At 41.6% G+C, this 144,179-nt stretch overlaps 4 protein-coding genes and 1 pseudogene across 9 annotated transcripts; 3 read left to right on the top strand and 2 right to left on the bottom strand.

Annotated features, from left to right (window-relative positions):
* The first annotated feature begins 20,749 nt into the window (after positions 1 to 20,749).
* Positions 20,750 to 23,856, top strand: LOC146683676 (uncharacterized; annotated as a pseudogene). The gene is made up of 4 exons (XR_014917632.1): positions 20,750 to 21,704; positions 22,015 to 22,182; positions 22,504 to 22,599; positions 23,090 to 23,856. The product of XR_014917632.1 is annotated as an uncharacterized LOC146683676 (transcript).
* Positions 23,857 to 69,092: 45,236 nt separating this feature from the next.
* e2f3 (E2F transcription factor 3) lies at positions 69,093 to 80,213 on the bottom strand. Of its 2 annotated transcripts, none has more exons than XM_085446272.1 (7): positions 80,142 to 80,213; positions 78,544 to 78,645; positions 74,019 to 74,247; positions 73,398 to 73,529; positions 72,052 to 72,166; positions 71,755 to 71,935; positions 69,093 to 71,555 (listed from the first exon to the last, which is right to left on the bottom strand). In XM_085446272.1, exons 2-7 carry the CDS (start codon positions 78,590 to 78,592, stop codon positions 71,296 to 71,298), a joined length of 966 nt encoding a protein of 321 aa, XP_085302398.1. In that variant the 5' UTR covers positions 78,593 to 78,645; positions 80,142 to 80,213; the 3' UTR covers positions 69,093 to 71,295. The 2 variants fall into 2 exon arrangements, with proteins under 2 accessions (XP_085302398.1, XP_085302397.1); XM_085446271.1 differs by lacking the exon at positions 80,142 to 80,213 and adding an exon at positions 79,042 to 79,176.
* Positions 80,214 to 81,237: 1,024 nt separating this feature from the next.
* srfbp1 (serum response factor binding protein 1) lies at positions 81,238 to 91,144 on the bottom strand. Of its 3 annotated transcripts, none has more exons than XM_085445380.1 (3): positions 90,999 to 91,144; positions 83,240 to 83,629; positions 81,238 to 83,137 (listed from the first exon to the last, which is right to left on the bottom strand). In XM_085445380.1, the coding sequence occupies exons 1-3, from the start codon at positions 91,008 to 91,010 to the stop codon at positions 81,917 to 81,919; spliced, it is 1,623 nt and encodes a 540-aa protein (XP_085301506.1). In that variant the 5' UTR covers positions 91,011 to 91,144; the 3' UTR covers positions 81,238 to 81,916. The 3 variants fall into 3 exon arrangements, with proteins under 3 accessions (XP_085301506.1, XP_085301508.1, XP_085301507.1); XM_085445382.1 differs by lacking the exon at positions 90,999 to 91,144 and adding an exon at positions 85,496 to 85,573; XM_085445381.1 differs by lacking the exon at positions 90,999 to 91,144 and adding an exon at positions 84,734 to 84,854.
* maco1a (macoilin 1a) lies at positions 84,867 to 101,978 on the top strand. Its single transcript, XM_085445379.1, has 11 exons — positions 84,867 to 85,109; positions 86,709 to 86,850; positions 86,966 to 87,092; positions 87,254 to 87,377; positions 87,502 to 87,680; positions 93,319 to 93,853; positions 94,094 to 94,252; positions 97,414 to 97,596; positions 97,697 to 97,817; positions 98,073 to 98,247; positions 99,682 to 101,978. The coding sequence occupies exons 1-11, from the start codon at positions 85,027 to 85,029 to the stop codon at positions 99,882 to 99,884; spliced, it is 2,031 nt and encodes a 676-aa protein (XP_085301505.1). The 5' UTR covers positions 84,867 to 85,026; the 3' UTR covers positions 99,885 to 101,978.
* Positions 101,979 to 104,021: 2,043 nt separating this feature from the next.
* ldlrap1a (low density lipoprotein receptor adaptor protein 1a) lies at positions 104,022 to 121,569 on the top strand. Of its 2 annotated transcripts, XM_085445882.1 has the most exons (10): positions 104,022 to 104,185; positions 111,964 to 112,106; positions 112,606 to 112,718; positions 113,129 to 113,243; positions 115,715 to 115,787; positions 115,969 to 116,064; positions 118,683 to 118,813; positions 119,050 to 119,084; positions 119,407 to 119,438; positions 120,669 to 120,781. In XM_085445882.1, exons 1-10 carry the CDS (start codon positions 104,101 to 104,103, stop codon positions 120,713 to 120,715), a joined length of 870 nt encoding a protein of 289 aa, XP_085302008.1. In that variant the 5' UTR covers positions 104,022 to 104,100; the 3' UTR covers positions 120,716 to 120,781. The 2 variants fall into 2 exon arrangements, with proteins under 2 accessions (XP_085302008.1, XP_085302009.1); XM_085445883.1 differs by lacking the exon at positions 119,407 to 119,438 and having other exon boundaries at positions 104,029 to 104,185; positions 120,669 to 121,569.
* The last annotated feature ends 22,610 nt before the right edge of the window (positions 121,570 to 144,179 follow it).

Below are 144,179 nucleotides of genomic sequence, written 5' to 3'. Positions count from 1 at the left end.
AATATTCACAGCAAATAGTTAGTATGAAATCTGTTCAACACGAAGAAGTGAAAAACTTAACATGTGGTTTCTCACAAAGAGTACATAAAACACTGTAGTTTCTTAGGTTGTAAAATGTGTTTTCACAGGAATCGTCACAAGCAGTAATATCTCAAGAAATGTGGACAAAGAAAGTGATATATTATTTTCACATGAACACATCATTCACACTCCTGAAGTCTGCATGGAAGCCGCAGAACCCTCTTTGTGATTGATTTTAAATGGCAACAAGCCAGCAACCACTTGCCAACTAGTTGGGGACTTCACATTTGTGGGGTTGCAGACCAGTCTCGCGGCCTGTGTTACTGAGGCATATTTACAGCCCGTTCTCACTCCTGACGCGTAATATACCAATGATTTTTCCGATCTCATAATATAGGAACGTGTTGGATTCCCGGAAGCATAATATACCGACAGTTTGTCACCTAGCATAAAATGTTATGCTTTGGGAGTGAGAACGTGTTGATATTTAATGTTTTATGTAGACCAAGGGATCACCTGTAGGGCTGAAAAATCCATCAAACTGGCAAAAACTGCAGTTCCTCTTATGGCCACTTGAGGCTGGCAACAAAAGAATAATTTGACCCCTGTCATGGCCTGGGTCTGTTGACCCAGAGCTCATGTATTTTTGGTATGTTTTTCAGTATGTTATGTTTTTGGTGGTTTTCTCTCCCTTTGTCCTTTCTCCCTGTGTTCTCCCGGAAGTTTTGGGGTCGCTGAGGGGACGGCGACCCGGAAGTGTTTCCGCATTGGAGGCTGCCCCACCTGCCGCTCATTAGCCTTCACCAGCTGCAGCTGATGGCCTCATGAGCAGCGTCTTATTTAAGAAGGTGGCGGAGCTCCAGTCGGCGCGGGATTATACTCCCGACTCAAGTCGAAACTGAGTCGGGAGTCAGGAACGTCGTCATGAGGGGAAATCACGGAGTGGAATCGGGTTTTTGGAGTTGTCACCTTTTTCACTGTTATGGACACGTGCACTGTGTGGGATTCATAGGGGAATCGCCACAGGAGTCACAGTGCCAGAATTGTATATAGTTGTTGTTTCTGTCCGCTCACTACAAATAAATCCACTATCCTTCACTAGAGTCTCGCGTTTGGGCCCTACTTTCTCTACAACTCCACGGTCTGCCATCGCAGCCCGTGACAACCCCGACATATTCCCAGTTTAAAGTGCTTTGTTGCATCACAGCCTGGGATGACACACGGTTCTGGCCTGTAAGGGTAGTTTATAGTCTATGGGTGAACATTTTTCTAACCTATCCATAGTGATACAATAGTTAGAGGCAGAGTCGTTATGATTGACAGGTGTCCCAATGTAGGCATCTGTAGCTGCTATCTGTCTGTTAGGTCTTATCTCTATTAAGTGAGACACTGAACTGGATCTCTCATCCGTGTCTGTGGTGTCAGTGCCTTCTGGAGCATGTCTAATGAAAATATCTGGCAAAAAAACACTGCTTGCTAGTTGGTACAGCCTGCCCAAGAAGTTTGGTGGGTAAAAATCAAATATTTTGCTAGATACTACTTAGCACTAATGGCAGATATGCATGTCTGTGTATGCACTTGTATAATTTATGACTGTACCTTGCTAACCTAGCCTTCTACCGTTAGCTGAAAACTTAGCACTCCAAATCTGGTTCCAACAACCAATGCGTCTATCAATGAAAACATTAACTTTGAGGTTTCAAAACAAAAAAGTCCCAAACCAATGAGTAACACCACACTGGCTATTTCCATCTTTTATATAGAGTCTATGATTTTAGCCTACCAGTCAGTGATAATATACAAGTTTTTGCTGTACCAGCTGCATTCACAATAATTCAGATAATGAAACTGAACAATTAGAGAATGACCAGTTACATCACCACACCGTCATCGAGCAGAGACAAACTGTTAGCAAGCTAATGCTTCCTCTGATGCCGTGACAAAAAGCTAGCTATATTGTTTCTGACATGCAGGTTGTAGCAAAAAACCCTTAGCAACTGCTGAGTAGATTATTTTTGCCCTCAAGACACATGAGGATTGTGAACATGAGTGATGACCCAGCATTCCAACTTGTGTAATGAATAAAGGCAAGCCTATACACTCACTTATAGCCAGGCAAGTTAGAAATACCACTTTGTTAGTTTTTGCAAGGAGCCGTTGAGGCATTAATCTTCACGATTATCGACTGTTTTGTATAGAAATTCCAACAAAAGCCTCAGTGGATACTATAATTCTCTGCCTTGATGATTACTTCAACAAAAAAAATGCAAATTACGCCAGAAGTGCTAAAAGTCTTAAACATGCTTGTGAAACCTTTAACAATGCTGGTCTGTGCTCATCGGCAGCTCTTCTACAACAGTGAATTTAGGTGGCTACAGGATTAGTGTTTAATCACAATTATGAACTTTGAGTGGCGTGAAATACCAGGCTAAGTACTACACTGATGCTAACACTGGTCAAAACGGGAGTCGTTTTCAGATATATTTGATTAGTTTAACAACTGCATCACTGAAAAACAGAAAATGGGAATTTCTAGAGAGAAAAAAAAAGAGTCTTTAGTTAAACTCTGGAAGCCTCTCCTCTATGTCAAGAGATCCGTTTCAACCCAGCATTTGACTCGGTTGTCACATGTTTGCAGAAGACTTTCGCAGAGAGCCCACAACATGGGAACCTTTGGATTGTGGACTCTTTCTCTGCGGATCCAGTTTTACAAGACAAAGATCTATGAGAAAACGACAGCCTGCAGCTTATACAAGCTGACCCTGCTTTACTCTGGATACTGGCTGCCAGTCAATATCCCTCTCTGTCAGAACAGGCAATCACTTCTCTTCTTTTTGTTTCCTCACCACCTATTTATGTGAGTCATACTTTTCCATTGTGACTGTCAAAAAAAGGAGCAAATTGACAGCAACTTTGAAAGCTACTCTGTGTATCAGCACATTACACCACAACATGATCCCATTACATGACAGAAGCAAACTCAAGTGTTTTACTGTGGGAAATATTTTTTTGTTATGTTTTTCTTACTTTTGGGAAGGTGGTCTTTAGAAATCTTTGATGTTTTTAACAGACCCTCATTTGATTCACAGGACTATTGTGGTGAACTGGTGTAAATATAAAAACTAAATTGCTGTAAACCAGGGTTTGCATCTAAAACGTAATATGTTTGTCCATAGCAAGCTTTTCCACTGTTTTTATTTCCATCTCACGTCGGCAGATGGGGTTGTCATGGGGTCGGCCAAGTTTTTAATCACAACACCCAAGTGTGGAGCTTTGGGATCTCTGTACTATAAGAACAATATGCAGCGTATGTTTAAAGAGGTGCAATATGATGGCCTCTGATGCTTTTAAGCTTAAGCATGGGCTGCTGAGCTACTTTCATGTAATGGCATGTTTAATATCTATCCTCACCTGGGTGTGTGTTGAGTCTGCTTTCTGTTATGTAGTGGACAAGCACAATGCTTTCTGGGATTACAAAAGGATTACACAAGAAAGTGAGTTTCTTTATTAAATGCTCCCTGCTCTCTCTAAGGGCAGTTCAAACAGAAAGAAACAGCATATAAGGTGTATTAACATTACAAAGACCAATAAAAATGTCATAAAGTCAATAGATTAATAAATAAATAATGTAAAAGTGTCCCTCAAAGGTCTCAGTGAAATCTACAAACAACCTTTGGGTCTTTATCTTCGGCTGTTCATAACTGTATAAATGTATGTTGAACATCCTACTGAAATTTTCTGAAAACCTGGCCTCTGATTTTTAAATAGATTTTTAAATGAGCAGTAGATAGATAGACATATGGATAGTTAGATAGATTACAATGTTAGATAGTGCAGGAATTTATATATTTACAACAGCTATAAAAAATAAAGAAAGTTAAGTTAGCTACAGGGAGGAGGCCCCGGGGCAGACCCAGGACACGCTGGAGAGATTATATCTCTCGGCTGGCCTGGGAACGCCTTGGTATTCCCCCGGATAAGCTGGAGGAGGTGGCTGGGGAGAGGGAGGTCTGGGCCTCTTTGCTTAGGCTGCTGCCCCCGCGACCCGGCCCCGGACAAAGCGGATGAAAATGGATGGATGGATGGATGGATGGATGGATGGAAGTTAGCTACAAACAATGTAGCTAATGTAGCTACGTTAAACAGCTGACTTTTAGGCTGACTTTAAGGCTTGTACCAGTCAGGTTAACATTTGAGAACAGTTTAATACTTAAGTGCTGTTAAAATGAGAGCTTCATTGAACTCTGAAATACCTCTTAAAGTGTTGCTCAGCATTATGAACATTGTTAGCGTTAGCATTAGCAAAGCTGTGCACCTCTCCGTTTGCAGTCGTGCTGTGTGAAATTATGTGTCACCTCAAGCGGGTAAAGACGCCACAATGTTGTTGCAAAGGACTATCTTTTTACGAAATTAATCTTATTATCGATTAATATCAGAGTATCGATTTTTTTGACAACCCTCTTTTGCATGCCTAAATGCTTTGAGCCATGTGATTGGCTGAATAGATGTGCTGGAGAGTAGCGGAGCTGACCGAAGAGCGTGGCTAATAATTATGCTGCAAAAACATAACCTGTATGTATCATGACAGCACAGAACTGCAGTACCAGAGTCCAGTTGCTAAAGGGATAGGTCTAGGGTTGCCAACCGTCCCTTAAAATACGGAATCGTCCCGTATTTCGAAACAAAAGTACACGTCCCGTATTGAGCTAATAAGGGACGCACTTTGTCCCGTAATACAGTGAGAATCAAAAGTAGTCTATAACTTTTAATGGAATTAACGCTTTGTTTGAAAACATAATTCCCAGCCCCTCTCCTGCTTTGTGACCAATGAGCTGACAGCACACTTATGACAATTCGAGTATGACAATTCAGATTACCGCTCATCTCATTGGTCGAGGAAAGGTCGCTTACGGAGAAAATACCGGAAGACAACAGATGACCACAACAACAAGCATGGCCAACAGGGAAACAAACGCCGACACGGCGGTGCAAGTCTCGGACGACAGTACACCTAAAGCTGGGCAAACACTGTGCGATTTTTTCAGTCACGTTATTCAGCTCCTGCTCAAACTGCACGATTGACTCGCAGGGGTTAGAAGTTGGTAGGTCACGATGCAGGGTCTCACACTATACCGCCCGATGCTCTGATGCGACCTGAGTGCTCACACTGTGCCTCCATAACACGAAGGTTATAACAGAAAATCTGTCGCGCTCTCTCTCTCTCCGTCTTACACTCACACAGACACACACACCACCACCATCAACTTTGCTAAATTGCTAATGAAAAACATTGATCAGGCAGCTGTGATTGAGCAGCAGTGTAAATCCAACTATTTTCACGGTTGTTGTGGTCGTGATAATTTTGTGATGCCACATCGAAAAGGCTCGGATGAGCTTTCCAAAGTTCTACAAGTTGTGCCTCCATCGCTTGTGTCCAGATCACACGCTGCACAGCCGTGCTGCTCCATCTTTTACACCAACGTTTACGTGTTTGCGCGCGAGCAGTGTGAGCGGCTGTGATGAGACCCTCACGAGCGATTGATGATCGGGAGCTGGTCGTGAGGTGTTAATCACTTCTCGTTACCCCACGTATACTACACGATGCACGATGAAGGCCAAAATCGGTCAAAAATCGGCTCAAAATGGGCCTAAAACCGCACAGTGTGAGCCCAGCATTAGAGCAGCAATGTTTGTTCCCCTCAGAGAAAGGGAAGAATGGGAAAAGGAAAACACCTGGCTGGAAAAAGTTAATATGGGCATGTGCAGTGAATATCAGCGCTATGTGGCCAGAAGTGTGATAATATAATTTATTTTGTGTAATAAACAACTGCAAGGATAGATGATTACAACAAATAGATGACTAATACATAAAAGTAATACATAGATGAATAATGATGATGAGTTAAGATGCGTAATCATGGGAACAAGCGGGTTTACAAACAGGAGCAGCTGATTAGCATTAGAAAAGCTGAAATAATATTTCAACTGAAGCCGATTGTACTAAATGCACTAAATGTGCACTGTTACAAGAATGTTTTTCTTTCTATTGTTTTCTATTATTTTAAGTTAAGCAGGACAGAGTTCTTTTAAAGAAAGATTTACTTATATTCTCAAAAGTTAAGCATGACAGGCTTCTGTTTAAGAAGGAGACCTGTTTTATTGTGTTAATGTTGTCATTTTGAGCTAAAAATAAATGGCTAAATGATCATTTGTTTCACATGTGTTCATATCACAAAGAATACACATCTACTTAAATCAAATTCAAGTCAAAGGGTTAAAAAAATAATTTCACACACAAAAAAAGAGCTAGAAAATTCACCACACTGGGAAGGGTGAAGACAACTGGGTCGCCCGGCCCTGGCCACGAGGTGTCCCTTATTTATTTTTCAGGGAGTTGGCAACCCTAGATAGGTCTGAAGTCCAGACCCATCACCAAATGAAAACCTACTGGCACATTAAGAAAAATACATTAAGCAACTAAGTAGCTAAAATTTGTCTTTTAGCCACAGGATCCACACTGTTTTGTATAATTGGTTATACTTTTCTGCATTAAACCCTCCCTCCTTTCTTTGTGCTAAATTGCAACACTCTGTTTTCCACTTTATTTCGAGAGCACCGTCATGGACGACCCGGGTGAAGGATGCTACTAAACTGTGTCATCAGTATTCAGTCTAAGCGTTTCCCAAAGACAAAACTGACTGTGGTACTGATCAATTTCCCAATAAATATGTGCTCAATCAAAGCGCCGCATATCCATCATACGAGAGACAGTGACACGCTGATGAATGATTTTTAATAAAAAGACCAACACCAGCAGACTTATTCGTCACTCCAAGACTCTCCCCCACCACTCAAAAATCATTTGCACCCAAGTGTAAAGCTCTGCTGCCCCCTTCCATCATCTCCACCCGCCGCTCCACTCCTTCTCTTCTCATATCCTTTCCTCTTGCTTTACTGGTCTCTCCCGAAGCTAAACCCTTATCATAGTAACCATCATCATCCCCTTCACAGACCCCGCCCTCGTTCCCATTTCTATCTTCAGTGGAGAATGTCGATCTGATTATGGCATTTGATCTGCCCCGAACAAACAAGTACAGCAGGAGGTTGCATGCACTTTTGTTTTGTTTTTTTCATCAAGTAAAGTGCTCTTTAAAGAGCAGAATGAATAACATTGGGACATGGTCTGCTTATAGTAAAACATAAGAACCTTACCAGGAAGCATAACCTCGCTAACATCCAAACTCCAGGGACTTGATGATAAGTCTCTAATCCTCTGTTTATGTATGTGGCTTCAATCAGGTCGCAGTGGTGAGAGTGTTTGTTTGTGTGTGATACAATGTGTCTGAATCTGATAGAATTTGAGTCACCCTGCCTGGACATGGGGGAATATTTACGGGGGAGGGGGGGGGAATGCACGTGCTCAGAGACAGAAACACAAACAGGTGTTCTGTTCAAAACTTTCTTTGCGTGCAAAATCTGAAGCAGGAAAGGAAAATGTTAAAAAAAAGAAAAAAGTCAAAGACAAACAACAAACAGCTGAAGCTGATTCTGTTATAGTTTGGATTGGGGACAGATTACTGGAATATTAGGATGGGATTAACCGGCCAGGTTAAGCTTTTTGATCGTCAAATAAATATGGCTTAGGAGCCGCAGACGAGCTGATGTCACATGGAATTAATCCATCCATGATTTTGCTATGATTTGGAAACTCTTGGGTAATCCACTCATGAATTTAATATGCTGTCAGCGTGGTGGGGCTGTGTGTTTGTGTGTGGAAGTGACTGGTGTCTGAACATGTGTGCATATGAATCACTTTTAACACAAGTGGCTCTGTGTGGAAAACAAACCCATTTTACAGACTGCATCAGGGGTGGCTGGTTAATGCGGGGGCCGCTGACCTCTTTCATTTATACAGACAAAAACAGGCTACTTAAACATGATCAACATATATTACTTATAGCATGTATAATTATGAAATAAGCCTTGGTTTTCAAATACATTTGTTAAAATAGTTTTTTAATCATATTTACTCTTCCAGCCACGATAACTAGTGATCAGACTGCAAGGACCTCTGGCCTTGAACAACACGCACTGTACCCGGCCCCCATGGTGCCTCCTGCAGGTGTTTGTGCCCAGCCAGCCCGTTCTCACTCCCAACGCATAATATACCGACAGTTTGTCACGTCTCGAGTTGTCCATGGGAAAGCGAAAGGTGACCTTCCGCGTTCTTATGCTACGCGCCAGACTGTGGATGAAACCGAACAGAATGATGCTCCCACGGTAACACACGTTCCAGCCGTGTATTCCAGCCCTAACGCTAGCATTAACGCTAACCTTAACCACCATATTAATCATGTTAGATAGTGTTTTCCAAAGCGATTTAAGTAAAATGAACGTACGTGTGTAGATTCATTAAAAACGGTTCTCATGTTTCCTCATTTTTCCGAACTCGTAATATAGGGACATCTTGGGTGGCCAGAAGCATAATATACCAATGATTTGTCACCTAGGGTAAAACTTTATGCTTTGGGAGTGATAACGTGTTGGCTAAGCAAGGCCCCATGGGCTCTCCCTTAAGCACCCTACCCAGGCCTGGCTCCAGGGTGGAGCCCTAGGCTACGTCCACACTAATGCGTTTTTGTTTGAAAAGGCATCGTTTTTGGCCTCCTGTCCACACTGAGACGGCATTTTCCCCAAAGAAAAACGAGCGTTTTGAAAACGCTCTCGAAAACACATACATTTGAAGACGGTACTTTCGCGTCGCAGTGTGGACAGCGAAAACGGAGACTTTCGGAAACGATGATGCATTTTAGTCATGTGATGCAGTCATGTGACCATGAGAGCATACCGGAGAGCATTATACAGCAGTTGTTTTGTTTGCTCTCAATTCTGACAGCGCATTAAAGATTAATATCAGTCTGTACATGCTCCAGATAGCTTTTTTTTTCCAATTCTTTAATTCTCACTCACTTTTGCAACTTTGTACTTTTGTGTTACTCGCAGCAACAACTCCACCTCATTGTTGGTCCATTTAAAAAACTCGGTGCTTTTCCTCAACATTTTGCCGCGAGGTTTCATCTTCTTGCGTTTCACGCATGCGCAGTACTGGAACGTAAGCATTTTCGGCCGTTTCAATGTGGACGCACAACTCTGTAAAAACGACTGAAAACACTAGTTTTCAAATCTATTTGAGCTAGTGTGGACGTAGCCCTAGTAACCCTATCCCAGGCAGGCTAGACTGTCCCCCTTAGTTTACCTCTCGCAGGGGTCACCTGAATCACTTTTCATCTAATACCTCGCCCAGGACCAATTTGGCAAAAACCTCCAGACAGCATAGCCTAAGTAATATACAACCAATTTAGTCACATTTATACAGCACGTTTCTAGTCTTACTGGCTACCAAAGTACTTTAGAGTACAATAAAGGTAGGCAGATTGATACTATTGCGATAGAATCAATACTTTCTTTCTATGCTTTAAGTATTTGGAAATCAAACATGCACAGGAAAAGCTGAAAGTTGTGTTTTAACTAATCAGTGATGGAAAGTAAAACTCACTGGTCATTAAAATGTGTTCAGAATATTCAGACTGATGCATCATCCCATACATCATGACTGACTGCTCATAAGTATCAACAACTCACCCATTTTATCTACCTCACATCCATGACCAGTTTAGAACCTGAACTAAGCTAATAGCATATCTTTGGGAGGAAGCAGGAGTTTCCAAGAACACCACAACGTCACAGGGAGAACATGAAAACCCCACACAGCGAGGTCCCAGTCGGGGTTCAAACCAGTAACCTTCTTGCTGGGCAGTGACAGCACCACCACCACCCTGCCCAGCTTGCAAGTTTAACCAGTTTGATAGCTAACAGTGAAATGTCACATGGTTGCAAAATCTGGCCCTTCACTTACACAATATATCTATGTTAGAGAAGCAGACGGTTCAAATGAGGGATAAATTCATTTTAAATGTGAAAGGACAGAGCCGTGAGGTTACTGAACAACTCAAAGTACACATGAGCAAGTAAGTGTGTCTGTAGCTCTGTATAATGTAATGTTTATTTTCTGGGCAATTGAAAGGCTAATCCAGCTGTAATTTCAACATTCTGTAAGTGTGACTCAGTTCAGTCTATTTGTTTTTCTGTCTGTTCGTGGATGACAGAGGATATCTGTGAGCGATAGAGAGGTGTGTGTGTGTGTAATAAATAGGAGGGATGCTGATGTGCATGCCCGCTGGCTGTAAATGATGACGTGTATCTCATTTTTTAATGTTTTCTGTGTATGCGTGAGTGTACATGGGAGGGGTGTGTTTTTGTTTTTCTATATTCACATCTGTGTCAAAGCTCCCCCCCACCAACATACACAGATACCAGCTCCGAGCTCCAAAATCCCCTGAAAGCTTTTGATCCTGCACAAATGTGGAACTCCTCATTCTCTCTCCTTTTTCCTCCCCTCTCTCCCTCTGTTTCTCTCACACACACACTGTCTGCCTCTTTCTCCAAAGCAGCATTAAAACTCACTCGTGTCCACGTCTCTCCTGACTGAGGAAGTGCTCACTGCTTACTGCACCTATATCGCAAAAAAATCATGGACAGATCGCGGCTGGCTAGGGTAAGGCTCTGCAAGATGCCCAAGTGTATTTGTGACAACTGCCTCGTCTAACGCCAGCGTTCCCCCATCTTCAAAAAGAGACCTAAAAGAAACACATGGGAGTGCAGGGGGTGGGAGGAGACCGGCACTTGGCCTATAGTCCCCTCGGAGACTCATCCTTCATCCCGCTACCGCATCCCAACAGTTTCAGTGTGCACCGTGCATGCATTCCTAATAATGATGAAAGTGACTGAGGGCTGACCTAAAAATGTCACTACAGGAAATTGGGGGGGAGGGGGGGGGGGGGCAGACAGTTAGTCGAAGCAAAACAGAAACAAAGCAGGTGAATATTAAAGTGTAGTGGGATTGGGGGAGTAGAAGGAAAAATGTGATGGCATTAAAGTTTTTTTCTTTTCCTCCAGCAAATTATCTTCCTTGTGTGCACTTGGGACACAGTCAGGGAGCAAAAAAGCCCCCCCCTCCCACACACACACACACACACACGCACCCCTCCTCACGCGCTCATACATATATTACACATTTGCTAGAGCGAATTTTACTTTTGCTGACTTTACATTTAAATGAGAGAGGGGGATTATCCTAATGTCTGACGCTTAGGGCACAAGTGTGGCATGCACACCCCCTCCGCATGTGCAGAACGGGACGCCGGTTGTTCCTTTTGTTGCCATGGCGACAGACGGCCAATGAAAGCACAGCGGGGTAAATCTTGAGTCAAAACATTTGGCGCGTTTTGAGCAAGGTAAGGAGGGTAAAAGGTTTTAATCTTTTTTGGGGGGTGGGAGGAGGGGGGGTTGTTTCAAGTTTTATTGGCAGTGTGAGCAAGATTGGGGCGGGGAGGGGGTGTACATGCACATCCAGATACTCACAGCCCGGCCCTATCTCCACCTCAGCCCCCCGCCCCCAACCCCCGCCTCTCTCTCACTCCTCACTTCTTTCTCTTCCTTTCTCAGGCAGAGAGATGGAGCAGAAAGTGGCGTGTAATTACATCCTAATCTTTGGCTGGTATCTGCTCTGCTACAGGGGCTGTTAGTACAGAGAGCTGTCAGGGACACACTAACACACAGAAACACACACCTCCAGAGATTGTGTCCAGAAGTCTACACATTAAATCTGTGCTTAAATGGCTGTGTGTGTGAAGTCACCGCTCGACTGATAGAGGAGCGTGTTCTAAGAGACAGATGGGCGGCTGATTTGACTCCAGCATGTATGTATGGATGCATTTGGTTATATAATTGTACTTTTGACATACAGCAACTCTGCCTCAGTTTTATAAAGGAAAAAAACCTGATGTCCTCTACATTTGCGATGTGCACACGCTCATTTTCTAAGTCATCGAATCATCTAAGTCGAGCGAGTGATCTCATAGTCCAAAGTGGTCATTCAGTGAGGCTGTTCGTACGTCTTCCACGCAGACGAGGAAATGCAACCAGTCTCCACACACATCCAGGCCAGCCGGCGCATCATATCGCGCTTCCCCCAAGCCCTGACGATATATATACACGGTTCTACAGCTGAGGGGTCTTGCATTATACATGCAAAGCTAATTTGTTGTGCGCACACATGCAGCACGGAGTCAGTCACAAAAACACACGCATGAAAACATGCACTTAACTCCATTTAAAGTGCACGGAAGTTGTTAAAAGTAGGCCAGGGCTTGCCGAGGCCGGAGAGTGTAAACAAGTCCTGATCAGTTTGGTTCCATTCCAGTGGAAGGACTCTGAATTAAACATAACATACACTAGATCTGTTTATCCAGGGGCCAGGCACAGACCTCGGGCTATGTTCAATCAATCTGGCTGCAGATTAAATCAAAGGGTCGCTCTGCATATACAGTACTGCTGCTTATACTGCCAGGTAAACTACCATGGGGGGGAGTGTATTTTATCTGGGAAGTGCATCAAGATGTCAACATGTGTACATTTGTTAATTGGCATTCTGAAGCGGCATTGACTTTATAATGAATGCAGTGCAAGGCTGAAAGCAGGCTCGAGCACGAAAGCTGGAGCTTTTTTGTTTCCTTTTGCTCGACACATTATTTTATGTTTGAGTAATGCACGCACATTTCTCAGTTGTTTTGTAACTCCTGCTCAGTAAGCAGCTTAACGTGCACTAAAGTGATTCATTAACACGTTCCCCCTCAGGAGTTATCGCGGCGTAATTAAGGCAGGTCGCAGCTTATCTGTTGACCAACAGGTCCATTGTCGCTATCCGGCTTTGTTAAATAAGGATCAGGACCAAAACATATTAAATACAGCTTGCAATCAACTAGTGGTAAGAAAATTGGTTGAAGTACTTGGTATTAAGTAAAGTTAATAGTTTAGTGCTTTGACCGTCAAATCATTTTAAAGATGATTTAAAATGCAGAAACACACAAGTGTGAGCAGCAAAAGAAATCATGCATGGATTGCATATGGCTGCTTCAGTTACAGTGCCCAGGTGCCATTTGTAATGCGTGAGTGTCATTTGGAATGGAGCCACCGTTAATGACATTAGCATTTGTGCTTTTCTTACTGTGACAGCTCTAAATGGCTTTGCCATGGAAAGACATCTCATGTCAGGAGGCTCAAATGAACTGAATAATTACCGCTACTGAATCAAAAATCACAATTTCAGAGTGCTATTTTAAAGTCGCAGGATTCTAATTAAGCTGCGGCCCGCTCGTTAACGACAGATGCTCTGTGGCCGCACATTTACTCAGCTGTAGGTAATTAACATGAACTGCAGTAGGTGATCAACCAGGCTCGTGGCTAGCAAAGAGCTGTCTCTAATCACCAAAAAACAAAGGAGAGATTACAGTTAACCATTACTTTAGAAGACAGATTCAGTGAACTTAAAATTGATACAAGTAGCTGAGCTGAAGCAGGAAAATATTCGTTGGATACAGGGTTGGGTGATATGGGTGCTTTTCCATTGGCAAATACCCCCCAAAACCGTTATTTTTTTCTTGGTCGCAATGTAACGGCTGTTCAATTTTCATAAAATAATAAACATTTCTAGTAATTACTGCTATAACACAGAGTTTGGAGCACAAACTTCTAGACATTTCAAAATTTTAAGACAAATAAAAGAAATTCTGAAAAAGATACTACCCAGAGTAACAGAAACTAGCATAGGCTAGCCCTTATGTGACAGTAAGTAACTTCAGTTCTGTATCTTTTTAGCTAAACATGTTTACATTAGAAATTTAACATCATTTTATTCCAGCTCTTACAGACTAGCAGCACTGCTGACAGTGTGGTTACTCTCTCAAAACAACAGCAGCTAACACCTAACTTGTCAGCAATCAATAACAAACATCAGTCACAAACTTTCCATTAAATGTTCAGCAAATTCATTTTTTTTAATCAGCCATTTAGTATACCACTCCTCCATTATCTAGTGCTCTGAAGCAGCTTATCTTGCCAGGCTGAAAAGCTAACATTAGCTTAGTAGTAAAGCTTTGAAAAATAACATCAGAAGTCAATAGCAAGTTAGCAAAACATCCAGTTACAAGCTAGCTTGTATAGGCATGTTCTGTAGTTCTGTGAAAGAAAAGTTTTCACAAGATTTTATGAAGCCCTGTGACAACCCATGTTTTACTAGCTGGTAAAAACATCTTCAGGAGCAACAACAAAATAATCTTTTATCAGTTTTTCACACCATTCTGGAGGAATTTTGGCCCAATGTACAACGTAGCTTTAGCGGTCTGTACTTTGACGGGACAGCTTGATGCTTTTCTTCATCAGCCATTTTTACCATAGATTTCCTCATGTGTTTGGAATCACTGCTCTGTTGCATGAAAAAACTTTGACCAAGGTTTAGTTAATGGACAGATGGGCTCATGGACTTAAGAATATTTTGGTGTACAGAGCAGTTCACAGTCAACTTAACGACCCCAAGGTGCTCAGCTCCTGTGGTTGCAAAACAAGCCCAAATCATCACCTCTCTGCTAACGTGCTTGACAGTTAGTATGAGGTAATTGTATGTATTTGATATGCTGTGTTTGGCTTCCTCCTAACATGGTACTGTGCATTATAGCCAAACATCTCCACTGGTCTCATCTCTCCAAAGGACAATGTTCCATAAGTCTTGAGGTAAGTTGTGTTGTAACTTTGAAAACCTTAGCTATGCAACTTTTCTAAGCAAGTTCAGCCTTTTCTTATTTGTAGTGAACTTTAACATTTAGAACTTTAACTGAAGGCTGTAGAGTCTGAGATGTAGGTCTTCCTCTGTTTGTAGTTTGCCTAAACATTGCATGGCCTGACCTTGTGTATGAAAACTTTCTCTTTTTTTCAGTATACTTTATTATATATATATATATATATCAGCTTTCACACTTGGCAGACATGAGCCTCATTAAATCATGCTCATCCTTCACGGCCTTCATGACGTACAAAGTGTAAGTTACCCTTCCCTGGTTTTATCCATTTTGTTCTTCACCACATCTGTGGGTACAATTCAGTGTTATTGCAGTGAAACATATCAGTGACACTGTGACCTCAAGAATGAGTATTAAAACTCATAATAACAGATTAGTTTGCATCCAGCTGTAACCGAGGCCAAATGTATTCTCCATGAGAAAACAGAAGGGAAAAAAATCTCGCAGACACAGACACTTGGAGCAATTTATGCTCACACACACACACACACATTTCCCCTCCAGGCTAAAAAACTCTTGAGGTCAACATGAGGTCACCTGGGCTAGATCATCGACCTCTTGATGAGTGTGCATCCTGAGCCGACCTTGGCTCTGTCCCCACACTGGTTCTGTTTCTCTCTGCTCTACGCTGCCCTGGGCCTAGTCCTATCTGTCTGGAATGGCAATGAGCCCAGCTATTTTCAGCTTTGTTTTGCACTTACAGGCAGACCTATAGACCCTTGCAATTTTTTGTGTGCGTTTGGTTTTTTCCGCAGCGGTGCGGACATTATTCTGCACTAAAAGAGTCAGATACTTCAGATGGCACGAAAGCACCTTTATCTGCTGTAAAGCGGGGTGAGGAAGTCTGAGCTTTAAAAACGGCATCAGTGAGAGAGGAAGAAGAGAGAACGGCAAAGTGCGTTTTTCGCCGTAGGTGCTCCAGCACAAGCGGGGCCAAGTGTTGATTAAACAGACCAGAAATACAGTGGGAATAAGAGGCAGAGCAGATAAGAGCCTTCCAAATACAACACATACACACACATACATATTGCTTCACACAAGGACAGGAGCGCAGCAGACAATATCTACCTCTAACTGCACTCACAGTGTTTTCATGCCAAGGAATTACAAATTATATCTATTTAACTCTCAGGGCCACAGAGAGTCTTTGTGAAGCCTGGAAAGTTGAAGCTGAATTTAGCGAGGAACAACAGGCAATGCTGAGTATTCACCACCACCAACTTTATCTCTTCAAGGACTCGCTGTTTCCTTCTCCTACATCCATAAATTCTTTTGACAATTAAGTCAAGAATATACAACTTAAATCAAATCAAATCACTTTTAGTGTCACATCACATGTGCAGGCACACTGGCACAGCACATGCGAGTGAAATTCTTGTGTGCGAGCCCCACAAGCAACAGAGATGTGCAAACACAACAACACAAACGAGCAAAATACAAGAATGGCCAACCTGAAACTAATAAATATATGTACAATATATAATAGTGTATGCATTTCTGGATGTGTATACTAAATATTTTCCTACGTGTGTGTGTGTGTATACACATTTTTACAAATTAAATAGTAAAAAAAATAAAAATAAAATAATAATAATAATAATAATAATAATAATAATAATAATAATAATAATAATAAAATATACAGAGTTGAATATGTGCAAAACAAGTGGCATTTATATACAGTATGGAGTGCATAATGTTAAAAAAACTTATAAAGCCCGAGAGAAGAAAAAAGACAATACTGGCTGAATTGTGACTTAAGGTTTTGGCTTTTGTAGCTTTAAAGAGAATTACTTTACATTTGTCTGCTTTTCTGTCGTCACCCGGCTCATATCCATGTCTTCCACTAGGACATGCCAACAAAGACGGCCTGTGTTGTGTTGACAAACTGTCTTTGCCTCTCGTCCATACGCTTTTAACCTATACGATGCGAATGCGTCAGCTCTGATGCCTCGAGCCACATTCCTAGAAATGGCAGCGCATTCCACACAAGCCACCCATGCTCCGTGCGTACCCCGTGCTGCTCTGCGGCCCGCAGAGCAGCACGGGGTACGCATGGGGAACAGCAGAATTTGGCAAGTTTATTTGTTTATTGTTCGAGCCGCTTTAGCCTGTTGCTTGTGAATTGAAGTGACAGCAAAAGCTGTAAAGAAGCGGTTGGGGTGAAACGGGGTGGCGATTTTTCTTTTTTCACATGGCTGACGACGCCTGTGCATGATGTGCAGCGTAACATCGAATCATCTCATGTTGAAGGTAACAAGGTTGGACAATTGCATAAGCAAACCATGCATGGTGGGGTCAGAGAAGTGTTTTCAATGCAGGAGGCGCTCGGGCACTTTACTTTGTGGTCTAGGTCACCCACGTTTCCACAGCCATCACAGCCCGATACTCAGACACAGTCATACTGTGATAGTTGTTATAGGTTCATGTGGAAAACACAGCAAATTAGATTTCAAGTGTAAAAACTTTGGGTATTTGTGGGTGTAGAGTGTGAGAAAATGTGAGCCATTATGTGGCTACTGTAGACAGCTGGATAGTCTGGATTGCTTTTGAGAGGTGAGAAAATGCATTTTCTCTTAAATATCACTTTAAAAGCAGAGAGTTTCAGTATTTAGCCTGTGGACTAAAAATCATATGAAAAGGGGGATTAACAAGACATTCAGTTTTAATCCATTACATTAACTTGCAATTTATTATTAGATTATAGACTGTATATAAAGGATGGTCATTGCCTACTGGTCTGTAAAGTTCTGTTTTGAAGACTCTTTTGAAGCTCTGTCTTATTAGCAAACAAGCAAACTTTTTAAACAAGCTTGCCTTTGTAGAATTTACTGGTGTATCAAACAAACACAGATACATTGTAATTAGTGCTAAGTACTCTACTTATAACAAAACAGAAATTCACCCTCTAAAACTGGAGCACTGACTTTTCAAATTAATGGTACAACAATTGCTTCTATTCCAACTACGATGAATATGGGATCAGACATCTAGTTCTGTGACTCATATTAGCTTAGCTAATATCAAACAAGAAAGTTAGTAACCTTGTAGGCAACTAAATGCCATTCATAGTAATTATGCACCTGCTAATGAATAGCTTCAGTCCATAATAAGAGTAAAATGGTTGCATTTTTAACCCTTTAAAACCAGTTGGAGCAGGCACGCTCCGTTTTGCGTAACTATTTTTAAATCCCTGTAGAACTGGAACCACGTAAGCTAGCGCAATAATTATTTTTGCATATGAAACCGGACGAGTTGTACTTACATTTTATGCCATCAGCTTGTCCTAGGTCACGATTTCCTTCCACATATAGCTTTGCAAAAATTGCATAAAAAGCAATTGCAGCAAACACAAAACATAATATTCCAGAAACACGCTTTGCCGATAAGATCAGCTTTTCATAACACTTCGAACGTCAGCGTGAACTATCGCATGTCCGCCATTACCTGCCCAAAACCGGAAGTGGTGTCATTTTCACGAAAAATGTGATTTTTCTTTTACCTTCAGGCCTTATAAGCCTATACTGGTGCTTTTAAAAGTCATGTTTGACTTTATGCTTTTCTGTATAGTTTCTGGGATGCTTAGAACTCAAATTGCACTGCTGGAAATAGTTTATTTTGATGCATAGGCTGGTTTTTTACAAATTTGCATTATAGTATTTGTTTTTCCTGCAGTATATAAAAATTGGTGTATCTCAAAAATAAAACTATGACGACACTCAAAATAAATTTCCTGTTATTGGAAACTATTTTCAGGAACTTCTTTGTATTTGCAGTTTTGAGGGATAAACCTCTTAAATTTCTCTAACTAGAAATATATGTAAAAAACAAAAAACAAAACAAAAATGATTTTACATTTTTTTGTAGTTTATTGCACTTTTTTGCAATTTATGTAGTTACTATGGACTTAATACATACATATCATTAAATTTGGGCTATAATGGTTGTATTGATATATAGCAACTTAAAATGCTCCCACAAATGGCACTACAGCATGTAAAAATATAAAGATATGCTCTGGCGCATCTAGCTCATAGTTTTCTCTCATGGTTCAGTGTCTGTTCACACAGAAAAAACTAAGCAAACACTAAGTGAACCAAAATAGACCACTACAAACCAAGTGAGAACATTTAGTCCACTTCTTAGTGTGCCAGAAAAACAGTTGTCTTCTGACCTGGTACATAATGTGAATACTTTATATTAGTTTTATAGCTAGCTGCAAGTCTGTGCTTACCGTTTATGTACCCTGCACATCAGTCTTACTGTGTTTACACCAAGAAGGAATATGAACCAGTTTCAATGGAATAAACACTGCAGATGTGAAAAAAGTATTATTCAAGACTACATGTTCAGTTCATGGTGCCCTAAGTAGGATTATCATCATGCATCAACAATCTCTGCACAATCTCAAGAGCACGGAGGAGATTCCAGGAAGCAGTTAGTTACTCTAGGAGATTTGGACAGGGCTGTAGAAGGTCCTTAACCCATCAGCAGGACCAGTATCTGCTCCTTTGTGCAAGGAGGAACAGGATGAGCAATGCCAGAGCTAAAAATTTACCTCCATCAGGCCACTGATGTGAATGTCTCTGACCAAACAATGAGACTGACTTAATGAGGGACCCACATCTTCTTCTGGGCCCTGTGCTCACTGTCTGGCACACTGTAAACCCCAACAGTCCACCTGACTTATAAAGTTTGTGGATACAACAATTGAAATGCGTCACAAAGTTGAAACAACTTAAAACTTTTCTGTTCTCTTAACGATTCAAACAGTTATAATTGTACATGGCTTAGAAGTTAAGAGTAAATACTGCTTTTTTAATTATGATTTTTGAGTAAATGTTTTTTTTTCGAGCTCCGCATTTGTACGTCATGACGTCATGACGTTTTCTCTCTAACCTGAACGACGTTGACAGAAAATTCTGTTCAATATGGCTGCCCTTCTCGAGCGACCGGAGAGCACATTTGGAGAAACTTGTAAGTAAAACGGAACCTTCGTTATGTTTATTTTTTCCGTAAAAAAGCAAGTATATTAATATGTTGCAGCCATTAACTTGTTTTTGAATGCGCCGTTGTGTTAAACAGCACAGACCCAGGTAGTGAATTGTTGTTCGCTGTTGTTCGCGCTCTTTTTCAAACCGATGATATCGTCAGTTTTACAGTTTTAACCGATTAAAACACAGTTTTAATAAGAATTGCACATAAAGAAAGTGTCTTAGTGATATTTTAACGACCCATTGCCAACGCAAGAAAGTTGGCGTTTTTACAACAGCAGCCTCATTGTTCGGCCGGGTTTTTTTCTTCTTCTCATTAGCATCATTCAAAAGTGACTTAGCTAGCAGTGGCAACTTCTATCTTAAGCAGCAGCCTGTAAAAGAAGTAGTTTGTAAGTAGAAGTTCTGTGTAATATTACATGTATCTCACTGATGTATTATGTACTATTGCATAACAATGTGTCTTTGCAAAGATTTATCCCGCAGTTTGGCTTGGTTTTTTAAAATAACTGCAGTGTAAATTCATATGTATTCTGTGCTTTTTTTTTTTTGCTTTTTTTTTTCCAACTTAACAGAATTTATACATGGTGAGACAATGTTGATTATATGGTAAAAACTTAAAACTAAAAGAGGGTTACTGTTTACCATGACTAAATGGAATGATGGCCTGTGACTTTGTAACATCTGAAATTCTTACCTATGTTTTGGATTGTTGGATGATCGGCCATAGAATTCAAGACTGCACTCAAAGTAAACAGCAGTAATTGTAAGTTTTTTTTTTTACCATGCTAAGTGTTTATTTTGTCATGAAATGTACAGTGTACTTTTGAAATTTTTGAAAGCTGTAATGATGGCTGAGTATATAATTATCACTGACCATAATAAGGTTAATGGTATGATGTACAGTGTTTTTATATATGAGACGATTCATTTTTTAAAAATCATCTCCATTCCTTGTTTTATTCATAGGATGATGGCAGTATCCCAAAAGTTCCTGCTGAGAGTTCACCTCACCACAGATGTTGTTGTGAAGGTTTCTCTAACTAAGCGGCCTGAGTCGGTGGAAGAACTAATCACCATACTCCGTGAGAAGCTCAACCCAAGGCTGGACTTTGAGTTTACCTTACAATACGAAGACTCCGACTTTGATGGGCAACTTACCTGCCTACTGGATATTCAAGAGTTGCCGGAGAAGGGCACACTAAAAGTAGTGAGATCTGAAAGTGATGTCAGTTCTTGTGCAAGTTCTGATACAGACATCCTTCCTCATGTGCCTTTAGCTCAGCGTCTGAAGTGTTGGCCTGACACTTTCCCAGTACCTACCTTTTCTTACGAAGTTGAACATCTCCTTGAGGAGGGAAATAGAGCCTTTGAGATGTCTGGAAAACATCTGAAGTTGACTCGAGCCCAAAAGCACAACATCTTGGAGACCATGGCTTCAGTGATGCACACCTTCAAAGCCTATCCAAGTGATGGAGATGTCGGTTTGGCAGCAGAAGCTCTTGTTACCACTCATCCATGTCTTAAAGAGCCTGGAAGTAGGAATGGAAGTTATGGTTGGAAGACCAGTTTAAAATTCAAGATGGGAAATTATCGCACCAAGCTAGCCAGATCTGGATGTGTGGAGGTGTCTGTCAATGCTGGTAGGAGGAGTGTTAACAACCCTGAAGGAGAGCATCCCCACTCAAACATAAAAAGAGCCAGAAGAGCTGAGGTGAACTACCTCCCAAACTTTCCAAGAGGAGAAGATCAGGTCAGTTTGGAGGATATGAGAGTCCAGATAAAAAATGAGGTTGAGAAGACTGAGCCCAACAAAGTAATGATTGAAAAACTGATGCAGACTACCTTCGCACTTCGTCGCCATGAAATTGTTCAAGACAACCCAATGGTAAAGAACTTCTTAGGGAAATGGCCTGCTCTGCGATTTGACTCTCAGGTATCTGTGCTTTGATTTTTTTTTTCTTCTTCAGTTTAACATGAAACAATGCAAGTTCAGCAGATCTCTTCAGATCCAGATAATAAATAAATAACACATAAATAAATAATGGATAACAAACAAAAATATATTTCAGCTTTGTGATACACTTGTGCTTGTGGTTCGGGTCCAATTTAAAGAAAAAAAAATTCATAGGACATCTATAAAGCAAGGTTAGACAGAAGTTGGGCAATTCCTCTTTAATGATAAGATGTAAATTTGGTCAGTAATTTGGCTTCATGTTGGATGTTTTTGTCCTGTTTTATTTTAGATTTGTGCGGAGTTCCACCGAGTCACAAACATTAACCTGCGGAACCAGTTCTACGCTGAACTTGACAGACACACACCACGACTTATGGCTCTATACAGACAGAAGGCTGCACGGACTGGCAAGATATCAGAGGCTCTGCGAACCATCCTGAATCATTATGATCTTCAGGTGAATATTGATAATGATAAAATTAACACAAATTAAAAGTTTCACTGATAAAAACTCAATTTTTCCTTGCTTTGAACATTTGTGTTTTATACAGATTACAGCTCTGATCTGGTATGTTACTTTAAAATACTGTGTAGGATTTTTGTCAAATGAGTAAGATACAGACTCTTTGTCATAAGAGACAGAAAGGTTGTGTCTTAAAAGAAATGTCTCCAAAATTATGTAGAGTCACATGTCATGCAGTTTCATAAACATGTATTCTCCCCAAAGAATGACACCTGAAAACTTTGTGTTCAATGAACTTTTCTTTTCCCTTTTTAGGAGGCGCCTGATATCAACGTGAAACGCACTGCAGTGCTTCGTGCCCTTCCTGTATACCTGCGGGAGGAGGACCCAGAATTCTTTTAGACATGTAATGTAAGTGTATTTTTGCATCACTTAAATTCTGCCAGTGAGATAAAACACCATGGATTTTTTTAAATACAATTTAATACCCTAGCAGCTACCAAATTGTACAAGCAAAATACCCTCTCTTTAGAAAACCCTCACACACACACACAGGGTCAGGAGCAGGGCACAGGCGTATCACAGCACTTCGGCTACGCTGCAGGTGGCCCCAAAAACAAGGCTGAAGTCAAGATTTAGTTTATTTTTGAGATAAAGTCATAAAATAAAAAATGACTTCTTTTTTTTCTTTTTTTCTTTTTTTTTTTTTAGAAAAATAACAAACATACTAATTATGTAATGCAAGAAGCTAACGCGTTAATGTACATTTTTCAAAAAAGTAGAGTACCCTAACCCGTTACAAAGTAACCCACTACACTGCTGAATTTTTTGCTAGATTACAGGTCTTGCTTGTCACATTCTCTCAAACCAACCTTACTTATTGATACTGTGTCTATTCCAGGCGGACACATTGGATGAGTCGACCCTCATTGACACTCCAGTTGCCCTTCTCACAGTGGTTACCGACGGCGCTTCCCAGACCAGTCCATTTTACTTCCTCAAGCATGGCCATTGTGGTGGAAGGCGACTTGGTGATGCGTGATATTCCCAGATTTGCAGATGCATTTGCCTTATTGTTTGGTTTGATCTATGCTCTGCATTTAGACTACCCCAGGAAGCTCGTTCACACATTTACCTTTGTCCAAAAAATCTTCATGGGGCTTGTTGACGGCAAACCTCTGAAACCCTGCCTACATGCTCTTAAAAATGATTTGTTGCTGAAAGAGTAGTTCTGGAAGGAATATAAGGCAATGTTTGTTAGGACATGCACTCTGTTACTGAGCACTTTGTTTTAAGCACTTTATTTAAAGCACTTTAAGTTTACTACAGACTTTGGGTGGATTTAACTCCATCAGTTTACCTAACTTTGCTCTGGTTATTTGGAAGATGATCATCTTTATTTGTACCCATTTTATAAAATTGTTTTTCATTTCTTTTTCAAACAAAAGTGATTAGTATTTGACTTTTTATTTTGAATTTATGTATTTTGAGAAAGATGCAATTAGGACTGATGTTGTCCTTTGTGATTTTATAAAAAGACATGTTCTACATTGAATTTATAATGCTCACTTTATGGTGCCAATGTCCATGTTAGTGGTTTTATAAAAACACTAAGTGATGTTTTTACATTTCCATAAAAAATGTTAAATAAACAAAATGTAAAGTAAATGAATTTCTCTAATTTTTTTTACTAGTCTACACTCAAACATTTAAAAATAAATATCTTTTAATTAATAATCATATAATTTGCGTTTAGTTTGTAATATAATTGCATTGTGTTGGATCAAAATAGTAAACTACAAAAAACACAAAAATATTAAAATTAAAGTATATAGTTTTTAAGTAAAGCTCAATTAATAAAATAAAAATATAATTTAAAATTTTTAAGTTAACAATAAATACAAATTTTGAGTACCCCATACTTAGAAAAGATGAGTTTGTGTACTTAAAACTTTTGAGGTAATCAGTTTCCACAAATGTTTTAAGTTCAGTCAACTGATTCGGGTTTACAGTGCACCGTAAAGCCTGACTGGCATTTGTCATAGAATACCAGAATTGGCAGGTCCACCACTGGTGCAGTGTGCTTTTCACAGATGAGAGCAGGTTCATCCTGAGCACGTGTGACAGACATGAAAGGGTCGGGAGAAGCTATGAACAATGCTATGGGTCAATGATGCCTGCACAGACCTCCACAGGCTATGCAATGGCCCCCTGCCATCAGTGTTGGGGAGTAACGGAATACATGTACTAGGGCTGGGCGATATGACCCAAAATTCATATCTCGATATTTTTTAGCTGCATGGCGATATAAGATATATATCTCAATATTTTTTTTTAAAAAGCCATAAGTTAAGAACAAAAAGAGAGTTCTTAGTCACACTGTGTCCCAGATGTCACACGGGCATTTTCTTTACATACAGCGTAGATGTACATGAAGAAATTACTCATAAATAAATTATCAGCATTTATTAAATAATCATGGTCCATAAATAAAAGAAAACAATGTTGTTTTTGTGCATAACAAAAAGCTCACAATTGTGCAGTCAAAATGTAAACTAATAGAAGCTGAGCATAATAACAAAGAGACAGATTTCACAGCTGCACCACGTCTCTGAACAGGTGCCATTTGTGGTCCTTATACACACACAGTACGGTAATATTACGTTGAAGCACAGTACGTATCACTCCGCGAGGCGGCTCCATCAAGCGGTGCAGCTCCTTAGCTTAGCAAAGTCATATTAAAACATTTTTTGACAGATTGCTGAGCGCTGTGCACCACATAAAATCGGTTCGCGGTCAGTAAGCACAACCAGAATTCATACATAAGGCGCACTGTCGAGTTTTGAGAAAATGAAAGGATTTTAGGCCGTGCAGCCCCTTCGGGCTGCATGTCGTTAGCGCGGTTAGCTCGCTAACACGTTGACGCCGTCCAGCCCCACGCACGGGGCGATCCGCGGTAACTCGCTAACGGAGATTTTCCGCTTTCATCTTGTCATTGCCTGCAGGTGAAGCTATGGGGGAGGCGGAGTTGTGTTCAGTGAAGGAGAGGCGAGGCCGAGTAACGTTTCGTAGAGACAAAAGTGGACGAAAGAGAGGCAAACCTGCGGCTCCACAACGTAACATAGACTATATCGATATAAACGATATTGTCACATCTTATATCTCGTATGAAAATATATCGATATTTTTAAAAAACTCGATATATCGCCCAGCCCTAACATGTACCGCCGTTACGTATTTAAAATACAAAATATGAGTAACTGTATTCCGTTACAGTTACAGTTTAAAAAGGTGGTATTCAGAATACAGTTACTTTGTTGAAATAAATGGATTACACTGCGGTACTTTCCTGTTTCATTTTGTCGCGGGTCAGGACTGTTTGGTTTTGTTTGACAGCTACGTTCTGTTGTTCCAGGCGGCAGCGTTACGGTTGCCATGGTTACAGGGCGACGCTCTCTCTCTCTGTGTTTCCTGGGTGAGAGAGCGCCTTTTCGTTGTTGTTGTTGTTGTGCTAAGCTAACAGGCAGAATGCTACAAGCATAGCTCTAAAGAATGTAGCATCATGGGCAGTGTAGTCCGTGTTGCAGGGAGAATGGACTGCCATACACGTTATGGGTCTGTGAGCGCGAGGAGGGAGAAAAAGGGGAGTGGAAAGGTACAAGTTGTCATCGAGCAAAAACGGGAGCTGGAAGCATGTAAATATAATAATAACCACTGCAGCCAAGAAGAGTGCCTGACGAGCCCAGTTGTAAGTAAGCTATTAAGACTCGACTGTACACCGTGTTCGTGTTTTCCTCCGAAAACAATAAGTTCCGTTGGAGCAGCCTTTCAACGCCTCTCTCTGTATCTCGCAAGAAAAGTTGACCCACACAACAAAGTAAAGCTATTTTTCGGCTACAAGCCGACAGGGACCCCGCCGTATTAGTCAGAGGTCCCTTTACTACAGTTCGGAGTCGCGGACCTTCAGTAATAGTAATAAATCACAGCAATAGTACATTCACGTTGTTGTAAAAAGCATGATAATTAAGTAATCCAAAGTATTCAGAATACGTTACTGTCATTGAGTAACGTAACGGAATACGTTACAGAATACATTTTGGGGCATGTATTCTGTATTCTGTAATGGAATACATTTTAAAAGTAACCTTCCCAACACTGCCTGCCATTAGGTATCCTTGGACCATTGTCAAACCTACGCTGGTGTAGTGGGTCCTGGGTTCCTCCAGTTGCACACTGTCTTACCTCATGTATTGAGGCGATGTTGAACTTGCCACATGAGGCTGACATTGCCGGGCCTCATGCAGGCAGTTCCTGGAGGATAAAGGAACTGATATCATTGACTGGCCCCCATGCTTGCCTGATACAAATCCAACAGGTCACCTCTGGGATATTGTTTTATCATTTAGTCCATGCAGGTTCCACCTTACACGGTCCAGGATCTCAGTAATGCATTGGTCCAGATCCGGGAGGAAACCCTTCAGGGGCATGCACTGATGTTGCCAGGTGTGTATACAAGCAAACCACTGAGTACCAGTTTAAGTTGCTGCAGTGAAAATTTGGCAAAACAGACTAGCCGGTCACATCATTAATTCACTTTGATTTTCAGGATGTCTTTGAATTCAGCCCTCTGTAGATCAATCATTTTTATTTCCATCAAATCGCATCCATTTGTTCCTAACACATCACTCAGTCCACATCGGGGGGGGGGGTCCCATTTCACTGCAGGGCAACCTGCTTGTGACAAATAAAGCTTTGATTGATTGATTGATTGATTGATTGATTGATTGATTGATTGATTGATTGATCAGCACAGATATCCAGCAGGACTTTTTCCCATTAAGATTTGATGTGTTTTCAAAGTGTTCCTTTAATTTTTCTGAGCGGTGTACAACGCCATATTCAAGTTATAAGCAAGCTGAAATTAAACATCCCTTGTTAAGAAACAGTGTAATTTCACAATACTCTGGTTGTGTCAGTTTTGGTGTTAGTGAGGCTGCTTGGCGCATTTGAACCAACCTCCAGCGCTGAATAATACAGATAGAGAAGCAGATTACAAACTATCCAAACATGGAAAACGCAAACCAGAGACTGTCTCTTAATCCCAGCAACACATTGAGATGGAAAACAGTGGATAACGGCGCAGAGACAAATAAAAGCTTAATCTAATAAGTCTGACTCGCTTAGGCCACCACACACAGTACACTGCTGCTGTACAAACAGGCTGAGGTAATCATGTCTGTGCGTGTGTGTGTGTGTGTGTCATGGCCTGAGAGGCCGTGCAGCACCAAAGCTGCCCTCACCATCTGGCCTTGGCAAAATGAACACAGTGTTCCTCCACAGTCTCTCTCGCTCTTTCTCTCTCTACCTCGATCGTTCGCTGGGGGATTTGATACTCATCCACCCAGAGAGATTAAGCGTTTCCATATTCCAGTCATATTCCCCAGGTTGTTTTGCTTTCTAAAAACAGTGTTTGTGTGCCAACATGCTTGGTGGATGGATGGGTGGGTGGGTTAGTAGCCAGGCAGAGAGAGAAAGGGAGGCCGGGAAATGACATGAAAAAAACATGTCAAATCTGGGTTTAGCGCCAAAACCACACGAAGGTGAAAAAGTAGGCAGACTGAAGGTCATGCTGGTATAATGAGTGTAAAGGTGCATAAATATAGCAAGTGTACACATCCTGAACTCCGTGGGATACCCGCAGGGACCCTTAGAGGTGTTGAGAGGGTGTCTTTTCATGTGTGTGTCTTGTGCCTCAGTGTCTAAGGTTAGATTCACAGTTCACAAGTTCAGGGACTTCCAACACTGCGGAATAAATGTGACGCCACACATCTTTGTGTCCCCAAAGCGGCGAGGACCTTCCATCAACCTACACCCGTTCTCCATTCTGCGACCCTTAATCCAAGTCAACACTTCTAAAAGAAAAAAAAACATCATTTCAGGATAACAATTTCCACATTAGGGGATTTTCTCATCTCTGTATCCTTGTGAGGACATTTGAAACACACACACGAAACCACAAATCATTTGACAGGAGTGTAAATCCACAGCTCCCTAAGAGGCTTTACCAGGAAAGATCACACTTTCATATACTCCTCTGTTCCCCTCCCTTCTTTTTCCTAAATACTTGTTTGTTGTTGAATTCAGAGAAGACAAACGAGACATTGATCACTCTTACTGAACTGAGGATGTGTGAAGATTTCTGCACAGTGAACCAGTTTTTTTAAACAGCACTTAAAAACAGAAAAGGACACAGACTGATAATAAACAGCGCACTCTGCTCTGCGGTCTCCCGTGACAACCGGGGTTAGCGTTCGCTCACATACTCCCTCATGCGCTAAATAATTCAGGGAGGACAACAAGACTCACCCCATCTCAGGTCTGAACCTCCTGCTGTGGTTCAGCCCTCACACACACACACACACACACGCACACACACTAAAGTGTATTCACGCTTTCCAGCAAAGGAGAGCAAACCCATCCAAGGACACGTAATGCTACTAAATATTCTATTGTCTGGAATGGGATGTTTTCCTTTATTCAAAAGAAAAAGAGTGCTCATTACTGAAAAGTGTAATGGTGATGAAAACCAGATTGGGAGGCATAAGGGAGAAGACATAATTACATCAAAGGGCTCCAAAGCAGAAATCCAACGTTCGACACAAACACAGCAAACAACAGCAGAGTTCAGTCCTGCAGTGTTTTTGTTCTGACACCCTTTAAAGCTGTATATTTATCATGAATCTTCAACAGCAAATTATTTATTCAGTCGCAGAGTGGCTTTCTGTGTTTTTTGGACACCTATTGTCGAGACTGATGGAAGGATTTTTTTCTTAATTAGAAATTATTTACTTTCGCCCATTTCCTGTATCCAGGAGGGACTCGAAGGCAAATGCAGGAATATTTTGAGAATGCTGCCAGGAATACTGCAGGGCTAGTGTGCTGTAATCTAAAACTTTAAGACAGAAAAAAATTCAATGTAAACTAAGAGATCTTCAACCACTTACTGTATGGGCAGTCATACTATCATGTCTTTAAGTCCGACATCATTAACTGTTTCCGGGTCCAAACTCTGCTTTTGGTCCCAAAGTCAAACAAACGCTGTGGCATCACTGCGACTTACAAAATGTCTAAATTCTTTCATCTGTAATAAAATGATCAGTGTGGCGATATGAGGTGTAACAATTAAGTTTAACATCCAGGCATCCATTAAAACAGAATTTATGAAGTTTAGCGGAGTTAGGAGTTAGCAGGGAGTTTGGTAGTTTCCATCTAAAGATTATATACCATGTTCTGACTGAGGGATTTCTGAAAAATGAAAACGTACAGCTCTGCTATCACTTCCGTCATAAATGATGACAGAAAACTAAACAATAGTGACATTTGTAGGGTTACTGAAGTTACATCATCACTTAACAACATAGCTGGACTGGCCATCGGGCATACCGGGCATTTGCCCGGTGGGCCGCTGCCGATTTTTTGTTTTTATAGGCCGATCGATTTTTTTTTTTTTTTTTTTGGAAGGGTATAAATAATGAAAGGTGTTGGATTGGCCAATTGGTCATGATCGACTCTGGGCTAGACCAATTACAGCCGAGGAGGTCGGATGCACCCTCCCCCTTGTTTAGCAATCCTATAACCAGGGGTGCCCAATCCCGGTCCTCGAGAGCTACCGTCCTGCAGCTTTTAGATGCATCCTTGTTCCCACACACCCGAATCAAATGAATGGCTTGTTATCAGGCCTTTGCCAAACACGATGGCATGCTGAAGAGGTAATCAAACCATTTGATTCAGCTGTGTTGGATTAGGGATGCATCTAAAAGCTGCAGGATAGTAGCTCTCGAGGACTGGGATTGGGCAGCCCTGTTATAGACGAACTAAAGAAAATGGAGAACAAAAAAAAGGAAAGGAGGTGCAGAAAAAATTAGGGCCAAAAAGAAACAAGCCCTTCAGGCAGACGCTGCCAAATGTGTAAAAATAACTGAATTGTTTGGCGGTAGCTATGGCATAGCTTCCACAGATTTAGCAACATCAGCAAGTGGTGGAGGCCAGCAGGTGGATAAGGGGAGGCAAGAGGAGGAGAGACCCGAGGCGGCCGCCGGTCATAGTGGCAGAGGAACTGAACTTCAGGTAAGAAGTTATGACCTGCTGTCTATCTGTGTCAGATATAAACCAAGTTTAGTTGTAGTTTGTTTTCGTTGTGCTGACTTTTTACAGTCGCTTAGAATAACTGGTACTGCGTACTAGCTAGCATGACGGAGTTTATATACTGCTGGGCGGGTGCTATGAAGTTACTGATAGTAAATTTTATTTTATGCTTAAGGTTAGTTTCTCAAACTCCTCAAAATCTTAACAAATTGTGCCAATCCTTACATGTTGCACCAGGCTGATTTATCATCAAAAGTGGAGAAGTCTGTGACAGAGGAGACAGAAGAGCAGCAGAGAGAGAAATAAAAGAGCAGGAGATGGAGAGATGACTTTATGTCATCCATGAGGGATGCATTTGACATATGTTTCACATATTATAGCCCAACAAGTTACTTATAGCAATTTAAATACGAGCAATCAGTTTTTGGCAAATACCGGAAATCAGTTTTTGGCAGACAATCACTTTTTGGCACAACACCGGCTAGTGCAGTTAATAATACAACAGCTTGTTGCCAGTTTTTGTGTTTCTTTTTATCGTTGTGTAACTGAGTTCAATTGAAAGCCTGCATGCGCTAGTACCGCTTGCCACAAGTTCCCAGAATCCTTTGCGGTTTTATCCCTGAATGACGTCACATTTTTGGTGGGCCGGTCTCTAGTCAAAATGCCCGGGCCGATTTTTTTGTCCCAGTCCAGCCCTGCTTAACAACCGGATTGTCTACCAGAGAAATGGTCTGTGCTAACGCTTTAAAATAAAGCTGCATTACAAAAACAAAATTGAAACTTTTCTTTACGCTTATACACCCAATCGCCTTTGGGTGTATAAGCGTATAGTATAGTATGTAATACTCTCATTTTATTCCCCTCAGCTTGACTGGCCTGATAAATTGCTTTTCGGGAAGACCCAGTTCATTTTTATCAAGTATTCTTTTTTTCTTCTTTTTTTAAACCTAGATTTAGCTAGCATTAATTAGCAAACATAGCATGCTAACATACCAAACTAAACTAGCAAATATGGTAACTATTATCTGCTCACCTTGTTATTATAGATGTATCATCATAGACTGTATATTATACACAGTCAAAACAGTGTCACTATTAGTTTCTGAATGTCATTTTGAGTCTGTGCAACACTTTGCCAATTTTCTGTGAGTATCTTCTTACGAAAGAAGTGTTTTATGTCTATATGTACCCTATCTCCTCCTTAAAAGGTTGGACAATGTGAATTTCACTCATCAAAACTGAAGAACAAACTTCTATTTTGGTAAATTAAAAAAAACGTCTACAGTTGTCATTATGGTGGAAATTAGCTTTAGTGATGGCACGCATGCTAATGCTAATTCCCTTGAAGTTGAGCATTTTAACATGGAGGTCCACAGGTACACTTTTAAACACAGATTTTAATGACCACTGAAGGAGTCACTTACTATGTAGCCATGCCATTAGAAATATATGCTAGCATTTCACTTGAGGGACATTGTTTTCAGTATTTTGTAATATGTTTTGTTAACTTAATAATGTTCATTTCTCCCACCAAGATATTAATGAATCACTAAATCACTAAAGACCTTCCACTACGCTTTTGTTCTATGAAATTATATAATAAATATATCGAAAGAGCAGAATGTCTAATTTTTCAAAGCTATGTTAGCATGATGTGAAACAGCAGTTGTTAAAATAGTGAAACAGTGCTAAAAGTAATTACTTAATACTTGAAAGGAGCCAAAAGAAAATTGAAAGACTAAATCGGCTGAAACATGTCAAAATGTACCTCAGAACTGAAGGGAACTACATATTCAAGTTATAATCATCTGAATCGTCTGTGAATTATTTACCTGTTTCTTTGGTGCATTTTCGATAAAGGAAATATTAAATGTCAGTAATTCCTTTGTGTCAAAAGGAAGTGTTGCTGACATGTTTAATACATATTCAAATATTCTAAAAGAACTGTGATGAAAAAATGCAATTATTTATTGTTCCCTAAATTAAAGACATAGATGGACAGAAAACCAACTTACTTATGTATGCAATGTTTTCTTGATGATACCTCAAAAGCTCTTTTTTTTCTACTGAGTTACTTTTTATTATTGTCCAACCAGTGCTCTTCATATTGTTGGAGCATTTGATAATAAATAACCACTTGAACGTTGCCATTCTGTGCAAGTTTAAATTAGCTGGCACGAGATGTAAGAAACTCTGTATAAACTAAGGCTAATTAACAGCAGTGGAATCCAGCAGACCTGGAGAACCAGATCACATCTCTGAGTTCACCAAAGTCCTTCCAGGTCCTTTGAGCAACTGCTGTGAACAGCTTTTACACACAGCTGCGTCTCTCACTGTGTGTCTTTAAACTTGCTTGAAACAATCAGCTCACTTAAAAGTGGCGAGTGAGTGCACTGCGTCTGTAGTTCAGCCAGACTGCAAACTTTTAACTTTTATTTATCTTAGCATCAACCCTACAATGGGATCCATAACTCCCAGTGCTTTCTGTACACAGTTGGCTGGTCCAAGTAATCTCACTTGTAGCTCCACATGTCTCTCACTCACACACACACAACCACAGACACACACAGTTTTACACCCATGCTGCAATATCTCAGCCCACACCAGATGACCAACTGTTTGGCCGCCTCTTGTTGGCCAGCCTGTGGTTCAGAGATCACAACACGGCCTGCGGACATTAAAATGAATCACCCTTCGCTACAGTCACGTGCAAGCACACACAATATACCCCACACACGCACACACACACATCACATTTGTCAGGATGAAGTCACTCTGTGTTGGCTGGAGAGGGAGAGATAAAGGGAAAAATCTTGAGCAGCTGAAGAAAAAGAAAAGAAAAATGGGAAGTAGATGATGAAAAGAGTTAAGGTTGAGTCTGGGTCCTGCGCTGACCTCAAACACATTTTTTCATCTCTCAGTAATGGTCTGCTGTGAAGGACCTTTCAGGCAGACGGTGTTTCTGACTGAAGATTTTGTTCATTTTGATAATCCTTAAAATATTTTTTTTTACACTTTTCATTACCAGAACATTACATTTCCTATTTTCTTTCTTACATTGACTAAAAACACACACATGCACAAACTGTAAATACTAGAAACCTCTCTCATGAACTGATTCAAGACAGACGTTTCATTAAATGTGCATCAATTTTTCTTTCATGGGTCACAGGTGCCAGAAGACTTGAGCCTTCAGTTTGCCTACTGGCTGCGCAGGGCTTTAGCCGAGCAGCCAATCAAAGCGAACGTGAGGCACTTCTTTGGAAGAATGAAATAACATGCAGCGAACCTGAAACCCAACAGGATCCTTGTTTCATCTCAGCTTGGAAACGTTTAAAACAGTGACTTGAAAGGCAGTTGCACAAAGTTAAATATTAGCACAGTCTTACTGTTACTGCGCAGACTTGAAGTGTAAATATGGATTTCTAATTTGATTACCAAGCAAACTGGAAGTCTGAACTTGTTTTCTGTGCTTCTTGGAAGTGTGTGAGTCTGTTCAACAAAACTAAAGAATTTCTGAGCTGTCTGTGTTTTAAAACTGAATGGAACAGAGACATTAAACGCATGAAAGCATTAAATAAAGAAAAAAAAAAGATACTGCAGCAGGTCTTTTATTATAGACCATGTTGCAGAAAAGCCATCTGAACACATGGTTTAGAGGTATAATTTCTGCTACTGCAACTGTGGGCTAATAATATCAGAAATATCTTAACTTCAAATGTCATTACAGTTCATGTCTCTTCCTCTGGTTAAATTGTAATAACTTTGGCAATACACTGACTAGGAATGTGCATAATTAATCCACTAGACAATTAAATGTTGCCGTCCTCGCTAGCTGGCACCAGAAGACGACCGCAGACTGCAACTGGTGGAAAGTGGGGCAGGTGACAGCTTGGAAAAGTAGCACAATTTGGATTTTTCTTTTTAAATCACAAAAACAGGCAAGAGCACTGTGGGAGCACATTTAGCAAAGGCAAGTGGAAGTAACCCTGTATAAAGAAGATCAAAAATGTTATCCATATTAGGAGTGTTTGAATAATATAAGTAGTGGTTCAAATATTTTTTTTAACCACAAATATTTGGGTGGAGTTTTCCAATAAATTACACTCAGTTTTAACAGTTTTCCTCAATATCTTTTCCCTTTTTAAGCAACTAGTATACTAACAGACAGGAAGAGCTCTTCCCCTTACTTTTCATCTAGTGCTTTCATCTGGGACTTTTAGATATACTTTGGGTTTTGATAATTAATTAACTCAATATAGAATGTATATTAAAGATGGAAGCACTATTTGTCTGTAAAACATGAAGCCACTGCTTAAGTACCTTCATCCTCTATACCCCAACAGAATTCTGTTAGAATGTTTCAGATTCCCGAGAATTCCAAAAAAAGGTGAAAATCTGATGAACATTTGAAACACCTAAATATATATATATATATAAAAAAAATACAAATAAATAAAAACTGATGTAAAGTATATCAGTTATAAGCTTTTTTTAAAAATTTAAAGATCACAAGTTGTGCTTTTAAGTCACGTATGATTATTTAAGATCTGTATATTTGAACGTTTCATCGGCTTTCCTCCATTATGTCTTTCTCCTACTACTTTTATTCATCTGCCTCCTCTTACCACTGCTCTCTCCTTCCTCATCTCAACCACATCCTCCAAATACTGATTTCCATCAAATTAGACAATCGACTTTCTCGCCTCCGGACAGTTGGCCATAGCTGGCTATATCAACAAAAGCTGGTTAGAAGCTAATGTTGTTAACTCACATCATGTGAGAATGCAAACAAACATTTTATTATTCTCTAAGTTTATTCACTAAGTGCCCGAGTCGCTGAAAGTGTTGGATCCACTTTGAAGAAAGTTTCACTAATGCTGGCTAACAGCAGCTAACAGCAGCATTCACTGATAGAAGAATTTTGGTTATTCTCAGTATCGCTGTCATCGGACAGAAGTGGGTAACCAACTCATTCACTCATGTCGGACGCTCCACATCTGGCATTATGAGGTATACAGTTACCTGATAGCCTGCACTCACTGGCCAGAGTTTAAGGTGACCCCGGGTTAAAACATAAAATACTGCAAAACATTTTATTGTCACATCCGTTTTTACTCCTGATAAATTGTGAAATGCCATCATTATTCAAATATATTAAAATATCATGTGTATAAAAACATTTTTATACACAAACACTACTAAAAACACAGCAGTCGGCTGCAGCTGAGGTATGGGCTACAGAGAGTTAAACCTGCAGTCCAGCAACAAATGATCCCTCTGTTTATTTGCAATTGATCTTTTTTTACAAACTATAGATGGTATAAAAGGTGAGGATAGCTTCTGGGCCTCAAAAGAAAACCCAGTTGGTAGGTTACTTAAAACTTCACTTTGTTTAATGGCCAGCAGGGGGCGACTCCTCTAGTTGTAAAAAGACTTCTTGCTGTATAAAAATTTATAGAAAAACACCCGTGGCTTCCTTTCTCTGTGACCTCAATTAAACCTTTCCTGATGACACTTCGACTCATAATGAACACAATATGAAATTTGTTGTCTTTGTTTTATGTTGTTTTATGTTATGGCAGAAAAAACAACGATTTAGGCTATGCTCACTAGATAATGTGCTTTTAATGACAAGCTGTTAATCCTTGGTTTCACAGGGTATGCTTTATTGGCATGGCCCTGTAGTGTCCTTGGATTTTCCTCCTCTTCGACATGTCAATGGCTGTGAACAAAGAGAAACTTGTAAATAACTCATGCAAGAATAAAGTTACGTTGAAACCAAGCACACCATTGTTTTTCTTGTGACATTACCAATAAGTTTGATGTGTCACATGGCCCTCTTCCTATTGAAAATATAAAAGTTGTATCCAAGATGGCCGACTTCTAAATGGTCACCATGGTCACCACCCATCCTGAGGAGTTTGCCCCCTCACATCATGTGGAAACTAATGTGCCACAAACAGGACTTTAATATCACCAACCATTCCCATTTTATTACGGTGTATCCATATAAATGGCCCACCCTGTACTTCCATTTTTTAATATACATTCTGAAGCTAACACCACATCCTAAGCAAGCAAACGTGCCAATCATTATTTGCTAAACATTAACACGAGCATATTCACCGAGCGCATGTTAGCAAGCCGATGTTAGCTTTTAGCTCAAAGAACTGCTTTGTTTAAATACAGCCTCGCCAAATATTTTGCTTGTCTTTCCACTATAATTATGCGTTCTTCAAGCAGCAGATCAAACAGAAACTTGAGCACGAGCTGCAGTACGATTGTTTTTGATGCTCTTCTTACCCACAGTGGTGAAAAGAAAAGAGACCGTTTTAGAGGGATCTCACAATGTAGTTTAAGTGCAGGTTGTTTAAGACACTGTCCTTAGACGGAAAGTGGCTCAAGAAACCTTTGCAGACAAAGCAGTGTATTTTAGACATCAGTGACATCATCCCAACTTTGTTTTCGACAGAAAAATTCATCTTGTTTCAATGATTCTGTCGCTGCTGTGTGCTTGTGGCTGCTAAAGAACATACTTTGTCAAATAACACCAGTGGGATGCCACTGAGTGGGAAAAAAAGAAAGAAAGAAAAACAATGTGTTTTACCAATAAAAATCACACAAAGATGTTACTCGTTTAAATCGAAGCAGCAAATCTGAGACTTCATGAGATGTCAGTTTTTTGCAGTGGATAACAGAGCAGAGGAGACAGACGGACGACTGTCAAAAAGGCAGAAGGCGAGCGCACAAACTTTCACACAAAAGTCCGAGGACTAGCAGTGAAGTTAAATTGGGGCTGATTGTATTCTCGGCGTAGACTTGTCTTTGTCCCTAAGCTCTGTCTAAATATTGAAGCAGATCGTGGTGAAAGGAGCCGGCTATCCTGAGGATTCAACCCAATCTGCATATTCATCACAATTAATTAGGATTCCTCTCTCTCTCTGCCATCATTTTTTATCTTTCCTGCTTTATTTCTCGAGAGGCATCTACAAGACAATGGTGGGGCGGTGATCGGAATCAGTTATTAGGGGGTGCGCAGGCGGGCGCACGCACACACCCCCCCTTGCTTCCACATCTTAGGTTTGAGAGTGATTCTGTCTGCATCAGATATGATGATGAGTGTGTTATTGCACATTTCTCTGTTGATACAAACTTCCAGTGCTTTCTCTCACTTTGTCTTTTCCCTCCTTTTGTTTGGGCCGACTGTGCATCGCGCCTCCGCCAAAGTGACGGAGAGCAGTTATTGTCTGGCAAGACATACGAACGAACTGCTGCTCAACAGCCTTCTCGCAAGGCTAACTCCTTTAATTGCTCAAAGAAGAAGAGGCGAGAGATGAAGCCTTAGGGTGAGAAAGTGGTGAAAGTTTTAGACAATCTGTCTGCCTCGTGTGCTCAAGGCACTATAAGTAGCATGTTCAAGTCAGTATTTATGCACATTCGAGGCTCTGTTGACTTGGACTGGAAGTCAACTGGAAGTTGTATAAGATAAGTTTTAATGTTTGCACACATAATGGACACAGAACAAGCAAATGGATGTAAATGACTCGACAGTTAAGAGCAGTACTTGGCGACACTGGGAAGAACAAGCAACCTTCTAACAGGAAAAGAGAGGGGCAGCCATTCGTCTTTACTAGTTGTACGCCTGTGGTGTGATAGGACAGTGAAGAGAAAGAGAAAAATATAGTTATTAGCAACAAAGAAGCAGATGGCAAACAGAATTGAATATAGTTATGAAAAGAAATACCCTGTCTGGATAACTGGGTAAGTGTGGCTGGTTTGAAAACCATGCTAGGACCCAAATAATCTAAATTACTAAAAGGCATCTAAAGATATCTTTTACATAATCAATTACCTTCATTGGTTCAGAAGATGGCCTGACTGCAGTTTATCCAAACTTTAATTCAAACCCTCTTAAAAAGATTTAGCATTTTGTGTGTGGAGAAGCACCATGCCTCATGTGAATACAGTGCAAAGTCCTGTTAGTCACACCAAAGTAAAACATAACATAGCAATGTTATTAGTTATTATTAATCTCTGGCTCTCTTCCACAGCGTGTCTTCATCCTGTCTTCCTCTCCTCACCACCAACCGATCACGTCAGATGACCGCCTCTCCATAAGGCTGGTTCTGCTGGAGGTTACTTCCTGTTAAAAGGGAGTTTTTCCTTCCCACTGCTGCCAAAGCGTTGGGGTTTTCTGTTTTCTTTGTATTATCGTATGGTCTTTACCTTACAATTTAAAGCACCTTGAGACAACTGTAATTTGGTGCTATATAAATAAAACTAAGTTGAACTGAACTGAACGTCCTCATAGTGTAACTTGGAAAAATTTGTGTCTTCCCGGTGACTGAATTTGATTTTTTTCTTTGGTCACCAATTGCACATTCACCAATTACATTAGGAGCAGTACAACATTCCTGGAAAAAGAAAGCTGACATTTATACGCATGGTACTTATCCATACACAAGTTTGCTAAACACTGGAGGCAAACATTTATGACAAACAACTTCAATTCCTCAAAGTTGTAGCAAGATGTAAGTGATAGCTCCCGATTGTATTTTCCTATTTTTTGAAAACCTTTTTTTTGACTTGACATCATAAATCTCAGAATGACTGTCTCTTAAACAGGGATGCACCGCTGCAGAACAGGAGTCTGCTTTGCAATACAACATGATCAGGCTGATACTTACACCTTTTTCAGGCTATCCCAAACACCATTTTAAGCCATCCAGCAGCAAGTATCCAAATCTTTAAGGCAGAAACACAGCCACTACTGCAAAGCCACTGGGAAGCAGAAAACCAGGCAGTCACACTCATGGACTTGGCTGCGTGCTGTAATCCTGATATTTACAGGCATCTACAAAAGAGAATTCTTGGTTGTTTTTCTTTTAAAGACATTGTTATCTCCTATTTTTCTGTTGGTGATAACTTTGCCATGTGGCCGCCTGGGGTGCTGAAAGTGTTGAAAGAAAATAAGAGGGAGAAAAAAACAAAAACGGAGGGAGTGTGAGACAGATGATAGAAGTCGTCCATTAAGTGAGTGGAGCAGTCCTGGTGTGAATATTGCATTTCCGCATTTACCACAATTACAGGCCTGTTCACTGTTTCACTTCCTGCCGAGGGCAAAAATGGAAGAGAGGAGACACTCCTGTGGGACGATGAGAATATCACCCGCCCAGCCGGGGATGTGAGATACGGACACGCGCGCACATCTTACTCAAGTTTAACGCCACTGCTGTCACGTCTTCGGTGTCTCTGTGGTTAAAGCGATCCTAATCTGCCTGCTGCGGGAGCTAAAAGACGCTTAGTCTGCTGTTGTGTCTAAGGCTCTGCGATTTAAGTGAAATAAAATTTGCTGTGGAGACTGAGACGCTGCGCTACTCGTCAGTCAAGTCGCGCTATTTTGACTGACAGAGTGAAACGATGTCGCTCTACGAGCTTTCCGAAGACTTTCAGGCTCCGAATTGGCCTCATTTGTGTCTGTCCATCTTTAACACTTGAGCAGATTTCTTCTGCTGCTGTGAAGGACAGTCTAGCAACGCTGACTCCCACGCAGGCATCGCATGCAAACAGACATGCAAGCACACATAATCAACCTTTCCACTGGCGCTGAAAAAAACAGGAGTGTCGGAGACACGGTCACGCAAGATCCAAATAATAGGCTGCACCACAGGAGACGGTTGGAGGCCGAAGGTCAATCAGATGACAACTCTGAGCTGCGATGGGCCAAACAAAACAAGCCCTCTGCTGTTCTTAATCTCACCTAATGACGTCTCTGTGGGCTGACAGCTCTAATCCCGACCTCACTTGTATCCCCTACTTTTGCTCTGCTGCCTGACAGAATGAATATTTCGTCCCATTAGTTCTCTCTAAGAGCATCATTGTTTCTCACATCTGTTTCACAGCCATGTTTATTTCTCATTTCCACTGCTGACGTGAAGTATGACTTCAATTCCAAAAAATACCAAAACACAAAGGCTCTGTGATGTTGCCTTCACTTTAAGGTTTCTTGCCTTGGTTTCATGCTCACAATCAGTCCAAATTCAATTCTGGAGAGACGGCTTTTCATACTCCAAGAATTTGTACTAAACGATGTAATCATCTTTTCTTTATTATCTCTGACCTTTCTGTTGCAGCTCACTTTTATCACTCTTACCTTCCTGTCACTGAAATCTTTTGATGACTTTAAAAAAATGATCTAAAAACTTGGTAAATGTGGAATCTGCTTAATATGTGCTTAAAAGTTAATATCAAACCAAAGCAGCCAACATTCATGTTATTACCCAGTTTTTTTTGGGGGGGGGGGGGGGGGAGCTGTGACACATCGAAAGGTCCTGTGTAATAAAAGATCTGCTGATATTGAGATGAGATATGTCGGGGACTGTCTGATTCAGCTCAGCGGCTGATTGATTGATCGGTCATGCTGTACATTCACGACGCAGAAATTAATCAAGAGCAGCGCACTGGCAAAACGCAAAGGACAGACAGCGTGATTGGTCCATTTAGACTGGGCATGTGCGCCATTAATTTATGCCACATGCACAAGATTAGTTAATAGCCCCCGATAAAACAGGGACTATTTTACGGCCGTATTAGTCATCCACTAAAAGACATTGCATGAAATGAGGCGGGCAAACAAGAAATGCGGAAAATAAATTGTTATTAAGTGTGTTTGTTTTCGTCTATATGGTTCAATAAGACGAAGTCTGTCTCCTATCAGTTTGTGATTGAATGAGATCAAGTTGGCAATGGTCACAACTGTTTGGGGACAGGTTGCCTTCCATCAGACGACCTCTGCAATTGTCTAAAATTAACATGTTGAATAAACGCAGAGAAAGAGTACCGTCTCATGGATTTTGCCAGTGTTGGTGTATCAGATTAACTGACAACTGCTTCTGTGCCAGAAACTGCTGTTAATCAAATGGCCACTTGATGCTGTCTCCAAAAGTGGCCTAATCCTCCCCAAAACCTACATTACGCTACAGTCACACTAGAAAAAATGTTGGTTGGAGACCATTATTGTGATATTAGTGGATCAATTCGCAATAAATTTGTTGCCTTTCAGATGGTTGCTTTGAAGATGTCGTCCAGATATGCAGTTACTTGCAGCCAGTTGGCGTCTATGGTTTGTGATTGAATGGGATAAAGCTGTTTGGAGACATGTTGCCTCCCACCAAGCGACCTGTGCAATCACCTTGCAATCGAATGTGGTCACCCAGAAGCTGAAGGTGCTGCTCACTACAACTACTTGCAACTGAAAAAATTCAAACCAATCATCAACCAGGAATTCCCTCTAAACACCAGGAGATCCCATCCTTTTTTTCATTACTGAGCTGTAAGACATGAAGCATGAAGACACACCAATCAAATTTAACTGCTTCAACTTGAACATTTCCATTTTAGAATTGAATAGAATAGAATAGTGTTTTATTGTCACTGTTACAAGAACAATGAAAGGCAGTTTGGTATTTGGTATTTTCAGGTTTAAAGGGTGGGCTGACCCACAAGAAGCATACCCAGCTTTTTGACAATTTTTTGTACAAAATGTTGCGTTCAGTACGATTAACTCATCTTAATTCACCAGGAAAGTCATTACTGAAGTCAAAGCAACTGCTTTCTACAGCCAGAGGGTGCAACCCGATTATTCATCTTTGATGAACATAAAGCAATAATTCTGTGTAAAAATGCAACTGATACATATTACATATATACATATACACATACACATATACATACACACACATACACATACACACACACACACATATATATATATATATATATACTAGGGGTGCAACGATACACAAAATTCACGGTTCGGTTCGGTTCGATACTTTGGTGTCACGGTTCGATATTTTTTCGATACAAAAAAATGTTCATGCATTTTTAATTTGTCATTTATTAAAATTATAAATATATATTTTAACTCAAAAGTACAGTTTTTAAATTTAACTCTAACCCTTGTGCGTGTTTTTTATTTTGACAGCGAATGCATATACATATACATACATATATATATATATATATATATATATATATATATATATATATATATACACACACACATATATATTAGGGGTGCAACGATATTCGTATCGATATTGAACCGTTCGATACAGTGCTTTCGGTTCGGTACGCATATGTATCGAACAATACAACATTTGTAATTTATTTTATCAACTTTCCTTCTGACGATGCTGTCTGTGTGGAGCGCTCAGTGAATCTGTGTTCGACTACTCCGCCTAGGCTGCACTGTCGAGTGCAGATCCACTGAGCGCTCCACACAGACAGCATAGTCAGAAGGAAGAGCGCAGGGCAAGCTAGCGAGACAGAAGTTAAGCTCTACTTGCAACATGGCAAATTGAACCTCCCCCAACCTCATTCAGATGTGGCGTTTGGAATTATTTTGGTTTTCATGTGACGTATGACCCTGAAGGTAAGCGCGTCATGGACTAAAGTAAAACAGTATGTTGGATGTGCCACACAATGCTCAATTACATGGGTGGGGGCTAGTGTGTTAGCGCAGTTAGCTCGTTAACGTGTTGGCGGTCTAGCCCCATGCACGGGGCTATCACGGGTAGCTCGTTAATGGAGATTTGCTGTGTTGTGGCGTTAAGGTCATTTTAACGAGGTTAACCTGAAAGCACTAGTGGGAACACAACGAATATGACTGCACATTTACGCCGACATCATCCTAGTGCAAAGACAAAAACAACAAGCATGCATGCTACAAACTTTACCCGAGTCATTTAGACAGCCGTTAGCACATGATTCTCCTTATGGGGACCTGATATGTTTAATATGCTGCTGAGAATATAGCCCAGAAGAAGCGGATAGTATAGCTTTTATTTTGGAAAGAGCCATTTCTCTGTAATAAACTCTCTTTTCCAAAGATAAGTGATTCCTCAATCAGATACAGGGCTCGCAAAATCGCTAGCCCGACGTCCTGGGGCTAGCGATTTTTCCAGTCGGGCTACCAAAATCTATCTCTGCCCTGCCCGTCCGGCTATTGTAGGAAGGAAAAATATATGTCAATGCTTTTGCATTCTTTCGGAAATGTAGCTGGGTAATTATGTCATTGGCATCGGTGAGCCACTGTCAATATGTGACATATTGAAATCGCGTTTGAATTTGCGCTTGTTTTTTTGCTTTCACTTTGCAATCGCGTGAACTGCGTATAGAGAGCGACAGTACTGATTGGTGAGTGATGATAATTTGTGCACCAATTCCTCTGACATCGTCTTATCAGTCGTTAGCTTACTATGCAAACATGACAAGTGAAATCTCCCGCAGCTTAAACATGTGAGACGTTGATCGCGGAGAGAATCGCTGAGCTTATGTGAGTGCCTGTGTAAAAGCAGCAGGATATATATTTTAGTTCTGCTGAGCCAAATAAGACAGGTCAGGGTGAAGAAGTGACAGCCAAAGAAAAGCTTACCGCAAAATGGAAAAGTTATGACAAATCAGACTATAAGGCAAAAAGAAAGTGCAGCTTTATGGTTTCATGGCCAAAATAATTTCTGTGGCTGCGATATGATGAGCTAAATAACCAGGGGTGCACATAAGTAGTCCGCAGGTGCACATTCGCTGTCAAAATAAAAAACACGCACAGGGGTTAGGGTTAAATTTAAAAACTGTACTTTTGAGTTAAAATATATATTTATAATTTTAATAAATGACAAATTAAAAAGGCATGAACATTTTATTTTGTATCGAAAAAATATCGAACCGTGACACCAAAGGATCGAACCGAACTCGTATCGATATTGAACCGTTCGATACAGTGCTTTCGGTTCGGTACGCATATGTATCGAACAATACAAATCTTTTTATTTATTTTATCAACTTTTCTTCTGACGATGCTGTCTGTGTTGAGAGCTCAGTGGATCTGCGTTCGACTACTCCGCCTAGGCTGCACTGTCGAGTGCAGATCCACTGAGCGCAGTGCAAGCTAGCAAGACAGAAGCTACGCTCGTTGCAAGATGGCAAATTGAACCTCCCCCAACCTCATTCAGATCCGGCCTTTGGAACTATTTTGGTCTTCATGTGAAGTATGACCCTGAAGGTAAGCGCGTCATGGACAAAAGTAAAACAGTATGTTGGATGTGCCACGCAATGCTCAATTACATGGGTGGGAACTAGTGCGTTAGCGCAGTTTGCTCGTTAACGCGTTGACGCCGTCCAGCCCCTCACATGGGGCGATACGCGGTAGCTCATTAACGGAGATTTGCCGTGTTGTGGCGTTAACGTCATTTCAGATTAACGCTGACAGCACTAGTGGGAACAAAATTTACGCCGACATCACCCTAGTGCAAAGACAAGTGGAAGCAGACAAAAACAACAAGCACGCATGCTACAAACTTTACCTGAGTCATTTAGACAGCCGTTAGCACATGATTTTCCTTATGGGGACCTGATATGTTTAATATGCTGCTGAGAGTATACCCCAGAAGAAGAGTATAGTACATCTTTTATTTTGGAAAGAGCCATTTCTCTGTAATAAACTCTCTTTTCCAAATATACCCAAATAATTGACCATTAAGGAAAATGCTCATGTTATAAAATAAATGTATACCAATTAAATATATTTCATTAGACGAGATTCCTTTATATGTAACATTTTACAGTGTAACACATTCACCTAAATTAGTTTTTTTGTAAGTGTTTCTTAGAACAAAGGCAGGTTAAAGGCATTTCAAAGCCTCTTTAAAGATGCTAAGATTTCCACTGAGAGTGGCCAGAGGCATTAAAAATGAGTACATCAGAAGATCAGCTCAGGTTGAGCAGATGGAGACAAAGACATTGGACACAGTGGACAAAGGATGTTAAATATGGAGCTGCCAGGAAGAAGGGAAATACTAAGACCACAGAGAAGACTCATGGATGTTGTGAAGGAGGACATGCAGAGGACTGGTGTGACAGAGGAGGATGTTAGGGATAAGGTGAGGTGGAAACAGATGATCCACTGTGGTGACCCTAAAGGGGGCTGCAGAAAGAAGAAGAATACCTACACACTAATCATTTGTCATCGTCAAACTGTGCTCAGTTTTGACTGCTATCTCAGTGTTTTCTCACTCTGAGACTGACCATGTAGTCTGACTTATTGCTCCTTAATCAACTAACAAATGAGTCACCAAGAATATCCATAATTTAGACACAGCGTCTGCATCAGATTGCAAAGGCTGCTTTGACCAGATGCATTTGCATTATTAGTGACTGCAATCAGAAATCTTGGGAGAAACATTGTTAAAACGTTGCATTTGCTGCATTTACAGCTGCAGCATAACCATCACCTCTAATAGTTTTGTTATAGGGTAAATTAGGATCTAGTTAACCCAGTTTTTCCAATACTGCAACTGTACTGGAGAAGCCTCTGACTGGACAGCCAGTCGAAGCTGCTTAACAGCCACAAGTGAAGGACTTTACATTTTGCATTTCATGTAATTACCAGTCAGGTCTAAAAGCAGAAGACAGAGTCTTAATCGCTCATTGACAACAACATAGGCCGGATGTGGCAACTTCTGAGTAGTTCTTACTGTAAGATGTTTTAAGTTTGACATGACCAAAGCTCAAACCACACGCTGCAACTGGGAGCAACTAAAGCTGCTTGTGCTGCCGTGTCGTAGCCTGAGCCCGACCCGAGGGTGGAAGCAATAAATTACTCTCAAACTGAGGCTTTTTTTATGGACGAGAACTTTGTAATTTTGCTTCGAGGCATGTCATGAGCAAAGCATTTTTCTCTGCTACATTTTAAATTGCTTGCAGGTTCTTCATTCACGTCATTAACTGGACAGCTGCGATTATAATCAAATAATTGGTCCCGCAACAGTTTTTTTTGGTTGTTTATTTGGTTTATTTTGTCGACTTCAGCTCCTTGAACTTCTGCCTCTCTTGTCCTTGTTGCACAAAGAATTTCCTTTTCTTTTTCTCCAAATGCAATCTTTTCAGAAAGTCAGACACCCATATTTTGAGCTGAACAATTCTGAGTGCCTTTTGAAGGTTGTTGGGGTATAGAGTCAATAATACAAAATTGTAGGTCTAATGTGCCAAAGAGGATGAAAAGCAATTTTTATTCATTGATTTTATTCATCAGAGTCTGATTACAAGTCTTTGGGAACATTACTGCCTTTGTGAAACAAGTCATATGAAGCATCTTGTGGTTCCAGGGTAAATTAAATTAAGTGATGTCGCTTGGGTCAGTGTCATGTTGGAGCAAAAGACTACACACACAGACACACACACACACCAAAAACCCCCTCCTGTCATAATTCGGTACATTATTATAAACAGGAAAATGCATAGACTTCTGTTAAATAGCTGCGCCGTCACTGCCTGCATGGGTGCCTGCTGTCTCAACCCCTCCACCGCCCCATCATCCACCAGCAGGCACAGGGAGGATAGTTTCCTTTCAAATGTAGCAAATTTATGGGGAAATATGGACTCTGCTGATGTAATAAATGAATCATTTAGAACGAGAAGTGTCTGACTGAAGCACAGATATTTTTTAAAAAGTTACGTTAGCCTTCTGGCAACGATCTGCCGGACACAGGCGCCACCGGGCCCTCTGACCACCACCAGTAGGCAAACATGGGGTTAGTATCTTGCCCAAGGATATTTGGCATGCAGCCAGGATGCAGCCTGGGATCGAACCACCGACTGTCTGATTAGTGGCTGACCTGCTCTGCCACCTGAGCTACAGCCACCCCAGATTTATCGCAGATTTTAACACCAATCCAATACTAAGAATTGTACTGAAGTATTGACCCCATTGTGCTAGTACCGATCCAATACCAATACCAACTTTGGCATCCATACTATCGACATTTGGATTGATCATCCCACCTTTACTAGCTAGCTAACAAGTTGCATTCATAAGCTGTATGAGTGCAAAGCACAGATAAACATCAGCATATTGGCTAATTAGGACTAAGTAGGGGACTAATATATAACACACAGCAAGCCATTATTTTATTTCAATTATGCATCAACATTGATCCCAGACCTAAGAGACACTGACTAGAACACCCCCAGGACACATGTCAATTAACAAGGTAACTTCCCCCCACTAGTGGGCTGCAAATATGCTTTTTAACACTGTAAAGTTGGACACAGTGTTTTTGCAACTTTAGTGTTTCAGTGTTGTCTGACTATTTTCCCCTCCAGTGGGTGTGGTTTCCAGAGCATAGATGAGATTTCCACTGTCTATTACAGTAAATCCAATGTCCAATCCACAAACACATGCTAGTAAGTTCTGCCGTTGCACATTGGCAACCTCAACCAAACACACCTGAGCCTTTCCCTCAGCTCTCTCAGGTATATCTGAGGATATTTTAAATATTCACTTCTTCTGTTACATTCAGAGGTCAATAGATTCACTTCTCCAGGAATGGGGAATTTTGGAACTGCTGCCAGCACACCAAATAACACTTCTGGATGGCTCCAGCTTCCCGGTGAGCTTCCAGTAAAAGAAACTGGTGGTACCAGCCGCTTTCCAGTTCACACATGCACACAGTCACAGAGTGTCAAACCACAACACACTCACATTGCCAGGAAGGGGTCAAATTAATGGCTGACTTTGCAGCTCTTGGGCAGACACTCAGACACACATATGCACAGGCAAACGCACACACTTGTACTTGCTCGCGTGCACACGCACACACATACACAACCACACAAAATAATTCCATTTCTCCCCCTTTCACCGCCCTTCCGCTCAGTGCCACTCTGCTTTTTTTCCTTGTTCTCTCTCTAATTTGCATAATGTACTCGCTCCTTCTGAAGCTCAGGGTACACACACACACACACACACACACACACACACACACACAGATGGCACCACTGGCTTCAGACACAGTGCAGAGTGGGGAATGTGAGGGGAACGAAGGGACGAGGAGGAGAATGTTCTGGTAAAATAAACACACACACACGCAATAATACCATAATTATCCTGGGCACTGGCCTTGGCACTAACCTGGGGAAAACCCTGATGTGCCAACTCACTGCACCCAGTGACCTATCTCAGCCAGCTGGAGAGGAACACACTGGCATGCATACGTAGACGTATACATACAGCATGCACGGGCCCATTCATGCAAAAACATTCATGCATACACAAAGTACACAAAGCCAGCAGTGCAGACAGGCTAAGTAAACTCATCATCATCTCTTCTGTTCTGTTTAATCACTCTTGCCTTTTCATTTGTGCATTTAATTATTCGATTTACTTATTTTGGTTTTCGGAGGGGGTCAGATCACGTCTGTTTTGTTGGACTAAGTTATCCTTGTAAAGCTCTGGGCCTGATTATCCTGTGATGAGTCACCCAGGGGTGGGTCAGAGGGAGAGAGAGAGAGAGGGAGGTGAATTCAGTGCACAAGAACCCAACAACCAGGCCACTAGTTACATAGCTATAAACAGAGGGAGAGCGCGCACAGAGAAATGGGCCTTGAAAGGCATCAATCCCTAGCTCAGGCATGGGAGAGCTCAAGTAGAATGAGGACAAATCACACCACACACACACACACACACACACACACACAGACAGACAGCCATCATTTAACCTGCTTCCTTTTCTTCTTGTTTATCAAAGCTGTGCAAGATGGGCTCTCTGGCTACCGAGAGCCACCGTTCCCGACGCGATTCTCACCAAGCGGTACATGTCGGGTCACATCATTTACTTGCTAATGTAGTCAGTAATCACAGAAAGAGAGAGAGAGGGAGGAAAATAACAAAAACAACAGGCTGTCGAGGACAGATCTGCAGCCGGCAGGCTTTGTTGATGCCACAAGAGCTGCGGTCGTTTCGGATAAAGTTGCATAACATCTCCCTCATACGGGAAAGAGGAGGAGGGGGGGGTGACATTTAGAAATGGCCAGATAGATGGGGGGTGACAAACACATGTTGACACACAAAAAGCCATGCAAGCTTTCCCACTTTTCACTCAAGTTGCTCTAATAAGTTAATTTTCAGGAAAGTTGAGGCATTTATGATAAAAAAAACAAACTAATACTTATATAGCCTACACTTTAGCAAAGAGTTTCGAACTTGAGTGGGTTTTCTTGTACACTTCCTACACATGTATACCGTATATATGCACAAACATATGCAAACACCCACAAGATTGTGGAACAATTGCATTCAAGTTTCTCTTATTTGACTTGATAGACTCGCAGCACTCACAAATTTCTGTGCCTCGCCGTCACTCTTCAAGACTTTTTTACTTGAGGGGGGTTCTTCTGTTTTACTCAAATATAATTTCCTGCAGGAGCACTCACATTTCTGGTCAAGTTATATCCTGCCAAAGTAATATTTGCTCTGTTTGAGCAGAATATTTCAGAAGGCCATCCACTTATGCGCATGAACACACATTCACACACACACACACACACACACACAAGCGCACATATCTGCTGAGCCTGATTCAACAGGACTGGTCGGTGTTCTCACAGCGCTAACTGTCGCCACAGTGAGAGGTCAAACAGAAACAGTAGCACAACTTATATAAGTCACAATAACAGGCGCAGGGGGGAAAGAGGGTGAGGGGAGCGTGGGTGTGTAAATGTGTGTGCGAGCAGAGAGAGGAACAGCTGATTTTATGCTAGCTTCTCTGCAACTTCTTCAGTAACCCAGGGAAGCTGTCATTTTTCACACCAAGACTCATATTGCTTCTTTCATAAGTGACAGTTACATCATATTTTATCTTCAGAAATTTAGTAGCTAACAAAAGCATGGAACAGAACATTAATAATGAGATTTTTAAAACAGAAGTGCATATTGGAAATGCTAGCGGCACTAGAAGCTAGATAGCTAGATAGCTAGCTTGACAGCTAGTTAGCTTGCTTATCCGGTTGTTCAGTCTGACGTCACTAGCCGTGTCTGGACCTAAACTCCGCTGCAGGTCCATATATCAAACGATCACTATGGCATTACTGAGAGTTGAAAAACTGTCTAAAGTCTTTCATAATAAAATGATCAGCGTTCTGCTCTACCAGGTGTAACAATTGAGTTTAGCATCCAGGCATCCATGAAAACGGAATTTATGACATTTAACGGAGTTAGAAGTTAGCAGGGAGTTAGCTCGCTAGCTTCTATCTAAATACAATATAGCATGTCCTGACTGCGGGGTTTTGGAAACAAATTAAAACGTACAGCTCTGTTATCACTTCCAGCATAAATGAAGACAGAAAACTAAAAAGCAGTGACGTTTGTAGGGTTACTGAAGTTGGGCTAGCTGGTATATGATGATGTGCTACGTGACCGCTAGCAACACAGCTATGTTAGCATAATATAAACAAGCTAACTTTTTTTCCCACTCGATAAAAGTTAACGTGAGTGTTCTCGGTGATCAGGAACAAATGTAATCGCATGGCAGGATGCTGTAAAAGGACCAAACTTCAGCCAGGAGAACAACTGAGATAATCCATCCATAATACGAGGTTAGTCATTCATATACTGCTGCATGGGCTGGGTTGTAGTTACATCCTAAGGTTTTAAAAACTGAGCTTAAATAAATGATTAGCGGTAATAAAAGCCGAGGGAGGTCAACAGTGATCACTGACTGTTTTAGGAGCTTTTTGAGATCAAATAGAAGAAAATACATAACATTAAACATGTTAACAACACAAAAGCCATATTAAACGCAGGCTACTTTAGGCCCGGAAGTAGGATTCGTTGCGTCATCACTGAACAACCGGATTAGCATTAATCTGTAATTCACCATGATATTAAATGAGTGCTAATTATGGTTAGCTAAAGCAAGCTTAAAGAATATACCTATAGAAAGCAAATAATGTTTATTTCAGCTATACAGACAGTTATTTTAATGGTTCAGTCACACTAAAGAAAAGATAGACGCCAATTTTGCAACTACAAAAAATCATTAATGTCCACTAACAATACTGATTTTTTTCTGCATTCAGTAACCAATTGCAAGTCCCCCAGCAGTTGAGCAGTCAACACCCTCAACCTCTGGACAACCACTTTTGCAAAATGATTGCACGGGTCATCTGTTGGGTTGCAACCTGTCTCCAAATAATTGCAGTGCAACTCAGACTGAGTGCAATCACTTTCAGACAGTCAAATTTGTAAAATGGCTTACCAACACATTGGAATTAATCTGAGTCAGTCTGTCCATGAATTAGTTAAATTGCTATTGTGGAGCAATTACGTCACCTTTATGAGGATTTTCAGTTTAAGATCTATAAGGTAATATCTGGACGTAGTTACTGTGAATTTCTGTGTGCGCAGATGGCAACAGATTTGAAATTTACACCAGTTTATTGCAATTAATCACTATTACATGTAAATGCTAACTTTACCACATTCCATCACAAACGTAAAGACTTATTCTGTCTTATTGCTTTTTTCTCGACATCTTAAAAGTTGCTTTAAAGACAGCGAGTAGTCGCAGCTCTGGACGCCGTCTTTTAAGTAACCACTTCAAGGGCAACAAAATTGTAAGACCAATGGACATGGTTGTTGGTCATCCAATGGTCTCCAAACACAGTTTTCCCTGCTGTGACTGTAGCATAATGTAGGTTTCCACTTTTGGAGACAGCATCAAGTGGCCATTTGATTAACTGCAGGTCCCAGTCTTTCTGCAATGGCCTCATTTGTCAGGCTCTGAAGTCGTTCCTTGGCTTCCACTTCCACTTCCACAAAGTTAATCAGTTAATCTAGCATGCTAACACTGGCAAATTCCACTAAACGTTACTCTTTGTCCACGATTATTCAGCACCTACTCCATCACGGCCTGCTCCCGAACATTTATTTGGGAAAGACATGAAAAGGAGCATTAGCGTTAGCGGTCTATATGCTTTCTTGGTTCCGCCAACAGCGACCATAAAAGCATACAGAGCTTTCATGGTTGCTGTTGTTGTTCCAAAATCACCAAAGTCAAACATGCTATAAATCTCTTCTGGGTTTTTTTTTTGGTGATTGCAGTTTGGCTCAAACACAAACACAAGTCTAAACAAACAGCAAAGACTTAAATACTTTTAATTTCTGTCCCGCTTTAATGCCAGATTTTCACTCGCGTGTTACCCAGAGAAAAACTGCCATGTCACCAGACTGGCTGAGCTGTTCGCCTAAAAGGCAAACAAAAGATTATATACTCCATTACAAAAAAGTCATGAGACTGTAGAGGATGCAGCATCTAGTATAGTGAGGGTGAGGATAGGATACAAGTTCGTACTGACTAGGACAATGAATGTGTAGACTTCAAGAGTGATTCAGTGCGACAGTTTAAAGGGGAGGGTGGAGAGGACAGAAGGACAGCAGAGGGGTAGAAACGCAGAGGTATGCAGGAGAAAGGAAAGAGCAAGAGATTTTCTATAAGCTTAAGATAAAGAGGTCATGCTGCTCGTTTCTGGGTCAGCTCACATTAAACAGGCAGCAGCACGGAGCTACCGTGGTCCTCGGCCCCGTGGAGGCGCAGCGGTGCGGACGTGCTTCCACCGACTGTGACCGCACATTAGGCACTCACTTTGAGCTGTACAGGCACCGCTCAAGGCGTCAACACATAAAGCTGCCCTTTCTTCTAATCCGCAGCATATAGAGGCGCACACACAGAAGTACATCCAAGAGCCTGGCAGCTAGTGGTGGAGTTTGTGTGTGCCGACTGGCATTAATGTTAACCTAAACTCTGATCAGTGACAGTCCCTGGAACGCTGCTGAAGGCATAAACACTGGAAGGTAATGGACACACACAAACACACATGCAGGACATGGTATGGAATACATATGAGACTGAAATGATGTGCAGTTACTGAGCTGTCAGCGGGGCACACGAAGCTTATTTTTATGTCACATTCCTACGGTTGTTTATGCTAGGACTGATCTGGGAAGCGTGATGGAACTCAGGCTTTTAGACTCCGGTGGTAAAAATTTAGCCCAGCTTCGGCTGATCCTCGGCAGATGACAGTCACACAGGAAAGAACAGCACGTCCCTGCCAAATCGCACCATTTAGCTAGCTGCTAGTGGTTTAAAGGAGTATTTCAGCAAGCAGATGGTATTAAAGTAAGACACCTCAGAGATGGATTTCAGAAAGAATGCTCAAAATCAAAGACAGAGAAACAGAAGTGTTGCACTTTTTAGTCAGCGTGGGCCAATCTCCACTGCTCAGTCCTACAGTTCGCTTCTCTTTTGTTTAGCTATCCTTCACTGGAAAAATAAATCTTTTCCTTAATCACTGAACATGTTGCTAGTCATGTAAAATCACAGGCAATAGAAAATATACTGCAGCCTATGACACTTTTCCCACTAAATGCACATAATTCATAGGGCAGGAATGGTCGAATGCAAAGCAAGGTCAAAGTTCAACAATCCCTGTGGCCCATAAACTGGTGAATCATCAGTAAGGTCTGCAACCTGTTGCTTTTTAAGTACAAAGAAAGGGTATAAGGACATAATGCAAAAAGAAAATCAATGCTACACTCAGACTAGGGGAAACAGTGGTTAGAGGCCGTAGCACAACCAAAATTACTGCAACCGTGTGCAGTGAACTTGCAATCTTGCCTTTGAAATATTTGCTTCAAAGATGGGGATCACGGCTGTGACCAATCACAGTCATTCGGCGTCTTCAGATGGCTTTGTTGCGTCAATCTGCAATAAAACAGGACCGTCAGTCTGCAGCTGAATAGCGTCTGGTTGGCAATTATATGCAATGTTTGTGATAACACAGCGATGAACTGTGATAAATCATCAAAAATTGCAAATCTAAATAAACATAAATTCACATGAACTCAGTCTATAGATCTGAAACTAAAATTCCTCCACAACAGCAACATAGTTGCCACAGGACACTGATTTACCTACATCAGGTGACCCGTGCAATTAAAAGTGGTTGTCCACACTAGTTGTAATCAGCCTCTACGAGCGGAAAAAATTTCAATGCAACCACCCAGTCGCAAAGCAGTTGCTGTCCTATTTTTACTCCAGTGTGGCTGAGCCATTGTGCAGCCCATTGCTGCTTCCGCCATTGCAAACTGCCACCTGCATTGTGCAGAAAAGCAAACTGAAAGTGACAGTCTGCATTCAAATAAAAGTAGTGACGCCACCAGCAAAGACATTTATAGCCTAGCTCTTCATATAAATCAAATTTTGCTCCACAAAAGTGAATTTCTAATGACTTGTTCACTTTGAGCAGTCTAAGCGTTAAAAGCAACGAGACTTGTTGCCTTGTTCTGCGATTTGTTCTTCATGACACATGCAGTGGGAACAAGTCTGCATCCCTACGACCCGGCTCATTAGAGTTGGATTTGTGCAAAAATGATCTACAGCCTCACCTCCACAGCCACAGAACATATATTACAAGGATGAAAACACGAGTAACACTTTATAGTAACTGTTAGTTTATTCAATCATCCAGAGACAGCAACAATGTTACAATAACCAACCAGCTGTTTAACTCAAATACTACTACCACTTATTAACAGCCATTATAAAGTGCTGCGACGTGTTTCACTGAGCTGTGCATCAAACTCATTGGTCTGAATGAACTTCCTGTCATAAAGCTGGATCTGTCAACATGTGAGCTCATTAAGGCCAAGAATACACCCACGACACCTTTAGGACCTTCGAAATAGCACTTCAACCTAACAAGACAAAGGTCCTCTCCTTCCACTCGCTGCATTCATGATCTTCACCAGCGACGGCGTTGGCTCAGTTGTTATGGAGATGGAGCTGCTGAAGCTCAAGCTCAGCAGCTACCGAACAAGGGTAAGGGTTAAGTTTGAGTTCCCTGGAAACAGATTGCAACGCAGACCTGGAGTCGGATGTTTTCTCAAACTTCTATTTCCACGGCTTTCATGCCGAGCTGTTGTTTTGGAGACTTCTCCTTCTGTTGGCTTGTCAGACCTTGAATTGGGCTGAGGTAAGTTCGCAGCACCTCCCCACGATGCGGGTTAATGCGGGTGAGTTTTTTACATTCAGGCTCTGTTTACTGCTAATTTCACATGGTTAAACCAAAGATTTTAAAAGGCACAACTAACCTTTTGTCGCCTCCTGAATGTCGTCTATTCATTTTGGGGCTAAATGTGTCACATGTCTGAGTGATAACTACAGCAAAACTGGCCACTTTCACCTAAATTCATCAACTAAGCTCTAGCTAAAGAGCCAAAACAGGAATTTGGGGGTGTTGAGAGGGGTGGGAAGGAGGAATATTTTTTCAAGGGCAAATAATGGACCCGACTGAACTGAACTGAAAGCAGCCATTAAATAAAAGAAAGACAAGAAAGAGCAGGAGAAAGAGGCAAATATCTTTCCAATTATCAGCTCTGGAGCATTTTCTTAAGAGAGAGCTGAAAGGACAGGTTATTAAGCTTTAATGCATCACAGCATAGGAACCATTCAAGGCCTTCTCCCTCATTAGACCTACCACCAGCCTCACAGTGTGTGTGTGCGCGTGTACGGCCTCACACTACACTAAACACTAAACACAGAGTAATGAGAGCGTGAGTGCGGGCTAGTCCGCTTACAGACGGAATAATTGCAGATTTAGCCAACATGGGCATTTTCATTCCCTTGTATAGATGGGATTAGCACACGTACAGCAAACAGGAGTTACATTTTCCTAATAAAACCATTCAGTGGGATCGAGAACACTGTTGGACCCACACCCAAGCGCTATATACAAAATGTATGACAGAGAGAGAAGAAAAAAAACCAAAAATTTGATCAGATTTTCCTGGATGTAACATTCTTTTAATGAAAAAAAGAGAGAGGTAATACTTATAGAAACACTGGCACCGCTCCTCGCGGGATGTGGCTCTGATCTCTAACTTTCATTTCTCGCCTTTGTGTTTTTTTTCCTCTCCCAGGCAAACAAACAACATGATGAAATTTCTGCGGATGATATATTGCCCCGGTTGATGTCAGTGTATTAGAAGTGTGGTGTGGGGTTGATTCCGCAAACAAAGCCAGAATTGATTCTCCTTATTGAAATCCACCACGTAATATCTGAGGGGATCCATCTGGACCGCAAAGCTCTCTCGCCCTCTATAAATAAAAGCAGACTGAAGAGGGGAGAGTGGAGGAGAGGGGGGCAAAGGAAGGAAAACGGGAGCCTCACCCTGGAAAAGGGGGGCTCCCGATCGACGTTGGAGAAGACGGAGGAGGAGGAACTTAAACAATTTGGCCTGCTCGGTAGAGCTGAGACTTCGGCGCTGCCAGACGGCACCATATGAAGGCATTAGCGAGACAAAACACCGCCTAACACCCAGTCCAACTTCCTAGGATCAATGAAGAGGCATTGGCTGCGGTGCCTCTGCTCAGTCAGCCACTAACTCTCCTTCTGTCCATCCAGTGATTATCACCATGTGTGCACACTGTGGCCCCGGAGTTTGATGAGGATGATTTTCCCGTAGATGGGATGATTAATGTGGCTGCTCTAAGATGCTGAGTGAGATTGATGCTGCCCACTATCCCCTGCATGCCTAATCTTTCATCCTTACAGTAAATATGACACAATGTCCATATGCACGTGGAAACGGCCTGATTACAAACAGCTTGCGAAGCCCTCGTCCCGTTTAATGATTACATCCAAAGGCACTCTGAGTCAAACGGCCGTTTCCCATAATGAAATTAGCTGGTCGCACTATCTGCCCGCCTCTGAGCGCGAGGCAAGGAGTTTCCGTGAGGGTCACCCCAGCTAAGTAATCCTAGTTAAGCAACTCGAATGCAAATGAGATGTAAATCAAGCTAAAACGGAACACTGGTTAATTTGGCCTCCTGACATTGCAAACAGTCGCAGGGGGATCCGATGCAAATTGCATGCAAATGACAACTGACGGTCTTTGTCTCCATTGGCTCAAGGGTATGAGCCTACGAGCTCAGGTTCGTGTCTGGTTTTGTCTATGCAAATATTTAATGTATCCAAGTGGAACTAAAGAAAGTAAATACCCACTGGAGAGAGGGCTGGAGAGGTGGACGGGGTTCACAACAGGTCACGAGGCTGTCATCGCAAGAGCTGAGGCATTATACACCCACACCGCACGGCCCCGGCGCAGGAGAGGAAAAATCCAAAACCTCAGACCAGAGAGCGCGAGTGAGCCAGACGTTACATTCCGACCGCTCCGCGTTTACCAAAAGCCAGGACCCAGCTGTGTGTGATCCAGCCAACTCCTACATCATCTGGAGCCTTGCCTTATATATTCACTGCTGAGATCAAGCCCTACAGTACAAAGCCCCACATATAATTTTGGCAATCCTACCAGGCCTGTTTTAAGACCTAACAGAGAGCGTATCTAAATCCAAAGCCCCCTGGGAAGAGGTCAAATCTTTGCGGAGACGAGCCCCTAAAGACCAACGGGCTGAGCAGAATGACTTTCCTGGTCCATGTACCGACCCCCAGTATGGATTCTCTCACACAAGAAATTGATTTTCCCTGCAATCTTCTATCAACCATCAATATCAACCATCAAAAGAGGTGGAAATCAACTAGTGGCAGCTTCTGTTTGTGTCTCTTTTCATCTATTAAAGAAAAGCCATAAAGTAAGAGAAATGGCCGTCTCCTTGCCTCTCTCTTTTCTCCATACATCACAGTGTGTCTCAGCTGGTTGTGCACAGCACACACCCAGCCTCTTCAGGCTTCAGTGCTCTCTCGCCTCTCATTTACTCTGAACGGGGCAAATTCATGTGTTGCCCCACTGAACCAACGATTTGTGGCTTCGCTTTTGCATGCGCTGAAAAGTTAAGACAGGTTCAGCGTTTCAAGCGCCAGCCAAGAAAAACACGTTTATTAAAATGCTCCAGTGCTGCCATAAGCCAATGAAATCATATCATGAACAGAGAGGGCGAGGTGGTTGCTAGGGCAGCCTGTCGGTTCACATCAAAACTAAGGAGAAGCTCATCACAGTGGTTGAATTATTGCACCATGTGTATGAAGCTGCCTTGGCTCATGCAAACTGCTAATCAAACTTCTGCTTCGGCAACTGTCAAAACAGGACTAGAAACCAGTTAGCGACCACCCGGCAACCACCCATCGCAAGGGGAAAATGCAGTCACCGTAAAATCGACTGCTAAAACCCAAGTCATGCAGACCTAGGGCCTGTTCTTCGTACGTCGCTTACTACATCCAAGATCAAATGACACATCCAAGACCAAACCATCGCGCTAACCGTGAGCTCGCTAATCCGGTTCCCCGAACACACCTGCTGTTGACGATTAGTACAGCTGGACGCAGGAATGTGACATCACTGGGTGTCGTAAAAGGGGCTACGCATCGATAGTAGAAACATTGATCGGCAACCCGCTGATTGGTCGGCGAAAATGTCGAAGGGGCGTGCTCGGTATTTTCCGGCAGCAGAGCAAGAACTCATGAGTGAGGGATTTCAGGAGTTTCAGAGTTTAATTAAAACGCAAGAGAACACTGCAAAGGCTGCAAAAGCAAGGAGAGAGGGCTGGCAGAAAGTTGCTGACAAATCAAACTCGTAGGTAATTTAATAATAATAATAATAATGGATTGGATTTATATAGCGCTTTCCAAGGCACCCAAAGCGCTTTACGATACCACTATTCATTCACTCCCACATTCACACACTGGTGGAGGCAGCTACAGTTGTAGCCAGGCTGCCATATCGCGCCATCGGCCCCTCTGGCCAACACCAGTAGGCGGTAGGGTAGATCTATCATATGACACTATATTGTCCAATATCATATGGCATTATATTATATTATAATATGTTATATTATATCCCCTTTCACATTAGAGCCACAACAGGACCCACAAGAACATGGGAACAAGTAAAAGTGGAATACAGGAGTATTCTACAGAATGGTAATATTTATCTCTTAGATTGCTTTGCGTCTCTTGGCAAGGCAAGGCAAGGCAAGGCAAGTTTATTTGTATAGCACAATTCAACAACAAGGTGATTCAAAGTGCTTTACAGAGACATTAGAAACAAGAACAAATAAAAAGCATGATTTAAAATTGAATAAAACAAGCAAATAAACTAACTAACTAATTAACAAACAAACAAACAACAGTATATAAAATCAAAACAGATAAAATCAGAACAGTAGATAAAATCAGTAGTTAAATGTAAGTTTTGAAATTTAAGCTTAAAGTGTGGATTTGGTGCTTTATTCAAATGCAGCTGAGAACAGGTGAGTCTTCAACCTGGATTTAAATAAACTGAGTGTTTCAGCTGATCTGAGGCTTTCTGGGAGTTTGTTCCAGATATAAGGAGCATAAAAGCTGAATGCAGCTTCTCCGTGTCTGGTTCTGACTCTGGGAACTGATAAAAGACCGGATCCAGATGACCTGAGGGATCTGGATGGTTCATACTGGGTCAGGAGGTCATTGATGTATTTTGGTCCTAAACCATTCAGAGCTTTATAGGCCAGCATCAGAACTTTAAAGTCTATCCTCTGACGGACAGGCAAGGTAATACTGGCCTGTAATATTCTGTTAGTTTGTTCATAACAGCAACCAAGAAAAGGGCAGAGGAAAAAAAGACAGGTGGTGGTCCTGCACCCCCTCGTCAACAAGTTGGTTAAGTAAATAATACCCTCACGGGAATATCGATATCTCTCTATGAGCACACTGTCGCGCTGAGCTAAAGGATCCTGTCTATCCCGCAATATACGCTGAATTCTGAGGACTCTCCTTATCAATCTTGCACCTTCCGCAATGGGTTGGTCGCGTATACGGACAGGACATGGCTGCGACAGACTTCCCAAATCCACCTTCGCTTTTATAGCCGTGGTCTCTCATCTTGATTACACGAAGTAATTTACAATTACTACTCTGAAATATGAATTACATCTGTAATAATCACATACATGTAATAGAATGTTAATAGTTCATTTCCCTTTTTTAGGAAATGACCTGTATGTATCTGTGTGACATCAATAAAAGGATCAAGTGCTGCATTATCTTTAGTTACATTGATGTTATTTATTTATGGTGAAACAGTGGTAAAATATCGCTGTTGCTTTCGTATAAATGAAGCGGACATACCTGCGTGGCCGCGATCTAATCCTGTTTACATAAAGTAAACCTGCTCCCGAGCAGGTTTACGCTTACGGCTCTGTTGCTATGACAGCAAGTCCCGGATGAGCTTCGGGGAACCGAACGATCAAAGATCACGCGAAATCGTCAACAATCTAATCCAGCTAACTTACTTAGCGAGGTACGAAGAACAGGCCCCTAGAGAGCAGTCAGTAAGTCCTTGCAACCACCAGATTCTTAGGTAGAAAGTTTAATCTCCAACTGGATGGCAACTGGTTGCTGGAGGTTGCTTATTGTCACTAGGTGAAAGTGGTCACAAAGATCCTTGCAACTATTTTGGTCACTCGGTGATCGCAGCAGTTGCCCTTGTTTGCATGGAAGACACCGACTTGTCTTGTGACTTGCAGACGAGTTCCAAAGTGGTTCAAGGTTCAAGGTTCTTTATTTGTCACATGCATAGTTATACAAGTATAACACACAGTGAAATGTAGCCTGACACGCTCCTCGACATGTGCAAAAATTGGGGGGGGGGGGGGGTGTAGAGGAAGAACATTATATATATATATATATACATACATATAGTATATACACTGGGTGAATGTGCAGTGGTAGCAGCAAGCAGGTGAATTCTGTACATTAATATGAATAGACATCTGACGAAACTGGTAGCGAAACTGTGAAGATGTTGAAACACACAAACAGAGACCATACTCCCTAAATGCTACATGTCTTTTGAAATGTAAGCACTGAGGCATTACTTTAACAGTTAAGGTAAATATTTCCCATTTAAGGCTTGAGTTACAGTTTTTTTACGTTTCAGTAGTGCTTGCTAGTTAGTTGGGGAGTGATTGCAGCTTCCAATTTGGATTCGGGAGACAGACACTGTGGGACTGCGGGCAGCACGGTTAGCACTGTTGCCACACAGCAGGAAGGTCCTGAGTTCAATTCCACCATCAGGCCGGGGTCTTTCTGTGTGGAGTTTGCATGTTCTCCCCGTGTTTGCGTGGGTTCCCTCCGGGTACTCCGGCTTCCTCCCACTGTCCAAAGACATGCAACTTGTGGGGATAGGTTAATTGGATAATCCAAATTGCCACTAGGTGTGAATGTGCGAGTGAAAGTGAGTGCAAATGGTTGTCTGTCTCTGTGTGTTGGCCCTGCGACAGACTGGCGACCTGTCCAGGGTGTACCCCGCCTCTCGCCCTATGACAGCTGGGATAGGCTCCAGCGCCCCCCGCGACCCTGAAAAGGATAAGCAGAAGCAAATGGATGGATGGATGGAGACAGACACTATCTCTACTTTTAAGATTAGGCTTAAAACTTTCCTTTTTGCTAAAGCATATAGTTAGGGCTGGACCAGGTGACCCTGAATCCTCCCTTAGTGGTGCTGCAATAGACGTAGGCTGCCGGGGATTCCCATGATGCATTGAGTTTTTCCTTTCCAGTCACCTTTCTCACTCACTATGTGTTAATAGACCTCTCTGCATTGAATCATATCTGTTATTAATCTCTGTCTCTCTTTCACAGCATGTCTTTTATCCTGTCTTTCTTCTCTCACCCCAACCGGTCGCAGCAGATGGCCCCGCCCCTCCCTGAGCCTGGTTCTGCCGGAGGTTTCTTCCTGTTAAAAGGGAGTTTTTCCTTCCCACTGTCGCCAAAGTGCTTGCTCATAGGGGGTCATTTGATTGTTGGGTTTTTCTCTGTATCTATGAAGCGCCTTGAGGCGACTTTTGTTGTGATTTGGCGCTATATAAATAAAATTGAATTGAATTGCAGACAAGTCAGCACATTTCATGCAAACTACAGGCAACGAACAACAAAAAAAAAAAATCATCGTTACTAACCTCGATCATATCAAAATTAATAAACAATAAACCCCAAAATCACAGAATTTTAGAAATTATTTGAAATCACAAAACAGACTGGCGCCTATAGGGTTGGGCGATATGTACAAATTTTCTTACCGACAATCGCCAGTCCAATAACCGCGATGTGCGATATATTCGCGCATGTGCAGACTTTTTGATGGGCGGAGCAATGTAATCATGCACGGACTGATCTGCGCGTTTACAACACAGAAGTCCAAACATTGACGAACTAAATTTGGGCTGTCAGCGTTAACGCGGTCTTCACAATTAACAATTAAATTTCTAATGACTAACGCGATTAACAATTAACCCATCTGGAGCGCAAAATGAACAAACTTTGGACAAACTACCCAAAATGCGTTGACAGACATTTCAGGGATTTTGACTCAGTCTGCACTCCAAATGGGTTAATTGTTAATCACATTAGTCATTAGTCAGTTAACGCTGACAGCAATTAAAATTGCTCACAGATCAAAGAGGGTGCTGTTAAAACAGCGCTATTATGTTTTCCTGTGGATTGCTTCTATTAGCTCCATCACTATTAGCAAACTTACTCATGGGCAAATGAATAAATCACCAATGGGCTCAGCCTATCGTCAATAGTCGATATATTCGTCCAATTGCCCAACCCTACTGGCGCCCCTGTCACATTTGAGCTCCAGTCCATAATAATCCAATATATGGCTTTTTACTAGTGCTCACATATTCCAAATATAATAGAAACCAAAGAAGCTGCTCGTAATGATATATTTTTGGGGGTGTTTAAAATGGTATTAAAGATCTCACAATCGTGGTTGTTGAATCTAGTCATTAAAAGTTATTGGGTTTACCGAACATTGTGGGTGTTCACGATTTCCAAATGAGACAGTCATATACAGCACTCATTTCAAACGCACATAAACTCTGCTGAGAAAAGGTAAACAAGCCATGCATTTCTGTCTGTCTCTGACTCAACCCGTTAGTTCAGATTTAAATTAAGTTTCAAGTCACGCTGATTTTTTTTCTTTTTAGTAAACTTAGTGAACTACACCTCCGAACTTGAGCTGTCATTTATTGGTTGACTCGTGCAGTGTCGCCCTCCATGTGGCAGGAGAATTTTGGGACAGAGAGTGTGTCACTTAAAACACTTTAAAATACATGGATGTGAAAATGTTCCATAGCCCATTTATTCCCATTACTCATGAAATGAACGAATCATTTGGTTCATATGGTCTAAATTACTCTTAGAGCAGAGGTCTCAAACATAAGGCCCGGGGACCAGAATCGGCCCAGCGAAGTCTCCAATACAGCCTAATGGGAAAATATGAAGGAGGACACAAATTTAACTGTGTTTTCATATATTTCAGATATTTTTCATATATTGAATACATGTCTTTTTTTAAAATGAAGATTTCTGATTTATTAAACCTGTAATTAAATTTCTGTACACTGAGAAACTGAAGTTTTGCTGGTACAAACCATGTGTGTAACCTGGCATTGTGAAAAGAGTTTGACATCTCTGCTTGAGAGGGTTGAAATAAGAGGATGAAATGGTTTGATAAGAAGGAAAATATGTAACTGAACAGTCTCTTTTTGGTTCTTTGGGTGTGTGGGGGTTTCCATATGTGGACTGTTTAAACAACAGCTTGTTTCTTCATACATTTTTAACTCTTTTCGCCATAAAGACGGCAGTCACTGCTGTATCTGTAGGGTAGAGGTGAACATTTTATTTTGTCAAGAAACATTTTGAGGAAAGGGACATTTGAGTCCAGCTGATTAATACCCAAACACCTTGACGTTGTCGACCTCTGAAGGAACTGAGAGCCAAAGGAGTGCAAATCATGTTATTATGGAGTAAAAACACAGTGACTCAACATCTCCTGACCTCTGGACAAACTCCACCAGCAGCTGAGCTTATAAACCCACTAACAGAGTTTAGCGTGCTGCCCTTTCAGTCACTCTTTACATGAATGAAACTGTGCTGGACTGTGACAACAAGTGTGTGCAGAGAAAACAGGAAGAAGGTAAACAGCCAATTCTGCCTCGGGCTGGTCCACCTGCACTGATCAGGCTTTGACGCGTGTATGCACTGTTTAAACTGCACTTACTTCTTTGTGAGATAACAAAGATGGATAAAGGTGTGCCTGCGAGTGCTTTTTGCATGTGCTGCTGCATCGCTGCCGCCCACTGATCTCTCTGTCCGCGCCTAGAGGCCCTCTGAGGCCACGTGCGTAGCAAAACAAGCGCACCTGTGTCTTCGGTCTACGCCGCGCAACCCGAGCTTACGGGTGATGAATCAAACTACTCCCGTCCTGCTTTCTCACTATTCATTTCATTCATAAACCCAAAAATACTGCACAAGTCGTCGATTGGCTGGGGCGGCGCTACGCAAAAAGACGCCGTACTCTCCCCCGCCAATGAGAGACGAATAGTACGCTCGCTCCATCTCTCTCCTGGTTTTCATGCTCCCTCTTTAACCCTCTCTTATTTTTCACTCTCTCTCTCTCTCTCAGCCTCAGTGCATTACAGCAGTCAAAACAACCGCCTGGCTGAAGAGAGCATAGCGCAGAAACAAGTGCTGCATTTTCAGGGGGTAAAGGGAAGGAACAGCTGGGCAAGCCTACCAACCTGCAGCGTCACATGCCTCGAGTCACTCCTAAAACCCCCTTCCCTGAGGGAGTGAGCCTTAAGTGATGATGACTTAGTCCTATGTCACACTTTAAGCCAAGCCATCTGTGTGTTTTGTCCAGTGCTTCAAAACCTTCAAAGCCACCACACATCATGTACTTGCAGCCAACAAGGAAAAGCACTTAAAAAAAATAAATAAAAGAAACCTCACAGAATGATTGATCGCCCGATTGACAGTTGTATCGACTGAACTTTAAGTGAGCCCTCTTGAGATGGGAAGGTGGTTGACGTCGGACCTAATTCAATATGACCCAATTCAATATTCACTTTCCCCCCCTTCCTCCGATGTGCAAATCTTAAGCGACACAGAGAAGAGCAAAAAAAAAGAAGAAGAAACAACAAGAGAAGCACACATGAATCAATAATAGCAGTGATCCAGTGACTTCATGAACTCTGTGTGAGTGTGCCACTGTTTGTGGGGAACTGGGTTGACAGGGTTCATGAGGGGTTTTTAAGGTACCACACTGCCATCTATAGTCAGGCTCGAAGGCTGTAGGCACCTGACGGATTACATCATCATGTCGAGGGCGATGATGTGTTTTTCTAAGATGCTGTGGCTCAGACAAAGAGAAGTAGGGACGGGAAAAGAAGAACAAAAGTTTACAAGGTGCGGGTGCTTCTGTATAAATAAAGAGGAACATCAGAGGCACTTCTTTTTTTAAACTGAGCTTTAGAAGATTTTAGATCACTTTTTTTTTTTAAAGAACCCTGATTTAATCAGCGATCATCTGACAATAACACCCACATCTACCAATGTGCCACAGAGGATTTCAGCTGTGGAGCAATGTTTCAGTCTCACTAACATGTTCTCCTTCCTCCAACCATGAAAGTCGGGCAAATACATTCAATGTAATTACCAGTCTCTCCTTTCATATCCAGTAAGCGGCCTAAGGATATGGTAATCTGATCAGCAGAGTCAATGATGTCAGTCAAACCTGCATTTTAACCCCGCTCTCCTGGCTCCTCTGAAGCCGCTAATGCCTCCAAAACTGATTCAGATTACATGTCTGATAAGTAGCCTGGGGCGATCTTGGCGACTTCACTTGAATGAGATGACAAACTGTCACATCGTCATGTCAGCAGGCGCCTGGTCCTTGCACAAGTGGGCACGGGGAATAAATATAGCTCCGACAGCTCAGGGAGGTGATGTTTGCGGCTGAAACAAAACAGAGCACGTGGGTGTTCAGTTTGACACAGAGCCTGTTCCTGCTGATTTTTTCCGTAAAGGATGACTAAAACTTTCCTTCCGCTATTTAGATTTAACGTGACCAGCAAGGCGCCACGTTATATCATCGCAACCCCGTTCCCACTTCAATTTATACAAGCCGCTTCTCAGATGGGCAACACTTTATGGCACAGTTTGAAAACAACACAAGCTTGTGAAAATGTAATTGAAGGATTCTGTGGGATCTCAGTGCCTCCTAGTGGCAGAGAGATCCCACTAGTGCACTGCACTGGGGGTTACACGGCAATTAGGATGGTTAAAGAAAACTGAAGCTTTGTTACTGCTATTAAACAGCATGAACACTAAACAGAAGCACAGAACATGACTGTTGTTGTGTAGCAGGTAACGTCAAGCTGCTTCATCCTGGTGCGTAGTTTGGGATCTTAAAAGCACACACTGGGACTGTACCAAAGCAAAACAGCTGATCTCCCCACACTGTGGAAACATTTAGAAGTGCTCAACTGCATGGATTTAAAAGAAAATACACTGCTGAAAGAAATGACAGAAAGATGGATTCTCCCCACCCGTCCATGTCTGTCACATGTGGTCAGGGTGAACCTGCTCTCACCTGTGACAAGCACAGAGCGCCAGTGGTGGACCTGCTAATTCTTGTATTCTATGGCAAATGCCAATTCTGTGCTGGGCAGTGAGCACAAGCCCCATTAGAGAGTCCTCAGGCCCCCCTCATGAGGTCATTTTGCACCTCTGGCAGTGCTCGACCTGTTCCTCCTTACTCAAAGGAGCAGATACAAGGCCTGCTGATGGGTTAAGGACCATCTACGACCCTGTCCAGCTCTCCTGGAATCTCCTCCATGCTCTTGAGACTGTGCTGGGAGACACAGCAAAGCTTCTGGCAGTGGTGCATACTGATATGCCATCCTGGAGGATTTGTATTACCTGTCCAACGTGTGTAGGGTCCAAGTATTACCTCATGCTACCCGTAGCGACACCGACCCAAGCTAAGTGCAAAACTAGTGAAAATACAGTGAGAACAGATGACGTGGGGAATAATGTCAGTGGCCTTGACCTGTGAATCCTGTATTTGCAGTGTCTCATTGTTGCCCTTGTAATGCACCTGTTGTTAATTTCATTAACACCAAAGCAGCTGAAACTGATTAACACCCCCCTCTGCTACCTAACTGACCACATCAATATAAAGTTTCAACTCTGTTGAACTTCCCACACGTCACAACCTTGAGCCAAAAGCACATTTTTAGAACATTTTTCTCCATGACCAACTTTGAACATCGCTAACGTGGATATATCAGTTTCAAAAGCAAAGCTCTCCCAGTTGATTGTCTGTAGTGCAGAGTAACAGAAACAAGCCTTGGGGCCTTGGATCTTTTTTCTGCTTTCTGATAATTCACAGAGGAAAACTTGAAAAAGTGCTTTTTGTGTAAACTTTAAAGGATTGTATCAGCATGTGGGAGAGCTGGCTCATCAAAACAAGATCCATCTTCTGAAAGCTTACCCTTTTACCTTTTAATACCCAGCACACTTAAAATTATTGTTAAAATAATTTTCCAATATAGTGAAAATTTAACAACCACAAATTTGAAGCCTTCAGTGTTTAATAAGCTTTACTTAAGCACACTTTCTTATATTGTTTTTAAGTAGTCGGGGACAGCTCTCCAGGCTTCTTGAAGGACAGTCAAAGCTCTTCTTTGGGTGTTGCCTCTTGTTGATGATCCCATATTGTTTCAATAATGCTGAGGTCCTGGCTGTGGGGAGGCCAGTCCCTGTCTGATCAGGTACAATTGTGGTTTGTTTGTGTCTTTTCCACTCGAGGCATGTTTTTAGTGCACGCAACGCAAACCAAATGCTTCCCCGATGACACTGAATGCTGGATCACAATCCAACAGTAGTTGGACAAGATCTCAAACACCGCTGTCTGAGATGCAAGCCAAACTATAACCGAGCCTCCACCGTTTTACCTCTCTCCTGACAGTCCGTACAAATTGATTTGAAACAAATATTTCAAAATTGTTTTTCATTTCATTCGAACTGTTGCCACCCATTTTCAGTCTTGTAATTTGTAATGTGTTCTGCAATTTGCCATATCTCAGTCTTTTCTCTTCCCTTTCTTAAGAAGGGAACAGTAGATTGAATCAACTGAAGGGCCAGATCCATCTCTCAGGTCCTGTGTCAAGTTGTTTTTGACCTAGTAAATCTTTGGGAATCAGCTTGTTGGCACAAAAATACTATTTTATGCCATTGGCTCATTAAATAGGAACTAATTGTGAGCGTTTTTTTTTTATTTTTTTATTTTTTTTTTTTTACAAGCTGCTTGTAACAAAGTGCCAAATGATACAATTTCAAACTGGTCCTTTGCTAAGTTGTCCGTTATGTGGAGACAACACCAGCTCATCTCTTGAGTTGGCGCTTATTTTTCCTCCCCCACACACACACTTTAATGATTCATAGGTCAGTGTTACATGATCTAATTGATTTAAGGCTTACAATACCACTTAAATCAACTAGTCTGAAAACATTTAACAGGCATTAGAGCAGGAGCGTCCAACTCCAGGCCTCAAGTGCTGGTGTCCTGCAGGTTATAGATGTGTCCTTGATCCACACAGCTGATTTAAATGGCTAAATTTCCTTCTCAACATGTCTTGAAGTTCTCCAGAGGCCTGATAATGAACTAATCATTTGATTCAGGTGTGTTGACCCAGGGTGAGATCTAAAACTTGCAGGACACCGGCCCTTGAGGCCTGGAGTTGGACACCCCTGCATTAGAGGATCCAATGTTCATTTAAAGCTCTTTTTAATCTCAGTAGCTTTGCACGATTCAGACCTGTGTGTCTTCTACTTATACTGGCTGCCTGTATTAAAACTGTCTTCTTCTGACCCTTATAAACAGAAACTCTGGACAGCAGTTGTGATCCACTCTCAGTGACATCATAGAGAGCCACGAGTTGGAAAAACTCTTAAACTTTAACATTCAGTGCTGTCTGAATATAAGGAAAAGCATAATGAGAGTAATTTAACGTGGACTCACTGAAAAGCAAAATGTAATTTAAAAATAAGAGAAAACAGAATAGACTTGGGAATTAATAAGTAAATGAGCTCAAATTTATTCAAGTTTTGATACAATATTTAACAGAAATGACCCTCAGCAGAGGTCTTCTGGCTACAAAGCAGCATTAGGGGGACAGAATCAGTGGTAAAAAAGAGGCTCTCAAGTGAGAATGAATCTAACTGAACACAAAACTGATGCGAATACGTGAACAACAGTAAAAATAACATGAGGGGAAAAACCTGAAGCTTTAGATTTGATCTTAGTGTCGAATTGTTAAAAACACAGAAAACAGTTTTTCCTTTCACAGCCTCCCGACTCTGCCAAGCAAACATAACACACATTGTGAAGAGACTAGCCCACTCTGTGGATTACAGAACACCAGATCTGAGTGCCAACAGTGGTTAGCCGTTCAATGCCTCGTAAATACAGCAGTTGAGCCACTCGAGCCGGGCGCTGTCCTAGTTTGATACTGACAACAAATGACAAGAATTCTGGTGAGCATTCATGAGAGATGCTCAAGTGAGCATGAAAAGGGTTTAGTGTTACAGTCCTTTCATCAGCAGAAGCCCTTTCATTCTCCAAGAACGATGACAAAACAGTTCACCCGAATGCAACATGTTTGTTTTTAGTGGCGCCGAACACAACCTCGCTGAAGTGTGCGCCGTGAAAAAGGCACAATTTAAAATGTTCCGTAAACAAGAACGGGCTTTAAATGGTAGAGCCTCTCCTCTGTGCTTTTAGTGGTTCAGCGTGTCATCATCAGACAATCCTGCTCCTCTTAACAGCTAAGAGAGCGCAAACAGGCCGCAGCGGTACCTGAGAAAGTGACCTGCTGAAATGTCTGCCATCATAATTAGTGTCATTTTAAACTGGCGATCAATATTAAAGCAAAGCTCTCGTACACGTCAAACTCTGGAAAACATTGTAAATACCAGAGCCCGACAGATATCAGCCGATATCAGCATTTCTAATGGCGCATTAAAGTTGAAAAGTGGAAAGAAGACATGGCTGTAGAGCATATTTTGAGTGTTGATGTTGCAAACTTTTAGTTCAGAGATCACTCCTCTGTGACTTCTCAGTAAGCAACACCTGTTTGTTACACCACAGACAACAAGCAGCTGATCTGAGCACCTCCAGTTAGAGTGCTTTTAAACTACATGAGCCAAATCTTATGGAAATGTGGTTATGCTAAATATTGCTGCTTATGTGTCGGATTTTTAAATTGCCGGATATCAGTTTAGGTCTTAGTCATCCTACATCAGTGGGGCTCTGGTAAATACTGTGTATGAATCAGCCTTTAACTTATGAAATTGCACCAGGTGTAAAAGCTACTGGAACCCTGAGAAAAGCCAACACGGGCTTATAGCACACTGTGCTATGAGGCGTTCAGTTTAAGTAGCACAGAGTAATGCACTGTTCCAACACATCAGTAAACCTTAACAGTCATTGGTCATAGCCTAACCAATCAACATTCACCTGTTACTTTGTTATGTCATCACAAACGGCTTCATAGCCTAAATCTTTATTCCGTCACGCTGAGCCGCAAACTCAGTCTTAAAATGCACATCGAGACGATTCAAATGACCTCGATGCAATACGATAAATCTGAGGGCAATGAGAGCACGTGCTTGGACCGATAAATCCTCCTGACTTAAGGTATCTGAAACGAAAAACCTGGATGGGAGAATGCCAAATAATGGACAGGTTTGCTTTAAACGCATCACTGCAAGATGATACAAGACCAGCTGTAACTAATAAGACACAAATCTGCATTAGTATCTCCAACAAGTCGAGTGAATCAGTAATAAAGCACAACAATGTTCATCAAACAGTTGTGTACGAATGCCATCTGCAGCTGTTTGTCATCACAGAGCTCCAAAACAAGCAGCAAGAGTCTAATGAATGACTTTGGACAGACTTCTAAACCTTTGGTGTACGTCACCTCTCCAGACCAGTTCACAGTGTCCCTGTAACTGACAAAGCTCTGGGTTCAAATCAGTCCTTTTTGTTGACACTGAAATACTGACATTGTGGAGAAGAGCTGTCAAAAAGGCCTCAAAACAGAAACATGCCTCAGAACGCGTGTCAGCTCGTCCAAAAGAGAAGAAAAGAGGCCTGGATGGCAATGGAATTACATGGAAGGCTCCTTCACTAGTTTGGCTCCTTCAACTAGTTTATTGGATCCTGTTCATATCCCATTTACATGGAAATTCCATTAATTCCTTCACATCTGTTCAGAGAAGCGGAATATCCTGAGGCAACTGGTCCAAGTCGACAGAGGAGAAGAGGTCAGTGATGCCCTCCCCGTCAGCCACGCTCACAACGCAGCCCTCCTCATTGTGAGAGAAGGCCACAGGGGGACTGAGAGCAACAAAACTGCACTCAGAGGGGGGCTGGGGGGAGGTGAGAGTGGAGGGCATAGGAGAGCGCTGCTGTGTCGGCTCAGGCTGAAGCTTGGAGAGATTATCAATTCCACAACTGCTGTTAGCGTTTTCTGGAATGACACGGGAGTGTGAATGAGGAGACACCGGTGAGGAAGAAAGTGATCAAATCACCCAAAAATCTCAAAACAGAGTTGGAGCTGGGCATAGTACTGTTCAAGGCTCCTGTGACAGCAACGCGGTTACGGTGATACGTCGTTTCCTTGTCCTCTGTGGCACCAGAGCGACAGGATGCTCAAACACAAGACTCACCTCTGGAAGACTGAGCGAAGGCCGCGAAGGGCAAATCGAGCATGGAGTCGCTGTCATTTAAATGACTTCCACTGCCCTCGTCAGCAGCCGAATAACCTGTAGCTTCGATGGGGAGGGGCTCATCGGAGCACATGAACACATCAATGGGTCCCTGAGTGCTGCTGAGGTGGATCTGCAGGCTCTGAGCATTGAGAAAGCAGACACGTGGATTTATGATTAACGACTCAAAAACAGCAGCAGTTCCACTAGAGAACAGAAATGACTAATAATCTTACACCTTGTCCGACTGACATGTACCTCGTCTGGGTGTGGCACTACGAGTTGAGTCTCTGTGGGGGCTTTGATCACGATCACAGTCTGATCTTTCAGAGCGGGAATCCTATAGATATCCTTGTAAGTCAAATAGGCGTATGTGAGCCACAAAGTCAAGGAAGACAATAAAAACAACAGACTGGTGTTTGTGTGCCGCTGGAGCTTAGAGTTCAGCGGACTCCAAAACTCATGCACGTGTCGCACCAGCAGTGTGGTTTCACCTACATCGTGTCAGCTTTTCAAATCATAACTGTACGACTGCAGGACACCGCATGCTCACACTGCAACAGTTTCTTTATCACAAGGTAGACCTGTTTTCTTTACACCAATATGAGCCACAATTCATAAAACAAACACCAAAAAAACAAAAACAAACAAACACTATTGACCCATTAGGAAGGTGTTTTTCCCCCTGCCACAGGAGAGGCAGATTTATCCCACTTTTAGCCAAGCCGGCAATTAAATACAATACATTTGTGATAATACATCAATCAAATGTGATCAAGTGGCAAAATTCACACATTTGTTGCCAACTACAAACATCAAAACTCACATTAACTACTGGCCAAAATGTCACTGATGTAAAACAGGCATTCCCAACAAATATGACAGAGCTGCTGCAGGTGGGATTTAACTACAAAATGACCGGCACGCTCTTTAACGCAGGCACAGTGCAATCAGTCCGTCTGCGGTTATGAATTGGATGGCAGTTATTTTCAAACCTGCAGTTGGTCTGAGCCATTCCACGATTGCTGGGAGACAAACTGCCCTCCCACCAGGCAACCAACCACCCTGTAATTGAAAGCGGGCGTTGTGGACCAGCTGGTTGCTGCAACTACTTGGAATCGGCCATCAAATTTGATTTGAAAAGATAAATAAAAAATTCAACACAATCACCAGACAACCACTGCTTTTTATTAACCACAAGGCAGGTGCGTTCTGAAACATTAGTGATAATTAATTCCAGGTATTGTTTGCTCTTTGAAAGCTAGTATTTTTCCTTGATTGGAACAAATAAACTTTTCCTCCTTTATGCCAACAGCACACACACCACTACAGTAAAGACTGTCTCTGGTCAGCCATTATTAAATGTTGACAGTTTACAAAGAAAGAAATGTACCTCTAGTGCCACCTGCATGTCTCATGAAGTCAATGCAGTTTGAAAGGCAGACATACTGAGACTTTGAGAACAACTCAGGGCTCCTGGTGCTGTTACTTTAACGGCAAACACTAATATTTTTATCCTAGCAGTTTTACCCATTAAACCTGCCTTCAGAGTATTTCCTGGGTGACAATAAAGAGTGAAATGAAGCTGAACAGACAAAGGATATCTGTGACTGTGGCAGTCCTCACACAGCTCATGAATCTGCTCCGTACAGCTTTGGATCAGCTCGTCCAGCTTCCTCTCCTCCTCGCCAAGAGCCTTTAGCACAGGCTGATAGTCTTCATTCAGTTGTCCGCCCCTGTGCACAAGCATTCAAAAACACCCAGGTCAACAGCGAAACAAGCAACACTCAAGTTATCCAATGTGTCTGAGCATTAGGAGCAGAAAAAAAGCCCCCTTGCCCTACTAAATACAGTGGCTTGCAAAAGTATTCGATTACACACAGGTGCACTCTATTTAGTCATTAGCACTCATCAGGCAATGTCTATGGGCAACTTACTGCACTCAGACCAAAGGGGGCTGAATAATTACACACACCCCACTTTTCAGTTATTTATTTGTAAAACATGTTTGGAATCATGAATGATTTTCGTTCCACTTCTCACATGTGCACCACTTTGTTTTGGTCTTTCACGTGGAATTCCAATAAAATTGATTCATGTTTGTGGCTGTAATGTGACAAAATGTGGGAAAGTTCTAGGGGGCCGAATACTTTTGCAAGCCACTGTATACATTTATGCATAAAATGGGTCTATGTTTGTTACTTACTGGCCCAGTTTATACTTACCACCACTGGATGTGGTTTTTAGACTTCTTTTTGATGAGCTGGATCCCTTCAAGGACGTTTGTGATATCATAGATGCGCCTCTTAGAGGCGCCAAGTTCCCGACACACTACGTTTAAATCCAAAACCCCATCGGCGGAGCACCTCAGGAGCTCTGCAAACTTCCGGGTCAAGAGACCCAGTGACGTATCGAAGCGTGACCTCTCCCGCTTGCACATTAGGGAACCGAGACCTGGAGGATAAACGGACAGGTGGAGACTGAGATGTTTTCTTGCTGGTAATGGCTGCACCATAGGAGTATCTCTTAACCCCCCTTTTCCTTGACTACCTACTCAGATCAACTCGGCACGGTTTGCCGTGATTTTCAGGATTTTCCATTAGGTTATAGTATCTGGCTAGGTTATAGTTGCCCTGGAGGCAACAGCTACAGCAGGAATAAGGTTGGCTGGTGCTTGTGTATGTGTGATGGTCTGTCAGAACTTTCTCTCAACAAGATAGTTTTACATGCATGTAGCTGAGATTACAGTTAAGGCTGAGTTCAAAGATGGGCAGCGTCTGACTGCCTAGTTAGTGAGTAAGGCTGCCATTCATGACCCAAAAACTTCAAAATGTTAATCCTTGTGATAATCATCAAGTCCCCCAAACTGGATCTGTCACTGACTCATTCAAGGATGAAGATGACGCCAATTTTGAGTTTGAGTTTTTTTACCAGCACAGTTCTGCATTCTAAATCCGTAGGCTTTAAGATGAATCTGGTGACCCTTTGCATCTATAGCAGCTTCTACTGTTCTGGGAAGACTTGCTACAAGATTGAGTGTGTGTGAGACTTTTTGCCCTGCTGATCCAGCAGAGCACTTATGAGGTCAAATGCTGATGTTGGAATTAGAAAGTCTGACTTGCTGTTGCAGTCCTAGAGTCCAGTGAATACGTTACACCACTCTGTCTGATGCAATCTGGAACTACTGTCCATCATGTGTCGTCCTTTTTATCTACCTCGGGAATTTGCATCGGTCATTGTAAGTGCCGTTTATATTCCACCACAAGCGGACACGGTCACCGCCTTATGCGAGCTGCATGAGGCACTCACACAGCACCAGACACAACACCGGGACGCTGCGCTTATTGTGACGGGGGACTTTAATAGCGCCAACCTCAAACGCGCAGCGCCGAACTTTTATCAACACATCACCTGCCCCACCAGGGGTGAAAGGACACTGGACCACTGCTACACTACGGTCAAGGACGGCTACAAGGCACAATCCCGCCCCCCGTTTGGCAAATCTGATCACGCCGCCATCTTCCTCATGCCAAAATACAAACAAAGGCTGAAACAGGAAGTTCCGGTTCAGAGGAAGGTCGCGCGCTGGACGGATCAATCGGTGGCCGCGTTACAGGACGCACTCGATGACGCAGACTGGGGCATGTTCAGAAACAGCTCCGACGATGACGTCAACGTGTTTACGGAAGCGGTTGTGGGATTCATCGGGAAACTAGCGGATGATACCGTGGAGACAAAGACTATCACAACGTTTCCCAACCAGAAGCCGTGGGTGGATAAAACCATCCGCGACGCTCTGAGATCCCGCACCGCTGCCTACAACACGGGACTCATGACGGGGGACATGGACCCGTACAAAGCCGCGTCATATAACGTGCGGAGGGCGGTGAAAGAGGCGAAGCAGCGCTACGGGAGGAAACTAGAGTCACAACTCCAACAGAGTGACTCTAGGAGCCTGTGGCGGGGACTAAGGACAATAACGGACTATAAAGCACCAACAACCGGTATGACGAACGCGGCCGTGACTCTGGCAGACGAACTGAACACTTTCTATGCTCGCTTCGAGGCTGCAGCTAAGGTCTCCAACAATGCTAGTGTTAGCGGCGCTAACGGCTGCAGACAGGAAGATACTGCCAGCACCGGAAACGTGCTCGTCATCTCCGAGCATGAAGTAAGGAGAGCCTTCAAGAGAGTGAACACCAGGAAAGCAGCAGGACCAGACGGCATCCCAGGTCGTATCCTAAGAGACTGCGCATACCAGCTAGCTCCTGTGTTCACTGAGATATTCAACATCTCTTTATCTCAGTCGGTGATCCCCACATGCTTCAAAGAGTCCATCATTGTTCCTGTCCCGAAGAAACCCCACCCTGCTTCTCTCAATGACTATCGCCCTGTAGCCCTCACCTCAGTAGTGATGAAGTGCTTTGAACGCCTGGTCAGAGACTTCATCATTTCTTCACTACCAGACACACTGGACCCACTACAGTTCGCTTACCGTCCAAATCGTTCCACAGACGATGCCATCTCTCATCTCCTCCACACATCACTCACTCACTCACTTGGACACTAGAAGGGGGAATTATGTTAAAATGCTCTTCATAGACTACAGCTCTGCATTTAACACCATAATTCCCTCCACACTCACCACCAAGCTGGAGCATCTGGGACTCAGCTCATCTATGTGTCAGTGGATCTCCAACTTCCTAACTGGCAGACCACAGGCAGTAAGGATGGGCGGACATGTCTCAGCCTCCACCACTCTCAGCACTGGAGCCCCCCAGGGGTGTGTTCTGAGCCCCCTGCTGTACTCTTTGTACACATATGACTGTGTGGCCACTACCAGCTCCACCACCATCATCAAGTTTGCTGACGACACCGTCGTGGTGGGCCTGATCTCTGATAACAACGAGACGGCCTACCTGAAGGAGATTAGGAATCTGGAGAACTGGTGCCAGAGGAACAACCTCCTTCTAAACGTCAGTAAGACAAAGGAGCTGATAGTGGACTTCAGCACTAAGCAGGAGAGGAACTACCAGACCCCCGTCATCAACGAGTGCCCAGTGGAGAGAGTGGACAGCTTCAAATACCTCGGAGTTCACATCACGCAGGACCTGTCATGGTCCTGTCACATCAACACCGTGGTGAAAAAGGCCCGACAGCGTCTCTACCACCTCAGACGCTTGAGAGACTTCCAACTGCCCTCCAAGGTGCTCAGGAACTTTTACTCGTGCACCATAGAGAGCATCCTGGCGGGAAACATCTTAACCTGGTTTGGGAACAGCACCATGCAGGACAGACGAGCTCTACAGAGGGTTGTGCGGTCAGCTGAGCGCACCATCCGCTCCGAGCTCCCTGACCTGCACTCAATCTACAGCAGGCGGTGCTGGACCAAGGCCAGGAAGATCGTGAAGGACCTCAGCCATCCCAACAACAGACTGTTCTCTCTGTTGAGGTCAGGAAAGCGATTCCGCTCCCTGAAGACCAACACAGAGAGACTGAGGAGGAGCTTCTTCCCGCAGGCGATACGGTCTCTCAATCACACCACCACACAGTACTGACCCACACATATGGTTCTTACACACACACTGGACTTTCTGGACATTGTTTTTGCACACATTGTTTTTTTGCACAACACTGGTCACTATCTTCTTCATTTCCGGTTAATACTTGTACAGCTGCTGTTATTGTGTATATATTTATTTAGATTTAGATTTCTTCATACATTCTTATATAGTTCTATATTGTGTATTGTGTATTTTGTTGTACAGTTATTTTATTTTCAACTTTAATTTATATATTTTATCTTATTCTTCCCAGTTAAATTTACCCTTCATTCTAATTTGTGTTGTACAGTTATTTCATTTTTAACCTTAATTTATATTTTATTCCTTCCTAGTTAAATTTACCCTTTTTAATTTTTCATATTTATTTCCTATCTTATTCATAGCCTTTTCCTTTTTTGTTCTCTTTAGGTCACGAGCAGTTGTCCAAGCATTTCACTACATATCGTACTGTGTATGACTGTGTACGTGACAAATAAAATTTGAATTTGAATTTTGAATTTGAAGCCTCATATCACCAACCACAGGAGAACCACAAAGCTCCTGATGCACACTTTTTGTCCTGATGTTAATGCCAGAGGACCTTTGAAACTCTGCAGTTACTTAGTCAGCCTAGCTTGGCAATGACTTTTTCACATTGTGTACTTTAGCACTCTGTCATCCTGCTCTGCAAGAGTGCATGCTCTGACACTTCAAGGCTGAGTTACTAAATACTTCTGCTTGCAATAAAACCACTTACAGCTGATCTTGGAATATTTAGGAGAGGACCAAGTTCATGAACAGACTTTCTGCAACAGTGCAGTCCTATTATAGTACTAAGCTCTTGAGAATAACCCAGTCTTTCACAAATGTTTGCAAAGGCAGACTGCATGATTGGATGGATTTTGCTGCTGGATTTTATACACCTGTGACTGAGGGATTAAATCAACACCTCAACTGAGCGATTAAGCCGTGTGGCCCAGTTAGTCCATTTTTTGAAGGAGAAGCATATCAAAGCATTTGACACCATTAACTTATTAATTTAAGTTTTTGCTACACACGCCATTGGAACAAAATATCACCCATTAACTATGCTCTCCTGTAAACTGTAAAGCTGCGTCCGAGAGGTTTTATCCATTTCTTCCTTGGAATGGGCATGTTTTTCCATCTGATAATCCAGAGCACAAGTTATTACATCACACAGCCTTACTGGTTTCTCCTGTGTTTGTTAGATGGACCTCTGGCAGCACTGCCTCCATCCTGGAGGTCTGGGGCGGGTCACCGTCTTCCAGCTCCAGCTTTATTCCTTTGCCTGAAAATATTTAAGACAACTTGTTAGAAGTTACTGCTTGATATTGCAATATCATGCAACTTGGGATGTGTTTTCCCCTAATTTGTCACAGGGCTTCAATTTTTGCAGTAATATAAACTTGTCACTAGCCCACTGCCTTTACTTGAGAACCATGTAATTGTAAGATGTGAGCACGTCTCTGCATAAACTAGTAAACCAGTGTTGCCTTCACGGACTAATTGCTTTAGTTATTTCAAGCTGTCACTTATTACTTCGCAACTGGGGCAGAAGCTAGCTTCCCTCATCAGTGTGTGTGTAAGCTAACAGTAGGAACACTCCCCTTCCCCCTCCCATGCTGAGCATGCGACAGTTGTTTTGCAGCAATGATAAACAGCACCCCGCTACCGGGCTCCTTACCAATGTTTCCTCACACAAACTCGACGGCTGAAGTGTGCAGTCAGATTACACGGCACCCGAAGTCCGACATTTACACAAGTCCCCGACCATGCGCGAAGGTAAAACAAGCGTAAATCTACCGGATATACGCAAAAGGTCACAGTCCACCCTTCTAAATAAAATCATACTCACATATTAAAACATGACATCGTTATGAAAATGGCTTTAAACCTAAAGTATGAAGTGGTCCATTACAGCTAGTGAATCTTATATTAACTATTAATGCAAACTGTTTAAATTCTGTATTGTGTCGTGTTTTTTAACCAGTTTGAAGAAAATTAGAAAAATAAATAAATAATAATAAAAACAGCAGAAACTAAACAAAAAACATTACATTTTACACCAAATCTTAGCATCTACAGTTATTTTTTTACTACTGTTGATCATTTTAGACGTTATACTCTGATTTTTATACAGCAAGGACACCTATGCAACTTTAAAACTAAATACTTTTTCGGACAAGCCTTTATTCTGAAAAGGTACTTCCTGGCTAACCAGCACGCGTTTGACCGATAATAACCTTAACTGATAAACCACCAAGTATTTAAGTCTCACCGCTTGCGTAAAGTAGTCTCCGTTATATAGACATGCCCACATCAGCTGTCAAACCGCACTTCGTTTCTGAATTATAAACGGCCGTAACAAATATAAGCCTTCGGGCCTTTTCGAGCTTCACTTTCCTCTGGTCTCTGGGGTTTGGTGCTGCCTGCCTCCAAGAACTCCACTTTCACAGCGATTCCCACACAAAGGGCCCCGACCTATTAGGGTCCACACAGCCTCTGTACACTCCTGTTAGGCTCTCCGAGAACAAGAAACCAGCTTTTCTTCTACCGTCAAGCAGAAACAGTCACCCTTATCATGATTTCTACTGAGCATCCTGACGGGGTTTTAAAATGTTTTAAATTCAAGATGGAAACAATTTTCCTGGTATTAAACCAGATTTTCACGAGACAGGATATCGGCTATGCACGCTAGTGGTGGGCGGATCGATCCAAATATCGACTGTATCGATACCAAGTCGGCATCGGATCGATACTAGCCTGGTGAGATGGATTCTTTACTTTAAGTTTTGCTCTTGTTTGCAGTGCTGTGCTTTCGGCAAAGATGAAACAGCCAGGTCGCCGGACTCGCTCCTGTGTCAGCGCAGAGCAGGCGCACTTTGCTTCCCCTCCCCCCTCTTGTGTTTAGGCGTTGTGCTGTCACGTGACGCGATTTAGACGCTTTGGTTGTTAAGTTGTTTACATATTTTCACCAGTTATATTATAGTTTCTCAACAGTACTTGTTTTAACTTGTTTACTGGTTCTCCTGCCTTTTTTGAAGAAAAATCTTTAAATAAAACCCCCCCCAAAAAACCTTGATAACCAAACCACCACGGCTGCATTTTCATGCTTCGCAGCATCTTTTATTCTCACAATAATCACACGGCTGCTGTAACAGTACATTCAACGGCTGCAGCTCTCCACATCACCAACAACACAAGAAGAGTACATTTTTAATCTGGCGAGGCATGACTGTAGATGAGTCCATCTCACATGCAGCGGCATCCCCATCGCCCGCCTGAGGCCGGGGGGCCATCCGGCCGAACCTACTCCCCAGTCCGCTGAGCAGGCGAGGGAATCGGCCCGGACGGGGAAGTGTCCACTCTGGCGGTCGCCCGCGCATCCAGCGGCGCCGGTGACGAGGTGGTTCCTGGGGCCGCCCGCACCTCCAGCTGCAGCCCCGTAGCTGGTCCGGTGGCCACCCACATTGGCATGTGAGGGGTTTTTTTTTAATCCAGGTTTGCTTTTACTTCATTGGAAGTGTGGTTGGGACTATTGTCACCATAAAAATACCATGCCTCCTCCTCTCTACACACTGATGACAATTTGATTTACAACTCCATACTCGCTGAGATATGCCAGGTTTTTCGCTAATAGCGCTTTGCGAATCACCTTGTTGGTGCAAAAATACCAACAATTATACTTTATTCATGTATTATTATTGTATGTATTTTTGTGTGGTCTACCTTACAATATAAAGCACCTCCAGGCGACTGTTGTTGTGATTTGGAGCTATATAAAAATGTTACCTTTGGCAATTTTTGTAGGTTTGATGAAGGGAATGGGAACAAATGATATATTTTTATGACAGGCTGCAAATAACAAATTGCATAAAGGTACAATTTAAAATTGGTTCTTTACTCAGATGTCAGTTGTGTAGGCAGAACACTGAGTTAGGTGTCTTTTTTATGCTTGAATGAGTCATAAATCAGTGTTAAGCAGCTTAACAAAAGAGCGAGAGAGAAAATACATTCCTCTATAAAACGGTCAGGTACAAGGACTGGACTGAAAATGGGTGAAGAAGAAGCCAATGTACAAAAATAAACTACTGGTCAGAACTACATTTAAAAAAACAAAACAACCTACAAGTCTGTCTCTTTGGAAGGAAAATGTACTGAAATGAGTGGTGGCTCAAGACATTTACACAATATTGTAGATAAAAACTTTACAGCAAAAAAATGGCACAATATGCTTGTGTCAAGATTACAACTGTATTATTCAAACATGTCTAATAATGAAGGACTTAAAAAAAGTGGATAACATAATCACAAAACCATCGCTGGAATTAAAAGGACAGAAAACCTGAAATGTGCACACGTTCAAATACACAAAAAACAGCTTCCCAGTGTCCTACATTCAAATTTGTCCCGTTACCATAGTGCAGCCATAGAATGAATGCGCTGCTTAAACTGCTGCCCACTGACAAAGCTATCACAGAACAGGTTGCATCTTAGAGTTTAAACCTTCCAACACATCATCCCTGAACTTTAAACTTTACACAAACAGCCAACAACTTTCAGTCATCATCATCACCAAACTTGATCTTCTTCCCCTGGAAGGCCAGGATTTGTCCTTGCTGCTCCTTCCTTCTCTTACTGGCCTCCCAGGATGGATGCAGTGCCTGCTGTGGTGCCCGATGTGAGAAGACACCTCCACCCCTGCGATCTTTTTGTCTCAGAACATCGCCTCTGCCTTGTCCCCTTCCTCTGCTAGCGGTAGCAAAGCCCTTATCCTCAGACTCGGGGTGTTTGCCATCGGGGTAGGGCTTGCTGTACTTAGACCCTGAACTTTTCTCCGGCTTCTGGAACTTGGGCTGTTTATTGAAATCTTTATTGTGTTTCCTAAATTTATCTCCACCTTTCCCTCTGCTAGCACCTCTACCCCCAGCTGCCTTGGTCCCAGCCAGAGAAGGACAGAAGAGAGACTCCAGCTTGGTCGTTTTTGATTTCAGCCTAGATTCAAGCTCATCGAGTTGATTCTCGAGCTTGTCCGAAGACACGTTCTCAGCAGAGTCCTTTCCTGCCTCAGCTCTCTTATCCGCCGCCATCTTCTCCATACTTTCGTCTTTTGGCTTTTTCTTTTTCTTCTTGAATTTGCTCACTTTTCCTACAAAGAAGCCGTCATCATCATCGCTCTCCTCCGACTGCGATGACTGCTTGTGGAACCGTTCCTCCGTGCTGTCATCAAAGTACTCTTTCTCTTCATCACCGAATGACTCTAAATCGCTCTCTTCCTCAGCTGGCTCAGCCTGGATAATGGGTTTCTCTTTTTTAACTGGAGGTTTATTTTTCACAATCTCCTTTATGTCACTAGTTTTTCCTGGTGCTGCTCTAACACTCTTAGGCTCCGTCTTTTTTTGTGCGTGAACATCAGAAGTTCCACCTTTCTCCATTTCTTCTCCGACTTCGGCAACAGCTCCATCTTCACTCTCTTTAAGACGTTCCTCCTCGCTGTTTTCCCTAAGCTCCTCTTTTCCCTCCTTTTTCTCTTGTAACTGCAGAGTCACCTTTCCTTCCACTGCCTTCCCTTGATTTTGCACTTTGTCCTTTCCTCCTCGCTTCCCGCTCTTCGTCCGCTCCTCTTTGAAGGCTTTTACAGCTGCTTTGATGTTCTCAATCTTCCTGCTGAATTGAGGGTGGGTGGCGATGCGAGCGATGGCCCGGTCAGATATGGTAGACTTGGGGTTCTTGCAAACCTGCTCAAAGCTGAGATTCTTCTGTAAGGCGGTCTTGGTCACCTGTAGATAAGTTGAAAAAAATATTTCAAAATGAAAAGATAAAGAATGAAATGGCTTGGAAGTCGTTGCAGAAATGATTTGCTGATAGGACAACAAGCCCACCTGATCGGGTACGAGGTTCTTCATGTCGTGGATCTCTTCCAGAAGTCTGGCGGCTCTCCTCTGATTCCTCTCCATCTCGGTCTCGTTCCCCTTCTTCTTCTTCAGCGCGCCAATCTGACGTGTCAGCTTCCTTATGATCAATGCCCTGACCCTCTTCACCTCCTTCCTCATCTTCACCACCTCGTTGTTGAGGTTCAGCACATCTGCCTCCTTTTTCTCCTCATCATGATCAGGTAAGGGATTCTTTTCCTGCTCCTTTTTTTCCTCATCTTCTTCCCTCTCACTTCCTTCTTCTTCCTCTTCTGTTTCTTCTTCATCTGTCTCTCCCTCCATCTCCTTCTCTTCGTCCTCAGCAGACGGCACCATTTTCTCCATTTTGTGCAGCATCATCTGTTGAAAAATAAATCCATATACTGCAATAAGAGCAAGAAGTGCAGCACTAGCAATGGTGCAAAAGAAAAAAGTCACGTGAGGGCGAAATGATCTTTTTTTACTCCCATATTAAGTAACCAGAATGCGAACGGTCATAAAAAATTCAAAGTGCAGTTCATTGATATTTGAGGTTATTTAATATAGAAAAAAATGTAATCATAAATATACATCAATTAGATTATTACATCCTCCAACAAACAGATGCATTCTCATAAACTTAGAATTAATGTATTAAAACCACAAAGGACCGGCTGCCTATTTGTGGAAGTCACCATGTTGTCTTGTCATGTTGAATACAGTGGCTGAGCTAAACTCTTGTCTTTTAAATTAGTGTCTGCACCTTCAGATGATATGAAACATCATTCCTATGTTTTATCATGTGAGAAGGAGTCGCCATTCACACACACATTCACACACTGGTGGAGGCAGCTACAGTTGTAGCCACAGCTGCCCTGGGGCAGACTGACAGAAGCGAGGCTGCCATCGGCCCTTCTGGCCAACACCAGTAGGCGGTAGGTGAAGTGTCTTGCCCAAGGACACAACGACCGAGACTGTCCGAGCCGGGGCTCGAACCGGCAACCTTCCGATTAACTCCCAGCCACGATCGCCCCGCAATCGTGGCTCAGATGCAGTTTTTATGTCCAAGTAACCACTGAAAGTACAGTAAGATTTTAGCTCATACATCAAAACAACTTTCCTCTGTGGCAGAGTGGCATGACGTCCCCCAAAGAAGGAGTTTGTTTCTGAAGTCCACCCCACACCAGAAATAAATAACATTAAATTAAATACACCGCATACTGCTTTACCGAAATTATCTCTTTTATGGAGCTTTTATCTAAACACAGATTGGAAACAACTTTTCTTACTACCGTTCTTCCGAGAAATTCAAAAAAATGTGCTTAAATACCCGGCGGACCCTTCCAAAACAAACGTGGTTGAACACGCATGGACGCGTTTCACCACAAAAGAATAGCAATAAATAGCTCGCTCTACTTAAAACACGATTAAACCTGGCAACAAATCCAAAAGAGCATCGCTGCAAAGTTTTACCGCGACACTTACCGTTCAAAAAGGACAATTAAGAGCGAAAACTGAGCAAATCGCTTGGGCTAGCTGGGAGCGGCCATGTTTCGCACGCCTCCGACAGCGGCGTGACGTCAGACGTCAGCGAGTCAACGCCGCCGTGTCGTGAAAAGGGGAGGGCCTTCCGCGGACTGTTTTTATTTATTTCTTTGTTTCATGTGCATAAAACAACAACAATGGTGGATAATTGAAGAAGTGTGAATATTAGGATGAGCGAATGACGTGTCCAGTCATAGTTACCAGGCCGATATCACAAGTGAATCAACAGGGGGATGATGAAGCGGCGCAATGCGGACTGCAGCAAACTCCGACGGCCGTTAAAACGGAACCGAATCACCGAGGGTATATATAGCAGGTACAAAAAGGGGGCCGGGGGGACGTTATTGTATAACAATGGCGCCTAGTTGCATATGTCAAGACAAGGCGGCCAGTCTCTGCTCATGTTCATATTGAAGCGTATTGACGCTTTGTTCTCGAGCTGAATGAACATGCCCGCTTATTGTCATAATTATAGGCCTAGTGTGGCATCGTTTACACGGCTAGGCAGTTAAATTCAAATTCGGGTTAAATGTAAAAGAATAATGCAAATTGCGTTCAGCGGTCAATCCGCTTGACAAAAAAAATCCCAAACAAAAACTAAACAAAACCGTGAAGTCGTGGGGGGGAGAATCCTGCTCGTGCTCGAGATGACAGCAGCAATGTCAGAGGCGCTCGTTTTGAAGTGGAACGGGTTCTTCTCACCTGTGCTTTGTCTGCCATACACCGGGGGCTAAATTTAAACACGTCAGTGGAAACCGTTAGCAGCAAACAAAACGAGTCCCCGGACCGGAAAAGCCACACACGATTCAAGCACGGCTCGCAATTTCAAAATAGCATGGCCTTTCCTATAGACTGATAGATGGCAGGCCAGAACAGCTGTGCAGCAAGCTAGCATGTCCAGACATGAAACTCTGTACATATTGTTTTGCCCCCAAAGGTGTTTGGATGGATTGTTCTGATCTTTTATTGATGGGAATAACTGTATGCGTCCGCGCTCTGTGCTTCACTGTTTTTTAGTGGTATTATTATGTTAATTTTTTCTCTGAAATTAAATATTTTTAGCTTTTATAGTGTGAAAGACAAATAAGCTCCATTTGTGTACAACTTTCCCACCTCTTTCATCAATTAAATTAATATAAGCATAAACGGAAGCTTTATGCTTTAAGTTTTTGTGGTCTTCTGCAGTAGACCTGAAAGTCACATGCTCACTCAAAAATGCAGTTTAGTGTTATTTGAGCTTCTGTTCTGTTCACACAAAATGCTGTGCAGCCCCATCATAAACTGAGAAGCCTGGTCAGCCTTGCTACAATGTTAGACACCCCAGGGACCAGGTGATCCTCAGATAATGAGCAAGCACTTGGTGATGATGGGGAGGAAGAACTCCCTCTTAAGACAAAGAGACCTTTGACAGAGCCAGGCTCAGGAAGGGGCAGCCACTAGGAACACTAACCCCCAAAATTGGCTGGGGACACTGTGGGAGAGAGAGACGAATGTCTGTGCCATGCAATAGTTTGGTATAAAACACGGAGTGCAGAGGAGAAGCATTCAGCCCCAGGAGCTTATAGCAGTATACCTAAGGGATAAGGATGGTTCAGGGAGCTTTTAGGACAACCGGATAACAAACTACCGAAGTCGAGCCCAGAAGTAACAAATGCACATACCAGTTTTTCAGCAGGAGGCAGGATTATTCCTACTTTTGCCTTCAATCCTAGAGCTAGCACTGCAGGTCGCACTGAAAACGTGGTTCCTATAAACATATTAGACTGTTGCATAAACCTGAGGCCCACATGACTGTCATTAAACTGTATCTAAATCCACAATAAGCCATCTTTAGTGGTTCTGCTTTATCTCCTTTTTTCATCTGTCCATTCACCTTCCTTTTTCCCCTGTGTTTTCCTCTGTCTCTTCTCCACAGCACGTTCCTGTACCTGAAGTTCCTGGTAGTGTGGGTGTTGGTCCTGCTGGCTGACTTTGTGCTCGAGTTCCGCTTTGAGTATCTGTGGCCTTTTTGGCTTTTCATTCGAAGTGTCTACGACTCCTTCAGATATCAGGGGCTGGTAAGAGCTTAGTTGTAATGACCCTGAACACACCGCTCCTTCCACTCAGTATAAATGCACGTTGGAAGATGAAACATCTAATATCTCCATCCTTTTCTCTCCCATGCGTTTTTAGGCATTCTCCGTCTTCTTTGTGTGTGTTGCGTTTACATCAGACATCATATGCCTTCTCTTCATCCCCGTCCAATGGCTGTTTTTTGCTGCCAGCACCTACGTATGGGTCCAGTATGTCTGGCACACAGGTTAGTCCAAGTTGGGGTTTTTTTCTTGCTATGTTTTTCCCTTCTGGCAGCCAAATGGCCACTTTCACCTCAAATACTCAGTGCGTAAGAAATTCAAAGCTGCCAAGTTTCTTCTCTGCTAACTTGATGTTTTTTTCCCCACGTCTCCTCCTTTCATGCAGAGAGAGGAGTCTGTCTACCCACTGTATCGCTGTGGATCCTGTTTGTGTACATCGAAGCTGCCATACGATTCAAAGATCTGAAGAACTTTCACGTAGACCTGTGTCGACCCTTTGCTGCTCACTGGTGAACATCAGTTTGTGATTTTTGCAACAATTTTCAATGTTCAGTAGTAAGAAATAAAATCATGACTTCCTTAATTTTTCTAATAATTGTACAAAGCACCGATTGTTTCCCCCCTACCTCCCAGTATCGGCTATCCAGTGGTGACTCTAGGCTTCGGCTTTAAGAGCTACGTTAGCTACAAGATGCGACTGAGGAAACAGAAGGAAGTGCAAAAGGAGAATGAGTTCTACATGCAGCTCCTACAGCAGGCGTTACCTCCAGAGCAGCAGATGCTGCAGAGACAAGAGCGGGAGGCAGAAGAGGGTAAGTCACAAAAACACATTAAAGGGGTTCTGTAATATTTTTCAACCATTTCTTTCATCTATATTCTGGTACTATTGTATGTTCTCATATTAAACAAGTGTTTCAAATAATAAAATGTGTATATATGGACGTAATCCCTGCTAGTCAGAAACTCGGGTTTCAGACAGGATGGAGAGCCATTCATTTCTTTCTTTATCCAAACAGTTTAACCACAGATAGTTTGCCACTGTGTCATGGGGCTAATGAAAAATGTGATCGCTAATTATTATTGAAGCTTTCACTTGAAGGCGTGCTTTCACCAATGCAGTTTAGAAAAAGTCTGCACACTGTTGTCTTCTATCACTTAGCTTTACTTAAGAACTAAGACCTCTAGATATGAGGCCATCTGGACTAACAAGTGTCTAATATACCATCAGAAGTATTGCGTGCCAGTCACATTGTGGTGATTAATGGCACGTCAGTCAGCATTTTCCCAAAGCTGGACGCACCGGCAGGCATCAGCATTAACTGTCCAGTTGTCATGAACAGCTCATTAAGTTGCAGCTGATTATAACACATACTTGTACAGGATGTCAGTTCAGGCTTCAGACACTGATTTCAATCTTTAGCAGAAGATGGCATTGACGCTTGTCATCGTGCTGCTTCTTGTTTTGTCCAGTGAATAATTCCAAATGTAGAAAGTGAGGCGTCGAGTACAGCACAGATCTCATACAGAGCGTTGAACCCAGTTTATTTTCCTTTTTTTCCCTTTAAAGCTACAAATGACAGAAACACTTCCCATGTAAGCAATGTAAGCTGAAAGAGTGAAGTCACTGTCATTTTACATCATTGGCCACAAACAGCTCACTTTGATCTTAAGCAGGCTGGATCAGACCAGTGAAACTGTGGTCAAAAAGTGGATAGTGGAAAAACAGCAACGTTTTTTAATCATTTAATTGTTTATGTTTTACTTAATTACTTTGGTGTAGTTTAAATGCCAATGACGGGGAGGGACGTTTGTTCTGGCTGATTCTGGCCCCCAGACCACATGTTTGACACCTCTGGCGTTATAAGCTGACTGTTCGTGTTAAGAATTTGTATAAAAACAGCTTGGAAAAAAAAAACTAAAGAATTTTTAAAAAGAGAATAAAGAAACAAGCAAATGTTCTGACTTTAACACTGCTACAAATGTTGAGCTGTTCATAAGCTCACATAGACGTAATCAGCCATCGCTGTATATGAACAAGGCTGGTATCCTGCTTGTGGATATGTTACCTTTTGGGCTTGAAGTGGGAAATAAACAAATGCAGTAACAGTTGCAGTTATTGATGTTAAAGGGGATGAAAGAGTTATAAGAAGAGAGTACTGTTTGGCTAACCCTATATATGTTTCACACTCCTTCTAAAGGCCTGTTGGTCAAGCTTTAACATCAGAGTTGGGTCATGGTCGGGGTAAGGATTTGGCATTCGGATGTGATAGTTGAAGCTGGTTGATCACATTCCTAGACTAGGTGATACAAGCAGACCTCAACTCGTCATGGGATGGGACGTACAGCATCATTTCACTACATGGTGTTATGTAAACTAGATGACTCAGTGCACACCTGTTTAACTTAACCTTTCAGTTTTCATCAGAAAATGCTGATGTGGCTACTAGTCATCGCTTTCTTAGAAATTCACAAGTTGGTAGTTTATGTTTTGAAATGATCTGTTACGCTTCAGATGCTCTGCTTTGCTTTCAAACCGCATACAAACCGAGATGCAGAACTAGACCCAGCTTTTTTTTTCTGCGGCTCGGCCCAGATTTTTAGAGTTCGTTTGACAGCGCATACACCTGCTGAGACAAACTGAACAAAACAGGAAATGCACCAGATTTGGTCCCCCCCCTAAACAGGTTAGGTCTGAAATCACTCTTTTCTGTTAATACAAAACAGGAAACCCAGCTGCTGCCACAAGGCTGTTTTTTATACACACACACACACACACACATATATATATATATATATATATATATATATATATATATGTGTGTGTGTGTATATTATATATATTAGGGGTGCAACGATACACAAAATTCACGGTTTGGTTCGATACTTTGGTGTCACGGTTCGATATTTTTTCGATACAAAAAAAAATGTTCATGCCTTTTTAATTTGTCATTTATTAAAATTATAAATATATATTTTAACACAAAAGTACAGTTTTTAAATTTAACCCTAACCCTTGTGCGTGTTGTTTTTTAGCTCGTCATATTGCAGCCACAGAAATTCTTTTGTCCATGAAACCATAAAGCTGCACTTTCTTTTTGCCTTATAGTCTGATTTGTCATAACTTCTCCGTTTTGTGGTAAGCTTTTCTTTGGCTGTCACTTCTTCACCCTGACCTGTCTTATTTGGCTCAGCAGAACTAAAATATATATCTGTCTGTGAAGGTTCTCAATCATCCAGGTCATCGTAGTGAAATATATATCCTGCCGCACTCACATAAGCTCAGCGATTCTCTGCGCGATCAACCTCTCACATGTTTAAGCTGCGGGAGATTTCACTTGTCATGTTTGCATAGTAAGCTAACAATTAATAAGACGATGTCAGAGGAATTGGTGCACAAATTATCATCACTCACAGATCAGTGCTGTCGCTCTCTATACACAGTTCGCGCGATTGCAAAGTGAAAGCAAAAAAACAAGCGCAAATTCAAACAGGATTTCAATATGTCACATATTGACAGTGGCTCACCCAATGACATAATTACCCAGCTACATTTCTGAAAGAATGCAAAAGCATTGACATATATTTTTCCTTCCTACAATAGCCCGACAGGCAGGGCAGAGATAGCCCCGGGACGTCGGGCTAGCGATATTGCGAGCCCTGTATCTGATTGAGGAATCACTCATCTTTGGAAAAGAGAGTTTATTACAGAGAAATGTCTCTTTCCAAAATAAAAGCTATACTATCCGCTTCTTCTGGGCTATATTCTCAGCAGCATATTAAACATATCAGGTCTCCATAAGGAGAATCCTGTGCTAACAGCTGTCTAAATGACTCGGCTAAAGTTTGTAGCATGCATGCTTGTTGTTTTTTCTTTGCACTAGGATGATGTCGGTGTAAATGTGCAGTCATATTCGTTGTGTTCCCACTAGTGCTTTCAGGTTAATCTCGTTGAAATAACCTTAACGCCGCAACACGGCAAATCTCCGTTAACGAGCTACCCTATACAGAGGGGCTAGAAGGCCAACACGTTAACGAGCTAACTGCGCTAACACACCAGCTCCCACCCATGTAATTGAGCATTGCATGGCACATCCAACATACTGTTTTACTTTAGTCCATGACTCACTTACCTTCAGGGTCATACATCACATGAAAACCAAAATAATTCCAAACGCCAGATCTGAATGAGGGTGGGGAGGTCCACTTCTGTCTCGCTAGCTTGCCCTGCGCTCTTCCTTCTGACCATCCTGTCTGTGTTGAGTGCTCAGTGAATCTGCGTTCGACTACTCCGCCTAGGCTGCACTCTCGAGCCTAGGCGGAGTAGTCAAATGCAGATTCACTGAGCGCTCAACACAGACAGCATCGTCAGAAGGAAAGTTGATAAAATAAATTACAAATTTTGTATTGTTCTTTTTTTTTTCCTCCCCTTTGGTTTTCTTTCTTTCTCTCCCCCTCTTTCTTTCATTCTTTCCCCCTGTCCTATCCCACAGTCATGTCTGTCCCGTTTGCAACTGAAAATAAAATAAATTCATAATTATAATAAAGGTCAATCAAATGGACCAATATGATGATCCACTTAAAATAAATCCTCTTGGCATCTTTCTTGGCCTCAAGACAACAATTCTGATGGCTATAGATCCAAACGGGACACAAAAAAAAAAAAATTTTGAAAAAATTGAAAAAAAAAAAATTGAAAAAAATTGTAGGGGAGAGCGGGGTAAGTTGTCACACGGGTAAGTTGTCACACTGTTCATAACTCCAACACTAGAGGCTCTATCTCAAAAATGAAATAGCCACTTTGTGTGACTTCTTCTTCTATAGTCAACCTCCTGTTCACATGTGGTCAAGACTGCTCTAATCTGAGGTGAGCACATCTTTTTTATTTTTTTGACCTAAAAGGAAAAATAAATCACTTTAAATTTTCTTCAGTACAACTTTGTTAGGTATAGATGTTACAAATTATTATTTTACACAAAATAGAGGAGACATTAACGTGTCTTTTGATACTTCAGCTGATGTGCTATGTTGAGCTAACCCTGACATTTAGCCAAAATTAGCATAAATGTCAGTTTGGGGCAAGTTGTCTCATTAACTTTGGGGCAAGTCGTCACATGTGACAACTTGCCCCAGTACAAATAAATGCTCCAAAAAATTGTGATATTGTAATTCATTTGTATTTGTAATAACTTGGTAGTCCACTGTCAGTAATTGCAGTGCTGGCAATTACTGACAGTGGACTACCAACTCCAGAGGACATCCAGCCATATCCAAAAGCTGGCCGCCGAAAACCATCTGGCAAAGGAAGAAAACGACGCAAATCAGCAATTCTAACCGACACACCAGTGAAGCAGCAACTAGAAAAAGAAAAGAATAAGGCTGAATCTAGCAAAAAGCTGTTTCAAAAGAGAGGGACGCAAGGGGGGAAAACATCTGGACCTATGAAGAACAACGCAGCTAAAAGAAGAAAAATAATTCAAGAGTCATCATCAGATGATGAAGAGTGCTTCTGCCTTGTCTGTGTGGAGCCATTTTCAAACAGTCGTCCAAAAGAGACCTGGGTAAAATGCGTAAAATGCAACAAATGGGCCCATGATGCTTGCACCTCAGGCCAGGCAATTTATGTGTGCCAGAATTGTGACTCTGAAGTTGAGTCTGATTAATCAGAAATAGGGCATCTGTTTTGTTCAGAGGATAAACATGTTAAGTAAAGCAAGTTATTTGCAGCATTCCATTCATGGATGATGGATTTATGTGCAAGCCAGAGAACATTTGAGTTTAAAGTTCAAACTAAAGTTTTCTTTCTACTTAATGTTTTGATTAAAATGTGTATTGAATTGAAATAATTGTTTTTTTCCAAATTCTCTTGGCATAATTGTTCAAATTTCCAGTTTTGGTTTGAATTTAACAATTAAAATCAATAATCACAATTAAGTATTTGTGTTCTTATTTTAAGATAATCTAGTGTGACAACTTACCTGCCGATGGGGCAAATTGTCACAAGTGCACATTCTCCATTCAACAGTCTACAACTCCGTAATGAGATAAGATATGAAAATGTAATGAATACATCATATGTGTCCGAGACTTCCTTCTTTCATTTGGTGAAACATTTATTACGTTGTGATGTATGGTGCTCAGTAAAAGTTAGTCAGTGTGAAAAGTGTGACAACTTACCCCGCTCTCCCCTATTGTTCGATACATATGCGTACCGAACCGAAAGCACTGTATCGAACGGTTCAATATCGATACGAATATCGTTGCACCCCTAATATATATATATATATATATATATATATATATATATATAGATATCTATCAGGGATTGCCAAGGTCATCACTCATTCTCTGTTTATGACCAAATATGAATCCAGTTTGCATTAGTATTTGCTTCAATTGATCTACTGTGTTTTTCTGTGTGTTCTAATGCTGTATTCAATTGCTTTCATCCAGCTGCCTTAGCTAAAGGAATCTCAGAGGTAGAGCCCACAGTGGTGTCCCAAAACGGAGCACCTCCTGGAAAGAAAAGCACTTCAGTACCGTTACCTGAGCTGGAGTACCGGGAAAAAGGGAAGGACACTTCTGCAAAAGAGGGCAAAAAACAGAACACAGTTGGAATCAATAACAACAGTATTATACACGCACTGGACTCCAAACTACAGGAGACAGAATATATTGAGAACTACGTTGGGGCAAAAAGACTGAACAACGACCTGGCAGGCGACAACACGCACGCCGACACCAACACGCACACTTCTTCTAAAGAGGAAATTGGGGGGATGGGGAAGAACTACAAAAATGCCAGCGGAGGAGGCGGAGGCAGCAACTCGTCACCTCGGAATCACAGTTCTGCCAACGGCAGCGTGCCGCCAGGTTCCTCAGCTAATAAGAATGAGAAGAAGCAGAAGGGAGCAGGGAAGGGGCAGAAGGATCCGGTGGAGAACTGCATCCCCAATAACCAGCTGGGAAAGCCAGATGCTCTAGTGCGGTAAGACACCCCCGTTATCATTTTCCGACATCCATTTTTTTACTTGGATACTTTGAGGGACACTCACTACTTGCCACGTTTCCTTTTGTCTATCTCTGCTGGATAGCCAGCTTAGTCATATTTCAACACTGAAGCTGCTAAAACAACACTAGCATTATGTACTATATTAGAACAACTCTACACTGAAACTGATTCTTTTAGGAAATGTGTTTGCTAATATTGCCGTGTCCCTTCCCAAAGACTGGAGCAGGATGTGAAGCGTCTGAAGGCAGATCTTCAGGCCAACAGGCAGCTGGAGTCGGAGCTGCGGAGTCAGCTTTCCTCTCTGAGCAGCCAGGATCGTAGCCTGCGCTCCGAACTGAGCCAGCTGCGCCAGGACAACGAGCTGCTACAGAACAAGTGAGTGCATGTACACTTAATTGTCAGGACCACTACAGTCAAAAGAAAAGATCAGTATTTCCAACTGAAGTGATTCATATTTGACTGTATTACTCTGTTTTCGGACCTCCCCAATCTTCCATATGCATATATGGAAAGCCAGAAGAGGCAGCAGCAAGCCGCTAGCACAGAACAAAGCAGGAAAGACAACAGATATAATATTGATTATCTAAGAATGTCAAACTCATTTTAAACTGTGAGCAACAGCCCGATTTGAGCGGGGCAGACCAGTGAAACACCCCTCTCTATCAACATAAAGATATTTAACGGTACACCTAATCCCTGCAATAGCTTGGTATTAGAAAAAGAAATGCAAGTGAAAGAAATATTCTGCCACAACTTTTTTTATTTCTTACACATAAATGATAAGAAATACAGAAATTGTTCTGGTAGCTTATTATAAAACAGAAAGTTGTTTTATTTTTTCTTCTTATTTTTATTGCTTCGAACCTGTTGTTAAAAACAAAACAAAACACAAACAAACAGAAATTTCTATATCGGTTAAAAAAAACAGGATGTCTGTTGTTATTGTCATTGTTATTATTATTGTTATCATTGTTTATTTGTTACTTTGATGTAAATACAATAGGCTGTGGAGGAGGTCTTTATCTTTAGGAAAAGCTGTAAAATGTAAAATACAGTTTGAAGTTCAAAACTTATGCCCTCCTTAATATTTTGGAAACATGTCTAGTGGGCCGGTTGGGAGTCGTTGCCAGGCCCAATTTTGGCCCCTAGATCTTATGTTTGACACCCATAATGAAAGATATAACATGAAAGGAGAAGCTGGGGTGGAGGTGGTTTGTAAAGTGGTTTGCAGATAAGATATTTTGGGGAAGGCAGTTTGGGTTAGTGATATAACCTCAAGGATAATTGTATATTAAGGAAATCTGTCCTAATGATATTTACAATGATATAGAAAAACACATTTTATTCTTGATCACAGCTTGCACGCTGTTGCATTTATTTATTAGTGCAAGAAAAAGTATGGGGAATTTCCATCCTTCTATTCCAAGGAGTTACTGTCATTGATGATGCACTAATCTGATCTAATCTTAAGTGTGAATCTATTGCCACAAGGTGCCAGTAGCAGCATTAAAATTCATTAGTAGTATAGCGCATTATATATAGCATAGTGACACAGCATCAGATAAATGTAAACACAAAAGTAGCCTTGTAGTGTTTTCACTGGAGTTGAGCTGATCTGCCTGGACTGCGGCTGGATTTTTGTAGCCTGCCTGCTAACACTGTGTGATTTGCATTTTTTTTGTTTTTGTCTGGTTTTTTTTCTTCACAGTTTTTCAGATTCAAGTTTCTAAAGTTGTGTTCCACTGAAGAGAGGCAGATTAGTGCCATTTGTTCCCATAATGCGACTGTAGGAGTGTAGATTTGTCTTTAGGACCTCAGTGTACATTTATTTTAAACTTCATGGCCCAAGATCAGAGCAGTGAACATGCATCATTTTGCACTAATGTTCAAGTTTGGTTCATCTGTTCAGCTCGTTTCCAGTTCTATATTTTTATTCATAGGAACTGTAGAGAAATTTGCATGAGTCACAGTTTAAAATAATCCCCGTTTATCTTCTACTGGGCATTGGTGCAGCTCTTTAGTTCATCCACTGTTTAAAACGAGCTGTTTGAGCTTCTCCCTGTTTAAGGCCACACTCCTTTTAAACCAACAGAAACTGAGTACTTTAAGTTATTGGTGCTGGAGGTGGTTGTGCAAGCCACAGAGTCATGGAATGTATTTTCACAAGTGCTTTTTGCATTTTGGCTTCGTGTGTCGTTCATCTGAGATTGTATTTACCTCAAATTTAAGACCTGCCAAGGACCAGGTGATTTTTTTTTTTTTAATGTGGTAATATGTACAACTTTATAATTCTAAATAAGGTGTACTTTCATTTTTTAACATTACCATATAATACTTTTCAGAACGGACTGCCCCGTGCATGAGGCTGCACGGTGCTAATGCGTTAACGAGCTAACGTGTTGACGGCGTGCAGCCCCACGCACAGGTGATCTGCGTTAACTCGCTAACGGAGGCTATGTCCACACGAGCATTTTCAGTCGTTTCACAGAGTTGTGTGTCCACATTGAAACGGGCGAAAACGCTTACGTTCCAGTTCTGTGCATGTGTGAAAGGCAAGATGCTTCGACCTGCCTCATTTCTGTCTGTCGTTTATTTACTTTCCGGCTCGTTGAAACATCACCGCAAAATGTCGATGAAAAGCGCCAAGTTTTTTAAATGGACTAATAATGAGGTGGAGTTGTTGCTGCGAGTAACACAAAAGTACAAAGTTGCAAAAGCGAGTGAGAATTAAAGAATTTGAAGAAAAGCTATCTGGAGCATGTACAAACTGATATTAATCTTTAATGCGCTGTCAAAATTGAGAGCAAACAAAACAATTGCTGTGTAATGCCCTCCGCTATCTTTGTTTAATTGGTCACATGACTGCATCACATGACTAAAATGTGTCATCGTTTTAGAAAGTCTCCTTTTCGCTGTCCACACTGCCATGAAAGCACTGTTTTCAAATGTGAGCGTTTTCGAAACGCTGCGTTTTCCATCAGCGAAAACAGCATCTCACTGTGGACGGGAGGCCAAAACGGAGAGAAAACGATGCGAAAACGCATTAGTGTGGACTTAGCCGGAGATTTGCCGCGTTAATGCGGTTATGGCGTTAACGTCATTTTAACAATATTAACGCTGACAGCACTAATTTATATAGCACAAAGTCACAACAAAAGTCGCCTTAAGGGTCTTATATTGTAAGGTAAAGACACCAAAGTAATACAGAGAAAATTCCAGCAATCTGACGACCACCTATGAACAAGCACTTGGAGACAGTGGGAAGGAAAAACTAAATTTTTAACTGGAAGAAGCCGCTGGCAGAACCAGGCTCAGGGATGGGAAGCGAGGGAGACCGGACCTAATAGAGATCAATAATAATAATGAATGATTAAATGTAGCGTGGTTTAAAAATACATAGAGAGTGAAAAGAGGTTAATGAAGAGGAAACGTGGATCAAAGGAAGCCTTCAGGAGCCTGGGCCTATAACATCTAAATAAATACACCAAATATTCTCAATGATTTCATTGTTGACTATTTTTTCCTGTGTCCTCCAGGCTCCACAGTGCTGTCCAGGCCAAGCAGAAGGATAAGCAGACCATCTCCCAGCTGGAAAAGAGACTAAAGGCTGAGCAAGAGGCTCGGGCTCTGGTTGAGAAACAGCTGGCTGAGGAAAGGAAGAGGAAGAAGATGGAAGAGGCCACTGCCGCCAGAGCTGTAGCTCTTGCAGCTGCAACCAGGTACAAGCCCTCACTATTTTTGTCTTTTGACTCTTAGCTGTTTTGTTTTGGGGCATTTTCAGCTCCTAAAAAGTTTTTCTTTTCCTCCTCTGCCCAACAGAGTGGAGTCGACCGATTCGCTCCGCGGTCGTATCAGAGAGCTGGAGACAGAGTGTAAGAAGCTCAGCATGGATATGAAACTCGCAGAGGAGCAGATTAGAGACCTGGAGGGCAAATGTCAGGTGAGCCTGAGAAGCAGAGTCTTTCCTTTATTATAACTGCGCCTTGTTCTTGTCAGTGTTTGCATACCAGGTTTAAATTGATTGGAAAGTACATTATTTAATTGCTCCGAATATAAATGCAGTTAACGGGCTGCTGCAGGACTCCAGCATATTTTTCCCCTGTTCTAAATGCTTAGTGTAAGTAACTGTTATTTTATAGCATAATAATGTTGTCTCACTTTCCTTTTCTGTTTCTCTCACTCCTGCCTCACAAAGGAGCTGCGCAAGTATAAAGAGAACGAGAAGGACACCGAGGTGTTGATGTCAGCGCTGTCCGCCATGCAGGAGAAGACCCAACACCTGGAGAACAGCCTCAGCGCCGAGACCAGGATCAAACTGGACCTCTTCTCTGCACTGGGGGATGCCAAGAGGCAGCTGGAGATAGCACAAGGTAAACTGCTGCTGTAGGAATCCAGTCATTTGCTCCTGAATTTCTAGTTCTCCCTTTGATTGAAGCACTTGCCTGCTCACAAGAACTGTGTCATCTGTAACAGAGAGGATGAAATTCTAACACAATGACTAAAGGGCTCTTGAAGAGGATATTAGAAATGAGGAAATATTTTTATGAGACGTGTCTTTTCAGCAGTTGAGATGCTCTTTCTGCTGCTGAAACTGCAGTGCTAGGGGCGCAGCAATTCTAAACTTGTTCCATAATCTTTTGTAACCTAATGGCTCGACAAACCTCCGTCTGTCTCTGGGAGCAAAATTGATAAACGACAGCCGCTACAGCAACACCATAAATCCCCAGCTACACGAGTGTAAGGAAGCGTTTGAGGTCTTGCTTTCAGCATCACAGCATGGCTTTTTTCCTAGTTTTATCTAGTGATTACTTCTTACTTCAGTGATTGCAGTGAGGATCATGTCTTCGCTTTGTTTCATTTGTGTAAACACAGAAGCAGCAAAGCAACGAATTTCAATTACATTTTGCCTCAAGGCACTTTATGTTTTAAGGTAAATACTCTAAAATAATAATGATGAAATTCCCAACAATTGGACAACCCCCTTATCAGCAAACACGGCCCTTGGTTGCATAGTGTGGGACTAGCTACTCTCCTTATGGTGGCTGTGGTTTCCAGATTTGAATGACATTACTACAGGCTAAAAGCAGGTCTTCAGCAATGTTACTGAAAAACAGTAGATAAGTTAGGAAGCCACTGAAAAATTACCCTGAAATCATGTTGCAAACTGCATGAAAGCCATGGACTGTTAATATTTTTGTTGCCCCTCATGTTTAAAACCAAAACCAACACACAAAAAAATTGTACAGTGTGTCTTTGTTTTGACTTCCCCCCCCCCCTCACCCCCCAGGGTTCTTCCTGGTAAAATGTAGTTCTTCCTTCCCATTGTCACCAAATGCTCACTCATAGGGGGGTCATTTGATTGTTGAAGTTTTGTCTGTATTATTGTAGGATATTTACCTTACAATATAAAGCACCTTGAGGCGACTGTTGTGCTTTTCTTGGAATATAAGTAAAACTGAATTAAAAAGAAGGTGGCTTTAATATAACTGGGAAACTGGTCTTGTGAAACATCACTGCCTACCTAATAATGAGATGAGAACAGGAAGATGAGAGAAATTCATCTAAACTCATGATTTGTTCTTTTATTTTATTGTAGTTTAGTTTTTTTCTTTTGGTCACGTTTATAAAGTTGATCCTGTCCCTTTAATATTTCGGGCTGTATTAGCCCAGAAGGAAGTCAGAAATGAGGCTTTGCTATGAGAGCACACCTAAGGCTGTTTGATGTTCGGTCTGTCCGCCCCTCTGCTGTTTGTAATACTGTGAAATGAACATTGTGTTTTTCCCACTCATCTCATCCCATCCAGGTCAGATCCACCAGAGGGAGCAGGAGATTGCAGAGCTGAAGCAGAAGATAGCAGAGGTGATGGCAGTGATGCCCAGCCTGTCCTACTCGTCAGATGGCAGCAACCTGAGCCCCGTGACCCCGCACTACTCCTCCAAGTTCATGGACAATAGTCCCTCCTCCCTGGACCCCAACGCCTCAGTTTACCAGCCCCTTAAAAAGTGACTCTGACATCCACGTTTGTCAGATGGGACTTTTCCTTTATTTTGATCTCAGTTCTGGTTTCGGGTTATTTTACATTATTTTCAAGCTTACAAAGCCCCGGAAAGTTTTTGCACTTTCAACACGCACACACAGACACACACAGCCCCTCCATACATCTGGGTATTCGCTCTGGGTGTTTTTTATTTGGGTTTTTTGTCCTATTTATTTTAGGGGGGGGTTGAATTTTGCTTGTTTGTTCATTTTGGGTTGTTTTTAGTTTTGAGGGTGTGTTGTTTTTTTTGGATTTAGCCATCAGACAGCGCGATCTGTTTGAAGGTTGGAGAAAGGAACAAACATTGTTTGGCCAAATGTACTGAAGAGCCATCATGCATCGCTTCGTGTCAGTCTTCTTTTAGTGTAAAGCATGAACCTCCCTCACAGGCATATATTTCTTTCTCTCTCTCTCTTTGTCGTCTGGATTAAACTGACAGACAGGCTTTTAGTTTAAGAAGAATTAGCTTCTTTTTTTTCTTTCCATGATGGTTTGTAGATGACAGAAGGCATACTTTCAGTGCAGATGTGAATTCGAAGCTCACCTGTAAAGTAAAGCCCTGTGAGAGATACATGAATGTAATACTGTTCATGTTTTGATATCAGCATTAACATAAATCAGTGATTGTTTGTTTCGGGTTTTTTGTAATATTTCAGTTCAGTCACGCCGATGTACATTTCTTCTGATTTAGTGATACTGAACAGATGATCATTTGCTGTGTTTCTTGGATACACTTTTAGTCTCTCAATGCTGGAATAGCGGTTTCTCCAGGATTATCAGTAAGTGGATGAAGCAGATGTAGACTACTACTCCTTGATTGGACGTGGCACTGCCGAAAAAAAGAAAAATGTTCCATCAACATTCAGTTGTTTGCTGCAGACACCTCTCTTCTTCTTCTCCCTTCTGGACCAAATTAGAACCGGTTAAGGCCATATCATTCGCTGGATTTAATGATGTCGAGGTAACCACCCCGCCCCTCCCGTTACCTTTATTTGGGGATCTCACAGTGCCTTGCAGTTTCTCTTTTTCAAAAAAAATGCAGAAAATACATACTTTGCAATCCTGGGATTTAAAAGCTTCAAACCTGTTTTCTCTCTCTTTATCCTGTTCATCCACTCACACGCGTTCATCAGTATTCAAAAGCTAAACCGATTACGTGTCATATCGCAGCTAATTGACCAGCTGCGAATTTAAAGGGAAAGCCTAACTCTGGTACATGGTACGCATTGTTTCACGGTGACACAGTCTTGGTATGCCAAACACCAAACCAAACTGATTGTCTTGCCCTCTTGCCGGCATTTTGTTGTTTACAGCGATGTACATTGACTTATCGAGGAATGTTTTCTTTCTTTCGTTTGGGTTCTTAAGTGCCAAGTGTTGCCATTCTGTTTCCATCCATACTTTGATTGATGTAGCTAGCATAATGTTTGCAGGAAAAAAAAAAAGAGTGCTGTTATGTTTTTGTTTTGTTTTGTTTTTCGGTTTTGTTTTGTTTTTTTGTCAGTAGAACATATTCGGATAGTGTTGTGTTTACAAAAGGTTCTGGGCCGATCATGATGAAGCAGCAGAAGCAGATGGTCAGTCGGACTGCTCGTGTTATTCGCACATTTATTTATTTGTGACAGCCTTTTTTTTTTTTTCCCTTCTTTTTTAAATTGAGTGACACTTCTTTGATATTTCCCATCACGATCAGTTGGTTTCCAGTGTTTTCTAACCAGGAAGGATTGTGTGAATGTGTCGTGTTGGGAAGAGGTTACCCCTGAACCATTTGACCATGTTGTGATGTCATGTTGCCTACCTGGGGGGGAAAAAAAAGAAAGAAAGAAAAAAAAAAAAAAGTATTGTTTGTGGATCGCTCTGGCGTTGTGAATTCAGTTCTCAAGTTGCTTTTACAAGTTTGTGTAGAAGGAAGAGAAGGTTTTAAAAAGTGCTTTGTTTTATCTTTTTATTGCTCCACCATGTTTTTGTTTTCTTTACTCAAAGTGATGGTGGCTGTGTCACACTTTTCACTTTGGTCATCACTATTAAAGAAAGTCTTGCTGGTGGCAACGCAAAGCTGTTGAGTCTGTGTACGTGTCATGTTCTGTGTGTGGACTTTCACAGGCCTTTTACATAAAACTTATCACAACATGGGGACAGTGTGATCTGCAGAATTTGCAGAGTAAACAAGAAAACGTACCAGTCAATATTCTCAAGGAAAATATCGAAACTTGTGAGACTTGTAATTTGTATGTGCTGTTTTCTATTCACACTCATTTAAAGCAGTAGCTTGAGCTTGCTGACACCTCCCAAACCTTTAATCTGGGTTTATTTGTTTTGTTCATGTTGTTATGTCTGAACTTAGACAAAAAACACATGCCCTATAATTCAATGGTGATTTCAGGTGCTATTTGTAAATGCCTACTCTGTTTTTTTTTTTTTGGTTTGTTTGTTTTTGTCTCCCCCCCCCCCCTCCCATGTAACCTGATATAAGCTTCATTCACTCATAAGGTAGACCAGGGGGGTCAAACATAAGGCCCAGAATTAGGCAAAGACTCCAATTCAGCCCTGCTGCACAGCTTTGGAAAATGCGAAGGAGGTTATTCATGGTACTCCAAAGTAATTAGGTAATTTTTTTTTTTAATTAATGATGGAAATGTTCCTTTTCTCCACCATCTACTACATAGATTTGTTTTGAGTTTTGTTTTTTTTAATAAATGGAAATAATAATCGTCCAAAGACATGCAGCTTGTGGGGATAGGTTAATTGATTAATCCAAATTGTCACTAGGTGTGAATGTGAGTGTGAATGGTTGTCTGTCCCTGTGTGTTAGCCCTGCGACAGACTGGCGACCTGTCCAGGGTGTACCCCGCCTTTCACCCTATGACAGCTGGGATAGGCTCCAGCGCCCCCCGCGACCCTGAAAAGGATAAGCGGAAGCGAATGGATGGATGGATGGAAATAATAATGGATACAAAGGAAATACGCTCTGTATCCATTGCACACAATACAATGTATACAATCAATTTATAAGTGCATATATATTTTTAAGAGTTGTGCTGAGAGATTTCATTACTAGAGCAACATTTCTTTATCCTGCAGAGAAAACAGACGATGTTAAGGTTACACTTCTTATGGTGGCCCTGAGAGGCCAAACGGACTGCAACTTAAGAAAACACCAGCAATAAGCAAAACGCTGAAAAAGCACACAAAACACAGCGGAAATAGGAACAACGAAAACAGAAATAGGAAAGAAAAAAAACCCAGAAACAACTACTTCTTATCATCATCTTAAGATATGTCAAGAATGAAATCTGTAATTGCTTCAGTTTTAGCGAATGAAATTCTAGAGATTTACTTGTCTGTTATTTAGCACTGATTAGCAGACATGCCTGTCTATTGTGCCTGTATAGTTTATAAATGCATTTTGCTAACCAAGTTGTTATACGGGCAGTCTGCCAATTCTGGGTTTATACTGTAAGAGCATTCTTTAAAATTGTGTCCTGAAAGCTATAGTTGAGGTTCTGATTTGGTCATATTTATGTGGCTCTTCCATATGAATCGTCTCTTCTTTTTTAAATTATTTATTTAGCATCCTTTCAGATACCACGTAATGTCCCATGTAACTCAAATGCAGCACCACTCCTCTGTAGTAAAGTCAGTGTTGTGCAAAAAATGATTGCTCGTATTTAAATTTCTATATATAAGTTTTTGTGTCTATAATATGTGAAACCTGTGAAATGATATCAAGTCATCTTGAGCCACAATCAACATTCCTGTAACAAGGTAGAAGCCGGACTTATCCAGTTTAAAAAAAATACCTCGTTGACATTAAAAATATCTTTTGGCCTAAGAGGACAGCAGAAATTGCAACAAATATAACAATAGTTGTGTAAACATATTTTAAGTGCACAAAAGGGACCGGATTGGTTATAATGTAAGTACAATAACACAGAGTTATGAAGATACTTGAAAAACAGGTAATTTTAATTTTATATATAACCCCCTTTGTAGGAAAAATATTACATATAAGAAACACACGGAAAGTTTTTGGCAGGCGATGACTTTTTGACACAACACCGGGATTTCTGAGTGCACTGGAAGGCACCACAGGTCCATCCTCTCTCCCCATCAGCAGTCCGGTCAACATTTCTCCTGGAACACTTCAGGGAACTTCACCGACTCTCTGCACTTCAACACACCGACATGGATGCCCTCAAGTCTGCTGGAAGAGCTATTATCCGGAGCCCAAGTATGGCGAAACAGTCGTGGACTGCCAGCAAACACAGAAGTAAGAAATACTCGTTAAATTAGCTAAAGGAAAATAAAAAAAAAAAACATAAAAAATAAAAGGTAATACCTTCTTTTTTTTTTTTTACCGTTAGCAACAAATTTAAAATTCCGCCTAGCCGCAGTTTACTTTGCCTGTACCCAATTTACCTTTTTTTTTCTGTGACAAATAGTGATTAATTAAGACATTTATAGGTTAACTTGACCAAACTTTGGTTTCTGTTTCACAAACGACGTATTGTGCTGTCGGCTGTCACAGCGGGTGGTAAAGACGGAGTTTGACATCTCTTTTTTTTCTTTAGCTTGAGCAGTTACGTCTCTTTTAGTTTGTCAAAGGAGGGTAAAGGTAAATAGTTTCTCCCGCTTAGTGTTTCTGTTCTGGGGAAACATACAGCGGTTTCTTCCTGCGGAGGATGAGTAACTGTTTGCAATGCGGTTTATCATGGTGCAGGAATTCAAGTTATTTTAAAATGAACCACAACAACAAAACTAATTAGAAGTTTTATTTCTAATTTGTGCCATTTCTCGTGGATTATTCACGTGTTTCAAGACTGATTTTTGTGTGTTTCTCACGGTCTTTTACTCAGGTGGGAATTACACCAACTACTTCTTTTGCTTTGTGTTTCGCTAACTAAAAAGGTATTTTTGGATTTCTTGATAATCCCACCTCCCTCTTTCCGCCAACCCTGCCAGAGGAAGTTCAGAGGTCATCGTCAGCACGAGATCTTATTATATTTATATTTCCCCCATTGTATGTTGCTGAAGAGCACTTTGCCAGGGCAGGAGCAGTCACATGCAGCAGCATTAACATAAAGCTCCTTTAAGAAGGAATTGGCACCCATTGTAGGACTCAAGGGCCACTTTGTAAGCTAAATCTCACTTGATCCTGCCTGTGAAGTTGTGGGGTGGGGGGAATGACCGTGTGGCTTCCAAAGCATGAAAAGTCCACAGCCTGTAACCAAGAGGACAAGCCAGGAATGCTGCGGGGCAAGTCTGTGCACTGCCCCTGTTGGCTTCAAGTCATACTGCTGCTCTTTTGTTTTCCTTTTTTCTTTTTAAATTCCAGAAAGGCTACTGTCACATCTGCAGAGACATTAGAGAGTGACAGGGTGGATAACATAAACACACTGCATTGTTGTGTGTAACCTTAGTTGCTCACCAGGGAAAAGGCAACGCCGCAGAAATTAGAGATGGACACTTCCATATTATGCCTGCACATTACTGCGTTAATGGATGAGGCTGAGATGTTAATCTTACATCTTCCCAGCTGTCAGTGGAGAGGTGATATCTGGCTGTATTACATCTGGCAGACACTTTCCACAGTGCGAGTTTCTTCTGCCTGAGTTGTTTGTATGTCTGTGGCAGCCGTTCCGACTGGAAGTGGGCTATTCTGATTGTTCGTGGAATTAATGGCTTCCTGTAAATGTGGCTACTGACCCACTTGTCGTAGAAGTAGAGTATTGAAGTTTGGTCATAGATTACCTGGCTGCAGGGCACGCATTCTTCACCAGCACTGACCCATATCATTCATGCTGGATTTTTAGGTCTGACGTTGCCTTCATCAGAATCGTCCTACATTTCCATGTACTCGGGGTAGGGATTACTTTGGGTCAGGTGAATGCAGTACAGGGCTCGAGCACCTGAGGACCCAGGCATCATTTCCATTAATGAGACTGTATTACAAACTGTACATAAAAAGATGGTCATAGTTACTGTGACTTCACCAGTTGGTTTTAGGATACTGGTAGTTCAGCTGCTGCCGTGATGTTTTTTTTGTTTTTGTTTTTTTTTATTATTATTCTATAGGCTAAAAGGGTGTCAATAGAGGAATTGATTAACTCAGCATGCATTGCGTTTTCGCTGTTGATTTTTGTTTTTAGGTACTCTATTATATTTGTTAACCTGTCATATGTCAATCACCAGTAACCTTCTCTGTCATTGGTACTCGCTTGCCTTTAGTACAGGGTGTATCAAAAAGAATGATCAGATTTCAGAGTGCCGATTGAAAGGCATGCTGTTAGAAAGAGCGGATTCGTGAGTTTCCCATGGATGCCAGTAGGTAGAGTAACAACAGCAGTGGCTGCAGTGACTCCAGACAGCTTGACTATCATCTGGACATGTGCCATGCATCCGGGGGACGCACCTTAAGTGCTTGCCGAACATTGTAAGTGTCGTATGTAAAACTTTATATTCAGCCATGTATTTTAAAATTTTAGGTTTCTGTGACCATTACTTTAAAAAAAAAAAAAAGCTTTTTGTAATCGGATGATTCATTTAGATGAACCGTGTATAGAAAAGTTGTGATCCACCTATGTCACGTCACTTGTATGCCTCTTTGCATGTTCTGTTTTCTCACCATAAGTTTGTGTTGGGAGAAATACATTCATCTTATCTAGCTAAGACTTCATCTTCTCTGTTCTTTTGCCCTGGCTTAGACGGCCTATGCCAACAGTGTTAAGGGGACCCCCAAAGTTTATTTGTTTGTGTTGAAGACCCCTTTTTCCAGGATCCTCTCCAACAGGTGCCACTCTTTAGCTCTGACTAGTTTTCTCTGCAGCTGTATTTCTGTGGTTGCTCTAAACTGGCTGTAATGGACTTTTTGATGAATAAATATGACTTGTATTAAAATCATCCGGAACGCCATGAGGCTGAAGTTGGAGATTCAGCATGTGGCATTTGATGTGAATGCAACGGCGCTGATCAGTTGTGCTGCATTTCTTTTAGCGGTGATGCTTGCATTTAAAAATCCATGGCTCCTTTTTCCTTTACAATGTTACTGTCTGTCTTCCATGAAATCCCAAACTTCTATGGCAGGTTCTGCACCACATTTATGTAATTATTTAAATTTTATTATATTTTATTCTACTATGATATATTTAATGGCTAAACTTTACCCGTTAGCTGTTTAACTGTTATGTTGTTATCATTAAGGTAGTGGCTAGCGGCTATGGCTAGTAATAAAACAGTAACATTAATGCTAGAGCTGCACAGCCAGCGTCATCAGTCCTGCCTGTGACTAATGTTACTAGACTGTGTTATTTTAACAGGATAAACAATTTAATGGTCTGTAAAAAGAGTTAGGTTTCTCTTAAAGTCTCAAAATGAAGCTGAAAAAAGTCTGTCATCAACTAGATGGAAAACAGTAGCAACCTACTGTACCACTCTATTTGACCTGCAACGAACATATGGGAACGTCAGTAGAAGCACAACACTACAGCCTGAAAGTAATGTTGTTGTTTTGTTGTTGTTGTTTTTTTAAGCTACCTGACAATCTTAAAATATTTGTCATACACATTTACCTAAAAGTAATGATACTGTATTATTTTGCAATAGTTAGACAATTTAAAAATGCTCTCTTCGATGATGTTTTTTGTATTATACTACTTTTTTAATGTAAAATTTTAATTAAAAAAATATGTCTCATCAATTTATCACAGTTTTCCCCATTTATTTCAAAATGGTATTGCATATTGAATGTATGAATTTTCGTGATGACAGTCTGCCAACCTGACCACTGCAGAACTGTGTTTGAGATATAAGCAACAATGGATGTTGAGCCAGTCAAACACTTCTGTTTGAAGTGACATCTTCTTGGGACAGTATCTCACCTGAATGCAGTTTTTCAGAATCTTGTTTAAAGTCAGGTTTAACATATGACAGCTTTACAGGCAGTAGCTGACTTATACTTTTTTATTTTATTTTATTCATGTTCCACTTGACTGAAGTGGACAGAACCCGATTGGTCCATTTTGTCGAAAAAAGTTTAACGAACCACAGAGAAGGTTGATAGCCACCGCTGTGATGCCTGTTACCTCTCATAGAGGGTTTAGGTTTTGTTGAGCAAAGCTAATGCAAAGAAAGCCTTGCTATGTGGCTAAGTCTGCTTCATACACTCAACAGGCAACCCTGTTTGTTAATGTGAGCGTAGCCCACCAATCAGAAGGTTGTCCTTCACTGTGAGTTTATACACAAGAACCACTTCTACTCCACAGCACCCTCAGGATTGAAACTCTCTGTATAATATAAGTACTTAAATTAAAAGAATTATGTCGCACTTTTCATAGGTAAAAATCATAAAAAGTTTCACAATAAAACACAAATGTGTACAACCTATCATAACAGTGGAAAGCAAATATGTATTTATATATGTTATCATAATCCTGCTTGTGACCACTTAGCTGCTGTATGAAGAGCAGACTGCTGCTGTTGTATACAGGAAGCGTCTCCTTCTGATTTTACAATGTGATCCTCTCAAAATAAAATCAAATGAACATGCTTCTCCATAGCTGCCCTATTATGGGAGAAACAGTGTGTGACTATTTGAGCCCAAACTGGTTTAGGAACTGGCCAATGTAACAGACAGGAAGCTGAACAAACTCATTAGGAGGGGTGTGTCCTCAATGTGTTGTAGTGGGCTCCCCCCCCCCCCCCCCCCCTCTTTAACCATGAAGAAGCATTGCTTTTCTGAAAGCGATGAGAATGCAGTAGGACTAAAAATTTATCTCACCTTATTTTGTCTAGGTTTAAAGACCTTGCTTGGCACATCAGGTCTTTCACTGATAAACATTTCAGATGCATTCTGCCCCTAATTTACTCGACTTTGCATCTGCAGAGACTTCCAAATTGACACACTCTCACTAATGTGTTTACGTTTTCCCCACATTATTAGAATCCCAAACATAAACTCTGGTGAATTTGGGACTCTGTGCATAATAATTTGAGAGGCGTGCAGGCGTAGATCAGTGAAGGAGGGAGGAAAGTGAAAAGGCAGCAGAGGCTGAGAAAAAGATAATTTGGCACTGGAGGAGTCCAGAGTTGTAGGACCACAGTTGGTGGTTTCCCCAGTGATCCAGTGTTTGTTGTAGACACACAAATCAGCCAGGATGCAAATTGCCTGTCAGTTGGACCTTTCTGGATCAGCACCATTGTTGTCACAGTTTGCAACTAAGAGTTATTTTGCACTCTGACAAATTAAATGGCTACTCATCCATCAGTGTTGGATGTAATGGATATCTATAGAGCTGAAAACTGAGGCTTTGTCTTCCAATTTTTTCTCCTCTTTTTCTTATCTTTCTCACATTATACCAAGACACTTCCCCCAATACTACAGTGAGAAACCAGTAAGTGATTATTTGCCACATACGGGTGTGATGTTAGTAGCAGGTCACCTGGTTTTTCTTGTTCTCAGTTGACTCGTGCACACAGCTGTTTCCTTTGACGTATAACGGTTGCTGACCTTTTATCGTCAAAGCCTTCTGCATTCTTGGGCTGATTGGTGCCTGGTACAGTCTCTGCTGCTGGTGAAACAAACTGAAAACCAGAACAGGTTCTTTATTACAAGCTCAATATTAGCTCTCCAACACTGTCAGTGGAAAACATGCACTGAAACCTGCGTCAGTGAACCACTAAAAGGATCCATTTCTTCTTTGTGTAAATTAAATGTTTTGATGTCTAAAATGGAAAACATTAATATCTGCAGTTACTAGCATTACATTTGTTACGTTTTCCACTCACTATAATTTATTACTTAATGTAACACATTTATAGGAGGCAGTCGTGGATACTGAGAAAGGATTTTCTCAGTAATCAGTGTGTTGTAGACTTTTTGACCTGGTTACATTTCAACATAGGTTTCAAAGACTCTCTGATTCCACTTCTCTCATAAAATGAGCGAAACATGAAATGTTTACCAAAAGAGAAGCTGAACTTATTTGTTATGAAAATTAAATTTGTTTTCAGCTATTTCCAGGTGGCCTATTATGCTTTTGTATATTATTGTTTTCTGACAGTGATGGACGCTCATGTTAAATAGGGTCAGCGTTTGTACAAGCTCAGTTTTTCTTTCTACACTTAGCTCTGTGTGACGTAAAAGATTGGGAGCGTTCTTCATATGATCAGCTGCTTTACACATAGATTGAATAGGCCTCCTCTTGGCCACTCTTATAACAACCAATTGCGTCAGGAACGTTACAGAGTAGGCATGCTGAAAAGTAATAATAATCAATTTTTATTTGAAAGCGCCTTTCAAACTTTCACTTAACAATAGAATAAAATACATTAAAGAACAATGAATACGAAGAAAAATAAGAAAACAAAAGCACAAGGTAAAATAAATAAATAAACAAACAGTGTCTTCTGTCTGCTCTTGGAACGTCCTCTAGCCTGTGTTCCAGCTGTTTTGAGGCCTCAGAGGTGATGATTAAGTGATATTTTGACAGCGTGCCCTGACAGCTTTAGTTGCTTACACAAATCGACTTGACTTGATGGTGTTTGCTGGTATTGATGACTGAGGCTACCTGCCTCTGCCTTCAGCACCTTGGTATTGCTATCCCCCAGAGCCTTTGGGCAGCTGCTGAGAAGATGTTCCAAAGAGCCTCTTCCAGAGCAAAGGGTGCAGGAGGGTGTCTCACTCTTTCACCAAACTTCATACACTGCCTGCACCAGGAACAGGACCCACTTTAAGTCTGCATGCATGATGTTTCCCCAGGTGATCCTGTACTGCAGGATACCTCCCATCTTGTTCATGCTCCTCGTTGCCAGAGCCCCAGTGTTCTGCCAATTTCCTCTTCCTCTACACCTGCTAGGATGTCTTCCTAGAGTCTGTGGTGTTCCTCCTTGAGTTTTGCTTTGTTGACGTGGGTCTGAAGTGGGAACTAGTTAACCCAAATTCACTCTACTTATCACCATGGTGCCCACCAGTGCCTTTTGTCTCAGGCGTGATTCTGCTTTCCCAACTTTGGATCTCTTGGCACTGTTAACATAAACTCCAGCTAATGATGCTCTGCAGTCCCTGTACTTAAACGCTTTGTTTGATTATTTTGTAGCCGATATTGTTACTATAAATAACGGCCTGATGATAACGATGATGATGATATCTGACGCTTTCACACGTGCTTTGGCTGTGTTAATATGAACACCTGTTTTTATAACAGTGTACATGTGACGGAAAATCACATTGAGTTTCCTTCTAAGACTTTAAGATCTTAAGATCTCTTGGTCCAGTTTGTGTAGTCTGCATTCAAAATGTATGTGTGTGAATATGTACCAGCATGACTGTGTGGTATGTACTACATCCCAGAGGAGGGAAAGGTTAGGAGGGTGAAATTCTAGGTAATAATGGTGGATTGAGTTTTTTCCCCCTTCCTTCACCCCCCCCCCCCCCTTTTTTTTTTTTTTTTTTTTCTCTGATGAAAGTGCAAACAGTATTACAGGTTCAGGGTCGGCCAGCGCCACACAAAACCTGATAAGAAATCACACAGAGGTAGAAGCTGTTCCTTCAGTAGTTACACTTTAAACAGTCTTTTTCAGGGAAATTTTAAAAATGGAGACAGTAATGCACTTTGAGAACGACACATGATTCATGCTGTTGGAGAGATCGCTGATGTTACCACGCTTTCCTCTTATCACAGCGTGTCACAGTGCATGTACAACTTGCTCCAAACTCTTCATGTTTTTTATTGTCGAGCCCTATAAGCTATTTGGAAGATGAAATATTTACTTTACGCCTCAGCACCTCTGACCTAGATACCCTGTTTTGCCTTTCCTCTTCAGCGAGGGAGCACATGAAGTGGGCCAACTCTAAGTTCAACACAGACTGTTTACATTTCTTCTGATTTGTGTTTTTCTCAAAGTCTTTGAATGTTGCACGAGCCTTATTTATTTTGGAACATGAACCCTGGGAAAAAGCAGATAAATATTTGATGTTTGCAACGCTTGATGTTTGACAAGAACGTCGTTACAGTTGATCAGAGTATCGGCCGCTCCCGCTCTTCTCCGCAGAGCTCCCAGAGAACTGGACAGACACGCGGGAGACAATCTTAGAGGGCATGACCTTTAATCTTCGACATCTTGGCATGACACTGGTGGACCAACCCAAAGGAGAGGAGCTGTCAGCAGCTGCTGTAAAGAGGATTGTTGCCACGGTCAGAGATCGCTCATTCACAGTTTACTTTATCTCCACTTTTGACTGCTCTGCTTTGATTTCCTGCCAAAATCAACAACAGCAGTGTAAGAAAAACAATCCAGTGGCTTTTAAGACTACCACTTTAATTATTATCATTATTTTTTTCTTAAAATTGTTAAGCTCTCTTAAATTTCACAAACATACTGACATTAAGGCTTTCATCATGTCCTCACCACCGTCTGCATGTTTATAAACTCTGGATCAAATTTAGTTTAAAGCTGCTCTCTGTATCTTACTGTGCCTGTTTCCATACATCCTCGCACTAAATCCTGATAAATAGTAAATGTAGGGTTTTTTGAAAGTGTCTGGTGATTAATAATGTACAATGTTGTCTCTAGCGTACCACCGGAAATAGACATTGTAGAAGAGCTGAGTAGTATGTAAGCAGTGTGCGGACGTTTTGCATTTCGGTCATAAAACAATCATCAGTTTCCGCTGCGTTATTTTCCCCATGACAGGCTAAAGCCAGTGGGAAGAAACCTCAGAAGGTCACTCTTAAGGTTTCTCCTCAGGGAATTGTCCTACATGACAGCTCAACAAATAAACTCCTGGAAAACGTGTCCATATACAGGTATGTGTAGAATGACTGGTTTTGTAATTTTATTTCATCACTTAAGTAATTTGAAATAGATTCTCCTTGGTGGGTGTCATTGAAACCAAAAAGTCACATATGAAAGTCTCAGACGGGTTCCAGTGTCGGTACCGTGACCTAAAGGTCCAGTATAGGGGTGTGTACTAGGAGGCTGAGGGGTTGCCAGTGTTTACTCATTTTTAAAAAAATCAACATTGTATTAATCTTTGACAAAAACATACTAACACGGCAGGTCAATCCGTCTTCAACTGTTTTTTTTTCTTTTCTTTAGTCTTTCTGTGTAAATCTCATTCTTGCTTCTGGAAAGTTTGAGCGTATTTGTGCTGTCAAAAAAAAAAGCGTTGGATCTCTGTACGCTGTTTGTCTAACCTGTTGTCTCTGGTCTGCAGGATATCCTACTGCACGGTGGATAAACTACACGATAAAGTCTTTGCTTATATCGCACAAAACACCCTGAATGGAACCCTGGAGTGCAACGCCTACCTCTGCTCAAAGAGGAAAGTGGTGAGTTTAGAGCACGTACACTACCAGTCATCTGAAATGGTTTTCCAACAGTCTTGAAGGATTTGCCAGAGATGCTGAGCACTTGTTGGCCCCTTTGCCATCACTCTGCGCTCCATCTCATCCCAAACCATCTCAACTGGGTTTAGGTCAGGTGACCGTGGAGGCCATCTGGTGCAGCACTCCATCACTCTCCTTCTTGGTTAAATAGACCTTACTCAGCCTGGAGGTGTGTTTGGGGTCATTATCCTGTTGAAAGATAAGTGGTGGTCCAACTCAGCGCAAACTGGATGGGATGGCATGGATGCTGTGGTAGCCATGCTGCTTCAGTGTGCCTTCAATTTTGAATAAATCCCACAACACTGTCAGCAGCAAAGCACCCCCACACCATCACACCTCCTCCTCCATGTTTCATGGTGGGAACCTTTCATGTAGAGATCATCCATTCACCTTTTCTGCTTTGCACAAAGACACTGCAGGTGGAACCAAAGATCTCAAATTTGGACTCATCAGACAAAAGCACAGATTTCCACTGGTCTAATGTCCACTCCTTGTGTTTCTTGGACCAAACAAATCTCCTCTGCTTGTTGCTTTTCCTTAGTCGTGGTTTCTTAGTAGCTATTTGAACACAAAGGCCTGATTTGTGCAGTCTTCTCTGAGCAGTTGATGTAGAGATGTGTCTGCTGCTGGATCTTTGTGTGGCATTTATCTGGGCCCTAATCTGAGTGGCTGTTAACTTGTGATTTCTGAGGCTGGTGACTCAGATAAATTTATTCTGGGCTGGGCGGTCATCATGTGAACTAGTTTCATTGTCGTGCTTGGTTGATGATTTTTGCGACTGCACACATTGAAAGTTTTAGCAATATTCCAGGCTGACTGACCTTCAGTGCTTAAAGTAATGATGGACTTTCACTTCTCTAGCTGATTGGTTCCCAACCCCATAAAGAAGGCAAGAAATTCCACAAATGAACCCTGACATGGCACACCTGTGAGGTGAAAACCATTTCAGGTGACTACATCATGAAGGCCAAATGTTTGCACCGTCAACAAAGCGAAGGGTGGCTGCTTCGAGGACTCTAAAATAAAAGACATGTTTAAAGTTATTTATATATTTTTTTTCTTTGCTACATGATACCATATATGTGGCTTCATATATTTGATGTCTTCAGTTTGCATCTAAAATGGAGAAAGTAGTAAAAATTAAGAAAAAACATTAAATGAGAAGGTGTGTCCAAACTTTTTAACTTTTCAGTTTAAATTCAAAGTTTCTCAATAACTCAAATATTTAGCATATCTTCCTCTGTGGCTGTGGGGGATCATTACCTTCCTGATGATGTAATGACCCACATTCAGCCGTCATTCGTCCTGTAACTGGCTCTCTCGAGTGTCTTGCTGTCACCATAGCTCTTCCTCTTCATCCCGAAGAGGAAATCCTAGAAGTTAAGCTCCTGTCGTCTTCCTGTCTTTTCCTTGGTGTTGAAAACAGAAGGGCACTTTTCCTCTCATCTTACTTGCTTCCTCACTCCACTCTTTTTTTTTCTCCCAGGATAACATGAGAATACTCTGCTTCCTTAATATGTGCTCCTCTATCTACCAGTGGGGTTCTGAAGAGATTTGGGATGACCTCTCTGTGTCCTCTACTCAATGAGAGGAGTGCTTCAAGACTCATAGTTCAAAATAATACCTTTTTTAAAAAAATGACATGACAATGACATAAAGTTGGAAAAAAACTGCTGGTCTTAAACTAAAAAAGATAATAATAAAGAGAAGTATATGAGGACCACTTTAAAAAACCAACTAAAGCAGGGAAATTAAAGTGAAAGCGAGCTTATGAGGTTAATAATGTGCTGAACAAAGACACATTTTTGTAGTTTTTTCTCTATACATTGTTTGATTTTTAAAAGAAATAATCAAAATATGATTGAAGTAAAGTGTGATTGAAGTGCAGACTGTCACCTTTTCAGGGGTTTAATAAAAGTTTCCATTAACGGCTCAGCAGTTGCAGCCATTTTTATTCAGTCCCCCATTTCCAGAGGCTTAAAAGTAATTGGACAGTTGATTGTCATGCAGTTAAACCCCTTGAATTTAAGCTGAAAGTCTGCAATTCAATCAAATAATAATTAATTATTTGACTTAAAGCCCCAAAGTGACCTTTTTTCTTTTATGTGACAGTGACGACGGACTGTGGACAGAGATCAAGAGCTATCCTTTTTTGTACTCACATCTTTCAGTCATATAAATATAAAGCATTACTGTTGAATGGCAACATTTTATAACCATTTTTACAGCTGTCCATGTTATAAATATAACTTTGTTACCTGAGATAAAGCATTTAGTGTTGTAAACTACATGTTCTATCTTGATGGTCATGCAAAGTTTTCTTGGACGGTCAACAGCAGTCAGAGAAGCAGACTTCTTTAAGTTAGTGCTCTGTTTTTCATCCTCTGTTTGTGTCTTTTTCTCCTGTCCTCCAGGCTCAGGCTGTGGCGCTAACAGTAGCCCAGGCCTTCACAGTAGCTTTCGAGCTCTGGCAGGTGTCCAAAGAAGGTAGGCATCGCACACTTCTCCATTCAAGTCCTGGAAATGACACGCGTATAGGCACCGTCTGTGGAGCGGTTGTTTTTATCAAGAGACTGTCTGTGTTTGTCCTTGTTTCACCAAATATGTTGATATGTGCTGTAAACAGGTCCTGACCTGCTTGTGTTGTTTCCTCTTATCTGATTTTTAGAGAAAGGGAAGAGAGCAAAGTCTGGGTCCGCTGGAGAGGCTAGCAGCAGTTCTCATTCAGAGAGATCGAACAGCTTTGGGAGTTTGAAAGGGACAGGTAAAAAAAAAAACAAGATGCAAAGCATAAAGGAGCTGTAGCCACATGAGGTCATTTGTGTTATGTAGTCATTCACAAATGGTGTCAAAAACCAAAAAAGGAACTTGGCAAAGTTGTTTTCTTTATCTTTTTTGGTTGCAAAATGAAAGCATAAAATTTCATCTAGTAATTTATAGAAATGGGACGATACCACTTTTTTATGTCCGATACCGATATCATAAATTTGGATATGTGCCGATACCGATATGAATCCGATATAGTGTTTTTTAATCAATAAAACAGTTTTTTTAATATCTTGCTGCATTTTGTATAAGTTCATACTCAAGTTTAAATAAACAACAACACTAAAGCTATTCTGTTATACCTGTATGTAAAAAAAAAAAAAAAAAAAAAATACACTGCACCCAAAATATTTCATAGTTCAGTAATACTGATCAATCTAATAAACTTAAACCTGCTCCATCCTCCCTATTCTGGTATTTTAAAGAGTACTTAGCAGAAATCTTAAGCAACCTAACTAATAGGGTTGCAAACTCCCAGCAAAAAAAAAAAATAGGGAACCACCCCCCAACCTCCACCTCATGATGCTTAATCGACGTAATCAACTTTAATTTGATGCAGTGTGAAAAAAAAAAAATGCACAGAAAGAAATTATTTTTGAAAAATAATTAAATAGATTCAACATCTTCCTTCAACAGAACTGCAGACTGCACAGATGGTATCTTCCCAAAGGAAAAAGTAATATAGCTTACTAGGGTATATTAGACTTAACAGTTATTATATACAGTAATGGACTTTGGGTGTAAGATTCAGATAATTATTGATTAAAAGCTAGACATTTTAAATGAGAATAAGAAAGAAAAGTATGTCTTTGTGCCCCCTCTTCCCTGTTCATGCCCTATCGGCCCCCCTGGCTAAACTTTGCTAGATCCGCCCCTGGACAGTTACCAGCCGTCAGCTGCGTAGAAAAAGATCCTGGTGTAGAAAGTAATATTAAATAAATTCTAACAACAGCTTATCAAGCTTAAACGTGCTGCTGTTGTTCAGCCGCTGGTTTCCTCTTTCTGGCGCGAAGTGGGCAATAAACAAACAAGAGAGACGGAGTCGTGACAGAAAAGCCGATCAGCTGATCATTAAGCAGTTTCATGATTGAAGTAGCAGCAAGAAGAGGCAGTCGCTCCAGGTATTGGTTGTTAAGCTTAACGCGGGAATGCTTTACAAACATTCAGAGATGAACTTACACACTTGCTTTACTTATCTCTGGGATAACCTTCTCAGAGATGAAATGCTGGTTTGGTAGCAGGCTTCAAATACACACAGCTGCTCTATCACACTGCTCCGACATGCTACGGTTATGAGCCGAGTTACGCCGTGTCGCAAGTTTTGTGAGGTGCTTTTTTTATATTTAATGGATCGGATTACATTTTTTTTTTTTTTTTTATTTCTCTCCGATATCCGATCCAGTAATTTACGTCAGTATCGGACCGATACGGATACGTAATATCGGATCGGTCCATCTCCAGTAATTTATATTTATTATATTTATTACTGATGCTCATGTGGAAAACAGACTTCAGGCAGTATTAAAACTTTAGACCCTCCTACTGTTCGTACACAGAGGTCTGAGGGATCCACTATTTTCTGAAGCTTGATTGGTCAGTAGGTGATTTCATACTTGTTGATCTCTAATGTGAGAGCAGGGTAGGTTTGCAGCATAAGTTACCATAGCGATGTCCAGGTAACCCAGTTTCCTAGATAAGACAAAATTCTGCTTTGTAGCACAGGCCTCTGGTCGTTTTTTATAATCTCACTGACATGTGGTGCTCATCATTTTATCCAGTTTGTAAAATTCTTAAATTTCCCCACAGAATTTCATTGTGGGTGTTAAAGAAACACCCTCTATGCTCACAACAAACTTTACGAGGGGCTTTGGCCCCGTGTTTGTACTTTCAGGCAGCACATACAGGTGATTGGTCCAGTTTGTGAGCACAAGCCATGTTGTGTGGCCTAAAGTTTTCAGCTTTAGTTCTACGTACTGTTCACAGAACGTGATCAGCTGGGAAATAAACCTCCATGGCACATCTGCCTTTTTTGTTTTTCACAGTAGAGGGTATGTGGTGCTTCAGGCTTTTATTCGTCAGCCCTTACTGGTTAAAATAATTATTTTACGCCTGTAGTCCCATGGTCAAAGAGTTATATTCCCGCAGACACACAGGCTTAATAGACGTCTGGCCTCTCTGTTCCTGTGAGAATGTAATCCTTGCTTTTGAAACTGGAGGTTTGTGACGTTGGCATTTAGCCTTTCACAGATATTACATGGCTCAATGCAGCACAGTTTGTGAAACAATTTATTGTAACCAATTTCAACTAAAATCTAACTAACTGTGAAACCAATTTATTCATGGCTATAGACATAAAAGGACATGGAAAACCTTTGCATGCTTTAACATTATATTGCCACAGAGATGCAGAAACAGACATGGCACGATGGTCTGCCCCATCATCATTTTTAACTGCTCCCTCTTGTCACTTCATCCTGGTGTGGAGGCTGCACTGTGTCTTGCTCTGATCTGTTATTATAACACCAATCAGTTGTCATTCCATCTCTTTTCTATTAGATGTGGCTACAGATATGTTGTTGGATTTGGAGAAGAGTGTGAATGTGGCAGTGGAGACCAATGGAAACATCGGAGAGGATCAGCTGGATAACCACAGACAGACCTCCGAGTCCAACAACAATCCTGCCTGGGTGAGTCCGTCCTCTCGCTTTGTCTGTGTTGACTGTGAATCTCTTACAAATGACCCTTTCTTTCATACTCCGATGTTGACCATCCTCAGTTTGAGAGTTGGATTTTTCCCGACTCAGTTTGGATCTCCAGCTTTTGGAAAGATTTGCTTTAAATTTCCCCTGTTTGTGCCAGCACCACACACATATTACATGCTTTTCCCTGAGTTAATGTTAAGGACTGATTGCTTTTCTTGCAGAAAATAGAAGATGGTTTGGATGAAGCCTTCTCCAGGTGAGATATTTGATTCTAAAGTCTTAAAATAATCTGAAATTAATCCTAGGTGATTTTCTTTGATCCCTGTTCCCAATAAAACATCCCCAAAACACAAAATCTGCCTCTACCTCTGTACTGTAGTTCCTACTTGTACTGCTTGGCTCTATGTCGCCACTTACTGGTGATTTCAGTGTACTGCAGACCGCAAACCCTCCGTTCTCTGACAATATAAAAATATAAATGAAGGGATAATCTCAGTAGAGGTTTGACAGTTGGTGAGAAATGATTTCATAGCTGAACTTTAAATTGTCCTCAATCTGCTGTGTGTTTGTGTCTCCAGCTGTGCTCTGGATAGCTATGGTTCATTTCCAGGTAAAGTTGAGCAATTGTTATCACAAGCCTTACATAGAGTGGTAGTCCCAGTTACTAACCTGACATCAGTCCATTTCATTCAATCACCTCCAAACCTGAAAACCCAGATTACAGGTCAGAGACGCGAGTCACTCGGGGTAACACAACCTCCTCCGTCTTTTATTTCCTGTCAGATGCCTTTGTTGTCGATGGATTTTGTGTTTGATTCGATGTATTGAATTTCAGTCAAAATGAAAAATGTTATTATCTCAACCCATTTCATCATCACCACAAACATGACTGTGTCTGTCTGATAACCCTCCTCTGTGATGTGTAGTGTGTGTTTTGGCTGAAGCGGTGGGGATGGTGCGACTCCACTCCACACAGCGGGGCTTTTGTCCAGCAGTTCCCGTGTCTGAAAGTGGAGCAGTGGGTCACTTGAACTCATTTACGGATCAACACCGTTTATCCCGCAGCTCAAATGAAGTGAATGTGAAGTAATCCCACTGACCTCTACCCAGACTCTGCAGACATTGTTATCCCAGAGAGAAAGGGATGTTTCAGACATATCGGAGCAGACTGAGGGTGTAGTTACATAAACGAGTCTGAGAGGCTGAGCTGCAGTGAATTAAAATCAGCAGAAAACTGAATGCTGGGAGTCGAAACAGCTCTGCTTGCTATTAAGCCCTGAGGGTCGAGAGGATAAGAGTAGGAAACAGAATGACGGCTAGTTTTTACTGTTTACATGAGCTGCTGATGCCTTCTTGGTTCTTCTATTTTATTTCACTTCATTCTGATGGAGGTTGAAGGGAATTTCCTTCTTTTTCTGCCTCAATATGGAAATATCAGTTTACTTTTAATCCCAGCTCTGTTCAATCTAATTCCAGTTTCCAGGCAGAGGTTTTGTTTTTGCTTGGTTGAGACCATATTCAGCGCAACTCTGTCAACAATCAGGGCTGTGTTGAACTCATTGGTCCCATTTTAAAGAGACCAAAAGCAGTGATGAATTGAGCTGTTTCCAAATGTTTTAGTGGATTTGTTCAGGATTATTTTGTCTTTTGTAACCAAAAGCTGCTGTTTTTTAATTTTTTTTTTTAAAAAGCTCTTTATTTGAGTATTAAGAAACAGACCTGTACATTACTGGTTTTGGTCTTTTCATGGGATTGGTTCACACCAAAATAGAAGAATTTCTGCTTGCTTGCATTCTTTTAAAGGGGAGCTGTTGTTGACGGTTGTTTCTCTTTCCCTCAGACTGGCAGTGTCACGTACTAACCCCCAGGTCCTGGACATTGGGGTGACCCCCCAAGATTGGCTCATTGAACCAGACTGGGATGGCACCAATGGAAACACTCCCAACACTGTCAGCCCATTTGAGGATGACTTCTTGGGCTTCTGACCAGAGTCAACGACTAAGAGGGGGAGGGGTGGTGGTGTCTTCCTATGAATTAACCAGATATCAGTGTGTATTTAAGATGAGTTTACTGTACATCTGCAAGGGAATGAAGGGTTGTGAGCTCAGAGATGAAGTTTGCCCTCTCCACCTTGTTGTACTCTTCACATGAGCAGTTCTTCCTCTTTCTTTGTGGAAACAGCACAGGCCGCTGCCCCTGTGCACCAAAGCAATAACAGCCTTTAATGTTACCCCATCTCCTCCCATATTACACTGCACAGCGTTACTACTAACTTATGTTCTTCTGTCAGCACTTGTTCTCCTTTGTTTACTTTGTTTTCTTGTTTCTCTTGTTTCTCCCTAATCAGTGTTTTTTTTTGTATGTGTTTAGTTCTAATTTATAGTTGAATAATTATTTTTTATGAATAAAGTAAGTATTTATTCTGACTAATATACAGACAGTAACACCGGGCCTTAATAACAGCAGGACAATCAGCTATTCTCTAAGTGAAATCTGCTTTGGTTGCAAAAAATTACAGTTGTTTAATGTTTATAATCTTGTTGCACTTGTATTTATATGAAATCTCCCAGCGACTCATTTACAACACGCTGTAAGCTTTGCTGTTTCAGTCCAGCAGTGTAACAGTGCTGAATGTAGCCCAGGTATGTTCACAGTCTATTGTGGCCATTTCATTTTGCTGGAAATATTCCAGTGTTGTATAGAAATAAAATGTAATCATGAATATATAATTTTTATAGCAGTGTTTTGGTCTGTATTCATCTAAGTTTAAGATTACACTAGTTAGAATCATCAGAAGAAATGGAAGACATATAATATTGATATAGATATCTTTATTTAGTTATTTCTTTTGAAAGATTTTCACATTGAACATTTCCATATTGTTATTGCTGCACTTCACAGGTTAGACTCTTTATTTTTCTCATGCTGGTTCAGCTCCTCAGCTTAGACACCTTTGGATAGTCCTTTCCCCTTTTTAAGCCCACTGTCTTTCCATTGACTACTCATCATAAACAAGAGGTTTGAAGAGAAGGTGGGTGGGGCTTCTGTGGTCAAATGCAGACATGGTCATATGAGGAATATCTGCTCTCATTTGAGGAGCTGTCTGAACCTTTTTGTGTTGACTGTCACGTCTATTTGATCCATAGCAAGGTTATTATCGTTAACGAAAACTAGAAGTGAAAAAACATTTTCGTTAACGGAAATAAAAATAAAAACAAAAAAAGGAAAACTAACTAAAACTGTAATGAGTGTTCACAAAACTAACTAAAATTAACTGAATTTATAGCAAAAATGTGTTTAGTTTTCGTTGATGTGTGCGTGTCGTACAATAGTCAAGGGTGAAAATGAAGTTTAGTTTCCAGATTTTTTTTCTGGCTGTCTCATTATGCCAGCAGGTGGCCAGTACGTTAGTCGAGTCGTCTGTGTTGCTGCTCCGTCCACGCGCAGAATCATGTCAGGAAAAGTCGGGAGAAAGCGCCTGAGTCCAATTTGGGATTACTTTGAATATGACTGTGTTTTGGATAAAGCAAGTGTCTTGTAGTGGAAAGAGACAAATTATGAGGGACATTTCTAAAGGGAAAAAATCCCACAAACCTTAACGCGCAGTTGAAAAGCTCACATAAGAAGGCTAACCTAGCTTACCTTGAGAAGGGAGCACACTCAACCCTCATTCACAGAAAACAGAAGCTAACCCCAGGCAAGGCAAGCGTGATGCATCCCGGGACAACAGGACGGGGATATCTACATAACTGTGTGAGTCAATTGCCTTAAAAAAGTTTATCAATTCACTTGAACCAAAATTACGAACACCCGGTGCTGCAAGAGTTAAGTCTCATTTGGGCCAAGATATACATTTTATAGTTGCCTGGTGTCAATGACTTGTGTCAAGCCAGCCTCCAATTCGAGACTTGCAGTCAAGCCAGCCTCCAGTTTGTTTTACGTTCCCTGTGTATTCAAAGTATTAAGGGAATGGATGTGGAAACCGGATTTCAAAATAAAAGCCAACTTCGAGTGAATTAACAGGTATGTTAAGAACATAATAACATATAATTTAGGCTTTTTTTTTTTTTTTTACAAACTCTAATGTTAGATCTATATGACACAGCCTTGTACCCTAATTGTGCCCTGTCACTATCAAGGCCATCTTATTTTGGATTTCAAAGTAAAAGCCCTGTGAATCTTCATTTTTGAACTACTCTCTCAATGACTTAATAATGCTCTTAAAAGCAAAAGTCGTATTTCCAAATACTATTTGAACTTTATATCAACACTTTCCAACCACAGTCTTTTTACAGTGATACCATATCAATATCAAGTCAGTCTGATTTTGCCTTTCATAGTAATGGCTCTTTGAAATTGTCCATAATTGACTTAATCTTCTAACGATTCAAAATGCTCTAAAATGAAAAATTCTTGTTTCCACAGGGTAATTCCACCTTAGATCAACAGTATACAGCCCCACAGTGATACCATATCAATATCAAGTCATTCTGATTATGCCTTCCAAAATAAAAGCCTTTTTAAATTGTCCATAATTGACCTAACTTTCAGTGATTTCAAAATGTTTTAAAATGGAAATTTCCTGTTTCCACAGGGTAATTCCACTCCAGATCAACAGTATACAACCTCACGATGTTACCATATCAATATCAAGACATTCTGATATTGCTTTAAAAAATAAAAGCATTTTCAAACTGCCCATATCTGAGTTGCTCCTGGAACAATTTCAAAATGCTCTAAAATGGCACATTCCTGTTTACACAGGGTAATTCCACTTTAGATCAACAGTATACAGCCCCACAGTGATACCATATCAATATCAAGTCATTCTGATTTTGCTCTCAAAAATAAAAGCCTTTTTAAATTGTCCATAATTGACCTAACTTTCAGTGATTTCAAAATGCTCTAAAATGGCACATTCCTGTTTCCACAGGGTAATTCCACCTTAGATCAACAGTATATAGCCCCACAGTGATACCATATCAATATCAAGTCATTCTGATTATGCCTTCCAAAATAAATGCCCTTTCAAATTGAGCATATATACGACCTACTTTTTTAACGATTTCAAAATGTTCTTAAAAAGAATTTTGCTGTTTCCACAGGATAATTTCACTTTAGGTCAACAGTATACAACCTCACGATGTTACCATATCAATATCAAGTCATTCTGATTATGCCTTCCAAAATAAAAGACTTTTCAAATTGCCAAGATACGACCTACTCTTTTAAAGATTTCAAAATGCTCTAAAAGTGAAAATTGCTGTTTCCACAGGATAATTTCACATTAGGTCAACAGTATACAACCTCACGATGTTACCACATCAATATCAAGTCATTCTGATTTTGCTTTCAAAAATAAAAGCATTTTCAAAATGCCCATATCTGACTTGATCCTGGAACAATTTCAAAATGCTCTAAAATGGAAAATTCCTGTTTCCACAGGGTAATTCCACTTTAGATCGACAGTATACAGCCCCACGGTGATACCATATCAATATCAAGTCATTCTGATTATGCCTTCCAAAATAAAAGACTTTTTAAATTGTCCATAATTGACCTAACTTTCAGTGATTTCAAAATGCTCTAAAATGGAAATTTCCTGTTTCCACAGGATAATTTCACTTTAGGTCAACAGTATACAACCTCACGAAATCGTCAAAAAAGTAGGCCGTATATGCTCAATTTGAAAGGGCATTTTCAAAATGAAAACCCAATATGTGTTGAAACAGCAATTTTCATTTTTAAAAAATTCTGAAATAATTGAAAGAGTATATCACATATGGACAAATTCGACGGGCCATTAATTTGAAAGGCGAAATCAGACCAACATGAAATTTACATGGTCGTGATGTCATGGTTGGTTTGCAAGCTGTTTTGTAATTTCTTTATTTAGAATGACATCTTTCCACAGACTTAAAATATAAACGTACTATCAATTACAACCTAGTGGCAATTTCAGCTTCCTTTTACATCATCTTTATGATTCAATTCTGTCATAATCAATTGAGTCTGATTTTGCTTTTCAAAATGAAAACCCAATATGTGTTGAAACAGCAATTTTCATTTTTAAAACATTCTGAAATAATTGAAAGAGTATATCACATATGGACAAATTCGACGGGCCATTAATTTGAAAGGCGAAATCAGACCAACATGAAATTTACATGGTTTTACTGTCGGGTTGGATACTGTTGATCTAAAGTGGAATTATCCTGTGGAAACAGCATCTTTCAATTTAAGAGCATTTTGAAATCGTTAAACGAGTAGGTCGTCTACGGGCAATTTGAAAATACTTTTATTTTGGAAGGCAAAATCAGAGTGACTTGATCTTAACATCGTATCTCTGTGGGGTTGTATACTGTTGATTTAAAGTGAAATTATTCTGTGGAAACAGAAAATTTCCTTTTTAGAGCATTCCGAAATCACTGAAAGTTAGGTAAGTTATTGGCATTTTCAACAGGCCATTATTTTGGAAGGCAAAATCAGAATGACTTGAAATTGAAGTAGTACCATGGTGTGGATGTACACTTTTGATCTAACATGGATTCATCCTGTGGAAAGAGCAAGTTTCATTTTTAGAGCGTTCTGAATTCTTTAAAAGAGTAGGTCGTATCTTGGCAATTTGAAAAGTCTTTTATTTTGGAAGGCATAATCAGAATGACTTGATATTGATATGGTAACATCGTGAGGTTGTATACTGTTGACCTAAAGTGAAATTATCCTGTGGAAACAGCAAAATTCTTTTTAAGAACATTTTGAAATCGTTAAAAAAGTAGGTCGTATATATGCTCAATTTGAAAGGGCATTTATTTTGGAAGGCATAATCAGAATGACTTGATATTGATATGGTATCACTGTGGGGCTGTATACTGTTGATCTAAGGTGGAATTACCCTGTGGAAACAGGAATTTTCCATTTTAGAGCATTTTGAAATTGTTCCAGGATCAAGTCAGATATGGGCAGTTTGAAAATGCTTTTATTTTTGAAAGCAAAATCAGAATGACTTGATATTGATATGGTAACATCGTGAGGTTGTATACTGTTGAACTAAAGTGAAATTATCCTGTGGAAACAGCAAAATTCTGTTTAAGAACATTTTGAAATCGTCAAAAAAGTAGGTTGTATATGCTCAATTTGAAAGAGCATTTATTTTGGAAGGCATAATCAGAATGACTTGATATTGATATGGTATCACTGTGGGGCTGTATACTGTTGATCTAAGGTGGAATTACCCTGTGGAAACAGGAAATTTCCATTTTAGAGCATTTTGAAATCACTGAAAGTTAGGTCAATTATGGACAATTTAAAAAGGCTTTTATTTTGGAAGGCATAATCAGAATGACTTGATATTGATATGGTATCACTGTGGGGCTGTATACTGTTGATCTAAGGTGGAATTACCCTGTGGAAACAGGAATTTTCCTTTTTAGAGCATTTTGAAATCACTGAAAGTCAGGTCAATTATGGACAATTTGAAAAGGCTTTTATTTTTGAGAGCAAAATCAGAATGACTTGATATTGATATGGTATCACTGTGGGGCTGTATACTGTTGATCTAAAGTGGAATTACCCTGTGTAAACAGGAATGTGCCATTTTAGAGCATTTTGAAATTGTTCCAGGAGCAACTCAGATATGGGCAGTTTGAAAATGCTTTTATTTTTTAAAGCAATATCAGAATGTCTTGATATTGATATGGTAACATCGTGAGGTTGTATACTGTTGATCTGGAGTGGAATTACCCTGTGGAAACAGGAAATTTCCATTTTAAAACATTTTGAAATCACTGAAAGTTAGGTCAATTATGGACAATTTAAAAAGGCTTTTATTTTGGAAGGCATAATCAGAATGACTTGATATTGATATGGTAACATCGTGAGGTTGTATACTGTTGAACTAAAGTGAAATTATCCTGTGGAAACAGCAAAATTCTGTTTAAGAACATTTTGAAATCGTCAAAAAAGTAGGTTGTATATGCTCAATTTGAAAGAGCATTTATTTTGGAAGGCATAATCAGAATGACTTGATATTGATATGGTATCACTGTGGGGCTGTATACTGTTGATCTAAGGTGGAATTACCCTGTGGAAACAGGAAATTTCCATTTTAGAGCATTTTGAAATCACTGAAAGTTAGGTCAATTATGGACAATTTAAAAAGGCTTTTATTTTGGAAGGCATAATCAGAATGACTTGATATTGATATGGTATCACTGTGGGGCTGTATACTGTTGATCTAAGGTGGAATTACCCTGTGGAAACAGGAATTTTCCTTTTTAGAGCATTTTGAAATCACTGAAAGTCAGGTCAATTATGGACAATTTGAAAAGGCTTTTATTTTTGAGAGCAAAATCAGAATGACTTGATATTGATATGGTATCACTGTGGGGCTGTATACTGTTGATCTAAAGTGGAATTACCCTGTGTAAACAGGAATGTGCCATTTTAGAGCATTTTGAAATTGTTCCAGGAGCAACTCAGATATGGGCAGTTTGAAAATGCTTTTATTTTTTAAAGCAATATCAGAATGTCTTGATATTGATATGGTAACATCGTGAGGTTGTATACTGTTGATCTGGAGTGGAATTACCCTGTGGAAACAGGAAATTTCCATTTTAAAACATTTTGAAATCACTGAAAGTTAGGTCAATTATGGACAATTTAAAAAGGCTTTTATTTTGGAAGGCATAATCAGAATGACTTGATATTGATATGGTATCACTGTGGGGCTGTATACTGTTGATCTAAGGTGGAATTACCCTGTGGAAACAAGAATTTTTCATTTTAGAGCATTTTGAATCGTTAGAAGATTAAGTCAATTATGGACAATTTCAAAGGGCCATTACTATGAAAGGCAAAATCAGACTGACTTGATATTGATATGGTATCACTGTAAAAAGACTGTGGTTGGAAAGTGTTGATATAAAGTTCAAATAGTATTTGGAAATACGACTTTTGCTTTTAAGAGCATTATTAAGTCATTGAAAGAGTAGTTCAAAAATGAAGATTCACAGGGCTTTTACTTTGAAATCCAAAATAAGATGGCCTTGATAGTGACAGGGCACAATTAGGGTACAAGGCTGTGTCATATAGATCTAACATTAGAGTTTGTAAAAAAAAAAAAAAAGCCTAAATTATATGTTATTATGTTCTTAACATATCTGTTAATTCACTCGAAGTTGGCTTTTATTTTGAAATCCGGTTTCCACATCCATTCCCGTAATACTTTGAATACACAGGGAACGTAAAACAAACTGGAGGCTGGCTTGACTGCAAGTCTCGAATTGGAGGCTGGCTTGACACCAGTTATCAATGGTTGTTCATCTGCCGTTATTTATTTATTTATTTATTTATTTATTTAAAGAACCCACAGTGTTGGGAAGGTTACTTTTAAAATGTATTCCACTACAGATTACAGAATACATGCCCCAAAATGTATTTTGTAACGTATTCCGTTACGTTACTCAATGAGAGTAACGTATTCTGAATACTTTGGATTACTTAATATATTATCATGCTGTTTACAACTACATGAATGTACTATTGCTGTGTGATTTATTACTATTACTGAAGGTCCGCGGCTCCGAACCGTAGTAAAGGGACCTCTGGCTAATACCGTGGGTTCCGTAGCCGAAAAATAGCTTTACTTTGTTGTGTGGGTCAACTTTGCTTGCGAGAGACAGAGAGAGGCGTTGAAAGGCTGCTCCAACGGAACTTATTGTTTTTGGAGGAAAACACGAACACGGTATACAGTCGAGTCTTAATAGCTTACTTACAACTGGGCTCGTCAGGCACTCTTGTTGGCTGCAGTGATTATTATTATATTTACATGCTTCCAGCTCTCGTTTCTGCTCGTTGACAGCTTGTACTTTTCCTTTTTTTTCCCTCCCTCGCTCACAGACACATAACGGGTATGGCAGTCCATTCTCCCTGCAGCACGGACTACACTGCCTATGATGCTACATTCTTTAGAGCTATATCTGTAGCATTCTGCCTATTAGCTTAGCACAACAACAACAAAAAGGCGCTCTCACACCCAGGAAACACGCAGAGAGAGAGTCACCCTGTAACCATGGCAACCGTAACGCTGCCGCCTGGAACAACAGAACATAGCTGTCAAACAAAACCCAAACAGTCCTGACCCGCCACAATATGCAACAGGAAAGTACCGTCCTGTAATCAATTTATTTCAACAAAGTAACTGTATTCTAAATACCACCTTTTTAAACGGTAACTGTAACGGAATAGTTACTCATATTTTGTATTTTAAATACGTAACGGCGGTACATGTATTCCGTTACTCCCCAAAACTGAGAACCCATTGGTGGAAATGTGAGTTGTCTGTCTCTGCGTGTTAGCCCTGCGACAGACAGGCGACCTGTTGACCTTTTGTTACACTTAATTATTGCAAACACAGCTAAAACTATAACTGAAACTAAGGATTTTCAAAAAAATAAAAACTAAACTAAACTAGCAAACAATTGGTAAAAACTAATTAAAACTGATATAAAATTGAAAATCTGAAGTCAAAACTAAATAAAAATAAAAACTAATGAAAATGGCAAAACTATTAAAACCCTGATCCATAGCCATTTAAACAAAAGATGTCTTTTGTTGTATTAACTAATTACTGTGGAAAGTAAAAATCAAAGTGATTTAGTGGTCATCAAAAGTTTTTTAGAATTTCCATACTGACGATGATTCATCACATTTTGACACACTGCTCTCCCCTACATAAGCTGCCTTTACAGGTTAAAAGTATCCGTACTAGTATTGGTATCAGCAATGCTTGCTCTGTATTTACTTGGTATTGGATTGATACTAAAATCTGGACACAACCATAGAGAAGCCTTTGGAACAGCTACAGAATCATACTATAAGGAAGGACCTCTTGAATGAAAGTGTGAGTCAATGCACGGGCAGCAGGGGGCAGCCCTGTCAAATGAAATCAATCCCACGCAGTACACTTGAGATGACTGCTCTTTGAATTCTTAGCAGCATCTAATGCTGGTCACATCTTCAGCTCTGGACCAAGACAATCATTTGTGCTCTCCACTGCCACACAATGATGTCTAATTCTGTTTAATAAGCCCGCCCTGTTGTCCTCGATTCAAAGTGACAGCGTAGGTCAATAAATGCAACTTTATGAGCTCTGAGAGGGCTTGTCATAAAGAGGAAAGGATGCTTTGTGTCAGATTGATCTATAAACCACAAGCAAGTGGACATGATATCAGGGAGAGAGGACACCGGGACCTGTCTGGCTGCCCCATCACACACACACACGTTCCTTGCCACGTTCTGTATTCGACCCATGTGTGAAGAGGACTCTGGAGGGCTGAAAGTCACGCGGTCTCCCCCCTTTCTCTCTCTAACAGGCTGTGGCTCAGTGAAGCAGGGGCTTTTTTACAATTCGTCCCGACAAGCTTACTTAACCACCTGCATTATTTAACAGTCTTTCCTCAAAGGGAGCTCCAGCTCTCTGTCTCCGCTCTCTGTAAGTTTGATGAAAGCGTGCACAGTGGAGAAAGGGGAAAAAAAATCCAGGCAAAAGTTGCCTCTCCCTCAAAAAAAAAAAAGAAAAAAAAAAGGGACAGGTACTGTAAGCACGAACAGTTAAAAGGCAATAACGGCTAAAGACTCAGCGAGCCTTTGGGCATCAAGGTCAAGGTGGATAAAAACTGTGGTATATGACATATATTTAGAGAAAACTCAACGGACAGTAAAATGGGAAGATTTTACTTTTTGTGTAAAAAAAAAATTAAAATAATAATAATAATAATTATATATATATACTTTAACACCCAGCACGCCCCTGCGGGCGGTTTATCCTTCAAGCTCGGGTCCTCTACCAGAGGCCTGGGAGCTTGAGGGTCCTGCGCAGTATCTTAGCTGTTCCCAGGACTGCGCTCTTCTGGACAGAGATCTCCGATGTTGTTCCCGGGATCTGCTGGAGCCACTCGCCTAGCTTGGGAGTCACCGCACCTAGTGCTCCGATTACCACGGGGACCACCGTTACCTTCACCCTCCACATCCTCTCAAGCTCTTCTCTGAGCCCTTGGTATTTCTCCAGCTTCTCGTGTTCCTTCTTCCTTCTTCCTGATATATATATATATATATACAGTGGGGCAAAAAAGTATTTAGTCAGCCACCGATTGTGCAAGTTCCCCCACCTAAAATGATGACAGAGGTCAGTAATTTGCACCAGAGGTACACTTCAACTGTGAGAGACAGAATGTGAAAAAAAAATCCATGAATCCACATGGTAGGATTTGTAAAGAATTTATTCGTAAATCAGGGTGGAAAATAAGTATTTGGTCAATAACAAAAATACAACTCAATACTTTGTAACATAACCTTTGTTGGCAATAACAGAGGTCAAACGTTTACTATAGGTCTTTACCAGGTTTGCACACACAGTAGCTGGTATTTTGGCCCATTCCTCCATGCAGATCTTCTCGAGAGCAGTGATGTTTTGGGGCTGTCGCCGAGCAACACGGACTTTCAACTCCCGCCACAGATTTTCTATGGGGTTGAGGTCTGGAGACTGGCTAGGCCACTCCGGGACTTTCAAATGCTTCTTACGGAGCCACTCCTTTGTTGCCCGGGCGGTGTGTTTTGGATCATTGTCATGTTGGAAGACCCAGCCTCGTTTCATCTTCAAAGTTCTCACTGATGGAAGGAGGTTTTGGCTCAAAATCTCATGATACATGGCCCCATTCATTCTGTCCTTAACACGGATCAGTCGTCCTGTCCCCTTGGCAGAAAAACAGCCCCATAGCATGATGTTTCCACCCCCATGCTTCACAGTAGGTATGGTGTTCTTGGGATGCAACTCAGTATTCTTCTTCCTCCAAACACGACGAGTTGAGTTTATACCAAAAAGTTCTACTTTGGTTTCATCTGACCACATGACATTCTCCCAATCCTCTGCTGTATCATCCATGTGCTCTCTGGCAAACTTCAGACGGGCCTGGACATGCACTGGCTTCAGCCAGCGGAAAACGTCTGGCACTGCGGGATTTGATTCCCTGCCGTTGTAGTGTGTTACTGATGGTGACCTTTGTTACTTTGGTCCCAGCTCTCTGCAGGTCATTCACCAGGTCCCCCCGTGTGGTTCTGGGATCTTTGCTCACCGTTCTCATGATCATTTTGACCCCACGGGATGAGATCTTGCGTGGAGCCCCAGATCGAGGGAGATTATCAGTGGTCTTGTATGTCTTCCATTTTCTGATGATTGCTCCCACAGTTGATTTTTTTCACACCAAGCTGCTTGCCTATTGTAGATTCACTCTTCCCAGTCTGGTGCAGGTCTACAATACTTTTCCTGGTGTCCTTCGAAAGCTCTTTGGTCTTGGCCATGGCGGAGTTTGGAGTCTGACTGTTTGAGGCTGTGGACAGGTGTCTTTTATACAGATGATGAGTTCAAACAGGTGCCATTCATACAGGTAACGAGTGGGGGACAGAAAAGCTTCTTACAGAAGACGTTACAGGTCTGTGAGAGCCAGAGATCTTCCTTGTTTGAGGTGACCAAATACTTATTTTCCACCCTAATTTACGAATAAATTCTTGACAAATCCTACCATGTGAATTCATGGATTTTTTTTTTCACATTCTGTCTCTCACAGTTGAAGTGTACCTCTGGTGCAAATTACTGACCTCTGTCATCATTTTAAGTGGGGGAACTTGCACAATCAGTGGCTGACTAAATACTTTTTTGCCCCACTGTGTGTGTGTGTGTGTGTCTATATATATATATATATATATATATATATATACATTCAAGTGAATATTACAGTTTATTACATTTTCTGAAGAATACTACACCAGGGAAAACCTTCTAAAAGGAAGTACTCATCTAAGATTCAGGTACCTTACCTGTTTTTCCTCCATTGCTCTGCTTTTAAGGTTTCTGGTATAAACCTCAGTGCATTCCTTAAGGGGGAAAAACACAGAACAAATTGCCTGCAAAAAGGTACTTCTTCTCCTCTAAGGTAGAGAGGAAGATAATATATATAAGCACTTTTTTGTTTTGCCTAGAGTGAGATGAAAAGTTTGATATCATATCTTTTAGGTGCGAAGCTACACCAAGTTGGGTATTTTAGCATGCTGAGCTTTGAAAATGAGCTACACAGCTGTAGACTAACTGAACATTAGGACAGAGGAGCTTGTTGGAGGGTTTTTTGACTGTTCTCTTCCAAAACAAACCAGCAGTGAATATTACATGAATAATAATTCTTTAACCTTGTATTGATTTTACCCTGATTTAACCTCTGTTGCTGTGGAGGTTAAACTTGCTGATTGTTAGAAACAAATGGTTTTATTCACAAGGGCAAGGCTGATAGCATTCATATCTGTTAATAGCTAGATACAGTTAAATCCATATGTTTTTGAACAACAATGCCTGCACACCACCACAGTGGATTTTAACTTAAATGGTCAATGTGTGATTCAGATTTTGAAAAATTTAAAAAGTAAACAGACAGACTATATAGGGTGCCATTTGTAAACTGAAACATGCTGAAATTAACAGCAACATCTTTCCACATTTAGCTCAAAACCCTACAAAAAATATTAAATCTAAATAAATTAGCTAACATGCAAATTTATTGTATGGATCAACAGAAATACCAAAATACAAGCTTTGCGAAAACCTCCGGCGCTAAAGCGTGCCGGTAGTGGTCAGGTTGTTTCTGCTCTCCCCTGACGGTCACTTCTCACCACCATCAGCTGCTTCACTTCTTGCCTACCAGCATGTCCAGAGAGACCTCCACTAAAGTTCTATTTTGACTTGAAAATAGCAATGAATGAAATTCTTGTTGCACACTAAACATCATTTACTTTCTGAAGGTCTGTACAGCGCATATCCTTTGTCTCTGTTTATGAATATCACTTGCTTAGCTGAGGCCTCTCTATCATCTCATAGCTGTAGGTGTCTAAAGTCATTAAAGCCTAAAATGGTTGTGTTCGCAAGATTAAAGATAGTGGACAGGATAAAATCACCATTCAAATCTAATAAAAACAGATCATAAAATGTGCAAACTTTAAAACAAAATAAAGTTTTAAAAAAAGCTGCAATTTTCCAAAAAGATTTCTATTCAGGATTGTTTGAGCACCATGTCTCCCTGTTACCCTAACCCCAGCTTCATACCGAGCATGCACCGAGCACCCCGTCCTCTCATTCTCTGAAAGAAAGCAATTAAGAGTATTTCCCTAAATGTCAGTTTGTTTAACTGTCATGCTGCTCGCCATGGCCTTTTCCCTTTTTCAATCACACACGCTGATGGAAACATGCAAGTGCAAACACGCTGCAAGAGGGACTAGACTGGACGATGGTCATAAGCATGTTGAATACAAGTTGCTAGTTTATACTCAACAGTAAAATCTAACGGGTAAACAGACTTTGCAGCAGTCAACGAGGGTATACGGTGGTTATGTCATACGCACGCACACAAATAACTTCACAGAGTGTGTGCTCAGTGTAATTGAATAGCTGAGACAAGCACTGCAGTAAAGCTGGCAAAACATCGAGTAAACATTTACACAAACTAATCCATAGCTTTGGAGAAAATTAATCTACAGTGGCTGCAATTGATTCGTATTTTAATTCGCATATCTGATAAATTTCATCCATGAGGGGACCTGCTTGCTGTAGTCCACGGGTTAGAAACTGATTTGAATTTCACCTCCTTTTTCCCTCTGTCAGTCGACTTCAGTGGCTGCAAAGGGAAGCAGCAGTGATAGGGTGGGGGTGCCACAGATAAAGAATGAATGTGTGTCCCTCTTCGCGTCCTTGTCTTCATCTTTGACATCCGTGGCACATCAGACAGACACCATCCAAGCTTCAGCCATCCAAGCCAGGCACCGACCGCATCATTAGGCTCCATCGGCCTCCTCTGACAATCTTTGCAGTCGTCATCTGCCACCGCTGTTTACCCCATTCATTATAAAGCAAATATCGCCGTTTTATTTGACACAGCAACCATTAGCAGGTGTGTGTGTGTGTGTGTGTGTGTGTGTGTGTGTGTGTGTGTGTGTGTGTGTGTGTGTGTGTGTGTGTGAACACCTGCAGTCGTGTGCAACTCTCTGTAGCCTCAGTCTAATTTATGTTTCGAGTTCCGCATGATGCCCTGGATAGTTGGGTGTGTGTGTGTGTGTGTGTGTGTGTGTGAGTGTTCCTGGGTTGTTATATTGATGCATGGCGACTGAAGATCCAGCCCAGTAAACCAGCCTTGAGTTTGAAGGCCTGGGCCACATCCATTGCAATCTAACCTTGTCACACCCCATATGCTGGAGGCCAACTTTGGCCACCCACACCCTTCATTAGCATTCAGAGCGATAACATCTGCTTTTCCAAAAGCTCTGATATATTGGGCCGATCTTTCATTAAGATCACATCAAGGCTGGAATGAAGTGTCACCTGCCTGCTGTTTAATGGATATGATACAGTTTGATCATTAAGATACTGATTATTTTAACTCAGGGTCCATTTGTGGAACTCTTCACGCATCTTAAGGAAATAAAGTAGTGTGTTGGGTGAAGCTCTCTACAGTTTAAAGTGGACCAATATCATTCTTATTTATTGTATTGCCTGGCCTCGGTGCAGCCTCCTTCTGAAACAAGCTCTTTAAGAATGTTCCCTCTCAGGCTAGACACCCTTTCAATAAAATTTTTGTCTGATTGGCTGCCCCTCATAACCAACAGGTTTTAAATCAGAGTGACTAAATAGAGATGTCTACTCTCACTGACATCATTTAGAGTAAAATCAGTAAATCATCATCTGAAGTCCTCAATAGTTTTTATCCAGGAGACCCATCTACTCAGAAACGACTTGGTGAAAGTACAAAGGAGATGACCAGGCAAAGTATTAGCGTCCTGTTTCCCCTCTCATTCTAGAGGGGTTATGGTGTTAATTCATAACTCAGTGCCCTTTCAGGTAAATAACACTATTTATGACAGAGCGGGTAGATTGTTGGTGGTCCAGGGCACCTTTTTGAAAGAAAATATAAATTTGGTTAATGTCTACGGCCCCAATGATGATAACTTATTGTTTTTTGAGAATTTGTTTTTGTTATTGGCCACCCTTCCTGGTAAAATAATATTGGCAGGTGACTTTAATTGTGCCTTAGACCCGAAGATTGATCGCTCGTCAGGGACAGATACCTCACATTCTCAAACAAGAAAGAAACTACTTCAATATATAAAAGATTTGAATCTCTGTGACCCCGGGAGGAGTCAGAATCCTACCAAAAGGGAATACTCATGCTACTCTTCAACATTTAAAACCCACATTCGAATAGATTTTTTTCTTATCTCCTCATCTTTGTTACCTAGTGTAACTGACTGTATTTACAATTGTATTGTTCTGTCAGATCATGCCCCAGTCTCGCTATTTTATAATGTGGTACAAGTGAACAGACACTCTTTTAACTGGCGCTCACATCCTAAATGGTTATAAGATTCTGACTTTATAAAATTTATAGGAGAACACATTGATCTCTACTTCTCAATAAATAAAAATCAAACCAATGCAACCACCAAATGGGAAGCATTTAAAGCATATATTAGAGGACAAATGATAAGCTTCACCAGTCCTAAATTTAATAAATTCAGACAGACAACAAATGAATTGGACTCTAAAATTGGAGAACTAGAAAGAGAGGTTATTAAAGATGATTAATTAGATTGTTTGGCTTTCTTTAGTATTTTATTTGTTCCTGAGTAAATCGGTTTGGCTGAGATTAAAGTTATAGTTTTTTGCACAGCTAAAACTGTCAAGCAGACAGCTGATTATCAGAAGTGTGAGACGCTGGAGAATATACTCCGGTGTCCTGTTATATTTTAGAAAGCAAGGAGTTTATTAAACTTCACCGAAACAATCAGCAAATTTCATTAAAAATTAATAAACTACCATCTTGTCTTTATTTTTAGTTAGCACAAACACTTCAAGCTGTAAGCTAATGATAGTTATATAAGACCAGATGCTGCCGGTGCAATAAGCTGTACGCTGTACGTCCAATGGATGATGATCTGATTAGTCGACTAATCGCAAAAATAATCGGTGACTAGTCGACTATCAAAATAATCGTTTGTGGCAGCCCTACACAAAATAAATTATATTATCACACTTCTGGCCACATAGCACTGATATTCACTGCACATGTCCATATTAACCTTAACCAGAGGGTTTAAAAAAACAAACCAGTGTTTACATACCATATCTGCTTCTGCCGTGGCCTGGTGGACAAGAAATTGGTTAAGGGTTCCCCGAGCTTTCACGCCCCTCATGTTCTTCATGTGCCCACCATTAGAAGCATGCCTATGGAAAAAGTGCGCCGGCACACAGTGCAGTGCGCTTTAAAGGTGTTATCGTGCACTTTTCCAGCCAGGTGTTTTCCTTTTCCCATTCCTCCCAGTACTTTTGCAGCCTTTTTTTCTTTCTGTGAAGGGAACAAGCATTTCTGCTCTAATGCTGGGCTTACACTGTGCGATTTTTGGCCCATTTTGAGACGATTTTTGAGTCATGCGACCGATAAGATAAGATAAGATAAGATAAGATAAGATAAGATAACCTTTATTAGTCCCACACGTGGGAAATTTGTTTTGTCACAGCAGGAAGTGGACAGTGCAAAAGTTATGACGCAAAAATTAGAATACAATAAGAATAAATACAGTACACAGCTGTACAGAATAGAATAAAATAATATACTATATACAGTAGAATAAAATAGAATAAAAATATACAATAAGATAAAAATAGAATACGAATGCTATATACAACTGAGTAAAAATACAACGATGCCAGAAAAGATTATTGCACTTAGTGTTATTGCACATGTGTGGATGTGTGTGTTTGTTCAGTTAAAGTCTTTGTTGTGGAGTCTGACAGCAGTGGGGAGGAAAGACCTGCGAAATCTCTCCGTCCCACACCGTGGGTGCCGCAGTCTCCCACTGAAGGAGCTTCTCAGTGCTGTCACAGTCTGCTGCATGGGGTGGGAGATGTTGTCCAACAGGGATGACAGCTTAGCCGCCATTCTCCTGTCACTCACCACCTCCACTGGGTCCAGAGGGCATCCTAGAACAGAGCTGGCCCTTCGGATCACCCTGTTCAGTCTCTTCCTGTCCCCAGCAGAGATGCTGCCGCCCCAGCAGACCACACCATAAAAGATAGCAGAAGCCACCACAGAGTCATAGAAGGTCTTCAGGAGTGGGCCCTCCACCCCAAACGACCTGAGTCTCCGCAGCAGGTACAGCCTGCTCTGCCCTTTCCTGTAGAGGGCGTCTGAGTTATGAGTCCAGTCCAGTCTGTTGTTCAGATGAACACCAAGGTACCTGTAGCTGTCCACAGCCTCAATGTCCATACCTTGGATGTTCAGTGGTTGCAGTGGAGAATGCTTGTGCCTGCGGAAGTCTACCACCAGCTCCTTGGTTTTACTGGCACTGATCTGGAGGTAGTTCAGCTGGCACCAGTCCACAAAGTCTTGAGTCAGTCCTCTGTACTCCTTGTCATCCCCATCAGTGATGAGGCCGACTATTGCAGAGTCATCAGAGAACTTCTGCAGGAAGCACTGGGTGGAATTGTGGGAGAAGTCTGCAGTGTAGATGGTGAAGAGGAACGGAGCCAGAACCGTTCCCTGTGGGGCCCCCGTACTGCAGACGACCCTGTCCGACACACAGCCCTGAGTCCTCACATACTGTGGTCGGTCGGTGAGGTAGTCCAAAATCCAGGTAGTGAGGTGATGGTCCACTCCAGAGTTCTCCAGCTTGTCCTTCAGAACCGAGGGAAGAATGGTGTTGAAGGCACTGGAGAAATCAAAGAACATGATTCTCACAGTGCTCCCAGCGGTCTCCAGGTGAGAGAGGGAACGATGTAGGAGGTGAATGACGGCATCATCCGCTCCAATGCCAGGCTGGTAGGCAAACTGAAGTGGGTCCAGTGATGAGCTTGTTAGGCGCCGAAGCTGAGCCAGGACCAACCGCTCCAGGGTCTTCATCAGGTGGGATGTCAGAGCCACCGGCCTGTAGCTGTTGAGGTCCTTCGGGCGATTTGGTGATCGGCCCGATTTTGGCCTTCATCGTGCATCGTTTAGTATACGTGGGGTAACGAGAAGCGGCTGTGGTGACACAGCCGCTCACACTGCTCACGCGCAAACACGTAAATGTCGGTGAAAAAGACGGCGCAGCACGGCAGTGCAGCGTGTGATCTGGACACAAGCGATGGAGGCACAACTTGTAGAACTTTGGAAAGCTCATCCGAGCCTTTTCGATGTGGCATCACAAAATTATCACGACCACAACAACCGTGAAAATACTTGGATCTACATTGCTGCTCAATCACAGCTGCCTGATCAATGTTTTTCATTAGCAATTTAGCAAAGTTGATGGTGGTGGTGTGCGTGTCTGTGTGAGTGAAAGACAGAGAGGGAGAGAGCGAGCGACAGATTTTCTGTTATAACCTTCATTTTATGGAGGCACAGTGTGAGCACTCAGGTCGCATCAGAGCATCGGGCGGTATAGTGTGAGACCCTGCATCGTGGCCTATGAACTTCTAACCCCTGCGAGTCAATCATACAGTTTGAGCAGGAGCTGAATAACGTGACTGAAAAAATTAGATGAGCGGTAATCTGAATTGTCATACTCGAATTGTCATAAGTGTGCTGTCAGCTCATTGGTCACAAAGCAGGAGAGGGGCTGGGAATTATGTTTTCAAACAAAGCGTTAATTCCATTAAAAGTTATAGACTACTTTTGATTCTCACTGTATTACGGGACAAAGTGCGTCCCTTATAAGCTCAATACGGGACGTGTACTTTTGTTTCTAAATACGGGACGATTCCGTTTTTTAAGGGACGGTTGGCAACCCTAGTTAGAAGTTAGCAGGAAGCTAGCGGAAGTTAGCTCGCTAGTTTCGCTAGTTACCTAAGCATGATATTGCATGTTCTGACTGAGAGATTTCTGAAAAAAATCCAACGTACAGCTCTGCTATCGCTTCCAACATAAATGAAGACAGGAAACTAAACAGCAGTGACGTTTGTAGGGTTACTGAAGTTGGGCTAGCTGGTATATAATGATGTGCTACGTGATCGCTAGCGACACAGCTATGTTAGCATAACATAAACAGTGAAGCTGGAGGACGAACACTAACACTTTTCCACTTATAAAAGTTAACGTGAAGGTTCCTCATGGTTAGAGACAAATGCAATCGCATGGAAGGATGCTGTAAACGGACCAAGCTTCAGTCAGGAGAACAACTGAGATAATCCATCCACAATACGAGGTTAGTCTTTAATATACTGCAACAACATGGGAATAGAGCAGCTGCCAGAGAATTCAACATTAATGAATCAATGGTACAGAAGTGAAGGAAGCAAGAAGAATGAGTTTAATAAAGTTTGATTTATCTGACTGCTTTGTTTCGCTTAATGTGCCCTATAATCCTGTGCACCTTATGGTCCGAAAAATACGTACTGCACACTGCAGTTTAATGTTGCAAAGCACCTCTTTTTAACTTCAGTGGATATTATACATGGTTATGCTCAGGATATGTCAGCCCATTTCTACTGGAAATGCCTTTTGGTTAAACTTTCAGCAAGGAATTTGCATTTGCACTGTTAAATTTTTATAAAGCTTTAATGTACATAAAAACCAGCTTCTTGATTAAGTGAAAATAAATGGAAGGTTGTCTTTTTGCGCTAGTAATGTTGTGGAGTTGTATTTTGTCTCGCATCAATTATATCGTCAGTTATATCGTTATCGCAAATTTTCAAATATATATCGTGATAAATATTTTTGGCCATATCGCCCTGCTCTAGTTGGAACACACCCTCCGGTCCCCCTTCTTAAAGATGGGGACCACCACCCCGGTCTGCCAGTCCACAGGTACTGCCCCTGATCTCCACGCAACATTGCAGAGGCGTGTCAACCAGGACAGCCCTACAACGTCCAGAGCCTTCAGGAACTCGGGGCGGACCTCATCAACACCAGGGGCTCTGCCACCAAGGAGTTGTTTAACTGCCTCAGTGACCTCGCCCCCGGAAATTGGCGGGTCATTCCCCTCATCCCCAGACTCTGCTTCCTCCTCGGAAGACGTGTCAGTGGGATTAAGGAGGTCCTTGAAGTATTCCTTCCACCGCCTGACAATTTTCTCAGTCGACGTCAGCAGCGCTCCGCCAGCACTTTACACAGTGCAGGTAGAGCACCGCTTTCCCCTCCTGAGACGCCTGACGGTTTGCCAGAATCTCTTCGAGGCAGTCCGAAAGTCTTTTTCCATGGCCTCTCCGAACTCCTCCCACACCCGAGTTTTTGCTTCAGCCACTGCCCGAGCCGCATTCCGCTTGGCCTGTCCGATACCTGTCGGCTGCCTCCGGAGTCCCACAGGCTAACCAAGCCCGATAGGACTCCTTCTTCAGCCTGGTGGCTCCCTTCACCTCTGGTGTCCACCATTTGGTTCGGGGATTACCACCACGGCAGGCACCAACCACCTAGCGGCCGCAGCTCAATGCAGCAGCTTCGGCAATGGAGACGCTGAACATGGTCCATTCGGACTCAATGTCCCCAGTCTCCCTCGGAATGCTGTTGAAGCTCTGCCGGAGGTGTGCGTTAAAGATCTCGCGGACTGGGGCCTCTGCTAGACGTTCCTAGCACACCCTCACTACGTGTTTAGGTGCACCAGGTCTGTCGAGCGTCCTCCCCTGCCACCTGATCCAACTCACCACCAGGTGGTGATCAGTTGATAGCTCAGCCCCTCTCTTTACCCGAGTGTCCAGAACATATGGTCGCAGGTCTGGTGATACGATTACAAAATCGATCATCGACCTACGGTCTAGAGCGTCCTGGTGCCACGTGCACTTATGGACACTCTTATGTTCGAACAGGGTGTTCGTTATGGCCAAACTGTGATTAGCACAGAAGTCCAATAACAAAGCACCGCTCGGGTTCAGATCAGGGAGGCCGTTCCTCCCAATCACGCCCCTCCAGGTCTCGCTGTCGTTACCCACGTGAGCATTGAAGTCTCCCAGCAGGACAACAGAGTCTCCAGGTGGAGCACCTTCCAGCACCCCCCCCCCCCTCCCCAGGGACTCTAAGAAGGCTGGGTACTCCGAACTGCCACTCGGCGCGTAAGCGCAGGACCCGTTCCCCGACCCTAAGGTGCAGGGAACAAACCCTCTCATCCACCGGGAAAAACCCCAACGTACCGGCAGCAAGCCGAGGGGATATTAAAATACCCACCCCAGCCCGCCGCCTCTCACCAGGGGCAACTCCAGACTGAGACAGAGTCCAGCCCCTCTCCAGGAGACTGGTTCCAGAGCCCAAGCCATGCGTAGAAGTGAGCCCGACTATATCTAGCCGGTACCTCTCAACCTCACGCACTAACTCAGGCTCCTTTCCCAGCAGAGAGGTGACATTCCATGTCTCTATTGCCAGTCTTGGCAGCTGGGGGTCAGTCCGCCAGGGCCTCCGCTCCTGGCCGCCACCCGGCACACAATGCACCCGACCCCTATGGCGCCTCCTGCGGGTGGTGGGCCTGCGGGAGGATGGGCCCATGTCTCCTCTTCAGGCTGTGCCCGGCCGGGCCCCATGGACTAAGGCCCGGCCACCAGACCCTCCCTGGGCCTGGCTCCAGAGCGGGGCCCCAGTAACCCTATCCCGGGCAGGGTAAACTGTTCCCTCGATATTCTTTTCATAAGGGTCTTCTGAATCGCTCGTTGTCTGGTCCCTCACCCAGGACCAATTTGCCATGGGAGACCCTACCAGGGGGCAAAAGCCCCCCCAGACAACATAGCCCCTGGTATCCCTGGGACACACAAACCCCTCCACCACGATAAGGTAGCGATTCAAGGAGGAGCATATGTCTCCCCTATAAAACTAAATAAATTTGATCCTAATATATTGGACACATGTTATATGCAGGGGTGCACATAAGTGGTCCGCAGGTGCGCATTCGCTGTCAAAATAAAAGACGCGCACCAGATAAGAAGATGCAACGCGCGTTGCAACAGTAAAACATATTAATTTTAAAAAAAGTTTAAAAATAGTTTAAAACCTTTTAAAAATAGCTAAAGCTATCAAAGGATTGTGAAGAAACAATCACCTTGACTTTATGTCCCAAAAAAAAATCAGAGCATTCTCATTCCCATTACGTAACATACCGACCTGAGGCGTCTCATAGTAACGAGAAAGGTACCCTTCGGCGTCTTTATAACATGCTCGGAATTCTCAGTTGAATCCAATAGAATGCCACTCACGGCAGTAACACACGCTCCAGCCGTCCATTCCAGCCCTAACCCCAACCTTAACCATAACCTTAAGCCTATCAGACGGTGTTTTCCAAAGTTATTCACAATCAGAACATAAAACACATTTACACGTATAAATGGCTCTCATGCCTTCGAACACGTAACATACTGACGATTTGTCACATAGCGTCGGTATGTGTTGGGATGAGAACCTGTTGAAAAAAATCTGTGTATGATGTTGCTGAGAAATCAACTGAAACTGAACAGGGCCAGGCTGTACTTTGATGTAATACCACAAGATGGTGCAATGAGCCACTTCAAGTTCAACGATGATCCCGGCAAAGTGGCTTGAGGTAACGGGTGGAAACCTAAAAGAAGTATGAAATGTTAAATCCAGTATGCATCTCACTACATTGCTGGCAAAATGCTGCCCCGTAAGGGTGAAAGCTTAAATTTATGGACTGTTTAAAAAAAAAAAAAAAATAAAAAATCCCCAAAACAGTACCTTTTTTAAGCATTTGTTAGTCTTTCCCTCTCCAAGTGCGAAAAAACTGCCGGGTACTAATATATTTCAACATCTTTGCATTGACGTATTTTTTAAATTTATGTTATACACTTAATGAGATTAACTTAGACTAATTTGGTACAAACCTGGGGCCAGGCACAGTGGATACTGGGGATTATTTCACTCTGCTGCTGTCAAGGATGGAGCTCAGGATAGAAGACTGTCACATCTACTTTTCAACTTAGTCACAAAATAAATCACAGTGCATCCAACAGCTTCTTCTCTCACAGAGGAGGAAACAAGCTTTGAACTTCGGAGGCAAAAAAAATGAAGCTTGTTTAAATTTAAATATGTTAAATCCAGAAAATTATTTCTTAACTATGTCATATTCTGCTTTTCAGCCTTACTGCGAAAAGTGGCAGCAGCTTAGAATCCATGATGTCTCGGTATTGATGGCTCCACTTTTCTAGTGCTGGTGATGGCTAGTGTTAGGCTTGGTTCAATACCTTTTTCTTCTTCACAGCATGAATACAAGCAAGTAAAAGCGGCAGGGCTTCTTACTGAATAGAGTGCCCTTTTTAAACTGAATTGCATCAGAATTTTGACGTCTCAAA

Source organism: Copadichromis virginalis, linkage group LG22 (genome assembly GCF_057382275.1).
Source record: "Copadichromis virginalis isolate Kocher_CV1m ecotype Utaka linkage group LG22, C_Virginalis_male_GT1.1, whole genome shotgun sequence".
Classification (NCBI taxonomy): Eukaryota; Metazoa; Chordata; class Actinopteri; order Cichliformes; family Cichlidae; genus Copadichromis; species Copadichromis virginalis.
The sequence above is the reverse complement of the archived record's forward strand: the minus strand, read 5'-3'. Positions and strand labels throughout refer to the sequence as shown.

Excerpts from the sequence above, each read along its gene's own strand:
- e2f3 (XM_085446272.1), bottom strand. The coding sequence starts at position 78,592 with ATGGAGGCAGTGCTGCCAGAGGTCCATCTAACAAACACAGGAGAAACC. Across the intron at positions 71,936-72,051 it reads TAGTGCCACACCCAGACGAG|AGCCTGCAGATCCACCTCAG; the intron begins GTACATGTCAGT and ends CTCAATGCTCAG. Across the intron at positions 71,556-71,754 it reads CTTCGCTCAGTCTTCCAGAG|AAAACGCTAACAGCAGTTGT; the intron begins GTGAGTCTTGTG and ends GTGTCATTCCAG.
- maco1a (XM_085445379.1), top strand. The coding sequence starts at position 85,027 with ATGATGAAGCGGCGCAATGCGGACTGCAGCAAACTCCGACGGCCGTTA. Across the intron at positions 85,110-86,708 it reads ACCGAGGGTATATATAGCAG|CACGTTCCTGTACCTGAAGT; the intron begins GTACAAAAAGGG and ends TCTTCTCCACAG. Across the intron at positions 87,681-93,318 it reads AGAGCGGGAGGCAGAAGAGG|CTGCCTTAGCTAAAGGAATC; the intron begins GTAAGTCACAAA and ends GCTTTCATCCAG.
- srfbp1 (XM_085445382.1), bottom strand. Across the intron at positions 83,138-83,239 it reads AGAACCTCGTACCCGATCAG|GTGACCAAGACCGCCTTACA; the intron begins GTGGGCTTGTTG and ends ACTTATCTACAG.
- ldlrap1a (XM_085445883.1), top strand. The coding sequence starts at position 104,101 with ATGGATGCCCTCAAGTCTGCTGGAAGAGCTATTATCCGGAGCCCAAGT. Across the intron at positions 115,788-115,968 it reads CTGGCAGGTGTCCAAAGAAG|AGAAAGGGAAGAGAGCAAAG; the intron begins GTAGGCATCGCA and ends TCTGATTTTTAG. Across the intron at positions 119,085-120,668 it reads TTGGATGAAGCCTTCTCCAG|ACTGGCAGTGTCACGTACTA; the intron begins GTGAGATATTTG and ends TCTTTCCCTCAG.